Source organism: Ursus arctos, unplaced genomic scaffold (genome assembly GCF_023065955.2).
Source record: "Ursus arctos isolate Adak ecotype North America unplaced genomic scaffold, UrsArc2.0 scaffold_1, whole genome shotgun sequence".
Taxonomy (NCBI): Eukaryota; Metazoa; Chordata; class Mammalia; order Carnivora; family Ursidae; genus Ursus; species Ursus arctos.
In genome coordinates this window covers 72,442,182-72,568,396 of record NW_026622763.1, presented here as the reverse complement: position 1 = coordinate 72,568,396, position 126,215 = coordinate 72,442,182, and the positions used below count along the sequence as shown (strand labels likewise).

At 35.6% G+C, this 126,215-nt stretch overlaps 1 protein-coding gene and 1 long non-coding RNA gene across 2 annotated transcripts; both read left to right on the top strand.

Moving 5' to 3' along the window:
* Window positions 1–10,404: 10,404 nt before the first annotated feature.
* LOC130544527 (uncharacterized) lies at window positions 10,405–17,642 on the top strand. The gene is made up of 3 exons (XR_008960861.1): window positions 10,405–10,454; window positions 15,451–15,569; window positions 17,391–17,642. It is a non-coding gene; the product is annotated as an uncharacterized LOC130544527 (long non-coding RNA).
* A 16,972-nt stretch (window positions 17,643–34,614) lies between these two features.
* Window positions 34,615–103,042, top strand: PGAP1 (post-GPI attachment to proteins inositol deacylase 1). The gene is made up of 27 exons (XM_026492273.4): window positions 34,615–34,886; window positions 41,206–41,359; window positions 47,815–47,990; window positions 56,705–56,876; window positions 59,795–59,952; window positions 62,581–62,633; window positions 63,470–63,536; window positions 66,873–66,978; window positions 67,642–67,697; window positions 69,239–69,322; window positions 73,042–73,088; window positions 73,694–73,745; window positions 77,289–77,366; window positions 80,670–80,745; window positions 82,674–82,747; window positions 82,854–82,905; window positions 83,385–83,451; window positions 83,857–83,965; window positions 85,622–85,660; window positions 90,778–90,871; window positions 92,626–92,716; window positions 93,367–93,564; window positions 94,780–94,915; window positions 96,181–96,231; window positions 97,230–97,417; window positions 98,671–98,775; window positions 99,806–103,042. The coding sequence occupies exons 1-27, from the start codon at window positions 34,740–34,742 to the stop codon at window positions 99,942–99,944; spliced, it is 2,769 nt and encodes a 922-aa protein (XP_026348058.2). The 5' UTR covers window positions 34,615–34,739; the 3' UTR covers window positions 99,945–103,042.
* The last annotated feature ends 23,173 nt before the right edge of the window (window positions 103,043–126,215 follow it).

The following is a 126,215-nucleotide window of genomic DNA, read 5'->3' as shown; positions in this document are numbered from 1 at the left end:
TGCCAGTAGCAACAGTGATTGTATCACTTACCGTTGTAATTATTTGATTATATGTGTGATGAAGATGAAATATTCTTGTGTCTATGCTCCTTAATCCCCATCTCCTCCCCATCACATGCCAGAGGACAGTTTGCATTGGCCTAATTCTGGATCTTTTCTAGGTGGTTTAAAAACAGGCATGGAAAGGACTTGGGAGGATTAGCATGTGAGAGCCTCTGGGTAATCAAAATCTCTAAATATGGGGAACTGAATTGAGACTCCTTTAGTAATCTTCAAGAAACATAAATAAATATGAAATATGTTTACTTCTTGGAAATTAGACTGTGTTTCCCACACGGAGACAGGACTCATAGAGCCCTGGGATTTATTTAGGTTACACATGGATCTGTTGTCTCCTTTTCTACTTCATGTCTATTTCTCCAGTACCTCAGAGAGCACCTGCATGTACGAATGTGTATGAGTATGTCGTGTTTGACCCCTTCCAATAAAATGTCCCAGTTTTCCAAATTAGCATTAATGAACATTTCCAGATGGTGTCACTTTGCTTATGCTCAAACACTAGTGGTCCTCGAGGCCAGGCCAACAGCTGAGAAGAGGGCCTACAGGTTGGAACATAAGCAGAGGGGCCTGTGCTCTAAATGGAAGGACAAACCTAAGTGAGGGAAATGTGGCAGCGGTCAAGAGAATAGCTATTTATGTGACGCCAAGAGAGAAGCAAGACAAAGGCTTAAGAGTAACACGAGCTGTGAGATCAGTGGCCAGGAGAGTCCAAAGGATGGTATCCAATTCAAGGTGCCAAACGAATGAGATATGTTCAGAGATCTGAGAAGGGGAAATTCGTCAGAATGTGTCTTTGATGGGACAGGTGCAGCTCTTTAAAGACACTGGAGGGGCGCCTGGCTGGCTCAGTCGTTTAAGCCTCTGCCTTCGGCTCAGGTCATGATCCCAGGGTCCTGGAATAGAGCCCCAAGTTGGGCTTCCTGTTCAGTGGGGAATCTACTTCTTTCTCTCTCCCTCTGCCCCTCACTCCCCCCCCCCATGCTCTCTCTCAAATAAATAAATAAAATCTTTAAAAACAATTAAAGACACTGGAACACGTGAGGCATCGCCCTCCTCAGACTCCTCCTCCCACACTGAGCAGTGTGGTCCACAGTACATCGTTGGTAACACTGCTGGTGCCCTAGGATGCATCACGTTGACTGTATCCTGCTATTGTGCGGTGGTCACTGAGTTCTACACTGTCACACACTTGCAGAAGTGTGTAAGTTATCTCTGAAGGAAGACACACGCTCCCTGGTTTTCCACTTTTCCAGCCACTGACCCTTTGTGGGACCAGTTCCTGGAACAATCTCAGTGTGGAACCTTGAAGAAAATTAAACGTTCTCAGTCAACGAACTCCATTTCTCCATTTGGTCTTCTCTATTCTTCCATTGTTATTTTTGCTCTTGGGATAAGTCTTTTAAGCTGCTATTGACGTGATGTAAGAAACAACATAAAACTGTGAGAATTATTTTTCAGATTCCTTAATCTCAGCACTTATTATCCATTAAATTCTTTTTCAATATAGATAACTCTATTGTAGGATCAGCTTTTGTTGCCATTGCATAAAATTGAGTCCTACATTGTTTACTGCATATAATTATCTTTGTAGTTTTTAAAGATCTAATTTTTACCAATTTAAATCAGGCACTGGTAACATGTTTCAGCAATTTTTTTTTCTAGAATACTCTCCATCTCCCACTTAGAGAAAATTAACATAATTGCACATTTTCTTTGTCTTTTCTTTCTCTTTTTGTAAACAGCAACCCAGGCTGTTAACCCTTCAGGACCCAAGAACATAGGTCAGCTTCATCACAAGAGCCCCGACGCAGTGGTTAGGAATCAGAACGTGCTTTATCCCAGCCACTGAATGCAAAGGGTTGTCTTCTGCTGGAAGCTACAAGGGCTGTGGTGGTGGTGGCGGCAGTGGTAGCGGTGGTGGAAGGGAGAGGTTTTCCTCACCCTACCTGGCTTGGGAGCTTCACTACATCTTCTTACTGGGAGCAAGGTACTGGAAATTCCCCTTCCACATACAAATAGAAGAAAAGGGTGCTTGCTGTAGGAATGAGAACTAGATAGTATTTCTAGAGGTCTTGGAATTCTTTCAGGGAAAAGGTTATAAAAACACAAATTATTTCTTTTATTGTTAAATTAAGTTCGTATCACCAATAACTCTCCAAGGGGAGCTTTCTTTAAAATTTAAAGTCCCAATACTGTAAATCACTAAGTACCAAGAGAACTTTGCCGTGCAAAGAGGGAGGTGTCAAAATCATGCAAAATCAGCCTCTGAATCAATTACCACTGTCCCCCACTTCCTATCACATATTATGATCTATTGCCTGCTAGACAAAAGTGAGAGGGGTGAGGGCGGATGGAAAGGTAGGAAAAAACATCCTAAATATAAGTCCCAAAGTGCTCATTGAAAGGGAAGGGAGAAACCGTGTGTGTTGTGGAGACAGACATGCCTGATGGAAGTGAAGTCTACTAATGTGGGAAGGAAAAATAAATCCTGTTCTGAGTTATAAGACAGGGAGGAAGTCAGGAAGTGGAAACTCAGGAATGAATGTGAAAAGAATTTAGTCATATTTTGAAATGAGCTCTGGGCTGTACAAAATTAAAGTACCACTCTTTGCAGACCAATACCAAGGACATAGTGTTCTAGCTTTCTCTTGTGTCATTATCCAGTTTATGTCATCCGTGAAGAATTAGCTCTAGGAACCTTCCTATGTGGACTAATTTATACTATTCAGTTGTTCTTAAGTGAATAACTAATAGTCAGTTGTGGGGATATGATGATTGATACCCCCCCTTTAATTGCTGCAACTACCTGCTCCCAAAGATGGATTCTATTTGGACCTCTCTGTGTCCCTCCAACCTAAGTGTGTGTGATAAACAGGACACTCACCAGTTTTCTCATCAATCTCAGTTAAAGACCCAGGTTCTGGGATTTTATCTTCTCCTGCCCATCCTCCCCCACCTTATTTTTTCTCTATACCAGCTTTTCTCAACATATGGTCTACAGACCCTTGGCATCCCAGGCATCCTTTTGAGGACTTCATGAGTTAAAAACTTTTTCATAATAATTCTAAGATTACCTGCCTATTTCACTGATGGTGCAAAGGCGAGTTTTATAGCTGGTAAAACTGTCGTTGCCGTAGCACGAATGTCAGTGTGCTGGAACCATACTGGCTGGCACTGTACATACACTTGCAGTAAATAAAAAATTATGATGAAGTAAAAATTATCCATTTTATTAAACCTCAGTCCTTAGAGGTATGAAAATAGGCAGAGAGCACTTGTGCCGCGTGCTGAAATATGGTTAGAGCACTGTTGCATTGAGCTGCCAGCTGGGTCAGCTGCTTTTTTGTGGAATATCATTTTTACTTGAAAATACGGCTGATGAGATGACTGTGATTACTCAGACTTGCGTATCCGGCAGTGATTTTCTTGAAAAGAAATGAAGTAAGCCTGTCACTTCAAGGAAAACAACCGATGGTATTTTTTTAAAGATTTTATTTTTAAGTAATCTCTACATCCAGCGTGGGGCTCAAACTCACAACCCCAAGATCAAGAGTTGCCTGCTCCACTGAGTGAGCCAGCCAGGTGCCCTAATGGATGGTATTTTTCAATGAATTAGTGAATAAATGTTTTTTAAATCTCTCAAAGTTCATTTCCAATATGGTTAATATGGATGGATATAACCCATAAAACAAAAGCTCTTTGGGGTCCTCACTGATTTTTAAGAGTATTAAGAGATCCTGGGGTGCCTGGCTGGCTCAGTCAGTGGAGCATGGGACTCTTGACCTTGGGGTTGTGAGTTTGAGCCCCACATGGGGTGTAGAGATTACTTGAAAATAAAATCTTTTTTTTTAAGATTTTTATTTATGTATTTGAGAGAGAGACAGAGATAGCAAGAGAGAGCGTGAGTGGGAAGGAGAGGGAGGAGAGCTTAGCAGGGAGCCTTATGTGAGGCTCGATCCCAGGATGTTGGGATCATGACCTAAGCTGAAGGCAGACGCTTAACTGACTGAGCCACTCAGGTGCCCCCAAAATAAAATCTTTAAAAAAAAGTGTCAAGAGATCCTGAGACCAAAAGTTTGAAAATGGTTGCTCTATATACATGCTTCCTAGAGTACATTTGGAAGGCCGACCTTTGGGATGCTCTAATTCTATGCTATCCAATATATCCAATATGGTAGCCAGGAGCCACATGTGGTTACTTAAATTTATGTTAAATAAAATTAAAACTTCAGTTCCTCAGCTGCACTAGCTACATTTTAGGGACTCAACAATCAAATGTGGGTAGCAGATTATAGAACATTCTCAGCATCACAGAAAGCATGCTCTAATCAGGGAGACTTGCATACACCTTATTGCTCCTGTTCATTCACCATGGTCATTAGCATCAAAGCCTCTGCAAAGTTCTGAAACGAGATATTACTGTTTCGTTTTGTTAAAGCATTTCTCAAGCTTATTCGAATACAAAACTTTATTTTTCACATGACACCTAGTCCCTTTCTGTGAAACACACTTTAAAAAATGCTATTCTGCCTTTCTCCAATGTTTTTATTTTAACTCTTCCACTGATATGAGGTGTCATTATAAGCAATTGTTATAACTCGTTTGGAAGTAAGTGGATGTAAATAACATATTAAATTATAAAACCTGTCATCTAAATCTAAATTCCATTCCTTTGCTAGTTCACAACTGGTATTTTCCTCTATTCCGGTGTATTCCAGTTCAGATCACTTTTCTGATTATTTCTGAATTTTTAGTCTATGTCATATCTAGTCTATGTCATATTATAGTCTCAAAGCTCTGGAGATTTTTACATTGCTAATGCAGCATAAATTAGCTTACCCTGACTAACAGAAAAGATAAATAGATAACTGCATGTGTGTGTATGTAAATACAACTCTGTGTGTGTGTGTGTGTGTGTGTGCACGTGCAGAAAGAAAAACATACAAAAATACATGAAATTCATTTGCTACTATGAAGGTGGGTTTATAGTATATATCTATTTTATATATTCCTTTTTTGACTTAATGTATTATTATAAATATTTTCCCACCTTACCATATAGTTTTTGGAAATAAGATTTTAATACAAGATGATACATTATGATTTATTACAGTAATGGTTGTGTATTATTCCATTTCATGGACTTATCATCATGTATTATGTAATTTATCTCCTGTGTGAGGATGTTTAGGTTGTTTCCAAATTTGATGCTTGTGAATTATCAATAAATGTATTTGTTCATAGCTCTGACCTAGGATAAATTTCATACTTAGGATAAATACCACAAAATGGGGTTACTGTTAATTCTAGAGCTGACTCCGACTCACCCTCCTGGCTTCCTATACCCACCCCATCTCCACAGGGCTCATGGAGGTCAACAAGGTGAAACGTTTCAGCTGCCAACCCACAGGGACAGAGGCACCGAGTCTCTTGCCAATTTTGATAGATGAGATCATAATCTCCTTATCTTTCCCAGCTTCCCTCGACTCAGCAAAGACAAGGTTGAGATTTTTTTCACTCAAGAATTTTCATTAAAAAACTAAGAGTAAAGCAAAACTGTATATATATGAAATGTACCTTTCTGCAGCCAACATAACTGCTAGTCAAAGATTACCCTCCAGGGTGCCCAGTCGCCAGCCTTTTCCTGACTTCCTCCCTGACTGGGTTAGTTGTGATAGTTACCTGGGCCCTCCCAGAACCATATTCCTGGTCTTTTCTGCAGCCCTTACCTTCAGGTGTGTACCCACCCCACTCTATCCCTCCTGGGGCGCCTTGCACTAACGTGAAAGCAGCACTTTTTCACTCGATTACACCTGTTGGTTTCCTTTTCTATTTTTTCATTAGGCTAGAGTGTGGTCTTCTTGAAGGCAGAGACTGTATTTCATTCCCATAGCCACAGTGATTAGCATAGTACCCAGAACTGAGAAGACTTAGAGTAAATACTGGGTGAATGCATGCTTGCAAGTAGGAACTAATGCATGGATTCGTGCATGCATGAGCAAACAAGCAGCTCATAAGGAGACATGGGGAATGTAATTTTCCATCTCTAGGGTCTGAAAGGGAGCATCTTGCAGCTCAGGGTGGTTACCTTTTGCATCTAGATGAGCAGTTTATCTGTAATATGTAGGTACCTATAAGATAGGTGTTCGTAATTTGGAGAATGCCTGGATCTTTGAGGAACACCCTGAAAACCAAACGGGCATATTCTTTTTTTTCCTGTCTTAGGACTAAACCTCAGTTATGAAAAGTAAAAAGAAAATAAAAGAAAAGAAGAGCATGAGACAAGACCTTCATCACCATTTCTTTTTGAAGCAAGAGACACACTCTCTAGTTCGCCAGTCAATGCCTGGATACCCAGTATGGAGAGCAGGTAGGGAAATGGGCACACTTAGTCATCATTGGTGGGAGAGTAAATTGATGCAAACATTTTATTTTATTTATTTTTAAAGATTTTATTTATTTATTTGAGATAGAGCGAGAGTGAGAAAGAGAGAGAGGACACAAGGGGGAGCAGCAGGCAGAGGGAGAAGCAGGCTCTCACTGAGCAGGGAGCCCGACGCGGGGCTCAATCCCAGGACTCCCGGATCATGACCTGAGCTGAAGGCAGACACCTAACTGACTGAGCCACTCAGGCGCCCCTGATGCAAACATTTTAGAGGTAATTTGGGGATATTTATCAAAATTCTAAATACTGATACCATCTGACCAAGCAATTCTATTTCCAGGAATTTATCTCCCAAAATGCTTCCATAAGTACATAGATATGAATGTATAAGGATGCTAACTGCAGCACTATTTATAATAATAAAAAATTGGAAATAATCCAAATGCCCATCAAAAGGGGATTGGATAAATAAATAATGTTACATCAATATAGTGGGATGTGATGTACTTTTATCCTTTAAAAAAAGGATATCGCCCTCTATTTACTGACATGCAAAGATAGCCAATTTAAACTATTTAGTGATGAAAGCTGTTTATGTAGTATGAATCCATAGTCTGAAAGAAGATGTATATGCAAAGGAGAAAGACAAGAATGATATACTCCAAATTTATCAATGCCTACCTCTGGTAAGTGGGAATTGCTATAGGAGAGGAAGACACATTTTTTTTTTAATTTTGTAAACTTACTTCTGTGTTTTAAAAAATTATTTATAATAATACACATTACCTTTTAATGTAAACATTTTTAAAGTAAAAACAATAATTAATTGCTGCTTTTTCAAGTCCTAGGCTGAAAATTTACCCTTTCTTGAGTCCTAGAAAACTTTAATAATTATAAAATTCCCTTTTGAGGTAATTTAAATGGTAGAAGGAACAACACCAAGCAAAATACCAGAAATTTGAAAATCTGAGCTACCTGATCCACACTCCAGTTTAAAGAACATCTGGTGTCAGGTGTTATACATGCTACATCATAGCCCCACGTTGGATTCTTTTTTAGATTAGTTTAGAAACTTTTGAATAAGACCATTCTTAAAACATACAAAGTGACAGTAGATACTCACCCACAAAGCAGGGCAGACTTGGTATTGATTGAATTTTATTTTAATTTATTCTTAGTAGTCCCAGGGCTGACCCCTCAGTAACAGTTTTGATTGGTCTAGTGTCTGTTTTTTGTTGGTTGGTTGGTTGGTTGGTTGGTTGGTTGGTTGGTTTGTTGGTTGGTAGGTGGGTGGGTTGATTGGTTTTATTTTGTTGTGTTTTGGTGGGTGGGGGTTTTTTGGGGGTTTTTTTTGTTTTGTTTTTGTTTTTTGTCCTTAGAGGTTGTCATGCATTCTCCCTGACAACATGATTTCTCAGTATTTCAGGGCTGAATCCTTTTCCTGACCACATTACCCACTTTGCTTTGGATCTTCTGGAGGTAAGTATACCAAACTCTCGTCAATTCCTACAAGAATTGGTTGCCACTCTCAACCTAATAACACACCTAGCTCTAGATTAGTAGTTCACTGAAAAAAGGCATGTGCTTCTTTGCTGTAGCTGTGGGCAAAATCTTTAAGTGGTTACATTTTATATGTTGGATTGCTGGCCAGGCATTGGAATTATGCTACGTAATGCAACAGGCCATTTCAGCTGGGGTCCAGACACTCCCAATATAAACACAACCACCAACACCTGGAAAATATTTGCTCTCACTGATGTGCCTGGGGGCCATAGTTCAGTAACTGGGTTTGGGGCAGGCAAGAGGGATGATGAAGATGAAAACATGACACTGAGCCTCTAGGACAGGTTTTAAACCCCAAGAGCTACGGAAAATTTTTTTCATGAAGAAGCAGCCCTGATTTGGAACCTAGACATCAAAGAGGAGCACAGAATTGAGGAGGCCCGTTTTCTCCACCTCTGCATGGAATCCAGCATTGTTCCAGCACGTGAGATTGAAGACTTCAGGAACATTGAAAGATAACATTCTTGGTATATTGTTGTTCAAGTGTTTCATAGACTTCCTCAGCAGAGACAGTGATAAAAATTTCATCCAGCTGCTTGCTGGCAATAAAGGTTGACAAATGATAACTGGAACTTTCCAGGAAAAATACTATGAATCTCCCAAGAGGGCCAGGACTGAGGTATCTGTAAGACTCTGCCAAATCCCCTCACACAGTAAGCACTCAGTACATATTAACTGAATGAATTAATTAATTGTACCATATAGTGATGAAAACTGAATGATTTGTGAGTATGGGGAAGGCACTTGTTTGGGGAATTCTAGAAATAACCAGGATCATTTTGGAACAACAGAGCTCCTGTTTAAAAAGGATAGAATTTGGATCCTTTGTAATTTATGAATAGCTATAGTATGATCTCCAGGCTGGTAAAGACAGGTGAAAATTGGGTTAGGAATATTTTCTGAACCACAACTGCTGAAATAACTTTTATTAAACAGATGATTATAGGCTTCTCCCCCCCCCAGGAATAATATCATTTCTAAAATTGGGCAGTATCCATGATGGTAGTCCTGATTAGATTTTTTCATAGGCAGTAGGATCTGTGACTCCAAACTGAAATTACCCTGCTTTCAGAAATGTAAATATGCTTAAGCGACAGTTCTGTGGACACAATATAGCGTGCTGCATGTTTTTGTCCTCCCTCTGGATTCGTTGACACCGAAGCCAAATTCAGGACTACTTGTGAGTATGAGGGCTTAGATATAAAGTCTTGGATGAGTCACAGCATCTGTTAAACCCTAACAAGCTCCCTTCTAATTCTCAGACCTGATTTATCACATAACTTGCTGTTTGCATTTTGAGATTTATTTCCAGACCAGGTCTCTGATAAGGAGGAGAAGGAAGGAAAGAAAGGTAAATCTGTTTGGCTTTCAAGGTTAGGCAGTCGATTTGCCAGCTGAGCTTAAATAACCTTTAACTTCTCCTAATTAGAGATTTTCAGAGAACCTGGCTCTCCCCAGGATGCCAATTTGCTGGAGAATCTGCTTACACCTTCCTTGGGAGAAGTCAGTTTGAAGCCTTAACCACCAAAAACAACAAAATTTTCATCTCCATGAAGTAAGTTATCCTCCATTGTTTGCCAGACTCATTGTGAGGTTGAAGTTTTTAATTTGACTTAATTTTAAACTCATTCATCTTAATTAATGGACACCTTATTCAAACACATCTGTTCTCCTACAAATAGGTCAAACTTCCATAAGCCCATAAGGAAAGACAGTCACAGAGGAGATGTTTTTTTTTTCTCTCACCGGTGTCAGAAGGTGACTCTTTTAACACTAATTTCCAGATAAATGTTTTAAAAATAGTTAAACTTTGTTACTTTCTTAGTATCTGGTAATGACCGTTATATTGAATTCAAGTTAACATTCCATTGAATATTGGTTGTAGTAAACTAATTATGTATCTTCTAACAATAAAATGGAAAGCAAAGGGACATTTCAGCTAGTATTAAAAAACTTGAAAACTCAAGTTCTTTCCATATAGAATTTCAGGATTATATGCAGGAAAATGAATATACCCTTGATTCTACTTTATGAGCTTCTCTCTGTCTTCTGTAACTCTATCGCCTTCCATAGCTTCAGTTACAATTTACAGCCTGTCTGAAGCTGAACTCAGTAGCTTTCCTTCCAAAGCTATTCATCTTTCTCTACTTCTAGTATTAGTAAGTGGCACCATCATTCAGTCCCCTAAGTGAGATATTTAGGAATCATTGTATGGTAATCTTTCTTCTTAAAAAGGAAAAAAAATGCTCTATTGAGATATAGTTCACATAACCTATTTAAAGTATACAATTCAGTGATTTTTAGTATATTCACAGAATAAATGAGATTGGTCTATAATTTTCTTTTTGTGTGATCTTTGTTAGGTTTGGTATTAATATTATACTCAATTCTTGGAAGATTCATCATCCCCAAATCCTATGGTGGTTCCAAAATGCAAAATCCATGGGTGAGTATCACTGGCAATAGGTGTACGAGAAGAGGGCCCACACTCTGGGTCCCAAACTCTGTAGAACTAAGGTGGAGCTGAGGAATCTGATATTTAAAAAAAAAAAAAAGATTCACAGGGGAATTCTATCAAACCATAGAAGATGAGATCATCCCAATGCTATTTAATCCAGTTCAGAGCACAGGAGAAGAAAGAAAACCAATCCCACTTATGGAATGTAAAAAAAAATCTTAAATGTTAGCACAGAGAACCAACAGCATATTTAAAAATGATATATATTTACAAAGTGCATTTCCAAGGATACAAGAGTTTTTCCATAATAGGACATCAGTTAATCTGACTTATCATATTAATAAAGGTAGGGAGAAAAATCGGATTATTGCCTTCATAAATGCCAAAAAAGGCATTTAATAAAATTTAATATTCATTCATATTAAAACTATTTAATTAACTAGGAATTGAGGGATAATTCAGCCTATTAGCCAGCTTCTTATTGAATGGGAAAACATTACTAAAAGTAGAAAGACAAAGATGACCACCATGTCCATTACTATTTATCATTGGAAACAGAGGTATTAGCCAATGCAATTAGATAAGAGAAAGCATTTTTTTTTCTTTTTTTTAATGATTTTTTTATTATATTATGTTAGTCACCATACAGTACATCCCCGGTTTCCGATGTAAGGCTCGATGATTCATTAGTTGTGTATAACACCCAGTGCACCATGCAATACGTGCCCTCCTTACTACCCATCACCGGTCTATCCCATTCCCCCACCCCCGTCCCCTCTGAAGTCCTCAGTTTGTTTCTCATAGTCCATAGTCTCTCATGTTTCATTCCCCCTTAGATAAGAGAAAGCATTTAATTGCACAAGAATTGGAAGGAAGACAAAAACAAAAAACAAAAAAAACTTCTTTCTGCAGATAACTTGAATATATATCTGGAAAACAAAAAAATGGAAAAATTAATAGAAATTATAAGAGAATTTAGTAAAAAAGTAGCATATAAAATTAGTATAAATAAGTCAATAGCTTTGTGTAAATAAACAATAAACAGAAGAAATAATGGAAGAGCAACCCTATTTCAAAGAGCAAATATATAATACTGGGGCATAAATTTAATAAGAAATAGGTAAAATCTATATAAGAAAAATGATGAAACACTCCTGGTGACACAAAAATAGATTTGAAAAATAAAAAGATGCATTATATTCATGGACAGGAAGCTTTATGTCATAAAGATGTATATTTTCCCTAAGTTAATTTATAAATTTAATAAAATTACCATCAGATTTTTTTCTAAATCTAGACAAGTTGATTACAAAATTTATCTGAAAATACAAGTAAAAAGAATAGTCAGAAAAGCCCCACGAAAAGAAATGAGGGTGGAAAAAGTACTACTAAGTATTAGAACATATAAATCTGCATAATCGAAACAATGTTGTATTGGTACATGATTAGATAGAAAGACCATGGAAATGAGAAGCAAATCCAGAAATAGATGCAAGTGAAGATACAAAATTAATAAATGATAGAAGTTGTGTCTCAAATCAATGCAATATGTAGATATTATTTGGATCCTAATCCAAACAAATCAAGGTAAAAGACATTTTTTAGTTAGTGGTAAGAATAATGCACACAGAATAAATATTACATGATAATAAGTGTTAATTTTGCTATGTATGACAGTGGTATTGTAAATGTATTTAAAATACTTATCTGTGAAAGATATGAGTTGAAGTCCTTATTAATACTTATTATTTATCTGTAAAAGATGTAAATTGAAGATTTAAATTGAAATCAGTGTTTAAAACTCCAGCAAAAAAAAGGGAGGTGTAGATTGTAGAATTAAGAAAAGAAAATATTACTAGTCATTGTAGCTGGATGATTAGAATTTAGAAGTTCACTATATTATTATCTCCACTTTTGTATGGGTTTGAAAAATTCCACCATCCATAATTGATAAATTACTTGTATGTATTATATGTACACAGAAAAAAATTACCAGATTCCTGAAGATATAAGACATATCTGTTTCTGATTTTACAAATCTCAAATAAATTTTATTTATTTTTTTTTAAGATTTTTTTATTTATTTATTCGACAGAGATAGAGACAGCCAGCGAGAGAGGGAACACAAGCAGGGGGAGTGGGAGAGGAAGAAGCAGGCTCATAGTGGAAGAGCCTGATGTGGGGCTCGATCCCATAACGCCGGGATCACGCCCTGAGCCGAAGGCAGACGCTTAACCACTGTGCCGCCCAGGCGCCCCTCAAATAAATTTTAAAGAAATAGTTAATACCCATATATCTTGGTATTGCTAAGATCTTATAATATATTCTACCAATGAAAAAAAAACATGCCACAAGTTGAACAGGGCTCAGTTTAGGTATGAAGGTGGAGAGAGCAACTTTTGACTTTTTATCTTATAATCTTCTGTTTGATTTATTAACAATAAGTATATAAAGCTTTTTAGTAATAGGAGTTAGTAATAGGAGTAACAATAACTAAAAATGTGTGAGTGTGTGTTTTAAGATTTCAGAGGAGTGTGATGGACAAGGTAATATGCAAGGCATTTGCACATATATCTGGATGGTCTGGAGCCTCCTGGCTCACCTCATGCTAGATTCCATCACACATCCCTTATGTCGGTGAAGCTCCACCTAACTGTAGCTCCCTGGCAAAGCTCTGTCCCTTTGCTCTGTGCATGACATGCTCTTTACAGGAAATAGAAGGTTTTCCTTTCAAGTGTCACACTCACTGAAGTCTCCTGAGTGCCCTCCTCTTTCCAACCTCCACTCCCAGCTCCAGATAGAATTTGCTACTTCCTTCTTTGTATCACTTTGCGAACCTTGCTCATTTCCAGGTCGGCTTCATTCCACCAGACTATGTGACTGCTTTCTAAGCATATTCCCTGCCCTAATGTATCTGGTCAATGCACTGAGTGAGTGAGAAAAGAAAATGTTTGGCTTCATTACTTGACAGTTCTAACTCAATTTCTGGAGTAAGAGACTGTAAATATGTATACTCTGGATTTCCTAACCAAAACAGTTGTCTTACATCATGATGGTCAGTTGGTTTTGTAACATACTATAAATAATCATACTTTGAAGTAAAGTAAAAAAAAAAAAAATGACTATGAAAAATATTTCCTTTTCAAGTTGTGTACATTAAAATTAAGAGGTAGGAAAGGAACCGTTTGTGTATGATTAAAAGATTGTCAATAGTTTCCATTGTCTCTTTAAGATACTTATATGCATGACAGTGGTTGCTACTTCTGACCTGATACTCCAGAACAAAATTACAGCTTGTGGGACTCATGAGTGCTGTGTCTCCTGCCCCTGCAGTGCTATCAGTGACACTGTGGTCCAATTACCAAATCTTCATTTGGCAGGTGGTTCCCATGGTGTATATTGTTACCTGCCCAGAAGTTGCATTACTACCCTGTCCACCACCATACATACATCTTTTGCCCCCCACTTCCCAGAGGATTAGCTCGAAAGTTCTATCTGGTATAGAGATTGGGAGAGAAGAAGGATGGTCTCTGCTGGGATTTTGGAGTAAGTCTCAGTTAGAATTCGGAACACAATTTCATATAGAAACCATGTGATTAAATGCATTAGGTGTTACAGTATTTCATGTTCTACATTTGAGGTGTAATTAAAAGCTAGTGAGCGTCCTTAAAGAAACTAGAAACAGAAATTTACTATGTAGTCTGAATTCCAAAAGCCTTGAAAGCAAATTATGCTCCAAAAGTTCATTTGTAAATTGAGGACTTTGTGTTCATCAAATCAAGAGGAAAGAGCAAATGAAATAAAACACATCTCTGATGATATATAATTAGAAAAACAACTCTTAAGAATAATTGCCAGGGCAGGGGAAAGATTTCACTGTACACACTTTATACCCTTTGAATTTTGTGCCACATGCATTGTGATAATTATTCCCCTAGTAAGATTTTCTAATTTAAAAATTATTAAAAGTAACTGCCAAATTATATATTTAGAATGGTTCTCTAAAGTGCAAGGGAATATATACTGTTTCTTTAAATTCTGGTGTCTCCTTAGTCTTTTGAACTCGATGGTACTTGGTTATGGTGCTGATAAACCTCAAGTAATCAACTGTTGCTGTAGAATTACTGTACATGCTGGCTACCCATCCCTGTAAAAATAACTATACCATTGTGGGGGTAACTTGGGTTTTTTTGTTTTTGTTTTTTAAAGATTTTATTTATTTGAAGAGAGGGAGAGATCACAAGCAGGCAGAGCGGCAGGCAGGAGGAAAGGGAGAGGGGAAAGGAGAGGGAGGCTCCCCGCTGAGCAGAGAGCCCGATGGAGGGCTCGATCCCAGGACTCTGGGATCATAACCTGAGCCAAAGGCAGACGCTTAACCGACAGAGCCACCAAGGTGTCCCAGGGGAAACTTGTTTTGCCTTAACAATAACATGGCTATCTTTAGTAGTGGCATTTATTCCCTAGCCCGGAATTTTCTTCTAGTTGAAGGGGGGTCAATTAACATAATCCTCCTGACTCTTTTCTATCCCCATACTCTACCATGGGAAAGAGAAGTGACCTACCTGATCATGAACTTAGGAGCAGAAACTGGGCAATCAGAGCCTTGGCCTTCCTCCTTTTTTCCTCTTAGGGGCCAGCCAGCCACAGGAAGCACCCATATCTCCAAACCACAGTGTTACATGTAGGCCACCAGTGGTGGTCCATGCCTGAGTGGTCAGTCTAATTCTGGAGTTTGATATTGCTCACAGACATCAGCCACATGTTTATGAATATGGTAGATGTTCAGTGGTGTTTCATTGTGATTTCATCTTACATTTCCCAGATTACTAAAAAGTTGAGTATCTTTAGATATATTTGCATTCCATTTGTGTTCTCACTTCTTATATTGTTTTTTTAAAATCCATGAGCATCATGTATTATCATTCCATTTTACTTAGATGTTACTTAAGGTTTTTCAATAAAATTTCTTAATTTTCCCATGAAGGACTTGGACATCTGTTTTCAAGATTTACTCCTAGGGAAAAGGGAGCTCTCTTACACTGTTGGTGGAAATGCAAACTGGTGCAGCCACTCTGGAAGACAGTATGGAGGTTCGCCAAAAAGGTAAAAATAGAGATACTGTATGACCCAGCAATTGTACTTTTAGGTATTTATCCAAAGGATACAAACATAGTGTTTCGAAGGGGCACATGCACCCCAATGTTTCTAGCAGCAATGTCCACAATAGCCAAAATATCGAAAGAGTCCAGATGTCCATCAACAGATGAATGGATAAAGAAGATGTGGTGTACATATACAATGGAATATTACTCAGCCATCAAAAAGAATGAAATCTTGCCATTTGCAGTGATGTGGATGGAACTGGAGGGTATTATGCTAAGCAAAATAAGTCAGTCAGAGAAAGACAAATATCATATGATTTCACTCATATGTAGAATTTAAGAAACAGAACAGATGAACATAGGGGAAAGGAAGGAAACAAGACAAAAACAGAGAGGTAGAGAACAGTAAGAGACTCAACTCTAAGAAACAAACTGAGGGTTACTGGAGGGGAGATAGATGGGGGGATGGGGTAACTGGGTGATGGGCATTAAGGAGGGCACTTGATGCAGTGAAAACTGGGTGTTATATGCAACTGATGAATCACTAAATTCTATCTCTGAAACTAATAATACACTATATGTTAATTAAATTGAATTTTAAAAAATAAATAAAATCTAAAAAAAAGATTTACTCCTAGGTATTTAGGTATTTTGTCTTATTGCTATTGTAAATGGTACTTTTAAAATTATTTTTTCTAACTCGTTTCTGATATTTAGAAATGCAATTCACTTTTGTTTGTTGATTTTTTAATCCAGAAACCTTATTAATTAAATCCAATAGTTTGTCTAGAGATCTTTTAAGTTATTCCGTGTTGGAAATTGTATTATCTTCAAGTGAAAGTTTTGGTTTTTCCTTTTTAATGCTTATGCCATTTCTTTTCTTTTTTCATTTAATTCTTTTTTCGGGGGGTGGAGAGGGTATTTATTTATTTATTTATTTATTTATTTATTTATTTTCTTCCAAGTTTTTATTTAAATCCCAGTTAACATATGGTGTAATATCAGTTTCAGGTGTAGAATTTAGTGATTCAACACTTCCATATACCACTGGGTGCTCATCACAAGTGCACTCCTTAATCCCTGTCACCTATTTCATCCATCCCCATACCCACCTCCCCTCTGATAACCATCAGTTTGTTCTCTACAGTTAAGAGTCTGTTTCTTGGTTTTCCTCTCTCCCTTGGCCCCCCACCATGTTCATTTGTTTTGTTTCTTAAATTCCACATATGAGTAAAATCATATGGTATTTGTCTTTCTCTGACTGCCTTATTTCGCTTAGCAAATTACTCTCTAGCTCCATTCACATCATTACAAATGTCTCTGTTTTATTCTTACCACACTGGTTATGATCTCTGGTTCAATATTGAATAGTCATGATAGTGAATATCTTTGTCATAAAATAGAGAATATAATAAAAGTCATGGTAGTGGATATCCTTGTTCCTGATCTTACAGGGATTGTGTTTGACATTTTGGCATTAATTATAGCATATGTATGTATCTCTAAACAATATGTTATAATACATATGACGATGTTAGATCAAACTTTTATTTCTTTTTTTTATGGTGAAAAAATTTAGATTTAGATTTAGCCAGCTAGACTCAGTTTTGATGATCCCAATTTTGTTGGCAGCATCCAAAGCATCATAGTCAGGATCCAGTCAAGCATATGCCTTTTTATCTCCATCAGGCCTGATCAGGGTATTGACTTTGGCCACATCAATGTTATTAGAGCTTCTTCACAGCCTGTTTGATCTGGTGCTTGTTGGCCTTGACATCCACAATGAAAACAAGTGTGTTGTTGTCTTCTGTTTTCTTCATAGCTGACTCCATAGTCAGGGGGAACTTGATGATGGCATAGTGGTCACACTTGTTGCTCCTGGGGACACTCTTTCAAGAATATTTGGGTTGCCTTGGAGATGCAGTGTCTTGGACCCTCGGAATGTAGGTGACATCTGGATGTTTTTTGTATGACTGTGGACACCTTTCAGCACTGCTTTCTTGGCCTTCAAAGCTTTTGCTTTGGCTTCACCTTTGGGAGGGGCAGGGGCTTCCTTCTTTACCTTAGTCATCATCTTCATGAAAGGGATTTCCTAGGTTTATTTCCAGGGGTGTATAGAGCCAAGTCTCCTCAATCTTTTATTTCTGAAAAAAAAATCCTAATAACTTTTATGCATTGACAGGTTTGTACTCATTGTTGTTCAGGATTTTTGCATCTATGTCCGTGGATGAGATTGATCTGGAATTTTTTCTTTTTTGTGACAGATCTCCTATCAAGGTATTTTAGCATCATCAAATGAGGTGAGAGTTTTATTTCTATTTCCTGAAAATAGTTGTCTTAAGGATTGAAGTTATTGTTTAAGTCATCATTATCCGTATTGATTTTTTCTGCTTTATCTATCAATTATTGAGGTAATTATGATACTCTTCCACTAAGATTGGATTTTTTCCTCTTAATTGTTGAGTTAGTGTGTTTTATATATATAGCGAGTATTGAGTATATGGCTTTATTCTTAGTTTGTTATATTTGGCTTTTTATTTATTCTACTTTGACTATTTGCTAAAATATGGCTATAAAAATTTGGGAGGCACAGTACTATATTTTGAGAGAGAGATAGAGAGGGAGTGGGGAGAGACATAGGGAGAAGGAGAGGATCCCAAGCAGGCCCCACACCCAGCAGGAGCCAGATTTGGGGCTGAATCTCACAACCTGAAATCATGACCTGAGCGGAAATCAAGAGTCAGCCATTTAACCAACTGAGCCATCTAGGCACCCCAGCACTTTTCTTTTTGAAACAGTTCTTAAATTCTGCTTTAATTTCTTTAAAGGATATAATCACAGTTTTCCTCCTTTTTCTTGAGTTGATTTTGTAAGTTACATATCTCTAGGAATTCATCTACTTCATATAAGTTTTCAAATTTATTGTATAAAGTTATTTGTATGAAAAAACTAATAAATATTTATTGAGGATATATTATGAACTATTACATGTACTATACTTTTATGTTCTAGATTCCATTTTTAAAGTTTAACAGTTTTTTGAGATATAATTAACAGACAATAAACTGCACATATAAAAGTGTAAAGTTTGTGTTTTTTTCAATTTGATAAGTTTTAACATTTGCAAACATCCCTGAGACCATCACCACAATCAAGAGAGTGAACATTACCCATTATCCCCAGAAGTTTTCTCATTTTCCTTTGCAGTCCTTTCAGAGTATTCTACCCAGTTCCCGTGAATTATGAGATTTTTTTCTGAACTGGCTAGTGGTAACAGGCACTATGCCTTTGTGAGCTCCAGGCACTCTTTCCTTAAACGCCTTCAGATGTTCCTTTCTCTGGCCTCAGGTGGTTTCCTCCATGCATGTGCAGACATCCTAAGCTCTCTCTGTGAAACTCTCTTGAGTCAGACACTCTGTCCTGCAAACTATAGCTTCTTTGGTCTCCCAGGACTCTCAGCTCTGTTTTCTTTTTTTTTTTTTTTTTTAAGATTTTTATTTATTTATTTGAGAGAGAGAGAGTGAGCGAGAGAGAGAGCACACGCCTAGGGAGAGGCAGAGGGAAAAGCAGACTCCCCACTGAGCAGGGTGCCTGATGCGGGGCTCAATCTCAGGACCCTTGGATCATAACCTAAGCTGAAGGCAGACACTTAACTGACTGAGCCACCCAGGCACCCCTCAGCTCTTTATTCTTGAAGAATCAACTTAGCAACTTGAGGAATCTGCTGGACTCCACCTTGATTCCCCCTCCCTGCATCATGGACTGGAAACTCTCAATATAGTAAGTTGGGGCTATCACAGGACTTCCTCATTTCTGTATTTGTCATCTCTGTTCTGTCTCTTGTTTTCTGTCTCTTAGGAAACACTGCCCTTTGTTCTTTGATGTCCAGTGTCTTGAAAACTGTTTTTTCATATGTTTTGTCTGGTTTTTTGCTTGTTTTAGGAAGGATCATAAATCTGGTCCCTGTTACTCCATCTTGGCTGGAGTGGATCATAATATCCTTTTATGTTTTTAATATCTACAGCATCTTGTTTCCTTTTTCAATTCTTTTATTTTTTCCTCTTTTCTCCCCTTGATTAAACTTGCCAGAGGTTTGTCTAATTAGTCATTTTAAGGAACCAACTCTTGCTTCCTGATTTTTCCCTTTATATGTATATTTTCCATTTCATTAATTTCTGTTTTTTTTAAGTTAGATTTTAAAATCAAATCCTCATTTTCTTTTGTAAGCACTTAAGACAATAATCAGTAACACTTTAGCTGCATCTGATAAAGTTTATACTGTTTTCATTGTTTAATTCTAAAGAATCTTAAAATTTTATCACAGTTTTTTTCTTTGACCCATGAATTTTTAGAAATGTTTTAATGGGTTTTTCCTTTCTTTTTATTATAAATTTCTAACTTAATTGCATCGTAGCCAGAGAAATTTATCTTTAAGATATAGTTGATAGACAATCAACTGTGCATATTTAAAGTATATAATTTGACAAGTTGTAGCATATGTGAACACCCATGGCACCATTACCATAATCAAAATAATTAAGTTATCCATCACTCAGAAGATTCCTGTTGTTCCTTTGTTCTTTGATCAGGCTTCTAATAGATCAGGCTGAATAACAGAATTTTTTTCTTATTAAACTTTGTTTCAATGGATCTCAAAATTCTGTGAAAGATTTTAGGTCAAGTTGTTTCCACTAAAAATTACTGATTGTTTTAAAATTGCCACACACACAGAACGCCTGGGTGGCTCAGTCATTAAGTGTCTGCCTTCAGCCCAGGGCGTGATCCCAGGGTCCTGGGATTGAGCCCCGCATTGGGCTCCCTGCTCTGCTAGGAGCCTGCTTCTTTCTCTCCCACTCCCCTTGCTTGTGTTTGCTCTCTCCCTGGCTGTCTCTCTGTCGAATAAATAGATAAAATCTTAAAAAAAAAAAAAAAAGATTCTTTCTCCCTCTGCCCCTTCCTCCTGTGAATTCTATCTCTCCCTCAAATAAATAAATAAATCTTTTTTTTTTTAAGATTTCATTTATTTATTTGACAGAGAGACAGCCAGCGAGAGAGGGAACACAAGCAGGGGGAGTGGGAGAGGAAGAAGCAGGCTCCCAGCAGAGGAGCCTGATGTGGGGCTCGATCCCAGAACACCGGGATCATGCCCTGAGCTGAAGGCAGACACGTAACAACTGAGCCACCCAGGCACCCCTAAATAAATAAATCTTAAAAAAAAATTTCCACACACACACATACACACACACAAATGGCCTACGAAACATTCTGATGCACACAAGTTGAAGCACTATTCTAGAGAGAGTATCTGTATGTTGGTTAGACTTCCTTTCTCCTACCACGGATTACATAAACTCACAGGTCTAGGGTGGCTGTGTTTCAGTTTTTCTTTCTAATCCTGTTTTGTTCCACAGTGTCTTCTCCACTGAGCTCTTCAGCTGACAGATTATTGTTTCATAGTCCTCCTTGCTAATGCTTTGCTGGGGGTTCACTTTAGCAGAGAGCTATTGCTACATTTTCTTCTTTTTCCTCCAATGTTATGTTGCTTTCTACTTTTCACTCCTGTTATCTCCATTTCCCCCTTTTGTCATTTTTCTTTCCAGATTTTTCCTGAGTACACTGTGCTTTGCATGACACACTATCCCAACCTACCACCTTTTCCTCTCATAGCGGGACTGACTATTAATTACTCTCCAGGAAACTATAATTTCGGCACAAGAGTACTGGTTTCTTGGGGCGCCTGGGTGGCACAGCAGTTAAGTGTCTGCCTTCGGCTCGGGGTGTGATCCCGGCGTTATGGGATCGAGCCCCACATCAGGCTCTTCCACTATGAGCCTGCTTCTTCCTCTCCCACTCCCCCTGCTTGTGTTCCCTCTCTCGCTGGCTGTCTCTATCTCTGTCGAATAAATAAATAAAATCTTAAAAAAAAAAAAAGAGTACTGGCTTCTCAGTGGTGTCAGAAGGAAGACACTTCTACTTGTAAGCAGTTCATAAAAATACTTTTGTATACCTTCTTTTTCCTGAGAAGAATCATTGGATTTCTCACTAAATTAAAATGTTTTGGGAAGAGGACTTGTGCCATGAAAAGTGACAGTCCCCAGGGCAAACATCCGCTTTTTTAAAATTGTGGTAAAACACATATAACATAAAATTTACCATTTTAACCATTTTTTAGTGCACAGTTCAGTGGCACTAAGTACATTCATATTGTTGTGCAACCATCACCACCATTCATCTCCAGAACGCTTCCTTCTGCAAAACAGAAACTTAGTACTCATTAAAAAAATAATTCCCTACTCTTTCCTCCAGCCCCTGGCACCCACCATTCTATTTTCTGTCTCTACAAATTTGACTACTCTAGGTACCTCATGTAAATGGAATCATGTAGTATATATCTTTTTGTGACTGGGTTATTTCACTTAATGTCCTCAAGTTTCATCTATGCTGTAGCACATGTCAGAATTTCCTTCCTTTTTCAGGCTGAGTAATATTCAACACTAATAAGTGGAATGCTCTATTATCAGACCTAACTACAAGTGTATTTTCAGTTTCCTTGTTCTTGTCTCTCTGCCAGCACTCACTAGAAATCATCTTCATTTTGTTCCTTAGACTCTTGTTCTCTCTTTTTCTTTTGCCCAGACGTAGAGTCTCTGTTGTTGTCTTAGTTCCTGATTTTATTCTGCTCCTCATTCTGCTTTCATTGACTAAACTCTGGCAACTTGTCGCCTCCTCATTTTTTTTTTTTAAGATTTTATTTATTTATTTGACAGAGAGAGAAAGACAGCCAGCGAGAGAGGGAACACAAGCAGGAGGAGTGGGAGAGGAAGAAGCAGGCTCCCAGCGGAGCAGGGAGCCTGATGCGGGGCTGGATCCCAGGACTCTGGGATCACGCCCTGAGCCAAAGGCAGACGCTTAACGACTGAACCACCCAGGAGCCCCGCCTCTTCAGTTTCTGACTTCAATCTAGTGACTACATTTTGGATTCTTTTCACTGATTGCTCACCAGTTATGAGAAAGAAGGAAGATCCATCATCCTCCATCCCGCTAGGCATCAGGGCAAGTCGGGAGCACTACGGTAGGAGCTGTTGTGTTAGACTGAACAGACATGGGCACCAGCACATACCCATGGCATGTGACCCCCCTACAAGACATAGGAAAAGAAATAATAGGTTGAAAATCAGGCTAACTCCTCTCAGACAGACTCTACTGGTTCTGTCTCTCTCAAAGAACCAACTGTGTATTGTCACGCAGAACCTCTCAATGGAGAGGGAGTTCCTAGAGCCTTTGTAGTGTGACTCAATAGATTGAGGGTTTTGAGACAGAGCCAGGGACCTTTCTGTGTACCCATCTTGACATTGGCCTGTGCAACATCCAGCAAGTGACCCTGAAATCTTCCCATCTGTTTCATTTCTTGGGGGCTTTGAAACAGTGCTTTAGCAGCATGAACTGCCTAGAAGAGAGGCCTAAGAAGCATCACAGCAGCTGGAGGTTTGCAGTAGGCCTTGTGGTAGCAGAGGGAAGTGTCACACAGCTTTAGGAAGAGCCACTGAACAGAAGAACAGAAACATGCTGAACAGCTGCATCAGACTGCAAGTGTGACAGGGATTCAAATCAACTGTCCACAGAAACTCTTTGTCTTCACTGAAATGTGCTTCCCTTGGAGGGATTCCTCAGTTCCTAAAAACAAAAAACAAAAACAAGCAAAAACTTCCACTATCTCTCTGCTGGCTGTAAGTGTACTAATCTCTCCGCTTAAGAGCTTCCTACATTAAGTCAGTATTTCTGAATGACAATTTGGGGCCATAAATCATGTTCGCTTCTTTGACAGATACAAAGATGATGGTCCTTGTGTTCAATAAACTTTCATCTTTCCTTTTTCTTTCCCTTCTGGTACCAGGATAGGCTCTTCAACAGGGGGCAAGTGCTATGAAGCTCTTGGTAATAATGGCTACTTTTTTTTCAGGGCCTATTACGTATCAGACACTTTACACAGATATTGATAATCTTCCCAGCGATCCCCGGGGTAGAATTATTCTTCCGATTTTGGAGATAAGGAAACCAAGACTCAAAGAAATTAAATAATTTCCCAAATCATAAAAATAGTGAGAGGTAAAAACTGAAACAGGTCTTCTTATATTATGCTGTTAGTTGAGAAAAGTTCATTTTGGAGTTGGAACTCCTTGGAAACTCACTCTGCTTTTTACCAAGTCATAAGTAATTCAACATTAAAAAGGTAATTAATGAATGAAAACAAGATGCCCATAACAATTCTTTTCAGAAATGTCAATTTGCTTTTACCATTATCCCCCTTTTACTGAGATTGTGTTTTAAACAGGCATTTGTCCCTCTAATACAATAGAAACCCTCTGCTAACCTTGTTTTTAGCATTAAAAAAGTTTAAACATAATTTGTTTTTTGGGTTTTTTGTTTTGTTTTGTTTTGTTTTGTTTTTTTGGTGGCCTAGCACCAGGATTAGGGAAGACACACATTAATAATTTTGTAGGGGAGGCACCGATGTGATAATAAAGGTAACTGTAGAATATTGTGCAGGCTTGGCTTTCCGGTTCTGCTTTATAAATGAACCCTGGGATCATGACCTGAGCCGAAGGCAGACGCTTAACCGACTGAGCTACCCGGGTGCCCATGTTAATCACATTTCTTGACTAATGTCTGAGTTTGGAAAATCAGAAAATCCAGGTGGGCTAATGTTAACATTCACATATATAAAATTTTGAGTCTGGAATATTGAATAAGGGATCTACTAGTACAGGGGTAAGCAGACTATGAATAACAGGTCAAATCTGGCCTGCTATCTGTTTACATAAATAATGTTTTATTGGAATACAACCGCACTTATTTGTTTACCTATTTTCTATAGTGCCTTTCATATTACAGCAGCAGAGTTGAGTAGTTATAAGAGAGACCTTATGGTTCACAAGGCTGAAATATTTATTATCTGGTCTTTTACAAAAAGTTTGTTAACTCCTCATTTAGTCAATCTTCTCAATATGTAGATAAGCACCTCTTTCTTTCTTTCTTTCTTTCTTTCTTTCTTTCTTTCTTTCTTTCTTTCCTTTCCTTTCCTTTCCTTTCCTTTCCTTCTTTTTTTAGATTTATTTATTTGAGAGAGACAGAGACTGAGTGCGGGGAAGGGCAGAGGGAGAGAATCTTCAAGCAGACTCCCCCACACAGGGCTTGATCTTAGGACCCTGAGATCATGACCTGAGCTGAAATCAAGAGTGGGGCGCTCAACTGACTGAGCCACCCAGGTGCCCAATAAGGACCTATTTCCAGATCGTTTGATAATATTTTCATAGATCTTAATAAGTGTCATGTTTTGTTAAATATATGAATGTGTTCTTTAGCCAAAACTCACCGTCTTTTCCTCCATGCCTTACCATTCTCAAGACAAGTACATACTTGTCGCACATAGTATTGGTATTCTCTTTTAACAGAAAGTCTTTTGTGTTAGCTAATTTTCTGAATTAATATTTTATTCTCACATCTTTTTCAAAACCTTTTTCAAATATAAGAGTTGTTTTACAATAAATAATCTATCTTGGCTATTAGTGTTTACAATGGAAATATGTTTAAATATCACAAGTTTTGCATTTCATAGTAAAAGATCCAAAGGTAGCTAAAACCTTTAATTAAAGTAAAGAATATTACAGGCATATCTCAAAGACATATTGAGGGTTTAGTTCCAAACCACCACAGTAAAGCAAATATTGCAATTAAGCAAGTCAAATGAATTTTTTGGCTTCCCAGTGCATATAAAAGTTATGTTTACAACATACTGCAGTATATTAAGTGCACAATAACATTATATCTAAAAAATGTGCATACCTTAATTTTAAGATATTGTTAAAAATGCTGAGCATCATCTGAACTTTCAGCAAGTCATCATCTTTTTGCTGGTGGAAGGCCTTGCCTTGATGTTGATGGCTGCTGACTGATCAGGGTGGTAGTTGCTGAAGGTTGGGGTGGCAGTGGCAGTTTCTTAAAATAAGACAAAAATGAAGTTTATCACATCAATTGACTCTTCCTCTCATGAACGATTTCCTTATAGTATGCAATGCTATTTGATAGCATTTTACCCACTTCTCAAGTTTTCTAATGAGATTGCAAATCAGTACCATCTTCAGGCTCCACTGCTAATTCTTGTTCTCTTGCTATTTCCACCACATCTGCAGTAATTTCCCCCCTTAAGTTTTGAACCCCTTAAGGTCATCCATGAGGTTTGGAATCAACTTCTCCCAAACTCCTGTGAATGTTGATATTTTGACCTCTTCCCATGAATCACGAATGTTGTTAATGACATCTAGGATGGTGAATCCTTTCCAGAAGGTTTTCCATTTATTTTGCCCAGATCCATCAGAGGAATCACTATCTATGGCAGCTATAGCCTTACGAAATGTATTTCCTTGACCCATGGGCTCCAGAATAGATGTATTAGTAGGTATGAAAACAATGTTAATCTTATTGTACATCTCTTTCAGAGCTCTTAGGAGACCAGTACATTGCCAAGGAGCAGTAATATTTTGAAAGGAATCTTTTTTTCTGAATGGTAGGTCTCAAAAGTGGGCTTAAAATATTCAGTAAACCATGTTGTAAACAGATGTGCTGTCTTCGGGCTTTGTTGTTCCATTTATAGAGCACAGGCAGAGTAGATTTAGCATAATTTTTAAAGGCCCTGGGATTTTCAGAATGGCCAATGAGCATTGGCTTCCATTTAAAGTCACCAGCTGCATTAGTCCCTAACAGGAGAGTCAGCCTGTCCTTTGAAACTTTGAAGCTAATATCTAGTTATGGAAGTCGCAGATGGCATCTTCTTCCTGTGGAAGGCTGTTTTGTCTACATTGAAAATCTGTTGTTTAGTGTGGCCACCTTGATTAATTATTTTAGCTGGATCTTCTGGATAATTTGTGCAGTTTCTACATCAGCTCTTGCTGCTTCACTTTGTCCTTTTAGATACTAGAGATGGCTTCTTCCCTAAAACCTCGTGAAGTAATCTCTGCTAGCTTCAAATTTCTTATTCAGCTTCCTCACCTCTCTCAGCCTTCATAAAATTGAAGAGAATTAGGGTCTTGTCCTAGATTAGGCTTTGGCTTAAGGGAATGTTGTGGCTGGTTTTATCTTCTATCCAGACCACTAAAACTTTCTCCGTATCAGCAATAAGTCTATTTTGCTTATCATTCATGTGTTCACTGGAGTAGTACTTTTATTTTCCTTCAAGAACTTTTCCTTTGGGTTTGCAATTTGGCTAACCAGCACATGAAACTTAGCTTTTGGCCTCCCTCAGCTTTCAACATGCCTTATTCACTAAGCTTAATCATTTCTAGCTTTTGATTTAAAGTGAATGACGTGTGACTCTTCCTTTCACTTGAACAGTTAGAGGCCACTGTAGTGTTATTAGTGGGCCTAATTTCAATATTGTTGTGTCTCAGGGAATAAGGAGGCCTGAGAGGGAATGGGACAGAAATTGCTGGTTGATAAAGCAGTCAGAACATGCATATTTATCTATTAAGTTTGCCACCTTATATGGGTGTAGTTTGTGGTGCCCCAAAACAATTGCAATAGTAACATCGAAGATTACTCATCACAGATCACTATAAAATATAGTAATAATGAAAAATATTTGAAATGTTGCAAGAATTGCTGAAATGTGACACACAGGCATGAAGTGAGCAAATGTTTAGAAAAATAGTGCTGATAGACTCGCTCGATGCAGGGCTGCCGAAAACCTTTACTTTCCAAAAAATACAATGTCTGTGAAGCAAGATAAAGTGAAACATAATAAAACAAGATATGCCTGTACTAAAGAAATAACATTTATTTAAGAACACTGATTGAATACCTCCAATACAAGGTCCTATAGAGGACCTACATATTAAAAATAACTAAGACCCCTTTACAGCTTTTGCCTTTGAAAAGCTAGAATCCTTTGGGGGAAAACAGACATACAAGCGGGAAACTGATATAAGGAAGACCCCAAATAATGATTACATTATTTAGATTTATCTGAATTTCAGTATTCATTATCTGAACATATTAATATGCCATCTAAATCTTCAACTGTACTTCCATTAAAGCAAATTACTAGTATGCACTTCACCCTGAAGAGAATCCTCTGGCTTTAACTACATTTTTAAAATATAGAAATACTGGCTTTTTCCCCAGCTTTATTGAAATATAATTGACACATAACATTTTGTAAGTTTAGGGTGTACAGCATGTTGATTTGAAAGGAATACTGCTTTTATAAAACATAGCATCACTAGGTAATATAATAATGCTAAAGCAAGCTTTTGTTGTCTGTAGCTGTTTTTATCAGGATAATGATTTTATTCATGGTAGATATAAATCTGTGGAACAAACCAACAATGTTATAATGGTATTTGCTCTCTTGAATGGTAATCCAATTATTTTCCCCTTGACTCCTACTCTTTTTTCATCCTGTCCCCTTTCCTTACTTCTTTAAATAAAACATTTCATTCTAGAAGTCTTTATCCTTTTCTTATAAATTCCCATTACTTTCTTTTATTATTCCCAAGAAATGTTAAATCTGAGATTCAGTAATTTAAATACTTGACAGTTCTAAGGTTAAAACATACTAGGTTATTCAGCAAATGTACATAGTACTTTATAGTCAAAAGATATTCTTTATCCTTGTGGATAAGTTTAATTCTCTCTATAAGAAAACCAACATAACCCAAAAGATTTTTGCCTGGTTTTAATAGTGAGAGACAGCACAAACAGAACTGAAAATCTGGATTGCAAGGCCAAGCTTATGTTGCCTTTCATTTTGCAGATGGAGACTGAGCTGGTGAAAAAAGGGTAATCAGGTTGAAAATCCTTATTTTGTTTTTGATGATCTACTCTCTGTTTCCTTGGAAACAGAGCTGGCAGCCACAGAATTGCTGGCATTATGTTTTCTTCTTTTTAAGCTTTGAAACATCCAACGGAAGGTGAGGTTTTATGGCTATAATCTGTAGAATCTGACTTAATTTCAATAAATTAAAAACAAATATTTATTGAATGCCTTATATGTAGTAGGAGGTAAAACTAACTAGTTTGAGAAAGAGCTTTAAACCAGTTGAGTGGAATAAACAGTTTCTTAGAGCCAATTATTATATATTTGGGTTTTGGTTTGGTTTGGTTTTAAGAAAAAGGGGGAGGAAATAGACCTTATTTTTAAAAACCCTATAGTATTAGAGTAATACGCTGAGACTAGTTAGTGAAATTAATTTTAGAAAACAACTAGATTCCCACACCAGACAGCATGATTCTGTCTTCCTGTGTACAAAAGCTAGGTAACATGAGGGTGGTTACTATGTGTTGAGAAAACAGTTTTTGCTTCCAGGAAATAAACAAAAACTAAAGGGAACTTAAATAAACCTAAAATGCTCTCTGAGAAACTGATATATTAATGAATTTACTAAATATTCAGTTGAGGGGTGACTATCAAATGATTATAATATGGTCTTTTCCTTTATGAAAGTTTGTATTACGTTTTAAAAGCCTTAATTCAATTAAAATTCCATAAACTTTCAGAAATCATTTGTCAAATATCTTCATTTTACATATGAAAAAACTGAAGCCTGAGGAGATGGAGACACTTGTCCTAAATCATACCTGGGTGGCAGAACTGGAAGTTCTAGAACTGAGATTTCTTGATTACCAGTGTTCTTTAGTGCTCCATTAATAATAAAGTTCATTGAGGTTTCATTTTGCAAGTATTTTAATTTTACACAATTCTTAGCAACTCATCTATTGTTTAAAAACCCACTATAAGAAATAAAAATACTATATGAACATATAACCAAATGAAATAGCAAACAAATGTGACCTCAACAACCACATTTAAGTTCTGAGTGAACTATGAAGCTATATGCTTTTCAGAAAGTGTCAGAAGTAGACTTTATCAGAATGACCTTATTACTTTGAATTGTGGGTATCCCACCTTCTTAATTCTTCTAATCACAGCATCTAGTCATCTATTAACTCAATCACTAATATTATGTATATAAATCATTTTTGTCTGAGATCCCTTTCTCCCTAAACAGTTAAATATTTCCTCTTTGCCCTCCAATACTCCATGTTCATATCCCTGTAACACTTACCATACTATAGTACAATTATATTATGTACTTACTTTTAGACTCCTTGGTATTAGTGACTGATTTATCTCTTAAAAATCAGATTTGGTGGTCTCATTTAACTCTGTTTCCTAATCTCTGTTGTAGAGCTTGGCACATAATAGTCAATTTAATGTCTAATCACTATATAATATCTATTTGTATTTTTCCCTTGATGAGAGAGATACAGGAAAGCAAGAGATCTATGTTAGCTGAGAAGACCAGAAAAATTGGAAGAGCAAGAGTTTGAAACACTAGGTCCTCACTATTGATCACCTCTTGCTGACTGCCAAGTTCAGTTCTTTTTTTTTTTTTTTTAAGATTTTTAAAATTTATTTACGTTAGAGAGAGAGGAGGGGGAGGAGCAGAGGGACAGGGACAAGGAGATAACACACAGAGCCCGGTCCCATGACAATGACCTGAGCTGAAACCAAGAACTGACTGGGCTACCCAGGCCCCCCTGCCACGTTCATTTCTTAAAACAGTAATTCCCAAGTATTTCCACTCTCCTTAAGCATCACCTCGCTCCAATCCCCTATTTCAATCCAATGGGTTTTGTTCTTACATAACCTGTGTGATTAAGATCATCCAGTGAGAGTTTCCTCATCTTAACCCTCTCCATCTCAATATTTTCTTTCTTCTCATGTTTCTTCATATTTTCTTCTTCTCAAGGTATATTTCTCCTCCTTCTCCTCTTCATTTAAGATTATTCTTTTTTTTTCAGAGAGGGAAAAGGGCAGAGGGAGAGAGCAAGTATTAAGCAATTCCCATTGTGGAGTCCAACGTGGGGCTTGATCTCACAAACCTGAGATCATAACTTGAGCCAAAATCAAGAGCTGGATGAGCCACCCAGGCACCCTAAGATCATTCTTTACCAGCTCTTATTTATCCACTTAAAAATATATTTTGGGGGGCGCCTGGGTGGCACAGTGGTTAAGCATCTGCCTTCGGCTCAGGGCGTGATCCTGGCATTATGGGATCGAGCCCCACATCAGGCTCTTCTGCTATGAGCCTGCTTCTTCCTCTCACACTCCCCCTGCTTGTGTTCCTTCTCTCGCTGGCTGTCTCTATCTCTGTCGAATAAATAAATAAAATCTTTTAAAAATATATATATATTTTGGTGTCTTTCTAGCCTAAAAAAATTTTAGTGAACATACTACTTAAACTACTTTCATATATATAAGAAAAGGCAGGGAGAATTGCCTGTATTTACAGTCTCCATTTTCTTCTAATTTTTTTCTTAAAATACTTTAATCTGCTTTTTCTCCTCACTACTCAAGTGAAATAACGTTCTTGAAGTGGCTTTTCCTTTATGATTTAAAATTTGTACAAGGAATGCTAGGTAAAATTACCCAAAAAACTAATTTAAAAGAAACTTGTCACCCACACCCTTTATCTGCCTTCATTCTAAACACACAGAAATTCTAGATATTTTACTACATTATTGAACCCTATAGAAAGAAATGAAAATCTTTAAATCCTATAGCAAGAGATCTAGAACAGTATGTAGCTCATAGTGATCACTGAATAGGATTAAAAATAATAATTATAAAAAAACAGCATCCCAGACCACATAATTTGTGGGGGTGATTCTAATTATTCATGCTGCTTTCATTATGCAGAAACTGAAAAAAAAAAAAAAAAAGCCAAGAATTAATGTAAGCGGGCCCAGCCTCAGAAATGTCTCTACAACCTAGGAGAGGCACAGGACACTAAAGTATATAATTCAGGCGAAGGATGAGTTTACAAACCAAAATTACAAAGCAGTTGAGGAAATCTGACGTGAGAGACAGCATATACTAAATATGGGAGAAATAACAATGAGGGATTTTAGATGACACATAAATGGTCTTTAGAATGAGGATGTTTAAAATATGTTTAAAGAGATTTTTAAAATACAAATGAACTCCAGGAAAAGGACCGATTAATTTGAATTAAAAAAATAGAAACTTTAGACATAAGAAACGTAATAATTGAAATAAGACACTTCTCAGTGTATAGGATAAATAAACATTTAAGACCATGAATTGGGCGAACTAGATCACACAGAATAAAGACTGAGAGGCCAGAGGAGTTGGAGAAAACCCAGTGGAAAATAGTGTTAAGACAACAGAGAACAATGTTTTAAGTAAATAACAGAAAGATCAAGTATGGCTGAAAAACGTCATTTGGATTTAGTAATTAGGTCAGTGGTTACCTTTGCAAAAGCAGTTGCCTTGGAATAATGGTGAGGGAGACAAAAATTATGGTGTGTTGAGGCATGGATGCGAGGTGAGGAATTGGAGATAAGTAGGAACTGTGACTGAAATAAGAAGGCAAGAGCAACAGGTGATAGTTGCAGGGAGGATTTTCTTTTTTGAAATTAATGAGATGTAAGCATATTTATATGCTTTGGGGAAGGGAGGATAGATTGGGAAAGACTGACAGAGATTTTAACTTGATAGAACTAATTTCCTGAAGAGAAAGGAGCAGGGGATGGGAACTAAAACACAACTAAAGGGATTTGCTTTTGATATCTTCTAAGGACAGCAAAGTACCATAATAATTCTTGCTTAGTGCCAGGTATTATTCCAAGCATTTTATGTATATTTTATTTTATTGAAGATTTTATTTACTTATTTATTTGAAAGAGAGCGAGAGAGAGTAGGGGAAGGGACAGACGGAGAGGGAGAAGCAGATTTCCTGCTGAACAGGAAGCCTGATGCAGGGCTCGATCCCAGCACCCTGGGATCATGACCTGAGCCAAAGGCAGATGCTTAACCAATTGAGCCACCCAGGCGTCCCTGTTCCAAGCGTTTTAGATGTATTAACTGAACCGGATGAAGATAATGAACTTGAGAATGCAGAGTTGAAGGAATGTTCATCTGAAAATCAAAATGATCTTTATGAACATGAAGCTAAAATTATGTACTAATAATTTACTAAAAGAGATGGTGAAAGGAGCTTAAAAAGTAGCGGTTTGAAGAATAGGAGAGGAAGTTGGCCAGAAACATATAAAAGTATTTTTGAACAGTAATTCAAATGATTGTGTCATTTTCTCCAGCAGTGCTCAGATATACTGGTGTCAGAGCTCAGAGACAGATTATATTGATCCGTGGTTGATAGTCTGTAAACAGACTAGGATGGAAAGACAAGAGTTCAGGACATTGACAGCACTGGCAGAGGGTGGTTAAGTAATGTTCACTGGGGTTAGGTTAGATATGAAAGGAAGTGAAGCCAGGAGGGGGAAAATGATGGATAGGTAAAAAAAAAAAAAAAAAAGTAAAAAAGTAGAAATAGGAAGATTACAAACATAAAAAGTCCATTGACTCTGTCCCACTCCTTTCTGAGGTTGCCACAACTCATGAAGGCCACCAGAAGAGTAAGTTCTGTCATCTTCAAGTTCAGGGTTTTCTCCATGCAGCAGTATAGTCTACTGAACAACATCACTGGCATCACCTAGGAGCTTGTTAGAAATGTAGAATCTGAAGCCCCACTCCAGAAATACTGAATCAGAATCTGCTTCTTAAGAGAATCTTAAAGTGATTATCACATTAAATTTAAGAAGCACTGGGATAGAGAGTATAGATTCACCCTTGGTTTATGTGTACTGGTCATGATATGCTAGGAGAAGCAAGGGGCAGACACTGAGTTCGCAGACTCAATGAATTTATTACTTTTTATGTATAACTTAAATCCTTTTCCAAATGATTTGTCATCCTGTACACTAAGTCGTCCCTAATTCCACTCCACACCCCAGGTGCTCTTATATCTGGATATCATGGGATTGCACAAGAAACCATAAGCTTCCTTTCAGTTTTAAAATTCTTTCATATTATCATAGCCAAACCTCCTCTACACAGAAAAAAATACATGAAAATCAGTAAAACTGAAATGAAGTGAAATGAAATTTAGTCAGGGCGGAAATTCTAAGGAAAAATTTGCAATTAGCTACACACAAACACACACCCCATCTGTTCTTGGGTCAGCTTTAAAGTGATACACTTTCTTCTCATAACATTCGTGTTTTGAAGTCGCTATTTTCTCCTCTCCTTGTGCAATACCAAACCGAAATTCTTTTAAATGTATTAAGTCACTTGACAGTCTGAGTGGAAGCTCGAGCGAAATTGCGTCCTCACATTAATGTGGAACCAGTTTCCGAAGAGGTAGTCTGGAGAGCAAGACAGGACAGCGTCAATCTGGTCACCGAGATAACTGTTGGAAGCCTTAGTGTTAATGGAAATTTTAATATAGTTTTGTAAAGACTAGCAATGTTTTTTGTTATTCAGGCTTTCATCCTAGACGAAGAACTGACTGTTGTCGACCTCCTAGTGATTTTTTATGTGCCGGTGCTTTTAAGCGCTGATACCTACTGGGCCAACTTCTGCGGTCAAAGAGGGCGGAAAACCCCATTTGTTCCCTCCTCAAACTGGTCCAGAGGGCTGTGGATGTGCTTTATTACTGCTGGGAGAACCGAAATTGCAGAGGCCTGAGGCGTTTCAAAAATGAACGGGAAGGGTTTTTAAACTGCGCAGGGAGAGATGTTTGCGACGTGACAGCTGATGGCCCCAAGCGCTGACGGCCTCCCTCCCGCGCCGGGTCAGCTCCCCACCAGTAATCGCCTCTCCCTCTCCAGGTTAACCCATCACACGCCCACCCTCCCCCCGCCCTTCCCTCTCCTCGCTTCCAAGGCTCCCGCGCCCTCTTCTTTCCCTCCGCCTGCCTTTCATTGACTTTCCCTCCCCCTTCCTCCTTTTCCTTTTCCTCGCCCCCTCCCTTTTCTCCCCTATGTCTCTCGCGCAGCCCACCTCGCTTTCTCCCCTTCTCTTTTCCCTAAGACTCGCGCTCCCGCTGCAAACACCGCCTCCTCTCTCAACGAGACGCCGGGCGGGAGGCGCAGCAAGCCGACTGCACGCAGGCGCACTGCGCGGCGGGCGCGCGGGCAGGGTGGGCGTCTGCGCAGGCGCGCGCTGCTCTGGCTTCGCTTCTGCGCTGGGCGCTAGGCGTTCTTCGGCTCGTTCAGTCAGGACTTGGGGCCGCGCGCCGACGGCGGCACCATGTTTCTTCAGTCGGTCAGTCTCTGGAACCTGGCGTTTTATGCCCTTATGGTTTTCATGGCGACCCTGGGGCTGTGGGACGTCTTCTTCGGCTTCGAGGAGAACAAGTGCAGTATGAGCTATATGTTTGAGTACCCAGAGTATCAGGTGAGGTTCGGCTGTCTCACCTGGGCGCTCCGGGATTCGGGCCCCTCCCGCCGGGTTTCTCCTGCTTTGGCTCCCGCGCCTCTCTGGTCCCCGTATGCCAACCTTGTCTCTCTGTTTTTTTCGCCCTGGAAGACTCTGCAGACAGCCCCCCCCCCTTGCTTCCCTCACTTACCCGTTGTGTCCTCTCAGCATTGGGGTGTCAGGTAGATGATTACCTGAAGCATCCTCCCGGCCCCCCTCGTAGTTGCTCCCCTGACCCTCCGCCCCTTCCCGGTCCCAAATCCCGGGTACAGATTCTTTTGACTGCCCGGGCCCACCCTCACCCTCCATTCTTAGAGACGCAACCTCAGACCCTCTCCCTAAACCCAAACCCCATTTTCCTTGCGTTCCTGCCTTAACAGGTGCCCCTGGAACCTTCTTTGCTTTCCGCGCGCCTAAATTCTCACCACCCGCGCAGTGATTTGTACGTCAGCTTTCGCCTTTCTAGAAGGGGACTGGCTTCTGCAGAGTATGTGTTGGCTGGATCCCAAGACAGCCTTTGCGACTCTAGGATTTTACTCTTGTGTAAAAGGCTAACCTGATAAGTAATTAAATGGAAAACTATTGAGTTTCCTTCCTGTAAAGTTTGCGGAGCCTCCGGTTTTGTAGGTTGTTGGTCCATGCGTGTGCATACATGCCTGTGTTTATTCATGTCGTCTCTTACCAGTTGCATACAAAATCTGTTTCATAGTGTTTTTGTTTTCTCACTGTGTTTGCAATTTGAGAGAGACCCGGCCTTCGTGGCTCGCGCAGTCGCGCGCTGCCCCCACCTCTCAGTTCCATTTTGAGTATTTTCAATCACAATTGCTTTATCAGGTCAGCACAGTAGAATCTAGAATTTCATTCATGACCAGCTGTAGTGATAAATTACACAACTGTCCAAAGAAATTTCTCCAGAATGATTCTTTTATTTCTAAACACATCTCCTAGTTATAGAATACTTGTTATAATGGTAACTCCCTACCATAAAAAGTATATATACTGTATGATTAAACGCATTTTAAGTATACTTTAAAAACCGTAGCAGATTTTTTTTTTTTAAGGTGAAGAATGCAGGTCGTGATTGTCGCTGTATACAGGTCATTATGGAGGAGCATATTACTTTATCAATGCTATTATTTAGATTCTAAAACTACCTAAGGTACCTAAGGTTTAGATTGCTGAAGAACATCTTTTCCCCGTGGGCAAAATTCTAGTTAAGATTTCATTTGTTTTGAGATCCTTATCTTGGTTCTGCATCAGTGCTTATGAGGGAGTGGAACTTGATATCAAATGCTATTGAAGGAGAAGATTTTAACATGTTACTGTTGTCTCCCTTTCTAAGCACATATGCTGGTTTATGTTTATCAGAAGCTATGCATAGTTAAGTATATGGGCTTTTAGTTTAGTTTTTTTTTTTTAACTGAAAACAGAGCCCTTATAATCTTTAATTTTTCTGTGGTTTAATAATTGGGAAACTCTCAATAGGTTCAAGTAGGTCACTTTAGTTTTGTATTGCATGAAGAGTTTGATTAAAACGAAATTATCTGGAACAATACAGAACTAATAGCCATTTACTTTGAGATTGTCCACAGTTTTTGAAGCTATTTTAATATCTGCAGTTGTGGGAATTGCTTAGTGTTGAAAACAAAGCATAGGGACTCACAGATCTATTTCTTGCCTCATAAAGTTAACTGGAAGGACAAAATTAGCTAGTGCAAAAGAGCTATTTGGCTTTTTTTTTTTTTTGTCAAGTAGTCTGTACTTATTTTGACTTTGATTCTCTTTTTGAGGTTTTATACTTCCGTTACTGTTAATAATTTGTCAGTACAGTAATAATTACAGTGCCCAGAGTTTCTGATACACATTTTCAGTAGATTTTTATTTTATGATGTAAAAAGATGTGTTAATTCACTACAGAATTTATATTTGATGCTTAGACCTTTTATTCTGCACATCAGGTCGTGTTATTTTAGAAATACAGTTAAAACCTGTCTATAGAAATGAGTCATTTTAAAATATAGTGAGATTTCTGGGTAACTGAGGTAATTAAGAACTAGTGGTTTTTAGTGAATATATATTCTAAATGTATTTTATATTTATTGTTTATTTTTAGTTATATTTTATAGTAAGCTTTCTAATTGTTCACAGATTGATGTCCAGCATTTGAGATGACATAGTCGTTGGGTTTTCTCCTTCTTGACATATTTTTCTTTTTTACTGCTAATTTTCATATTCTTTAGCCGAATTTTAGAGGAAATGAAAGGTAGTTGAAACACATTCAACTTTATTCTCCATTTTAAAAATTAAAAGTGGAACAGGAATTTGAACGTATTTGTAAAAATGAAGTGTTGAATTTAAAATTGAGCAGGGGCACCTTGAGTGGCTCAGTCTGTTAAGCGTCTGCCTCCGCCTCAGGTTGTGATCCCCGGGTCCTGGGATCAGAGCCCCTGCATTGGGCTTCCTGCTCAGCAGGGAGTTCTCTCTCTTTCTTTCTCTCTCAAATAAATAAATCTTAAAAAAATACGAAAAAATTGAGTATTCAATTTCTACGTTTGGTTTTCCAAAATTTGCTTATTCAGAGTTAAGTGAACATCTCACAAACCTACCAGGCAAAATACACATTATCCTTTAAAGCTTCTTGCTTTATTATGATAGCAAGACAGAGCTTTTATTTGGTAGCAACTGTTTTAGGCAAATTGTATAATTGGAGAAGAACTGTGTTGTTTTCTCCCATACAGTAATTTATTTGGCTGTCCTCAGATATGTGACATAACAGTTGTCTGAAAGAAAATGTTGGTATTGGAAAATACGAATCATACTTTTGTTATTATGTGTGAGGTTTGCTTAGCAAATAATATATTGAATAACTCTGTCAGGTATATTCTAGATACTGGGTATGGGTGAGAGGGAATTAGAGATGAATCAGACCTTGTGCCTTTATGTCTTTATAATTTTTATGCCTTTATAATACAATGGGGGAGACAGGAATGTAATGGACAGTTAAAATATAATGTGCTAAATGATAATTTCACTATAAGACTGCAAATGAGGCTCTTCACAGAAGAGAGCATTCAAGTTCATCTTCACTAGTCAAAGGTTGTAGACAAGTTGTGGCTAATTAGAGGGTATATATATAGTTCATGAAGTGCAGAAACAAGAAAACTGCAGAAATAAAGAATAGCATTTGTGAAGGTGGGAAAGGCACCAGGACACATTGTATAAGCAGTATGGATAGTATATAAACTGCTAATATTGGTTGCCTTCTGGGTAGGGAATTAGATGGCTAAAGGATGAGGGGTAGGAGAGAGCCTTTTCATTGTATATCCTTCGAGTCCTGAATTTTGAAGCATATTAAAAAATTTAAAACATGGCATGTATAAGTTATAAGAACGGTAAGAATAATTAGAGACAGGTTTTAGAGGATCTCTTTCAGGCCTTTATCATCTATAAATGTAATCAGGAAACACAGGAGGTGTATGTTTTAACATGGTGTTTCTTGTTTTATATTTTAACTTATTTTATTTTAGGGGTGGTGTGGGGTAGGGTGGGGTGGAGGGACAAGAGGGAAAGGGAGAGAGAGAATCTTTTTTTTTTAAATATATTTTTTTATTATATTATGTTAGTCACCATACAGTACACCCCTGGTTTTTGATGTAAAGTTCGATGATTCATTAGTTGCGTATAACACCCAGCGCACCATGCAATACGTGCCCTCCTTACTACCCATCACCAGGCTATCCCGTTCCCCCACCCCCCTCCCCTCTGAAGCCCTCAGTTTGTTTCTCAGAGTCCATAGTCGGGAGAGAGAGAATCTTGCTTAAGCAGGGTCCACACCCAGCCTGGAGGCCGACTCAGGACTCGGGCTCTCCTGACCCTGAGATCCTGCCCAGAGTCAGATGCTTAACTGACTGAGCCACCCAGGTGCCCCACAAGGTATTTCTTGACAGCAGTATGGACTATGGATTGGAGCAGGGAAGAAAGACCAGTCTGAAAGATTCACCTTTCCCTAGGTCTTTTTATTAAGCTGAAGTCCTTAGGGGTGGGATGGCCAAAGGGCTGAAGCTCTTTGTAAGATCTTTAAAACTGTATTCATTTTGATAAAAATATTTTTTCTTCTTTTTTACTAATTATGGAGCTCACATTTTAATTTTCCAGTTTTAAATCACAAGTAGAAGATATATATCATAAAATAAAGACATTAGTTTCTTGAATCAGTATTTTTCTAGCACTTGGGAACTTGTTAGAATTTTTGTCTTTTGAAAGGGCTGTGGGTTAGAGATTAGAAGGACCTGTACTAAGGCAGAATCAAGAGAGGATGAGCAGCAGGGGCAGGACTGGAGATATTATTTAAGTATAAAGGTAATTGATTTTGATTAAAGGTCTATATTGGGGAGAGGTGCTCATTTAAAATAATCTATATAGATAATTTAAAATATATGGGAATCTTGTTGCTATAAAAGTTTTCTTTTTAAATCCCTTGACCCTGTTCTTTTTCTTCATCATCCTTCTCATACACCTATACTTTTTCTATCTTCAATCTGGTCAAAACCCTCCTGTTTCTTCCTGCCACTCCCAACTTGTATTCTGGGATGCAGTTTTGCCATTTGCTAATAGTTTCCTAGTCTTCTGAGTTAATTTTCAACTAGTTCAAAACTTTGTTTAGCTGATGTACTGAAAAGAATGATCTAATACTCATGTACTGTCATATCCAAAGGTGTACTAAATTGGGAGGAATTAAGAGTAATGGTTTACCCGTTCTCGCATGTTTTCTTTTTGCTTAATGTGTACTTAAAATATTGCATAATTTTCATTTTTGATTATATATTGTGCATAGTCAATATTGGGACAAATTTGAGTTGAAGTCCATATATGTGATACATATATATAACAAATCGCGGGATTGATATTTCTGCATTTTGAATATTTGAGGAGATAAAATTGCTAATATATATATATATATTTTTAAAGATTTTATTTATTTATTTGACAGAGACAGCCAGCGAGAGAAGGAACACAAGCAGGGGGAGTGGGAGAGGAAGAAGCAGGCTCCTAGTGGAGAAGCCTGATGTGGGGCTCGATCCCAGAACCCCGGGATCACGCCCTGAGCCGAAGGCAGACGCTTAATGACTGCACCACCCAGGCGCCCCAAAATTGCTAATGTATTAAACAATAAGCTCACAGCCTCTAAAGATGTTTTCAGTTGTTATTAACACAGATTGTTTATGGTAATATTTTTAAAAGAATATTCAGGAATATGCATGAATGATCAGAATTCTGCTTTTTAGAGCAGTGAGGTTTTTCAGTGTTATTACCATTTATAGGCTTTAAAATTCATTCAGTATTTAAAATTTTTATCAAGCCCATGTACAGCGCTGCTAGATCATTAAATCTTTTTATGTCTATGTAAATAAAATCTGTTCAATGTAACTGGCTTCATTTTTAATGATTTTTATAGTTTAAAAAGGAGCAGAAGAAGGCCTTATACCACAACTTTTATAGATGCCTACCTTTTGGGGATGACATTAAGACCTAATTTGTATTTTGTTGAAAAAAAGTGTATATGAATTACTGGCTCATTTGTTATAAAATAATATGAATTGTAGAGTAGTCTGAGGCTTGCTGACAAACCATACACCTGGTCCGTGAAACCAAAACAGATGCTAACTTATTGGAATGTTTACGGCGAGGAGAGTGTACATGTCTTGACCCAAGACATGACTGTAAGGTTGAGATTAACTTGTGAAGCTCATTGAAGGTCAAAGCATATTGAGAGGTCAGAAAGCTGCATTATTAAACAAGCTTACTTTCCTTTGAATGATGTAACAACTGGACTATATAGTTGGGCCTAAGTAAAGGAGAGGCATTACAAAACAGTTTAAAATAGCAAAAAAGAATTGATTTGATAATGGAAAGCCTTTATCATTTCTAAGTATAATTGATACTGATACTATATTAAGTACATTTCCAATTATATTAACAAGTAATTTGCTGACATACATACCCCAGTGTTTTTCTTTTGTCAGTGGCTATTTTGAGTAATTTGTATTCATTAGAATTTGAGGTAGTTCCATTTTATGCATTCCTGAAGACTGCGTGGTTCAAAACTCACACAATTCAAGATGAATTCTACATATGAATAAACTAAAAGTAAAACTTATTTTGGGCATTAAGTGCAGTTTTATCATCAGTAATATTTTTATATTGTTTCAAATGTGTGTAATTCAGAATTGGGCACAGTGGACTGAATTGTATTACTACAACTGATTAAAGTGAAATTGCCTTTTTTTTTTTCCTGCAGAAAATAGAACTTCCAAAGAAACTGGCAAAACGCTATCCTGCATATGAATTATATCTTTATGGAGAAGGCTCCTATGCTGAAGAACACAAAATTCTCCCTTTGACTGGTATCCCAGTTCTCTTTCTTCCTGGGAATGCTGGAAGTTATAAGCAAGGTAAGTCTTGGAAGTAAGTTTTGAAAGCTATAAAATTCAATCAAAGAATTTATCAGATACATACTCTGTTAAATACTGTGCTAGGCATACTAGAAGACACAAATATGTGACATTTTTGTCTGAGAGGAAAAACAATGTGAGTACAAAGAATAATTGAAGACCACTTAGAAAAGAGGAAGACGGAGAAAAAGAACAGGATAGTGTAGGTAGGATAAATGATACAGGGACTCAGGAATCAGCAGAAGAAAGATTTATGTTGGAAATGGAATGTGTAGAAAACATAATCTAGAATACTGATAGAGAAGTAAATTGGCGTATGTTTTGCTAAACAAGAGAGAAGATTGGTTTCCTTCTTTTGGAGCTATTTAAATTAGATCTAGAAATACTGATGGAAACACAAAGGTGAAGGTGGGGAAGCTTTATGTATAGATTCCAAATTGAATGTTGGGCTGGAGATAATAGTTATTTCTGGCATAACAGTCAAGTGATCTGGAAGTAATTTCATTTCAGATGTGCTTTTTGGTTATTAACTGACATATTCTTTTATGAAATAAGAATAGAATTCTTTCAGGGACACCTGCGTGGCTCAGTAGTTAAGCATCTGCCTTGGGCTCAGGTCATGATCCCAGGGTCCTGGGATCGAGTCCCACATCGGGCTCCTTGCTCAGTGGGGAGCCTGTTTCTCCCTCAGCCTGCTGCTCCCCCGCTTGTGCGCACGCACGCTCCCTCTCTCTCAACAAATAAATAAACTTTAAAAAAAAATTATTTCAACATTTAGTGTAATTATTTACATATTATGTATTTATCTAGTGAATATTTGTGTTTTAGGTATTAGGGATCCAAAACAGACCAAGATAGATAAAATCCCTCCCCCTCATTAAACTTATATTCTTGTTGGGAAGACAGTCATCAGATAAATATGTCAGTAATGTTAAAAGTTAGAAAAATAAAACAGAGGGGCGCCTGGGTGGCACAGCGGTTAAGCGTCTGCCTTCGGCTCAGGGTGTGATCCCGGCGTTATGGGATCGAGCCCCACATCAGGCTCCTCCACTATGAGCTTGCTTCTTCCTCTCCCACTCCCCCTGCTGTGTTCCCTCTCTCGCTGGCTGTCTCTATCTCTGTCAAATAAATAAATAAAATCTTTAAAAAAAAAAAAAAAGAAAAAGAAAACAGAGGGATAGAGGAGCAATAGGGTCAGGAAGTGACTAATTTAGTTGAAGTGGCCGGGAAAGGCCAGGATAAGGAGGTAACATTTGCGCAGAGGCTTGAATGTAGCAAGAGACTGGGTATGTGACTATTTGAGGAAAGATCCTGAGGCAGGAACATGCTTGGTATATTCAAGGCCATGAAACCTAGAGAAAGTGACAAGAAATAAGGATGGAAATGTAGCCACAAGCTATATCATATAAGCCGTGGAAAAGACTGCATTTTTTTTTTAAGATTTTATTTATTTATTTGACAGAGATAGACAGCCAACGAGAGAGGGAACACAAGCAGGGGGAGTGGGAGAGGAAGAAGCAGGCTCATAGCGGAAGAGCCTAATGTGGGGCTCGATCCCATAACGCCAGGATCACGCCCTGAGCCGAAGGCAGACGCTTAACCGCTGTGCCACCCAGGCGCCCCAAAAGACTGCATTTTGATCCAAGTGTGATGAGAAACTTTTAGAGGGTTTAAGGTAGGAAATGATATAGTCTAATCTTTTTGTTAATTGTTAATCATTTGAAATATAACATATACAGCGAGATGTATAGAATATAGATATTAATTAAAAATTATTATAAAGCAAATACCCATAGAACCAAAATCTAAGTCAAGAAGTAGAAGATTGCCAGTACTGTGGAAATGCCCTGTGTGCTCCTTCCTGATAAAACTTTCTCCCCTCTTTCTAGATGTAACCACAATCCTAACTTAAAGGTAGTAAATTTCATTGACTTTTATTGTTTAAGTATCTAAATATGAATCTCTAATACAATCTACTTCTGGGGGGTTATTTTTAAACTTTGTAACATAAACATAATCATTCAGTATGTATTCTTTTGTGTCTGCTTCTTCCACTCAATATTTAAAAAATTCATCAAAGTCTGGAACACCTAGGTGACTCAGTTGGTTAAGCATCTGCCTTTAGCTCGGGTCATGATACCAGGGTCCTGGGATTGAGTCCCACATAGGGCTTCCTGCTTAGCGGGGAGTCTGCTTCTCCCTCTGCCCCTCCCCCGCTCGTTCTTTTTCTCTCTCTAATAAATAAAGTCTTCTAAAAAAATTATCCAAATTGTTGTATGCGCTGTGATTCATTTATTTTCTTCACTCTGTATTATCCCATTATGTGACTATACCATAGTTTAAACATTCTGTCTTTGGACCCTCGTGTTGTTTATATTTATTGGCAACTACAAGTAAAGAACATTGTTCTTACCTTGGATCACATAAGCCCATGTTTCTGTAAGATGTATGCCATAACATAATTCCATGTCACAGGTTATATGTATCCTTCTATTTTTACTGGTTGTGCTAACTTATACTCCCAGAAATACTACGTTATACTTCCCTTTGCTCCACATCCTTGACAACATTGGAATTGTCAGGTTTTTAAATTCTATACAGTATGGTAGGTGTGATTTATGTTTAAAAAATGATTACTCTGGCTTTGCTGTGTAGAGAATATGCTGTAAAGGGGCAAGAGTGAAAGAAGGAAAGATAAAATCATTAATTATCAGGGAAATGCAAATCAAAACCATAAGGATAGATGTAATTTCATACCCACTAGGGTAGCTATAATCTAAAAGATAATAGCAAGCGTCATTGAAGATGTGAAGAAATTGAAACCCTCATCCGTTGCTGGTAGGAATATAAAATGTTAGAGCCACTCTGGAAAAACAGTTTGGCAGTTCTACAGAATGTTAAACACAGTTTTATGCTTAGCAATTCCACTATAGGTATCTACCCAAGAAAAAAGAAAATGAACATTCACACGAAAACTTGTTTACAAATGTTCATAGCAACACTATTCAGAATATCTAAAATGTAGAGGGGTGCCTAGGTGGCACAGCGGTTAAGCGTCTGCCTTTGGCTCAGGGCGTGATCCCGGCGTTATGGGATCGAGCCCCACATCAGGCTCTTCCGCTATGAGCCTGCTTCTTCCTCTCCCACTCCCCCTGCTTGTGTTCCCTCTCTCGCTGGCTGTCTCTGTCTCTGTCAAATAAATAAATAAAATCTTTAAAAAAAAAAAAAAAGAATATCTAAAATGTAGAAACAACCCAGTATCAACTAAAGAATGGATAAATAAAATATATCCATATAATGAAATAGTATTCAGCAATAAAAAGGAATGAACCATAAAAGAAGAAAATTACAGGCCAATATCTTGATGAACATAGATGCAGAAATCCTTAGCAAAGTATTATCAAACCAAATCCAACAGTACATGATCAAGTGGGATTTATTCCAGAGATGCAAAGAGGTTCAGCATCCACAAATCAATCAACACAATACAATTGCATTAATACAGTGAAAGATAAAAGTCATATGATCATCTCAATAGATGTAGCAAAAGCATTCAAAAACATTCAGTATTTATGATAAAAATTCAACAAAGTGGGTATAGAGAGGATATACCTCAACATAATAAAGGCCATGTATGACAGTCCTACAGCTAAAATCATGCTGAATGGTGAAAAGCTGGAAGCTTTTCCTCTCATTTCAGGAACAAGACAAGGATGCCCACTCTCACCACTTTTATTCAACATAGTATTGGAAGTCCTAGCCACAGCAATAATGCAAGAAAAATTTTAAAAAGCCATCCAAATTGGAAAGGAAGAAGTAAATAGTCACTATTTGCAGATGACGTATGTAGAAAACCCTTAAGACTCCACAAAAAGCCGTTAGAATTAATAAATGAGTTTAGTAAAATGCAGGATACAAAATCAATATACAGAAATCTGTGGTGTTTCTGTATACTACTAAATAACAAGAAATTAAGAAAACAATCCCATTTACAATTGCATTGAAAAAGAGTAAAATACCTTGGAATGAATTTAACAAAGGGGGGAAAGAGCTCTACACTGAAAACTATAAGACATTGATGAAAGAAATTAAAAAAAAAACATAAATGGAAAGATATTCTGTGCTTATGGATTGGAAGCATTAATATTGTTAAAATGTCCATACTGCAAAAAGCAATCTACAGATTCTGTGTAATACCTATCGAAATTCCAATGGTGTACTTCATAGAACTAGAACAAATAATTCTAAAATTTATATGGAACCACAGAAGATCCCAAATAGAGCAATCTTGAGAAAGAACAAGGCTGGAAGTATTACACTCCCTGATTTCAAACTGTGCTACAGAGCTGTAGTAATCAAAACAGTACAGTGTTTAAAAAAAAAAAAAAGAAAAAACCCACACATAGATCAGTGGAAGAGAATTGAGAGCCCAGAAGTAAATCCACACATATATGGTCAATTTATCTCTGATAAAAGAGTCAAGAACATACAGTGGTGAAAGGAGAGTCTCTTCAGTAAATGGTGTTGGGAAAACTGGACAGTCACAAGCAAGAGAATGAAACTAGGCCACTATCTTCCACCATACACAAAAATTAACACAAGATGGATTAAAGACTTGTGTATAAGACCTGAGTCCTTAAAACTGCTGAAAGAAAATATTGGCAGTAAGCTCCATGACCTCAGTCTTAGCAACATCGTTGTGAATCTCGCTCCAAAGTAAGGGAAACAAAACTAAAAATAAATAAATGGGACTACATCAAACTAAAAAGCTTCTGCACAACAAAGGAAACTATTAAAGTGAAAAGGTAGCTTACTCAATGGAAGAAGATACTTGTAAACCATAGATAAAATAGGAGGTTAATATCCAAAATATATTAAGAACCTATATAACTCAACAAAAAACAACCCGATTGAAAAATGGATGTAGGATCTGAATAGACATTGCTCCAAAGAAGACATACAGGTTGCTAACAGGCACATGAAAAGATACTCAATATCACTATTAGGGAAATGCAAATCAAAACTACATATCATCTCATACTTGTCAGAATGGCTACTATCAGACAAGAAATAACAGGAGTGAAATCTTGCCATTTGCAATAAGATGGATGGACCTTGAAGGTATTATGCTAAATGAAATAAATCAGACTGGAAAAGACAAATACCATACCATTTGATTTCACTGAAATGTGGAATTTAAAATATATAAATAAATAAAAAATCAACAAGACAAACTCAGAGATAAAGAAAACAGACTGGTGATTACCAGAAGGCAAGGGGGGTTGGAAGTGAGCAAAATGAGTAAAGGGAGCCAGTTGTATGGTGATGGATGGTAAGTAGATCTGTGGTGATGATCACTTTGTAGTGTATACAGGTGTTGAATATAAAACTGCACGCCTGAAGCTTATATAATAAAAAGGAATTAACTGATAACATGAATTACATGTTACAATGTGGATAAACCTTGAAAACATTTTAAGTGAAAGAAGCCAGTCATAAAAACCCGTATTTATGATCTCATTTATAGAAATGTCCAGAGTAGGCAAATCCGTAGGGACAGAAAGCAAATTAGTATTTATCAGGATTGGGAGGGGAAGAGGAATGAGAAATAACTGCTCATGAGTACAGGGTTTTCTTTTTGGGGTAATTTAAAAATACCTAAAGTTAGATTAGTAGAATTTTGTGAATATTCTAAAAATCATTGAATTGTACTTTTTACATCAGTTGTATGTGAATTGTGTATGTTAAAAAATGAAATGGCAAATAGGTATTTTGTTTGCTAACCCATACACTGCGACTTTTAATGCCAATTAATGCAATCAATTCACAAATTCTGTGGAAGGGTTTACAGAGCAAAACCTAAAACTGGAAGCAGGTAGACCAGTGAAGAAACTATTAGAGTAGTTAAGGCAAGAGATGATGGTGCTTAGATTAGGAAGACAGTGGTGGAAATGGTGAGAAGTGTTGATCGGGGATATATTTAGAAAGTAAAGGATGATAGGATTTACTGATGGATTGGATGTCATGTGTAAGAAAAAGACAAATCAAGCATAAGTATCTAAACCAAGTGAGGAGCATACATTTCTTGTAGGAATTTTCTCATTCTTAAAATCCTCAAGCGGACTTATTCATACAGATGGCTAACATTTCTCCCCCCTTTAGCTATTTTTCCCTAGTCAAGTGGAAGCAGGTAAAGAATGTTTACTTTTTATTTATTTATTTTACCTGTTTACTTTTTATTTAATTTAAATTTAAAAAACATTTAGGGCACAAGACATACAATACAAACAATGGTTTGTTCTTCTAAATTGATACTATTGAAGTATGTCATCCTGAAGTAGGTTGTTTATATTCAGAGTGTGGGATAAAGTTATTTATTAAGAGACTTTGAAGCAAGAATAGTTGCAACTTTTAAAAATTTTGCTTAATGTACACTTTGCACTTTTCCTCTGCAGTTCGTTCTGTTGGTTCTATTGCACTTAGAAAAGCAGAAGACATTGACTTCAAGTACCACTTTGACTTCTTTAGTGTGAATTTCAATGAAGAACTGGTCGCACTGTATGGTGGAAGTCTTCAGAAACAGACCAAGTTTGTACATGAATGCATTAAAACAATTCTCAAACTCTATAAGGTAAGGGATAGGCATGCAAATCAATAGTGATCACCTGTTAGCATTTTTTTTAAGGGATTCAACATATTTTAAATCATTTTATTTGTTTATATGGAAGTTGAAGTGAAGATGGCACAAAGGGTTTGGGGTTTTTTTTTTGTTTGTTTTTTTGTGTGTTTGAGGGGGAGTCTGTTGTTTTGAATTCAGTGGTTTTTTAAGTTTAAATTGAATTTACAAGAAACCTCTCATGAATTTAGGGGAAATTTTTTTTTAACTTTATAAAATTAGAAGTGCATTGAATTTCTTAAACACCGTTAGTATGGATTTCTGCTTCTAGTTATGAATAACTGGTATTAGGGTAGACTACTTCCATATGTAAGCAACTATAAAACTAGTCAAAATATCTGAAGCACATGTTTTCAGGTATTGGACAACCAAGTAGTAAAGGACCATGATCCCTGAAAGAATGAAAACGTGAGATGAGCTTCATGATTGTTCTGATTTTCTGCCTGAAAGCATTTCCCAGTCCATAGGATAAGTAGGTGGAGGTCAAGCAGAATACATTGATATAACTGAGCTGAAGAAGGCAGAGATCAGAATTTGGGGCTACTGAAGTGGTTAGATTTGTGGGCAGGATATGAGAAAAAGGAGAACTAGGCAGAGATGGAAGCTCTAGAAATTTGCATCTTTCAACTTTGAATGAAGTGCTGCATATACACAGGGCAAGAAGCTACAAGGCAATAGCTCACCAGGGAAGAGGTGATGGGGTGTATCCACCTCAGGTGCAAGGAATAAAGGGCAATAAATATCTTTAGAGAAATTTAAAAGAGTGGCAAAACAGTCTAAAAATCATTCTATGCCAACAATTCTAAGCAGTATCAGGGATAAAATACTACTATACTACCTACTGAGGTGAGCTACTGCCTCCCACAATATGCTGCAGTGAAACTCCTGGCAAGAGAAAGCTATGGGGGTATTATGACCTGAATTGAGATTCTAGAGGTCACATGTGTTGGGAAATAGCAGTTCTGATCAGCTAGAACAGAAAGACCTATCCAAACACATTGGACATTTATTTGAGATCCCAGAAAGGATGCAATTTAGGTATAAGATTACTCTTGCTCTCAAGAGCTCTTCTGGGATCCACCTTCATGTTTAATTATAAGCCTCAAAAATACTGAAGTTATAGATTTAAAGTAAAAGATGCGCATAACAAGAGAACAGATGGAGAATCCCAGCAGAGACATGGGAACTAGTAAAAGAACAAAAAAAAAAATCTAGAACTGAAACAATATATATCAGAAATGAAATATTCAGGGGGTACATAGGTAGCTCCGTCAGTTAAGCATCCGACTTTTGATTTCTGCTCAGGTCGTGAGCAGGGTTGTGAGAGAGAGCCCCGTGTCGGGATCGGTGCTGGGTGTGGAGCCTGCTTAAGATTCTCTCTCTGCCTTTCCCCCCCAAAATATAAAAAAATTCGGTAGATAGGCTTCAAGCAGATTGAATACTACAGAATAAGAGATCAGTGAATTTGAAGATAGGACAATAGGAACTATTTGATATAAAACATAGGACAGAAGGATGAAAAGGAAAGAGCCTCGATAACCAAGAAGTCTAACATTTATGTAATTGGAACTATGAGAAGAGAAAGAAATTGGGGAGAAAAAAATATTTAACTAATGGCCCCCAATTTTCCAATTTTGATTCAAAATTTTCAACCCACAGATCCAAGAAGGTCAGTGAATGTCAACCAGGATAAACACAAAATCACACTTATGTATATCATAGTCGAGTTGTTGAAAACCAAAGTAAACAGAAAAATCTTAAAGCAGCCAAAGGAAAAAGATCCTTTACCTATATAACAGGGTAAACAATAAAAATTACCACTGCTTTTACATCAGAAATAGTGAAAGCCAAAAACAATAGTACAGCATCTTAAAGGTCTCGGGGATGGGGTTAGGAAGGGTACTCTCAACCTAAAATTACATATCCAGCAAAAATACCCTTCCAAAATGAGGGTGAAATAAAGATATTGTCAGCGTTAGAAAAACTGGCAGTTTGTCATTAGTAGAGGGAAATAGAAGAATACTACCAGGTGAACAGCACAGTAATAATTGCTGCAGGCAAGATTGATCTGTGGATGCTGAAATTAGTTGGTGAAAGTTTGAGGAGGACAGGGATATTTATATGGTCTCAAAGTATCTTTTCTAAAATATTCATTAGCTGTGAAGGAAAGGAGTAACTTTATAGTAGAGAAACTTGGCAGATAACATCTTAAAGAAGATTAACATTACCAGTAATAAGACATATTGACATAAACCTCCTTGACATGATGCACTGAGGATGCAGCATAATTTCTTTGGCATTATTGTGGCATGCTGCAATAATGCCACAGAAATGCCACACACACACACACACACACACACACACACACACACACCACATCTCTTTATCCATTTATTCAGTCAATGGACATTTGGGCTCTTTCCGTGGTTTGGCTATTGTTGATAAGGCTGCTGTAAACATTGGGGTGCACGTGCCCCTTCAAATCAGTACTTTTGTATCCTTTGGGTAAATACCTAATAGTGCAATTGCTGGGTCGTAGGATAGTTCTATTTTTAACTTTTTCAGGAACCTCCATACTGTTTTCCAGAGTTGCTGCACCAGTTTGCATTCCTACCAACATTGTGTAAGAGGTTTCCCCTTTCTCTGTGTCCTTGCCAACATTCATTGTTTACGGTGTTAATTTTATCCATTCTCACAGGTGTGAGGTGGTAGCTCATTGTGGTTTTGATTTGTATTTCCCTTATGATGAGTGATGTTGAGCATCTTTTTATGTGTCTGTCGGCCATCTGTATGTCTTCTTTGGAAAAATGTCTGTTCATGTCTTCTGCCCACTCTTAACTGGATTATTTTTTTGGGTATTGAGTTTGTTAAGTTCTTTATAGATTTTGAATACTAACCCTTTATCACATATGTCATTTGCATATATCGTCTCTTATTCCATAGGTCGCCTTTTAGTTTTGTTGTTTCCTTTGCTGTGCAGAAGCTTTTTATCTTGATGACATTCAAGTAGTTCATTTTTGTCATTAGTAGAGGGAAATAAAAGAGCATTGGGTATTATATGTAAGTGATGAATCACTAGATTCTACTCCTGAAACCAATATCGTTCTGTATGTTAACTAGAATTTAAATAAAAACTTGAAACAAACAAACAAAAAAACGAAATAGATAACACATCATCAGAATTTGTAAGATTAAAGTAGTGGTTAGAAGAAATACTATAATCTTAAATGCTTACATTAGAAAAGAACAAGACTTAAAAACAATGATCAAACCTTTCTTTTTTTTTTTTTTAAGATTTTATTTATTTGAGAGCATGAGCAGGGGGAGGGGCAGAAGGAGAGGGAGAAGCAGGCTCCCCACTGATCAGGGAGCCCGATGAGGGACTCAGTCCCAGGACCTTGGGATCATGACCTAAGCTGAAGGCGGATGCTTAACCAACCGAACCACTCAAGCGCCCCTGATCCCAATCTTTAAAGATAAGAAGCTTAGAGAAAGAAGAACAAAGTAAACTCAGAGTAGCTGTAGGAAACAATAAAGATGAGAATGGAAATCAAGGAAACAGAAGATAGACAAACAGTAGAGGGGAAAAAAGTGATACCAATGACTGACTCCTCTTAGAGATCTAAAAATTGGTAAACCCATATCTAGATTGATTAAGAAAAAAGGGGGAAATATAAATTAGCAATAATAGGAATGAAAGAAGGGACATCTCTACAGAGCCTACAGATACTAAGAGGCTATTAAAGGATTATTATGAACAACATTATGCCAATAAATGTGACAACTCAGATGAAATTCTCAAATCCCTTGAAACATAAATTACAAAACAGACACAAGAAGAAATGATGTCTACTCCTATATCTGTTTAAAATTAAAGTTTTTTGAGTTTGTAACTAAAAATCTTACTGCCAGGAAAACTCTACACCTAAATGACTTCAGTGGTGAATTCTGTGACACATTTAAGGAAGAAATAATACCCATCTTATACAAACTCAGAAAATAGAGGAAAAGACAATACATATAGTTCATTTTAAGAAACCTGCAAACCGAGATTATCAAAATCAGATGTTGACATTGTTTGAAAAGAAAACAGAGATCTAGTACTCCTCATAAACATAGATGTAAGATTCTCAACAAAAAATTAGACTCTCAAATCCAGCAATATTTTAAAGTATAATATGACCTGATAGAATCTATCCCAAGAATGGAAAGTTGGTTTAATACTCAAGTATCAGTCAATGTAATTCATTATAGGATCATATCAATGGATGAAGGAAACTCATTCGGCTACATTCAGCACCCATTCATGATTTAAGATAAAAACAGCACAAAACTCAGTGTGTTAGCAATAGAAACAAAGGTAAAGAACTATTTCTGTATCTGATAAGATACTTACTGGATAAGATAGATGTGATCATAAAGTGAAATTTCCATGTTATTCACAATAAATGCCTTTAATGTTTTATACCAGGTAGTTTTTTTCTTTCTCCATTTTTCAATTTCTTTCTATTTCTATCATCCCTAGGACAGAGGGTCCTAGTTGGTGCAATAAGGCCAGAAAAAGAAATAAAATTAATAAAGATCAAAAAGGAAGAATTAAAACTGTCTATATTTACAAATGACATAAATATACAGAAACATTTAAAGGAATTTACAGAAAATTATTAGAATTCATGAGTGAATTTAGCCAGATCACAGGGAAAATGGTCAATATTCAAAAATCAGTGAACAAATGGAAAGTGAAATTTTAAAATGTATTTACAATATTATAAAAAATGCAATTCTTATGGATAAATTTAATGAAAGATGTGCAAGATCTGTATACTGAAAAATTCAAAACTTGCTGAGAGAAAGGAATCCAAATAATGGACCAACTTTATGGATTAGAAGACTTAAAATTAAAATGTAAATTCTCACCAAATTGACCAATAGATTTAATGTACTACAAATCAAAATACCAGCAGGTGTTTTTGTAAAAGTTGACAAGCTTATGTGGAAATGCAAGGCACCTAAAAAAGCCAAACTATCTTGAAAAAGAACAAAATTGGAGGACCTGCACTGCCTGGTTTGAAGACTTAACTGTGTAGCTATAGTAATCCAGGGAGTGTGATATTCCTATGCATCTTGAAAATGAAATTTAGACACGATTCTTTGCATTAGCCAGCATTTAAGTTATTTCAATAGCAAGTATTTTTTGAGCTTAAGTGTACTAAATATTATAGGAGGAGACAAGCCAAATTAGGTACAGGACCTTTTATGTATCTGATATTTATTGGATAAGATAAATATGATGTGATTACAAAGTGAGATTTATCTCCATCAATGTCATTCACAGTAAATAATCGTGTCTTTAATGTGTTATGCTGGGTAGTTTTTTCCCTTCTGTATTTTTTGTTTTCATATTTTCCCTAATGACTACATATTCAATTTATAATAGAACTAATAAACTTTCTCTTAAATTGAGTCTTTTAGAAAGTAAGAGTCCTGTTATAACTAGGTAGAGTAGGAGTTCAAGACAACTTGAATCTTGTTGAATGGACAGGATTTGAGTATGGGAAAGTGAGAGGACATAGATGGAGAAAAACCTCATTTATTCATCACATGAATCTGCATGAAGTTATAGCAGTGAATAAAACAGAAATCCAAGCCCTCATGGACCTTATGTTCTGGTTGGGAGAGGCAGAGAATAAACAGCATAAATAAATATACTGTTTTATATAGTGACAAATACTAGGAAGAAAAAATAAGAAAAGGGCATAAGGAGCAAAGGGTAGAAGATTACAATTATAAATAAGGATGCCCAGCAAAGACCTCTTTTGAGAAGCAGACAATTTAATATAAATTAAAGGACATGAGGGTATCTAGGAAAAGAATACTCCAAGCAGAGGAAACATATGAAGCAAGCACACGTGTGCTGTATTGGAAAAAAAAAAAACAAGGAGACTAGTATGGCTGAAGCAGACACAATAAGTTAGTAAAGGAAAAGTTGGGGAGGGCAAATTATAGAGCCTTGTAGGCAATTTTAAGAATTTTCCCTTTTATTTGAAATGATATGGAAAGCCACTGCTGAGATTTTTGAGCAAATGGGTGACATGTTCTGATTTAGGTTTTAATGATATTGTTCTTTGGCTGGTTTCGAGAATAAACTGAAGGGACGTGAAAGTGGAATTTAAAGAGACCAGTTAGGCTATTGCAGTAATTCAGGAAAGAAATAATCGTGGTTTAGATCAAGTTGGTAGCATTGGAGGTGTTAAGAAATGATAAGATTGGTATAAATCTTAAAGACAAGAAGATTTGCTGGCAGATCAGATATGGAGAGACAATGTGAAACAAAAAGTTGAGGATGACCCAGAGTTTTTGGCTGAACAACTAGAAAGATTGAAATGCCATTAACTAAGTTGGGGGAAAATGTAGGAGGAACAGATTTGGAGGAGTTTAAGAGTTTTGTTTTAGGGGTGCCTGGCTGGCTCAGTAGGTAGAGCATGCCACTCTAGATCTCAGGGTTATGAATTCAAGCCCCACGTTGGGTGTGGAGTCTACTTAAAAAAAAAAAAAAAAAGTTTTATTTTAGACAGGTTTGATTTGAGATGCACTTTGGACATCCCAGGTGTAGTTGGTATGCAGTTGGAGTTTAAGGTAAGAGTTTAAGAGAAGAGGTCCAGTCTGGAGATGATAACATGAGGGTTGACAGGATATGGATATATTTAAAGCTACGAGACTGGATGTGATCATTATGGAGTCAAGATATGAAAGAAGAGACCGAAGGACTGAGGCTTGAGTCATTCCCATATTAAGAGATGAGGAGAGATGAGAAGGAAACAGCAAGAAACTAAAAAGGAGCAGCCAGTGAGATAAGAGGAGAACCAGGAGAATTAAGGAAACCAAATAAATAATTTCAAAGAGGAGGAAGTAATCTATGTCAAATCCTGCTGATAGTTCAAATAAGATGAGGATTAAGAATTGGCAGTTAGATCCATTGGTGACTTGATAACAGTTTCGAAGGAGTGTTGAGATGAAAGCCTGATTGGAATGAGTTTAAGAGTATGGAAGTTGAGAAATTGGAGACAGCAAGTACTGTATATGCAGCTTTTTTGTTGAGTTATGCTATAGGTATATAGAGAAAGATGTGGTCACTAAGGACAAAGTGGGAGTAGAGTTTCTTTTTTAAGTTAGAATGGTATTATATTTATATACTAGCAGGAATGATCTGGTAGAGGGAGAAATAACAAAGCAAGAAAAAAGTAAGAAGAATTGCTGGAGTGATATACTTGAGAAGGCCAAAGGGGATGGGTTTTAGAGCACATGGAGAGTTTGGCTTTTTCTAAAATCAGGTCTGTGTTGGGAATCACCAAGACCATTCCCAGGCTTGATGATTGTCCAGAGAGACTCATAGGACTCAGCATATAGTTGTACTCATGGTTATGATTTATTACAGTGAAAGGCTATAAAGCAAAATCAGCAAAGAAAAGGTGCATGGGGCGGGGTGCCTGGCTGACTTGGTTGGTGGAGCATGTGACTCTTGATCTCAGGTTGTGAGTTCAAGCTCCATATTGGGTGTAGAGATAACTCAAAAATAAAATCTTTAAAAAAGAAAAAAGAAAAGCTAGATGGGTGAAGTCCAGAGGAAACCAGGTGCAAGCTTCTAAATGTCCTTCCAGGGGAGTCACACCAGATGCATTTAATTCTGATAGCAATGAATGGTGATGTGTGAAGTGTTGTCTATGAGAGAAGCTCAGGAGAAATTCAGTGCCCAAATTTTTTATTGGGGGCAGGTCACATAGACACCCTGTGCCTAGCATGTATCACAATCCCAACCAGAAGGACAGCAGGTGTTCAGCATAAACCATATTGTTTGCAAAAACAGATTCAACATAATGAGCTATTTTTACCATTTAGGAAATGATGGGAGTATCCCAGAATCTAAGGTCCCAGACTACAGCCCTGAGCCAAATTATATGCAGTCCATTATAAGGATAGCAGTCTCAGGCTTACTGTGTTAACTCTTTTCTGCATAAGGTCTAATTTATTCATAGTAACAGGAGAGAAAGCATAGATGAAGGATCAATGTGGAGGACAATAAGCAAAAGTTTGGTAGTGGAACTGAGGATACTACATGGAGACAGAAAAGATTTTTTAAAAAGCAATGCTTATTTTAAGAATATGTAATTGTCAGTGAATAAATGTTATGGAATGCTGGTTTCTTTCTAAATGCAGGTGCACAGTAGAGAAGTAACTTGGTAAGATATATCAATATGATGAGGTACTGTATTGCTATGGTAACTGTAATTGTTCCGAGTTTTTGTGATGATTTCAATTTCAAATGATCTTACTTATATCCTATAAAATCTAATATTCTGGTAAACACCAAATATAATTACACCTCTAATATCCAATATAGCAAATGGTAAGACATGATATACTAAACCAAGTGTTCTGATTTGGGTTTAGAAAACCAAAGTGTAGCTATTAAAAATATTTGGCAGAATACAAAATAGTATGTATATACTAATTACAAGTAAATGAAAATGTATTTCTGTATCTTATGCAGAGTTATATAAATAGTTAAATTTTCTTTTTCCTATAAAATTGCTTATATAGAGGGAAGTGTTTAGAATTTTTGTTATGATACCAAGACTTCATTATGCCTGTTGACTTTTTTTTTTTAATAGGGTCAAGAATTTGCTCCAAAAAGTGTGGCAATAATTGGTCATTCTATGGGTGGCCTTGTTGCAAGAGCATTGCTTACATTGAAAAATTTTAAACAAGATCTGATAAATCTTCTTATCACACAAGCCACCCCTCATGTTGCTCCTGTGATGCCATTAGATCGTTTCATAACCGGTAAGTACTATTACATAAACACTAACTGACCTCCCCATTGTTGTTTAAGATTAAACAGATCCTTGCATCTACTTCCTTTAAGAATATGCTGCAGATTTATCCATGTGTGAAGCAGCTCAGTTTCAAATTAACACCTCCATTTCTGAGCATCTTTCTTTGTGACTTCCAACTTAGGCTAATAACTGAAACTGCTGTTAGTTTTCTCTGTCCATAGCGTCTTACCATGGAGAACGTGTGTCTTATAATCCCTACATACTTGGGAATCAGTTTAATTACTCTTGGGATGACTTTCTGTCTCTTAAAGTATGTTTAAACTTCTGTGTTTTGTTAACTCTTCCAGTAATCTATTCAAAATAAGCTTATATTTAAGTAAAGCGGTAGAAATGCCTTGTTTTAAAATAAATAGATCTGCTAACACTTTCTATGGTGAGATAGAATTGCTAATATTTACTACTGTATTTTGGGTGTTGTATTAAAAACTTTACGTGATGTATTATTATTTCACTTGATGTTTAGAGCAGTCTTTTGAGATAGGTACCATTATTACTTGCATCTTTAAAGAAAGTCAAGTATTACCTGCACTGTTCATTGAAATATTGTATGATAGAAGAAGGTCTTTGAAAACAAAGAATTATTTCCCGATCAGTAAATTTACACCACTTCTTAACCTATCAAAATTAGCATTATCTTAATTTTGATGAAAATGGGAAATATACCTTATTGACTCCAAAGCACCCATTTTACATAACATTGTCAAGGAGTAGTTTATTTGCTGGGATATCTGGTACAATAGTACCACCAGTGAAGTTTAATTTTTTTCCTTACTACATTTAAAACTTTGCCTGTAGAAATTTTTCAGTAAAAATTTAATTTTAGTCAAGTTGCTTAAATTTGCTTTACTAATTCTAATAATTACAAATGACCTGTAGGTTTAGAAAAAAAATCAAAGGCATAGACAAGTCATAATACTTGTCATGATAATCAAGAACTTTTTTTTATTACATTTTATATGGATGAGTCATGTATGTTAAATTAGAATTGCTCAGAATATATCTTTAAGAACTCTTTGAGAAAAGAGCTTTCAAAAGAGTCTGATTTTATTGTTTTTGAAGGGTAGTGATGGTCTGTCTCTAAAATGCTCGGGCTGAAAGTAATTCTTAGGGTCGGGTGCCTTTCTAGTAATTAGCAAGCCTCTTTTTTTTTCTTTTTTTAAGATTTTTTACTTATTTATTTGACAGAGAAAGAGACAGTGAGAGAGGGAACACAAGCAAGGGGAGTGTGAGAGGGAGAAGCAGGCTTCCCACCAAGCAGGGAGCCCGATGTGGGGCTCGATCCCAGGACTCTGGGATCATGACCTGAGCCTTTATGCTTAACGGCTGAGCTATTCAGGCGCCCCCTTATTTATTCTGTATTTATTTCACATTTCATTAAGCCAGAATTAGAATAAAAAAACAAAAGTTCAAGGGGTGGAAGATCTTAGGTTTTTAGGAGAACTATATGACCTTCAGCAGTACATTTCCTGTTTATACTTGATGGAAATGCTGCCCTTACATAGGGGGAAGGAAGCTGTGCACTGGGCTCCACACTTTAGAGGGCTCTGCTCCGGCACTGCCATTCTCCACAAGGTGAGGAGTATATAGGCCAAGCAGCCTCCCCACTTGCAGGCTGTGCCTTTACTTCCAGGTGATGATCTAGGTAACCAGGACTTCAGACTTTTCTTCCATGGCCTGTGTGAGCTTCTTACCTGAATCTGTCCCGAGGGCAGGTTTGTAAGTAAGGTTGAGTTGTGGCTAAGGAATGTCTCTGCATGAGGTACACATAGAGCTTGGATATCCTGCATCCTTATAATGCAGGATGGAATTAGGATGGGAAGAAAAGACGATAGTTCAATGATGGGTTAGAGATCTTCTCTTCCTGTGCTGCCATAATCTAGTGTCCATCTCTGAGGTATCCTGGAATTTGTAATTTGAACTTTGCCTTCCATGTTATTTCAATGATATATTTGTCAAGGTAGGCAGAGAAAATATGTTTGATTTAACAGTTCGTTAGCTGGAATTTTTACTTTTAAATATTTAGACATAAGGCCATGTGTACCCCATTGGTACTCTTGTCTCAGGACCTGCAGGTGTTAGGATTGGGTCTCCTTAATCACATTCTAAGTAAATACTGCTGAGATCTTCAGTGGGAGGAGTTTCCTGTTCCAAAATGTTTGAAGCCCTCAATGGGATCAAATGCCAGGATGAAAGTACATTAAGTTTTGATAATCAGAAAAGGAAATGAGAACTCCTCTGCCCTCTCCTCAAATCTTTGATACTCTTTTTCTCATCTTCCATAGATGAAGTAGAAAAATTACAGATTCTTCCTATTGAGCTACCTGTTAATTACTCTAAATGAGTAGAATCTTCTTAACCTTAAGATTTTCCACAACAGCATTGAGTCCCAAGACTAAAGTGATTGTTGTCCTAATTGTATTTTAAGAACTTAAATAGTACTTTGTGTGGTGTGGCTGGCCATAGTAGAGAGCTGCTAAGCTCTCACACTGCCATGATTAGGAAGATCTACAATTATTTAGCATAGTGAACGTGTATCTTTGGAAGAATTTTAGGGGTTTCTACTTGCTACACTGTGTGGCTCGTGATCTAGCAGCATCCTGTGGGATGTAGAGAACTGTTTGTGTATGGACTTGTCAAAGCTAATCAAGTTTGGATATATTTTTTCTTTATTGATAACTTCAGTAACTCTTAGTATTTATAGTCTTATTTAATGGGACAACAGACTCGGTAAAGATGTTGATTTTACTCAGAATAGAGAAATGTGAATAACATTGTAGACAGTTCAGTATGGCTTAAACAGAAATTCCATTTAATATTGTTGCAGGGAATGACTAATTTTTAATGTGTGTCTTTATTTCCTACCAGATTTTTATATGACTGTAAACAACTATTGGATTCTAAATGCTAGACACATAAATTTAACCACGCTTTCTGTAGCTGGAGGATTCCGGGATTACCAAGTTCGTTCAGGACTGACTTTTCTACCAAAATTAAGCCATCATACCAGTACCTTATCCGTTGTGGTAATCTTTTTAAGATTCTACTGAAATATTAACAGAATGGATATAGTAGGGTATGAAAGGAGAAATATGTAGTTGTTTGAAAATGACTACTGAGTTGTTGTAGTGCTACTGTGTGTGTATGTGCACGTGTGTGAGAGAGATTTTATGGAAGAATGAATATGAATATGTTGGGAAGGCAGAGGCATGGGTCCACAGAAAGTGAAAAGGATCTTAGAAACTTTGTGAAAATGACTTATTTGTGAAAGTGACTCTTATGAATAGTTGTTCCTTGTTTAAAATAAGTACCTACCCATTCATGAGAGTTTTAACTATAAGAAAGTGTGGACTGAACTCCAAGGGCCCCTTGTTATCTCTGAGTGGTATATAGAATAGAAATGGAATATCAAACTCTTGATTTCTGAACTTGAATAAAGGTTTACCAATTTTAAAATTTAAAAATTAGCTTTGATAGTATAACTAAACCCTGATTGATTAATCTGCTAATTATTCTTCCCTGCTAGGACATCAAGTATTTGGTCTTTAACTGGGATACATAGCCTCTGTAAAGTGAGTTCGTGTTTCCTTTTAGGTCTTACATTATTTCTTATATTTTTAACCTTGAAGTCTTCAGTTAAGATCTGAACTTTTTAACTCTACACAGTATGTAGATATTGCATATAGTATGTATACATGTGTATACTGCACATCATCTCTAAATATAACTTAATTTCTAAAAAAAATCTGAAGTTCCTTTTGCTTTTTAGGAGATAGTGCTTTATTTCATGGTTATTCTTTTCCTAAATACTCCCTTGCTCAGTTCATCTATTGCCCCACCTTAGATTACTATTCATTTATTAAACAAGTATTATTAAATGCTTGCCACACATAGAACAAAAATTGTTGAGCCATTCTGCTATTACCCACTATTTTCTTGTTATTGGAGGAGTTGTGATATAACCATAATAGCTTTGAAACTAAATTGATAAATCTCTCAAACCTCATTATTGGTATGAATCATTTTATTTGATGTTGAATATTTGGGGCAGATATTTGTTGGAAGTCCTCAAAACACTAAAGATCAATTCTTTAGTAAACACAGATATTTTAGTCATATAAAATTGGATGTGATTATTTCTAGACTTGGCCTGGAGCTTGTTGCTATATTGATGCCCCTTCCTGCAGCTTATCTTTTAAAGAACTTTGGTTTCTTTAAGTGTGTGTGTGTGTGTGTGCGTGTGCGTGTGCGCACGTGCCTGCGTGCTCAACCTGTGCACACACGTCTGTGTCCCTCTTTCCTAATCCATTTGATAATTTGTTGCTTTCAAGGAAGATTGTATTTCTGTATCTCTGATGAAAATATTTTACCTCTTAATGGAATTTTCTCAAAGCTGGTTATTGTCTGAATTTTATTTAGTATTTTAGCCCCCAAATAGCTTATTGCCTTTCATATATTTACATATGTTTACTTTAAGAAAGTATTAAGAAGTAAAAATTTTTTGATGATTCTCAAGAATAATTAATTGACATTTAGTTACATTCGGACTAGAAAAATCAAGTTAGAGACCTCAGTTGTATTAGTATTAGTAAAGTAGGCAGAACTGCTGTAATATATACTCATACAGATAATGGCACTTAAACATTTTGCTCCTATACCTGCCCTAGGTATGTATTTAAATTGGTGGGTAGTTTTTGAAGGAGTCCCATTAAGGGACCCAGGCTCACAGTAAGCAACCCTTTCTTGAATGCAAAGAGAGACGCTGTGAAAAATAATATCAGGTTTACTTAACGTTTCCTGTTGTATGTAAGATGCTATTCACAGGGAAGTCATTACCTGGTATGAAAAGGAGTCTCTAGTTCTTGCAGGGTGCTGTGCCGTTGTTAGGAAGCCTTCTTCAAACACTTACATTTTTTAGGAGCCTTTGCTGTTATGTCTCTAACTAGTAGTTTATATCCTAATCTAGGGATTTTTTCAAAATCAGTAACCCTGGACCATACTTGTAAGAGTCTGATTTGAGGGCACCTGGGTGGATCAAGCATCTTACTCTTGATTTTGGCTCATGTCATGATCTCAGGGTCATGAGATTCAGCCCTGCATTGGACTCTGTACTGAGGTTGGGGCCTGTTTAAGATTCTCTCTGTCCCTCTCTTTAAAAAAAAAAAAAAAAAGAGAGAGAGTCTGATTTGATAGCTTTGGAATTGTGATCAGGCATATTTATTTTGAAAAAGATCCCTAAGGCTGGGTATTTCTCAGGGGCACCAGATTGTAGAAGTAACATCTTAAAATTTATCAAAGGGTAAACTAAAATTATTAAAATAATTGTGATTTATTTAAAGAATCATAAACTCATCCTCTGAAAAGAGTAATAAAGAGTTAGATATTAAACTTCAGTAAGGAATCTGTAGATGCTTTAATAATTTTCAAAGGGTAATTTAAGCTTGACTAAGCAGTAATGATACTGATTTTCTGCAGGAACTACCTTAATATTTTTGGATCACCTTTCTAAGAATGCATCATTTAAATATGTCTATGTATCATAAAATAGTGAAACTAAAGTTACATGTTTCTAAATATTAGCTTATGAGAATTTCAAACCTTTGGGAGAATAACAAATGTGCTTAAGTTGGATTTTGTTTTTCTTGTCCTTTTAGAGTTCTGCAGTGCCTAAGACCTGGGTCTCAACAGACCACCTTTCCATTGTATGGTAAGTTAATATATAATAGGCTTATTTTGGTGGTTTGTGGTGGTCCTCTTTTCTTATCAGTGCATTGATTGGTTTGTTAGCTTTGTTAGCACTTTATCCATAAATGAATAAAGATTTGGGAGAAAGATTGACTTAAGGGCGTAGAACTCTAACCTTGGTTTTTGTCTCAGTTTGACCAAGGTTCCCTTGATAACTTATAAAATCATCTCTTGAAGAACCACTAGCATGAGTCTCAAATGAAGCTAGAGTCAAATATCAAAATTTTAGAGTTTGTCATAGTTAGGCAGAATCAAAGGTACTTGTGATAGGACCTTCTGAGTTCTTGGCCAGTCACCGAACTCAGGGACTTGATTAATATAGCATTAAATATTGTAGAACAGCATATGAAAAACCAAGTAGGAGTTAGATTTACCCTTAATAAGATTAAATAAGGGTCAAGAAATACATAGACCTTGTATCTTATTGCTATATGTTTTGGCTTAAAGATTCTTTTTTCACTTTCCTCTAGCTATGCAGTCAGTGGTTGCAAGAAGCACAAGTTTAGGCATATAAAGATGGGGCAGACAGTTGTCTATAGCTGGGGTGGACAAGGAGACTTAGAACAGAAGGACCCTGATAGTTCCATTGTTAAACGTCCAGGAAGATTTAATTTGCTTTATTTTTATATGTTTCAACTTTAAGATATATGATTAATAATAATAATGATTCCTTAAATACTTTTAGAGTTTAGAGCAGTAAAGAAAACTCACATATTCCATTAAGTAATAGAATTGTGCATGTTTATATCAAAAGTGTTATTTTAAATAAAGTTTCATTTGTAACATTTTATTCTTTAGGTGTAAACAATTGCAGTTGACTACAATTCGAGCATTCTTTGATCTTATTGATGCTGATACTAAACAAGTATGTATTTTTAAGCTAAAAATTACTTCAGTAAAGTAAAAGCTTTTGTTATGGCAGGGATGGATTTTATACTTTTTTTACTTTCATAAAAGTAGAAGACATGTTATATCAACTGGAATTAGTTTCAAAATAGAAATATATTTTTATCTGATAATACTTTGATCACAATTAATAGAATGCAATGAAAATGAAAAAGTGAAAAGATGCTTTAATCTTCCCCCAATTCTTCCCCTTGTTTAAAATTCGATATATATCCTTTTAATTTTTTTTAACTTAAGGAAAATACTACAAGCTATTTTATTCTTTTTTTAGTAATATGTTGTAAACTTCATGATGTAACTTAATAGACATTTTTGCTTAAAGCATCTTTATCTTTCTGGTAGGATCGAAATGTCTTCATTCATTGACTAACGCAAGCTTGCCAGAAACTTAAATTATGTACTTTTAGTAGTTGAATGTTTTTTTGTAATGAGATTTCACTTACAAACTCTACAAACTAGTGATTTTCCAAGTTATTCAATTAGCAGGACACCTGGAAATTCTAGTGCCATTTATAGAACATCATATTACTCTTTCTTTCATGTCTGCCAGCAGATATATAGTAGTGAGCACCAAGGGTTTCAGCAAAATTCAGGGCATTTTATCCATGAACTTACATTTTTTTCTGTGAATTGGGAACAGATTGCTATTTTTCATCTTAAGTACCCTTTTTTTTTTTTTAACCTCAGGTCATCTTGTAGTCCTTCACTGTTTGATAGAAACATGTTTTGAGAACTGTGGCTGTAGCTTCTCCTTTTGGAGAAAAAGTTCCTTGTGTATTAGGTAATTTTCTTCATTATGACAAAGTGTTTAGCTTAGATATTTTTTGATTCTTTCTCTTGAAGGCCCCAATTCTTTGAGAGACTAGTATATGTGGCCTCTTTCTCAAGAGATCTCTAGGTAATGCTTTCCTTATTTTGTCTTAGAACTTAGAAAAGCCTCTTATAAGGCTTTTCACTCTTGGAAGTGGGATAGTGTTTATGTTTTTTCCTTAACCCTTCAGAAATCTGCAGAACTACTATTAGAATCATAGATACTTACCTCTCTACTGAAGAATAAGATAAAAGAGAGACCCCCCAAAAAAGAGAGAGAGACCCAAATTGTGTTTTACCACACTTTACGCCACAAGATGCCATTTTTAAGTTAGTATATTTATTAAAGTAAATCAGCTTTATAGAGTTAATGAATTGGTCATGGAATGCAAACGTTTTTCAGTTTTTCAACCTTGTTTTAATTGTGAGTCTTAACTATGGCAAATGTTTTTTAGTCAGTTTGAGAGAGTGCAACTAGATACAAGAGTAGAACCAATTAAAATTGTAAGACCAGTTTGTATTTGGAATGACATTTGGTAGGCTTAGGAAAAAACCCCATTTCAACCCATGAAGAACAGTAGTATCACAGACAGGTATATTCTTTAAAAATTGTACAGAAAGCTAATTTTCTTTATTGAGGTATAGTTGACACACTACATAAAGCTAATTTTAATAAATCTTGTTTTCCATTAAATCCTGAGATGAGAAAATTTGTAATACTAGTGTGTAATAAATTATAATTCTGGATAGATAAGTAATTTATAGACACATTTTAAGGGACAAATGAGAAATTTTGATAACTAATATTGCTAAGAATCAAAATATGAAACTGAGTTCTGTTTCACAAACTCACTAATATAATTGGACTAAATATTAGACAATAAAAAGTTAGTATGTGATTGCTATCCCTCAAGAAGATATTAGGAAGAGAAGCGAACATGTATACAGGGAAACTATAACTCAAAGCATAATTAGTCCCAAATATGTGGTACAGAGGAATCAGAATTAGAGAATAATTTCTGATGGTTATCAGCATAAAAGACGTAGCTGAGAAACTTATGAGTGGATGGATTCCCTAGAGAGTGAGTAAGGATGGGAGAGTCCTGAGTTAACTAAAATTTTTGGCAGAAAGGCCTATGACTTTTAATTGATTGTGAACAGATGTGACTGCTTTTAAAAAAAAAAAGTCAAAAATAGTTTTATATCAGATTGAGTTGATTGAAGTATTGAGTTTGCATCAATGAAGATAAAATTTCCGCTGCCTTCTACTATAGTTACACGATATCTAAGGAACTATATTCTGTTTCGTATGTTGTATTATAAGGAGGACATTAACAAATTTGAGTTTATCCAGGGAAGGCAATCAGGGTGATAAAGGGTTTGAAACAGTTCTATGAAAAACCGTTAATGTTTTTGAAGTTGTTTAAACTGTAAAGAAATGTTTTATTGGATGGAGGATGTAACAGTCTTCAGTTTCTTAAAGGGCTGGCCCCTAACTTAATGTATCAAAGTAACAGGGAGTCAGGTATTTGCTCTAAATATGGCAGGGCATTCTCCTCATAAGAATTGTTAAAACTGGAATGTATTATCTTCCACAATAGCAAGTTAGAAATAAATGTTCAAGCAAATTTTGGGTGACTTCCTAAGGAATTGAAAAGATTTACTAGACCTGGGTCCTCACTGTCATTTCTTTGTCATTCTCTCATTATGTTGTTGAGAAAATCACTTACCTGTCAGGGCCTCAGTGCTTAAACTAGAGAGTTGAATAGTGGTAGATTCTGAATGGATTTTAGACCCAAGTCCTTTTTTTTTCTTTAAGGGAGGAACTGATATAAAGTTGCAGACATTTATTGTGCTAGGGTATTTTAAAACAGACAACAAAAAATCCTATTGTCTGCTCTCATTTTCATTTCATGAAAGAAAGGATGTTTAGACACAATGCAAGTAAGTAAGACAGGGTAAAGCAAAGTAGTTTCCAAGGAAGGGCAGTTGGCAATTCACATTTTCTCTAACGACCAGCGAATTCTTTGTTGTGGGATTGGTACTGGTCTGAGTTTGGAAAGTAGTGTGTTGGAATCACTAGACTGGAGGATCTCTTAAGTTCTCATCTGACTCTATACACCTTTGTATGTTTTATTCTTAACTGTTACTTGAGAGGCACTAGTTGAATAATAATTAAAAGCATGGGCTCTGGAGCCAGACTGCCTGAGTTTGAATCCTGGCCCAGACTGTAAATAGGAGTATGACCTTGGGCAAGTTCCTTAATTTCTCTGTTCTTTAGTTTCTTAGTAAAAATACAGATGAAAGGATGATTATCTCCTAGAGCTCTTGTGATGGTTAAATGGGTTAATAACATGTTAAGTACTCAGAGCAGTGCCTGGCCCAGAGTAACTGTTGGCTCTTATCATTATTACTTGATGCAAAGTTTCATTGAACTATCACAATGGATATAAAAGGATATAAAATGTATCATTATTCTTTCTAGATAACTCAAAATCCCAAGAAGAAATTGTCAGTTTTGAATCACCACTTTATAAGACACCCAGCAAAACACTTTGAGGAAAATCCAGCAATAATTTCTGACTTAACAGGTTGGTGGTAATAACATGTTTTTATTTTAAATTGAGTTCTATTTTTAGGTAAATTTGTTATTAGCGAAGTCTTTGAAACTATGGTACTTAGCTACTATAATCCTATTATGTTTTATTAATTTCTCTGTGATGGTTTCTTATGATGTTCTTGATTAAGGAAGGGAAAAAGGAGAAAAACAGTTTATAAGATGTTGCTGATAAAAATTTTGTTCTGAAAATAACATGAGAAGTACAAAGTTTTAAAGATAGAGTTAAATGTCTATTTCCTGACAGTCACATAAAATACTATAATTATTTTTTACTTCAGTTTTCAGTATCAGTCATTTTTCAGTCTTCTTTTGGTTTAACAGTATATCATTTGCTGTTAATATAATACCTGTTATACTCAGTTTGGAAAATAAAATAATTCATTTCTTTTTTATTGATACTTCTTTAGAGTAAAGATACCAAATAAATTTAAAATATTTTACTTGATACGAATGCTAGTTGGTGACGAGCACAGATAGCATCTTACTAGATTTCTTATTTTAAATAGCCATTGTTCAGGAAACCACTTCTTTTTCAAATCCTGTTGTAATTGAGAAGTATTTCGTGAACATTAAGTAAAAGGAATGGTTTCATATTTAAAAAGCAAGCCAAACAAATTAATTTCCTGTACTTTAGGGACATCTATGTGGGTTCCAGTGAAAGTGTCCAAATGGACCTATGTGGCTTACAATGTAAGTATACCATCAATGGATTTTTTTTTTACTTTTTTTCAAAAGCATTTTGGTATTTATCTTTAAAAGTTAAAGACTCTTGGGGCACCTGGGTAACTCAGTTGGTTGAGCGTCTGACTTTTGATCTCAACTCGGGTTTTGATTTTGGGGTTGTGAGTTCAAGCCCTGCACTGGGCTCCACACTGGGCATAGAGCCTACTTTAAAAAAATAAAATAAAAATAAACAAAAGTTAAAGACGCTTTTAAAAAGATAACTATGTATATTTTCCCATATTAAAACAATTTAATGATAATTCCTTAATAATATCTAGTTAGTATTCAATTTTCCTGTTTTATCATAGCTTAAATTTTTTGTTTCTTTCTCAATTTAAATGAGAATACAAATAATGTCCATATATTTGTTGATATGTCTCTTATTCCTCTTTTGATCTCTCATACTTCCTCTACCCCTTTTCTTTCCTTATAGCTTATTTGTTGAAAAAACAAGTCATTTGTCCTATAGTTTCATACAGTCTTGATTTTGCTGATTGCAGTCCTTCAGTGCCATATAGTATATTCCTTTATCTACTCTTTTCCTGTAACTTAGTACTTGGATCAGATGCAGTTGTTGATCAGATTCAGTTTTTGTTTTGGCTAGACTATCTGTTTGTGATGTTAGCAGCTGTTGAAGCATGCCTAGAGTCATTAATTCATTTAGGGGGATGCAAAAATAACTCAATTATTTTTTTCTTTATTAACTGGAACACTGTATTGGGAAATTTCTTATCTACTAAATTTATCAAAAGTGGAACATATCAGAAAAGGAGAAAATTATGGTTGCTTTAGATCTTTGGATCTTATATTTACTGGTTTTCAGAAATAGCGAGTTGACTCACGGACCTCCTCCATCAGTGATCCTAAGGGGTTTTGGGGGATTTTTCTTCTAGTATTATTATGAACTCGTCTTTTAAACATATTTGTATTTCTATCTAAAATATTAAAATTCTTCTGTCTTTGACCAGTGGAAGTCATTTCAAGTTAGGCTCCTGAATCTTTTTGGTAAAGCTACTCTTCAGTTGTCTTTCTTTGATAGTTTCTTTACTACCTAGTATGAGAAGATGTTTGAGCTCATTTTGTACATTTCCTGCTGCAGACCTTGAATCAGCTTTTTCTCTAAGAAACTCTTCCTGTTATTTGGGAAATGGTGTCTAAAAAGCATAATTTGGGCACTAGAGGTGTTTATGGCTAGGGGGTTAGCATTTCTAGGCCTTTTCAGTGGACAGAGCTAAGGAATGTATTTTATGTTGATCATTAGGCCAAAACTCAAACCCAAACAAAAAACATGCATTTATAATGCTGTTTCTAAGACATATTTGGGACTGTAGGGTACCTGATATCCCTGACTTAACATCTGTATCTTCTTCCCACTCCTAGAATATTGGTTCTTAACAACACCAAGAATGATAAAATTAGGATAATTTTTGCTTTATCTGGATATTTAAATGATGAAATTATCCACTCTCTTAATTGTTTTATTATGTTTTCCCTCTTTTTTTTTTTAGGAATCTGATAAGATATATTTTACATTTCCTCTTGCAAATCATAGAAAAATCTACACTCATGTCTATTGTCAGAGCACCATGCTGGTAAGATAATTGGTACATTTTATATAAATCTAAAAGTCTACTTTATTTTTAAAATTCAACTAATATCTAATAAGTCTCTTCTTTAGCTATGAACTATTAAATCTAATAAGTTGAAAAATATTTGTCTGACACAGAGTTTTGATTGAAAAGTATTAGTCAAAATGTTTCTATAACTGATAATTTACTATTAAATTATACTTTTGGCTCTAGTTCAGGTCTTTCACCCTGTTTTTTTTTACCTTGTTTACACTGTGTTTAGGATGAAGGAATTTAGTTCGAATATCCTTTAATTCTAAAATTGTTAGTACTTTTAAGAACAGATATATTTAAACAAAGCTATTCTATAGGAATTTTATGAAGTAAATACTGTTTTTCCGTTGGTTTCTATACTAAATTTGCAGGGCTTTTTATGCCAAACATTCTCTAAAATAGTAACTTTTTGTTACAATGTTATCTAGACTCAGAGTTACCAAAGTGATGATTTTACATATTTCTTTTTAATGAATACCTACTATCAGGCATTGTCAAAAAATGTGTTACATGCTATAGTGTGCCTTTGTTATAGTTGGAGTATTTAATAATTTAATAATTTGTCACTTATTTCTTACTTTCAGGAACTTGTTTCCCAATTTGGGTTCTTTTCCCTCTTTTTGGATTTTTTTTTTCCTGCATTTCTCAAGCTTCTTCACTTTATATTTGCATTTTTCATAATTTCTTTCCTCTTCTCCGTTTTGTTAGGTTATTTGTATTTAGAACTGAAATCTAATATGTCACTTAGTTGGTAGATACTGCCATTCGATATATAGTAAAGTCTTCAGAAATGATAGGCAGGCATTGTGGGCTAGGTGCTAATGAATACTAATTTTAGTGGTCTGACCAGAGTTTTGCATCTCTCACAGAGACTAGCATCTCTCAGCTTAAAATCTGGTTGGGCAGTTTATTTCAAGAGAATCTGGCTCTACACTGCTGGCTTAAAATATTCAAACTCACTTAATACTAAATTCCAAATCAGAATGTCAGTATTATAGTGAGAAAAATCCTTGCCAAAGTTCAAATTCTCCATTTGGCTTATTGGAGGATCCCTTTTCTGTAATTAAGGTCCATGGGTATTAATTAGCATAAAGTTAGGTAAATTTTTAAAAGCTTTTCAATTTGTACTATAGAAGTTTTTGATCATATAAAAGTAGAATATAATAATGAAATCTCACATAATTATCATATAGCTTTAACAGTTATCAACACTGCCATTTTTATTTATCCCTTTTTCATTTTTTTTTGACTGAAGCATTTTTAAAGCAAATCCTAGGCATTTTATCATTTCATCCTTAAATACTTCAGTATGTTTTCTAGCAGATAAGAATTGTGCATTTTAACTATAATATCATTATTTCATCCAACAAAATTAATTATTAATTCCTTAATATCATGTGATATCCAATCAATGTTCAGTTGCCTTTATTCAAATTCTAAGTTGGTTTATTTGAATCAGAATCCAAAAAGTATACATGTTATATTTGATTCATGGATCCTAAGTTTCTTTTATAATGGCCCCCCCACTTCCCTCCCCCCATCTGTTTATTTGTTCAAGCAACTGGATTATATGTTCTACAGAATTTCCCACATTCTAGGTTTAGGTGACTATTCTCATGTTTTTGTTTTTGTTTTTTTTAAGATTTATTTATTAGAGCATGTGCGAGAGAGAGACAGAGAGAAAGAGAGAGCATGGGGGTGGGGAGGAGCAGAGGGAGAGGGAGAAGCAGGCTCCCCACTGAGCAGGGGGCCTGACGGGCACTCTATCCCAGGACCCCAGGTTCAGGACCTGAGCCAGAGGCAGATACTTAACCAACTAAGCCACCTACATGCCCCTCTTGTGGTGTCTCTTAACATGTATTTCCCTTATGTTTTCTGTAAACTGGTTGTTAGATTTAGAATCTTGATTAATTTTTAATTAAATTAATTACCATTAATTTTTTGCGGCAAGAATATTTTATAAGTAGAACTGTGTACTTAACCAGAAGATATACAGTATCTGGTTGTCCCACTTTAGTGACCTAAATAAAGACTTATCAGTAGACTCAGGTGGTATTACCATGGTCTATCCTATATAGAGTTCCTAATCAGTTCCTAACAATTTTATCAGCCATTGAGAGCATCATTTTTTACTCTACATAGGTTTCTCTTTAGATCTATTATATAAATTTCATGATCAAGTAGCGTTTTCTTTTCTGTATACTTTAGGAATTATTGTTATTATTTTTACTTTAGGAATTAGTTCGCAATTCTTCAGTGACTTTTTCTAAGATTTTCAATACAGTTTTTATAATTAGTTAGGGATGCTTGCTAGATGACCTGAAATTGTTCCTTTGACACCTTATAGATTATATCAACGTGGTGTTTTAGGGTGGGCTTGAATAATATTTTTTCAGTTTATTCATGAATAAGTCAGAATTCCCTATACACAGAAGTGTAAGTAGTATAAAATATTGGCAACTTTCATATTAAGGCCTATCTTTGAAAATAGCTTCCCTTAATAGCTGCAAAAACCCATTACAAAAGTAGGGTGAATCTTGAGAGCTCAGTAGATTTTCCTTGTCTAAGCTATGCAGATCTTTTCTTTTGCCTTGCTTTATAATGTCATGTTATTCTGGAAACACAGTTAACTGATACAGAAGTCACATAAGTATTTTGCCAGCAGTAAAGAGCAGACATATTCTACATTATTTTTGTTTGTTTCCTTTCAGCTTTCTTTTCTGTATTCTTGGAAAATGTCTTCAAATTGTATTTAAGCTCCATGAGGACAAAGACCATGTCTGCCTCATTCATCATTTTTTCCTTGAAAGCTTAGCATAATTACATGGCCCTAGAATAGACTTTATAAATATTAGTTGGATGAAAGGATTGATTTCTTTTTTATTATTTTCTCTGTTTATTAAGGAAATTTTTATGTAGCTATCTGAGCAGTGTTTCTTACCCTCTTATAAATTGGTGGAGGATTTTAGTAGTTGGATCATCAGATCTTGGAACATCGCTTTTACTACTTCCTTAAAAGTTGCAGTGAAGGTCTTTGGTTATACTGCTCCTAAATGACTGGAGATAAATACATAATATTGTTAAAATATCCCTACCATCTCTGTGGCATTCCAGTGGTACCCTGATAAAGTAAAACTAGCTTTTGTCTTGAGCCCTTGCAATTGTGCTTCAATCCAAACACATTCTCAGAAGTTTTGCCTGATAATCAAATGAGAACTCAAATGATAAACTAACAAGCTATACTTAGATTAATTGCTATTTTTAATTACTTTGCTCTAGATTTTTTTTTCTGTTTGTATAAAAGTTGACCTCTAAGTATTCATTCTTCTATATTTACTTAAAATGTAGTTACTTATTATGTAACTACCTAATTAAAGCATGGACATTGCTGAACTCTGAAAGCGTTCGTTCAGAAATTAAAATTGCTTACGCAGTATGCTGTGGAGACGTCACTCTTTCTCTTGCTGCTCTAGGTTACTTGCTATCTATATTGATATTAGACTTCTTTACCTTCCCTTGACCTATATTACTTTTGAGAACAGCTTGGAAATGTTTCTAAATAACAGGTTGCTATTTTATGTTTCTATCATGCCTACTAACCCTATCATATAATAGTAAAATGTTAAGCTGCCTATTTTATGTAATTATATTCTATAATATTTAGTGTGCTTTGTGTTATTAATCAACAGGATACAAATAGTTGGATTTTTGGCTGCATAAACAGCACTTCTATGTGGTAAGTTTTTTGAACCTAAGGGCCTCAATGGTTCATTTTTCTCAATATAAATAATATAAATCATACTTATTAAAGATTTATTTATTTTAGAGAGAGAAAGAGGGAGCCAGGGGTAGTGGGGAGGGGCAAAGAGAGAAGGAGAGGGAGAGAATCTCAAGCAGACTCCTTGCTGTGCGTGGAACCTGATGTGAGGCTCGATCCCGTGACCCGGAGATCATGACCTGAGCCAAAATCAAGACTCATATGCTTAACTGACTGAGCCACCCAGGCACTCTCACATCAAACTTTTTAGAATAGCTTCATACATTCTTAAGCGTATTGTGCTGCTACATTACATTGTAGTATTGATTTTAAAATGAAAAATAAAGGAAATTAACATATCAGCAGTATTTGCAAACATTGAAATGGTTGCTAGGAAATACAATTTTTTTGTACCCACAGGACTGTATGGATAAGAGTATATTGGATTAGACTTACTGGACTTGTTTCATTAGAACTTTCTCTGATAGATCTGTAACTGGCTTCTTTTTCCTCTGAAGCTTATTTATAATTTATTATATTTTAATATATTTGTCTTTAATTATATTTTCATATTCATTTCAAAGCCGGCAGGGGATTGATTTATCATGGAAAGCTGAACTATTGCCAACAATTAAGGTAAATTATGACTTTAAAATTTTAATATCCAGGTGAAAAAATACTAAAAATTTCTTCAGTCTATAGGCATTTTAGAATATGGTCTTTTATTAATTCATCTAAGTATTAAATGAACTTGAGATTTGCTAATATACAGTTTAGAAATATTTTCTCTGGAAATACATTTTAATGGAGAATAACATGCAATGTTTTTTTTTTAATTTGCAGAGATTAAAACTGTAAGTTAACAATCCTCTAAATAAAATTAAATCTATATATTATAGCATCATACCAAGAGCTGGATAAATTTTTAAAAGTTAATTTGAGGCTATGTTTGGGATGGTGTATCTTAAAATGGAAGCTGAGTAGTAGTTTGAGTTTTTGGGAGAGGACCTACAGTAGGAAAGTGAGCATCTCAGAGATGCAAAGTAATTTTCCAGATCTACTTCAGTATCACTTTGTGGTCAAGCACTTGGGTAACTCTACTTTATGTAGTACTCCATGGAATTTATTTAATAATTGTTTGTGATTTCCTTAAATAACTCTGATAGGTCAGCAAGTCTTTTTACAAAAGGTTAATATTGTTGAGAAGAATAAAACAGTTCTAAAATTTGATGAAAATACCTCTTCTAATTTCTAAATTGTGTTTATTATAACTCATAATCTTATACCAGGAATAACAATTTTCAGTCTTCAAGTATTTTTTCATAATGAATACTAGCCTCATAAACTTGAAAGTGAAGCCATCTCGTCGGTCCCAATCATCTCCCAGTCCAGTTCAGTTATTTGTTATTTATCTGTATAGTCAACTCTGTACTATACTAATAGAGAGGAATGATGATAGAATGAATAATTGCAAGTTACTTCACACTTGACTTTGGAACAGTTGCAGTTATTTTTTTCTGTCACCTCAGTCATCCTTATTTTGTGTATATTCATTCCTATGGTGTTGTATTCAAGAGTTAAATATTGTAGGAAAATGAATAGACTCATATGAACATTTTTAATGTCTCTTACTGGTTCTATCCTAGCCTTTTAGGCAGGAGCAAAACAAACAAAAGTAGTAGGATATACTTAATGATAATCATTCATAAACCTTTACTTGAATTTCCAATTTTGATAGTATATCCTATCTAACCTGTAATTTAAGAGTTAGGAAGAAATAAGTGATTAAAATCCTGATAGAATGTTACTTTGCTCCTATTTTTAAAAAGTTACTTTTAAAATAATAAAATCCTTATATATATTTTTAATCTCGAAGATTCAACAATGTATTCATCTAGTTCTAGACCCTGTGTTGTTTCTTCTAAATTTAAGAAACAGCGGGCAGAAGAGCAGGAGAACAAGCTATTTTTTTTCAAGATTTATTTATTTCAGAGAGAGAGTCTCAAGTAGGTTCCCCACTGAGTGGGAGCCTGATACAGGGCTCGATCTCACAACCCTGCAATCATGACCTGAGCCAAAACCAACAGTCGTATGTTCAGTTCATGACCTGAGCCAAAAGCAAAAGTTGGACGTTCAACTGACTGAGCCACCCAGGCACCCCAGGCTGCTGCTTGCTTTTTATAGTTGAATGCTGAAAGAGATTGCCAGATAGCATTAAAAGCCTACTGAAATTTAGAGAGGGAAAATGGGAGAAAGAGGTTTAGAAGATAAGGATTGCAGTATTCTGCAACTTTAGGTGTTCTCAGTTGAAGAGGATTATAATTATTAAACATAAATAAACTTCTCCATTGTAATGAAAATCAAAATTATATGTTAGCCACTTCTAAAAAGGACACAAAGTCAATTTGCCATCAAGTTGAAAAGAAATAAAAGATTAAAGTGAAAAGATTTCATGAATTTTATTCCTATTTATATCATCTTAACAATAAGTAATGTCAGATGAGAATCATATCACTTTTAGCATTGCTGCTAACTAAACTGTTAATAAATAGAAGACTCCAGCAAAGCACCTGTAAATTCAGTTTTTAAATACCAGTCATATGGAATTTTTCTGTCATGGGTACAGTGAAGAAGTTTCTAAAAACAAAAAGCACAGCAGGCCAAGAATTTGGTAAGCCAAAATGGATGTATTGTTCAAAACAAACAAAAAACTAACTTTCTAAAGATAACTAACTTGTATGAGAAAACTACCTTGTTGCCATTTTGCCTTAATCATACTTTAGCACCATAGCTTTGCTCTGCACATCAAACCCTGGTGTTTGATTTCCTGTGTGTGTTGTTTCACCATTAAGGGCATTTTACCCTTAAAACACTGAAAAATTTCCCAACTTCATATTAATCTTACCTGTCAACCTAACGATTTCATGAATATGATTATATTGTCAAGTTCCTACTGACAGTATAACTATATAGGAACTTTATAAGGAAATTTTTTTTGACACTGTTACCTTTTGAAGTATTCTGATCCCAAAAAAAAAAAAAAATTCTTGAGAAAAAAATTATTCTTGAGAATAAGTAGCAAAGGATAGCCACACAGAATAACCATGATTCTTTCTCATTAACTTTCATACTGTCTACCATCTGTTTGGTTGGTCTCAATTGTATGTCAATATGGTTTGTGAGGCCCTTTTAAAAAAGGCCTTTTAATTTACATTAGAATGGATTAAGTCCATTGCTGAGACTTTGGCAAGTAAGTTGAGGTGAAGCCTAGGAGGTTAAAAAACACACTCACAGGTGAATCTGGTCAGGTTGTTAGAGAGCCACTTATTCACAGTTCTTCAGCTTCAGAGCCTCTGTTCAACTTGCCCACATAAGTGCTTCTGAAGAAAATTGGAGAAAGTTAACTGTCTGCAGAAATTTCTTAATACATACGAATTGTTACCACATATACTTCCAGAAAAAAACCTGGATTTAAAAACTGTATTTGGTGCTGTAGATTTTCATTAAGTAGACCAGTCTCTTATCTATTTATTCCTCAAAATATAGGCTGTAGGATCTGGTCTTAATTTTGAAAATAGATGTTCATGTGATAAGGCGCATTATTCATCTTATTGTGTCTTCATGTCATTTACTGAATAAGTTCCAGAGGATGATATTCATATATATCATTAGGCAGAGACTCTTTACTTCTTGGCTACATCAGAATCATTTGAGATTAAGTTGCAACTCTTCCATTATTTTTAGCATTCATTCATTTATCAGCTATTGAATGCTCTTGTCATATGCTAGCTACCAAAATAAATGTAGAAATCATATTGTAATGTTATAAAAAACAAATGGACAAATTATAAAAGATACCAAATCTGGAAATAATTATGTAAAATAATTACATTTAGTATTAAATGTCATTTGTTTTACATGAAGGGGTAAAGTTCAAGTAATATTTTTGGCAGTTCATATTTACAAAATATTTGGAATTTGAGTTCAGGATTATTGACCTGAAAATGTAAACATGGGTGTTTTATGAGGTACTGGATGTAAAGTTTGGAATCAGTTTTTTATAACCAATTAAGTAAGAAATAAGTGTTTATAATTTCTTTTAACATGTTTTAAGTTCTGTATACCCTCAAAAAGAAAATCAGCTTTTTATGTTTGGTTTGTTTTTTTTTTTTTTTTCAGTCTCTGATGTTAAGACTTCAAGACTATCCATCTTTGTCTCATCTTGTTGTATATGTACCATCTATTCATGGAAGTAAGGTAACAAATGGATTAAGGTTGTTATGAGAATGTTTAGTGGATACTCATGCTAAATATTTAAGTTATTTTTTGATGAATTCTTCTGCATAGTGCTTATCTAAAACAATGACCAGTTTGGTGATCCACCTAAGACTATTAAATCGTTAGGATCACCTACTCTAACTTGAACTAAGCAGAATAAACCCAAGTCTCTGTGTTCAAAGTGGGAACGTACTTTATGTATTAGTCTTTCAAAATCTATTCATTATTGGTACCCTTTTATGTGGAAGACTCTGTGCCAGGAATTATAGGAGGCACACAAATGAGGAAGACATGAATCCAATTCTCAGAAAGCTACATACTGTTGGATAGGGGGAGAGAAATATTTGGAAACAGAGGGAAGAGTGAGAATAGAAGAGGTACCCAAAAATATAATACAAATCAGAATATAGCAAATAAATGAAAGGTATAAGAAGGGGAGATATCTCTGATGATGGAATGAGGAAAGGCTTTATTATGAGGTGATATATAAAATTTTCTTAAAGGATAGTTAATGTTTTTATGGGTAGCATGAACATTGTAGAACTGTGCTGTCCAGTATGGCACAGGTGGCTATTTAAATTAAAAACAATTAAAACTAATAAAAATTCAGTTCCTTGGTTATACTAGCCATATTCCAGATGCTCAATAGTAACATCATTGCAGAAAGTTAAAATGAACAGCACTGCTGGGACAAAGAAACGATGAGATCCAAACATGGAAGTGTGAAAGTGTGAGATGTGTTTGGAAACAGTGAATACGTAAGTAGTAATTTTGAAAAGATGGCCACCATGGGTAGGATAGTAGTGGAAGAAAAGTCTGGGAAAGTAGTTTGTGGCCAAACTCTAGAGGACCTTGATTGGAAAATTCAGGACTTCATAGAATTCAGGAGTTAGTAGGCAGCTGAAAGATTTTCACTGTACTAGAAATGGGATCAGAGCCATTTTGGAAGATGAATCTGTTTATGGTGTGCATGGATTAGAAACAGACGAGCTGCTGCATAAGGGGTTATGAGGGCTCGAACTAGGGAAGTGGGAGTAGAAATAAAAGGATGATGATTTTTGAAGAAGTTGGGGGAGAAGGAAGCAAGAAGATAGAGGTAAAAGACCCTCTGCTTCCCTTCCCCATTTCACCCAATAAGCTTATCCTTCAGTATCCATCCTAAGTGTTCCTAGTCTCCTTTTCATGACTCATCCAGATAACTTCTTTCTTCTGTGACGCTTTGTTTATAACTTCTTTGAGAAATTATGCTGAATTATAATTTATTTGTTTATCTATCTATTACCATCACCATATCGTGAATTCTTTGGGAGTAAGATCAGATAGATTTTATCCTACTTTGCATCCTTATCCTTTAGCAACTCACTACCATATATATGCTCAAGAAAATAGTTCTTTAATGAGAAAATTGTTGAGATTTGAGGCCAAAATCATTAGGAAAATTTGAAAGACAAAAAAGGGGATGTAGTTGGGAGTTAACTCAAAGACTGAGTCTCACAAGTACCTTATAATGAATTCATTGTTTTGTTTTGCTTAGCTCAGGTGAGAGGTAATTCAACATCTTCAATTCTAAAAGCTCTCTTTAGGGGTTTTTCTGTCAGGTAAGTTGGTTTTGAATGAATTTAAACATCTTTCCCAAACTTGAAAAGGCCCTGGCTGGTTATTCCAAGAAATTAATGAGCCTTTCACAAGTAACCAGCCTTAGCAGCCTAATGAATATTTAATATGTCTTAATGCTCTTTGGAAAGTAACACTTGCTGACTCTTCTGTTGCATACCCAGTCTCATAAGGATGTTAATTTAGGCCTTTTATAATTTCTACATATCTGTTATAACCCATCATCGGAATATATATATTTAAATAGCTTGAAAATTTTTTGCAGTCAACTGATAATATAGTTTTCAAAATGCCAATGTGGAATTACATGCATTTTTTGATGCCAGAAAACAAAATAATTCCATTAGAAAGAGGCCCTTGAATTCTTTTCTTGGGTATGGGTTTATTTCATAAAGGGAATAGCCAAATTTTTAAAGCAATAATAAAAATTGTATTATTTTAAATACCTGTACGAACTGATTTAAAATTGATTCTGTCTCAGGCAATGTCTCACCCAAAAGTGCTTTGTAAAAATATGATGAATAATCTTGTTCAGTAGATGATTGTTCTAACCTTGTAACAGTTGTTTTCTATAAGGAAAATGTCTGATGGTATAGTTGGCCTTATAAGTAAAGAAGGGGGGGAAAAGCAAAGCCTCTTAACAAGTTTTTCCTTTTATTCCTAACATGTGTACTGTAGTCAGATAGCATTTTCCCACATCTATTTTTAACTTTCAGAAACAAAAGATCCACCCAAGAGGCAAACAAAATAACATTGCTTCAAGTACAGTCCAAGGTGTACTTCTTAGAAAAGCCTAGGATAGACCTCACTGGCTTTCTGCTTCCTGTAGACAGCAAGCTACTTGCTAGCTACAATTAGGCATCAGATTAATTTGTTCTTCAGCTCCTTTAGATCAAAGTAATTTGGTTTCTTTGTGGAGATTATTTTAATGAAACCATTCTTATTGCAGACAGCTTAGGGCAAACTTCTTATGTCATTGTAGAAATGTTATTACATACGAAATGTCGTTACAAAACATTGTAATTATACAGATGTCACATTTTAGTTTTACTTTTTTTGAGATAGCATTTCTTTTTCTTCATACATAGTAAACCTTTTTTTCCATGTAATTGAATCACTGTTCAGCTTGAAATAATTGTATACAAATAAATTTAGCCATCTGTAGATGAATGGCAGTATGTCCATCTCCAAGTCTTTTGTAGTCTAATTAGAGTGTTGGAGATACATAATTAATATGGGATTTTTAAAAGTAAATGTAACAAAATTGTATTTCTTTTTGACTCAAAGTATCGAGAAATTTTTAATCTAAATCTCTAATCTTGAGTTAACTTTGATTCTTAATGCTTTGATCCATCCTTTAAGGTTCCTCTTCTACAAACACCTAAAACTAGCTGGAAGGAAACTGGACTGTTCATCAGCTGTTGTACAAATGATCCTCCAGTAATTTGTCTATTAGGTTAAGCCCTTTCACCAAATTTTCTTAGCTTAGCATCTCTCTTTGAGTAATTGCCATCTAAGTATAGCCAGAGTTAGAATATGATAGGTAATAACTTCTGCAAGGCTCAAGTTTATTTATAGACTTTTATTTTCCACTCAGACATCAAGTGAAGATATTTTACTATAAATGTTATTCTATTTTTTCCTAAAAATCAATGTTTTATATTTTAGTTTGTTGTAGATTGTGAATTCTTTAAAAAAGAGACAAGATCCATTCAGCTTCCTGTAACTCATCTTTTTTCCTTTGGTAAGTGCTTTGATTTTGGAAGTCTTAAGAATTCCTTTTCTTTTTTTTTTTTTCCTTTCTTTTCTTTTATTTTAAAGTAAGCTCCACACCAAGTGCAGAGCCCAGAACAGGGCTTGAACTCAGGACCCAGAAATTAAGACCTGAGCTGAGATGAACAGACGGACAGTCAATTGACAGAGCCACCCAGGAATCCCAAGAATTGCTTTTATTTTTAATAGAGTGCTTATTTATTTTGCCAGTCAGTTGCAATAATGAAAAGCCTATAACATTAAAAATTGTGTATTTCAAGTATAGTTCTTTGAATAACCATATAATGTAGTCCAGTGGTTTAATCGTTATTTAATACTGGGCCAGACGTCACTTTCTGAGAAGTGAACTTTAACTTTCTCCCTGGTCATATACATTTGCAAGTAATTGTGTGTGTGTGTGTGTGTGTGTGTGTGTGTGTGTGTGTGTGTTCTTCCATGAATTTATACTACATGTTGGCCCTTTCAATAAAATGTTTATTATAAGGTATAAATTGCTGTCTGCCCCATGGAAGTTTCAAGATTTCTCTAAATATTTTTCCCATTTTTTTATTGTGGTAAAATACATGTAATTAAATATGCCTTTACATTTTATTTTGAAATATTTTTGAGCACTGAGAACAGTTACAGAAAGAGCACAGGCTTCTATATCCTTCACTCACCTTAACATAAACAATGCAGTTGTCAAAACTAAGAAATTAGTATTCATACAACACTATTAAGTAAATTACAGGCTTTATTTGGTTTTCATCAGTTTTTCCACCAGTGTTCCCCGGGTTCCCACATTGCATTCAGTTGTCATGTCCTGTTCATCTCCTCTAATCATTGATAGTTCCTCGGTTTTTCCTTGTCTTTCATAACTTTGGCATCTTTGGAAAGTACTTGTCAGTTATTTTGTAGAATATCAAATACTGGATATGTCTTATGCTTTCTTATGATTTGATTAATGTTGTACATTTTTAGCAAGAATATTGCCAGAATTATGCGTACTTCTCATTGTATCCTGTGGTTGGACACATGATATCACTATGTCTAATTACTACCAGTGTGAACTTGATTACTTGGTTAAGGTAGTGTCTTCTAGGTTTCTCCACTGTAAATTTATTTGTTTCCTTTTTCTATTTAATAAATGTGTTGGGAGAGCTACTTTGAGAATGTTTAAGTATCCTTTTATCTTCAAAATAACCCACTAATGTTATCATCCATTGGTTCCTCTAGTCTGAGGCAATTATTACTGGTATTCTATATTTATTGGAATTCTTGTGAAAGGAAAGTTGTCCCTTCTCCATTTATTTACTTAATTTTTATTTATGTCAGTATGACTCATGGATATTTATTTTATTCATTGGATTATAATTCAATATCATTACACTTTTTTTCTTAAGTTGTTCCAGCTTTGGATATTGGGAGCTCATTTTAGGTTGGCTCCTTGACCTTTTGACATGGCCTATCATTAAAATATGTATTTTTTAATATTCTGTTTGTGAAAAGAATCTGTTACTTGAGAGCAGAAACTTTTAGATTTTTATCCCTCCCCCACTTTTGGGGGGGCGGGGTGGTAAGAAAGATACTCAGAACAAAACAGAAATGACATGTCTGAATCACCCATCTCATTAAAGATAGCAGACTTATAAAGTGAAAGATCTACCAAGAAAGCATACCTATTTGAAATTGAAAATATGTACTTGACTTTTTAAAATACATACATTATAAATGTTGTCCAGAGTTTATTGAAAGAGGATAGGATTTTTAGGAGTTCACTCTTCCATACCAGAAATGAAAACCTATAAATTCTTTTTTAATATTAAAATGTATTAGCATTAGTTAAACATTGTTAAGCAATTAGTAATTCTTAAAAAACCATTTGGTATTCTAAGTAATACAGTACTTTCAATTCAACAGGACTGTCTTCAAGGAAAGTGATATTAAATACAAGTGGGCTGTTTTATAATATAGAACTTCTAAACTTTGGACAGGTAATTATCATGATTATAACAAGGATTTGATTTTACTGTTTAGTTAAGCAAACAAATAAACTTTTGTTTTCTTGTTTGTTTGTTTTTGTGGTCAAACTCTTACTAGATATACCAGGCTTTTAAAATCAACGTAGTAAGCAAGTGCTCAGGAGTCAAAGGTAAGTGTATTTTCTGAGAAGAATAGTATTGTCATTTGAAGAATCAATAGGTCTTCACTTGAATTTTCTATAATACTTATTTATTTTATGTGAATCAAAATTAAATATATGATAATAGAAAAGCTGTCTGTATTTCCAAGATATTTAACATAGACCCTTTCTTAACACTAAGCATCTTCAACTGTATCAATTTATCCACATTTAAAAAATACTCTATATATTTTTTATCTCATTATAGTAGTAATTCAGATTTAGCTGTTTTACCAATTTCTTAATACTTTCCATGTGCTCTAATATCTCTTGTAAGTCTAATTAAACATTATTATTTAATAATTCTCTAATTTTTAATGTGATCTTACCCTTACTGGTTATTTTTTATGAAATGGGTAATTGTGTAGTTAGTTAGGTATTATAGTAGATTATGTAACATTTAGTGTCACATAACGTTAATAACACATATTGCCTTTATGTTTCCACAGAAGAAATAACTAGTATCTATAAACTTCATATTCCTTGGTCTTACGAAGATTCACTAACTATTGCACAGTAAGTATATGAAAAAATTTATCTTAAACTTTGGTCATTTTGAATAAATATATTCTATTTAGTTTATTTAAATCATAGTGAAATTTTAATGAAACTATTTAAGTACCTCTTAATAAAATGTAACTATCTTTTAGGTAGCACTGTGCTCATAAGATAATATTATAAGATAATGTGTATTCTTACCTAAATGATCTAGAACTTAAACATTGCTTGCTTGGAGCATCAACCCTTCCTAGACTGTCCTCCAGCAACTGTGATGCAATTGGAAAAGTGTCCACCTATAATAATGTCTCTGGCGTCTGTCTTCCTCTCCATTATTTCATTGTATTGTGCGAGGATTGACTTAGCATTCGTTATTTAACAACATTTTGTATTCGAGAATTAATATTTAAGTTATCTTTTCAGGGTACCGTCTTCCACAGAAATTTCTCTGAAACTCCATATTGCTCAACCAGAAAATGACAGCCATGTAGCATTATTAAAAATGTATACATCTTCAGACTGTCAGTATGAAGTAAGTTGCAGTTTGCTTAATTTTTAAGATTTAGTTATAGAATAAACAGGAAATATATTTTTATATTAGGCTTAGATATATGGCAATGTGGAGGCCAATAAATATATGAAATAGACATTTATGATGCTTTAAATATTCTCCATTTTGCTTGTTAGTACCACATCATTATTTCCTCAGCAGGACCATTGAAAGTATACATCTTAATAAGTAATAGAAAATAAAATTGAGACTATAGATTAACCTTCTAAGTTTGGAAGCCCAAAGTCCAAAATTCTCTATAAATTGAAGAATATCATGCAATGAGCTGACGTGGCTTTATTGCAATAATTGACATGATGTATATTGGTTTCCAGCTCCACTGGATAAGCGTAAGAATCTTCTTTCCTTTTCACTAGCTTTTTAAATCTCTGTTAGTCATTAATATGTGCAGTGTAGTATGCCTGCTGTGTTTGTTTTACAATCACAGTACAACTCTGTTCCAAGAGAAGGGAAATGGACTTGGGTAACATTTATTCTTATGGATTCATGAACTACAAGAGCCCCTCTGTATCAGAACATCCCAGGTTCTAAGGATTCCAAATTTAAGAGATTATACATTTTAATGGCAGTTTCTGATTTATGTGAAATATCTTCTTTCTATTCAATTCCTTTAAAAACCTTAAGTATTTGGATTCTTCATTAGAACTAACTTTCTTGGGGTGGACTAAAATTGGTAGGTCAGACTGTTCGTTAGCAACAAGTTTTAGTTGGACCTAAATTGTAAGTTATTTTGGATTTCATTGTATTTATTAATGCTTTGATATCTTGCTTTCTGTTTCTAACACTGAAGGACTTTGTAGGGCTGAAATGGTTTTTAACATGTGCCTTCATATTTCTAATAATGATAGCAAGAATTGCATTAACAACTTGGCTCCAAATACTGCACACTCTCGAAAATGTCCATGTTTTTATAAGTACTTTCTGTTTTTTAAAAAGTATTTTGAATAGTCATTTTATAATTTCTGTATGAAATATGTATTTCCTTTTCCTAGACTTACTAATATCAAAAAAGATGTATTTATATTAAAGATAATTAAAGATAAATTTCTTTTTAAACTGTTGTTTTGGCTTAAATTTTACCAAATATGCTCTGTTTGTTCCTGGTCTTATATCCTTTGAAACTTGTTTTTATGAAATTTACTCAGAAGTGCATTAGCTTAACTCTACTTAGTGCTATACAGTTGTAGGTTTGAGATTTTAAGATACTAGTTATATAGTAGGCTTATTTGCCTTTAATTGTTTAGCAAACATATGTATTGCTTCTGAACTCAGTCATTCAATCAATTCCTTTAGCTTGTGTGACCTGGTACTAACATATTCTGGTTAATCAAATATTCTAGTTAGTAAATGGTTACCACATGTACCATAGCATTCATCCAGTTGTCGAAGAATTAGAATCCAGGAAAATATACTGAACAATAAAACTACACTTAATACAAATTAAAATTTGTGGTTCAGAGGATTCTTATAGGACCACAAATGCGTTTAGGTTGATCATTGTTAAAAAATTAATGATTATGCTTAGAGATGTTGCAGAAGTGCTCTGTTTAGTAAAATGTAAACTAGAAGGCTTTAGGAGAAATAACCTTTTTTTTTTTAATGATTATTTTAAACTAGGTGACAGTTAAGACTTCCTTTTCACAAATACTTGGACAGGTAAGTGATTCCTGATTGATTATTGGTTGCCTTGTGAATAGATACTATAAAGCAAGAGTTGCAAACTTTTTTCTGGAAAGGGCCAGCTAATAAAATATTTTAACAAACCACATATGGTCTTTTGCTGCTGCTACTGCTGCAGCTTTTCTTTCTTTTTCAACTTTCTCCTTTTCCTTCTTTTTCCCACTTTAATAAAATCCAAAAACCATTCTTGGCAGACAAATCATAGTTGGCCATGCCTGGCTTTAAGGTGATACTTTCATTCCTAGAAATGAGAGCTGATTCCTGATTCTTAAATTAGTATTTTTGGCTAAATGAATGTCATATTAAGATTTCATGTTGCTCATACTATGCTATAATTCATAGTCCAGTAAAATTTGTAGGCTCTGTCATATAAACGAACATTTTCAAATAACTTTTTATATTGTATGTGCTTAGTTTGTAAAAATAAAAAGTAAATTATATTAAAAATAAAGAAGTTGAAATACTTTAAATGCTTTTGGGGAGTATCTTTCTGTAGTTCATAAGCAAATAGTGTTACAAAAATAATTTATCAAGTAGTAGAAATACTGAAGTATTACTCAAAATCATTATAATTTGCATAATTGTATAACCTGGGCATAAATAATAATATTGATTAGTCAGAAAAATTATATACTAGTTTTAAAATTCTATACTATACTAATTTAAAATTTTTGTTGTGGCATTGCATAGCAGAATTTTTAAAATTCCTTTAATTTTGTAATTACAAAATGCACAAATCAAAATTAAATCAGAAATGTTTTATATGCATTATCTCACTTGATTCTCACAACAACCTGGTGAGAACTAGATTGTGATTATTATTAAATTTGTGAACATAAGAAATTCTAAGTTCATGTGTAAAATGTGCTACATTAGAAAGAGAAGATTAAATGTTGGTATAAATTGGAAAGGTAGCACCATGGGTAGTTACAGTAAATTCTCTAGCTTGTTAAGGGCCTTTTTAAAGAAAAATTGCAAGGGGGTAGGTGAAAAAAAAAGAAAAATTATGTCTTGGAATATAGGGGAAGAATTGATGCTTTGTATTTTTAGTATGTCCAAAAGGCATGTTACTGTACACAGTGGTATGGGCTGAAGATATAAGATATGACTTATCCGTATCATCCCTGGGGCTCATAATTCAGATCAGTGACAAAAAAAGTCAAGTTAGCTTGATACTTGATAGCCAAGCGTAATTATATGTCCACCAAAGCAGTCCATACTAATATTCTTGTTTAGGCATGGAAATTTATCTAAAAAAACAAGATATGTAGGTGTTATAGGATTAAAGGTGGGTACTTCCTTAAATTTCAAAGAATTTGTGGTAATTAAGTCCTTCCCAATTGCTGAAAAGAAATGATGCTCTTCCTTCATGTTTGTTTAAAAATTTAGCTTGAGAACAGGAGAATGAATTGAAGTTGTATATATTACTCATCTTTTAAAAATAATACATATTTTTAATGTTGATGATTCAGTCAAAGAAGACTGAGAAGAGGAATAAAGAGAAACCACTTCGGAGAATCTTTAACCTTTGGTTAGATAATTTTCCATCAAATTAGTTTTTCTTTTTTTCTTTTTTTTTTTTTCAGAAAAAGAAAAGAAAAGAATATTTACATATTCTTTAGTCTACTCTAATGGAAGAGGGCAAAGAATAAACCAGAAGTTACTTTCTCAAGAGAATAATATAAACTAGTAAATTCTTTCTATGTAGAAATGAAGTCTAATAATTGCCAGATCTTTAGATTTTAAGAGAAACTGGAAGTCTAGATTTTTAGATAAAAATGTTTAAATTTTTTAATGTTGGCATCTAATTTGAAATATAAAGAAATACTGTGCCAAATACTAAACCAAATCAAGCATGTCTACAATTTGAGTATGTTCCGTAGTGGCCAGTTTATGATTGTTGATTTAGTTCTATGTTATACAAGCTGTATCTGTGGCCCAGTAGAATACTTAATACTCATAACAATGACAGTCATTACAAGGAACTGTCATGTTCAGAACACTGTATAGGAACTCTTAGAAGATCTCCAAAGACAGTGAAGAAGAGCATTAAAGGTTAATAATAACAGCTAATATTTTCTGATCACCTACCTGTGCCAGTTACTATTCCAAATGCTTTATATAACTGAACACATTTAAGCCTTAAACTTCCTGTGAGATAAGTGCTGTTTATCTCCATTTTATAGATAAAGGCACAGGGAGAAGGAATGGTAGAGAGTAACTTGCCCAAGGACACAGAGCTAGCTGGGGAGAGGCAGATCTGTAGTCTAAATCCAGGAGTCTGACTCTAAGCCTGCCATGCTGCTTAACTTAACTTCTGTACTTTTTTTTTTTTTAAGATTTATTTATTTGAGAGAGAGTGCGAGTGCGTGCACACACACACGCATAGGAGAGAGCTCAAGCAGACTACCGCTGAGCGCAGAGCCCCATGGGGACTTCACCTCAGGCTCAACCCCACGACCTAAGAGATCATGACATGAGCTGAAATCAGTCAGATGCTTAACCAGCTGAGCCAGCACCCAGGCGCCCCTCTTTCTGTACTCTTGATAACTAAAGTATGCTATATTTTCTACCATGTCATTAGCAGGCATTGAGTATCATGTAGTAATAGGTAGAAAAATGACTATTTCCCTTTCACTCAACTCCTCTCCCTCCACTCAAAACTGTAATTTTAAACCATGAGTATGGGCTATAAGTTTGAGTCTTTCTAATCAGTTTTAACCCAGAAATCAGTGAAGGAGCTTCAGGGAGATTTTGGACTTGAAATTTTACACACCATTTTGCGTAAGTATGTATTTCCATTGCTTTAATCAGATTGCCAGGAGAGTCTATATGTTTTCTTAAAAATTCTGTGGAATGTAGAACATGGTTTAAAGTAAATTTCCTTTTAAAATTTTAACATTAAAAGTTGATTACAGAGCAAAATAAACCTTTGTTAAAATTTTAACATTAAAGGAAGAGTTTAACACCTTTTTGTTATACATTTTTATACAAATTGGATCAGCTGAGAAGTGCCTGGGTGGCGCAGTCAGTTGAGCATCTGACTCTTGATTTTGACTCAGGTTATGATCTCAGAGTCTTGGGATCAAACCCTGCTTGGGATTCCTCTCCCTCTTCCTCTGCCCCTCCCCCCCAAATAAATAAATTTTAAAAAAAGAAATTGGATCAGCTGATAGAATGACTTAAGGCACTATAACATAAAGGTTATAAATTTAGGCTCTGGGTTAAATCCCATTCCACAAGATTCCAAAGACAGTGAAGGACTTAAAAGCTTAATAGTGGCATACCTTGGGAAAAGGGTCCATAGAGCATTGGTACTGTTTTGGTAGATGCAAGTGAAAGATTAGAAGTAAGTACAAGAAGAGGAGAAATAGTACAGCCCTTGAGTTTAGCTCTGAGAGAGAGGGGGAAAAAGTGGTAACTAGAGAGGGAAGTGGAGTGGAGGGAAGGGAAGGTGTTGTCATTGTTTTCAGGGTGAGAGACTTGAATTTGTTTGTCAGTGGCTAGGTGAGTAAATGAATGCCCTGGAATTTCATTATGTCATCTCTCCTTAAAACTGGAGTTTGAAGTTAAAGCACCTAATGATACCAAAGTATGAAATTGTTAATGAGATTACAGCAAAGTTACTACATTATAAACTCCTTAGACAGTGCTCACCCTTATATTCCCAGTGCTGAGCACATTGAGCCCAATAATAGATGATACTTTTTCTAAATTGGGAAAGATGGAGTAAATTTATATTTTCATAGTCATCTATGAATAATTTTTTAACTTTAGTTGCATTTACATAAAAACACAACTTAGCCCTGTTTAAGAAATATTGACACAGTTATACCTTGGAATTGTGAGTTTAGTTTCAGACCACCACAATAAAGCAAATATTGTAGTAAAGCAAGTCAAATGATATAAAAGTACATATAAAAGTTATGTTTACACTATACTGTAATCTCTTAAGTGTGCAATGGTATGTCTAAAAAAACAATGCATACCTTAATTTTTAGAACGTCATTGCTAAAAAATGCTAACCATTATTTGAGCTTTCTGTGAGTCATAATCAGTCATCATAGATCATCATAGCAAATACAATAATGAAAACGTTTGAAATATTGGGAGAATTCTCAAAATGTGACACAAAGTGAGCAGATGCCGTTGGAAAAGTGGCACTAATAGACTTGCCCAATGCCAGTTGCCACATACCTTCAATTTGTAAGATATTTAATTATCTGCAAAGTGCAATGAAGCAAAACAATAAAACGATGCATGTCTATAATAGCAGCTAGTATTTTTTGATAGCTTATCATGTTTGAGTTAATACTCTAAATGCTTTACACAAGTGAACATCCTTAAACTTTAAAACCATCTATAAGGTAAGTACTGTTATTGCCCCCATTTTACTGATGAGGACAGTAAAAGTTAACAAGTAACCTGCTTGTCTATTAACTTTTTTTCTTAAGATTTTATTTATTTATTTTAGAGAGTATGCACATGTGCAAGGGGCAAAGGGAAAGGGAAAGAGAGAATCTCAAGCAGACTCCGTGCCAAGTGCAGAGCCTGACATGGGGCTTGATCGTACCACCCAGAGATTATGACCTGAGTCAAAATCGAGAGTTGGATGCTTAACCAACTGAGCCACCCAGGCTCCTCTACTGTCTATTAGATTTTTAATTGTGAAAGTTAGTTGGGGCTCCCTGTGGCTGAATTTCTTCATCTGTAAAATAGGGGTAAGAATTACCTCAAAGGATATTTGGGAGGAGAGCATGAGATAATTCATATACAATGTTTAATATCATGCCTGGACCATATTAAATGCTCAGTAAATGTGCCTTGTAAAAAAAGTTTGTAGTATATGCTACTCGATTGTATATTTTTTTTGTTGCGCCTTTATGAAAAATTTTGATTACGTGTTTCTAATGTATTGTATATTCTTTATCTTTATTTTACTTAGAGTTTTGATACCCATTACTGGAAGTACCTCTATGGCCATGTCAGGAAAGATATAAAGTGAAGAAAGACATTTTTATTTCATGTGAAAGTACATTTATTTCATTAACATGAATATTCAGAAGTTGCCCTTTGATTTGCCTGTTTTCTAGGTAGTTAGATTTCATGGTGGAGCTCTTCCTGCTTATGTTACATCTAGTATCCTTCTTGCTTATGGAGGACAGTTATACTCTCTTTTCTCAACAGGTAAGAATGTTTCTATTCCTTCTCTTTCTCTTCGTCCCTTCCCTCCTCAGTGCTTCATTACTCTCTCAAGTTCATAGGCGTTTCAGATTCTCTGGTTTTAGGAGATCCCCAAGAAGTTTCCTGCTTGGCTTTTCCATTGTAAACTTTTGTGCCTGAAGTTTTTTCCCCTCTACTCTAAGGATATCCTAAGAGGTAGGGTCTCCCTGATGGTGATCTTGTTCCCCATTCCATTCCTGGTACCTAACATAGTGTCAAGCACATAGTAGGCATTCAGTGTAATGTTTGGGCTGTATCCACTGTATCAGTTAGGTCCTGGCACACTGAATGGAATAATTGAGAGTTTATTTTAATGGAGGAACTACTTCAAAGATATGCATAGAGTTAAGGGAAACCAACAAGAAATGATTAAGTGCCAGATTAGCAGTAGAGCCATCTGATGCTTCTCAGTACTAGGGCAAGGGAGTGAGCAAGCCTAGAGAGCTATAGTAGAGGGCAGCATTACTACAGCTGCAGCCACTGTCAGCCTGTGGCTCAGCCGGGTGGAAAGGCGGTGGTGGTGGAGCGAATACATACATTAACCTTATTTCCTCTTATCAGTGCCTATCATTCATTGCATCTAAGTCAGCCTCTCAGAATTCAGAACAAAGTAAGGGTGGAGAATGGATCTGGAGAGGCAAATACAGAATATACACTGCATTGGACAAAACCTTCCCTAGAGTATAGCAATGAAAATAGTTTCCCAGGATCCTGCTTCATAAAGCCCTCACACACACTTGTTGGGCTTGGGTTGTAATCAAGAGAGACAAGAAATAGGAAAAGACAGTGGATCAAAATATATAAAAGTAGTCCGAAAATATCTTCTGCCGTTCCATCTTGCCAAATGCTTCTGCAGCTACTCACTTCCTTTCCATGACTTACAATTTCAAATCTGCTTTTAGTATTCATTTTAACCTTCATATACTGCTGTTGGGAATGTAAAATGGTATGTATAGATGCTTTGGAAAGTAGTCTGGCAGATATCCAAGAAAAATGTAAACATACCCCCACACTGAACTTGTGCACACATGTTCACAGAAGCACTATTCATAATATCCAAAAAGCAGAAACAACCTAGGTATCCATCAGCTGATAAACAGATAAATAAAATATGCTGATACATGCTACAACATGGATGAATCTTGGAAACATGCCAAATGAAAGGAGCCAGTCACAAAGGACTGTATATTATATGATTTCGTTTATAGAAAATGTTTGGAATAGGCCAGTCTGTAGAAACAGAAAGTAGATTAGTTGTTGCCTGGGAATAGGGAGACATTGCACGTGACAGTTAAGGGGAACAAAGTTTGTTTTGGGAGTAATGACAATGTTCTGAGATTGATTGTGGTGATGAAGGCATAATTGTGAATATACTTAAAACCACTGAATTGTGTATACTTTGAATGAATTGTGTGGTATGAGAATTATATCTCAGTGAGGTTGTTTTTTTAAAAAATCACCTTTGGAGCTTTGTGAAAATACAAATGGTGAAACCCCAGCTTTGGCTTCCTGAAGTTGTTTCACAAGTGATTTGTGTACTCTTATGTAAGATCTATTAAATTACAGTAATTTTTAATCTGTGAAGAGAGTCTTTATGATAATAATGACCCTTGCTTTCTCTGACATGAAATATGTTGCTCTTACAATGCAGTCAGTATATGATATGACTCATAGTTACTATGAATTCTTTACTACACATAATTTTTTTTAATCACCAGGTCATTGCTTAGAATATGCTATTATGTTGGATAAAGAAGCCAAGCCATACAAAGTTGATCCTTTTGTAATTATGATTAAGTTTCTGTTGGGGTAAGTTTTATTATCTGTGATAAAGATTTTAATTATTTTACATATATGAAACATGTTTGGCCCCATAATGAAATATAAATATTTATACAAATATGGCAATTGTCTTGTTTTATTAAATGGGACTTTTCTCTTAGGCAGAGGTCTAATAGGTGTATCAACATTTACTTTAATGCTATAACCATTTCAAAAGTAATTATAGAAATTATATATATATGTATCAATTATAGAAACTTAGTCTGTAAATACACCAAACTTCTAACATTTGCAAAGGGATGCATATGGTCCATAATCTTTGAGTATCCCAGATTCATGAGCGCAAACTGTTATAGGGTATTGGTGAAACGGTTACAACTAGCTGTTGGTTTTCTAACTTAAAAAAAAAAAAGACGCCTTATTTATTGCAAGGATCAATAGAGAGCGATGGAACTGCTTTAAGACTCAGGACTCATCAGTAGCCTCACTTGGAAGATAAATGACTTGTTCTCTACAAGATATTGAAATTTGTTTTTCGGTATAATTACGGATTGAGTTATCATGGAACTTTGGGGACTCTAGTGAATGGTCAGACACCTCAGATATTAAATCCTTGAATGTCAGTTGTTGATTTTTTTTTTTTTTTGCTTTTATTGTATGTTTTCTTTTATCCACAGATATAACTGGTTTAAGGAATTATGGGATGTGTTAATGTTACCAGAATTAGATGCCATCCTTTTAACTAGTCAGAGTATGTGTTTCCCCCTTGTATCCTTGATTCTTTTTCTGTTTGGAACATGTACTGCCTACTGGGGTGGCCTACTTTCTTCTACATCTGTGAGACTCCTTTCTTCATTGTGGCTAGCTTTGAAAAGGTAAAGAATGACTGAAAGCTTTCTTACTGTTCTTAAAGAAAAAACTATATTTTGATAGGGAACTTCAAAATTAATTGACTTTCACTAAACTCTAATTTCTAAGGAAAGATGTATAACTAGAAAAATATGGGTTAGTGTTCAAAGTTTTGTCTTTGTTAAAGATAATCATTTAGGAGCACCTGGCTGGCTCAGTCAGAAGAGAGTGCAACTCTTGATCTCAGGGATCATGAGTTTGAGCCCCACATTGGTGTAGAGATTACTGAAATAAATAAAAACTTTTATTTAAAAAAAGATAATTTATTGCAAGTTAAATGCTACATTTGAATTTGAATTTAATGCCAAGAGTTAATCAAAAAAGTTTGACAGAGGGTTGCCTTACTGTCTCAGTCGGTAGAGCATGAGACTATTGAACTCAGGGTCATGAGTTCGAGCCCAGCACTGGGAGTAGACATTACTTTAAAAAGTGACAGATTACAGAAGTATTTTTAATTTTTATGATTGTAAATCTTTTGAAGGAGGAAGTGTTTCTCTGGCAATGCTTTTATATGTTGACTTTCAGTCAAACCTGAGAGCAGGAGAATTCCAATGAAGATACTTAAGATCAGATTAGATGAAATGCATAAAAATTCCAAAAACATTGCCTAGAGTTTTATTTTGGACCAAAAGACAAAGTTTAAAGTTACTGGTAGGCTTTTTCTGGTAAACCACTGACCTTGTTTCTATTGCCTCTGCTCCTCACCAGACATGTTATGTGATTTACTGTCACAGAGGGGATTATGGTGTGATGCTTTTTCCTTCACCTTTCTGAGGTGCTTCTGACACTAATAGCATCATAAGTCTGAGTGATCTCGAGACTTTAAGAAATAGAAAACTGTTTTTCCTCCTATCAAGATTGGAAATATATGGCACAGGGCCTATAATTAATGATTATTTTTAGCAACATTTTTTCTGTGTGCAAATATCAGCCATAGTGTATCTAAATGGAAGAGGAGCTATCCCAGTGTATTACAGAATATACAAATATATGTCATCCCTTGCATTTATGAAAAAATATTTTACTGCTTACCTTATGGTACTTGCATATTAATAAGCAGGACGGCCTGGCACAGTATTGTTTTCTTCCTTTTTTTTTTTAATGTATTGTTTTCTTTTTAAATGTGACTATGTAAATAACTGATAATATACTTTTAAAAGCTTTATTCTTGTTTTGTCCAGGCCCTCTGAACTTCCTAAAGATATCAAGATGATATCAGTAGATTTGCCCTTTTTGACAATTGTTTTGATCCTCGTTAGTTGGACAACTTGTGGAGCATTTGCCATACTGCTTACTTATCTTTATTATGTGTTTAAGGTATGTCACATTGCTGAAGTCAGAATGGCTGGGCTTTGTTTCAGGTAGACATAGAATTTCCTGCAGGTGTTTTTAACAAAAATTTTAATTATAGCTGCAGTAACCTGTTATTTAAGGTTTAAGTGTAGAAGGCTTTTTTTTTAACATCTTAGTTATTTAAAATACATGGTTAAACTATAGAGCTAAAATTACTAATTTGAGTTCAGTTAGTTTATTTTTTAAAAAAATTAAAAGATGGGGAGAATATATAATCTGTTTCACAATGCTTCTTGCTCTTGCAAGTAATGTTAACTTTTTAAAAAACATTTTACTAGAGCAGTTTTTATTCACACCTCCCTTTGAACATGGGTAATAGACAAAAAGTTATGTCAGTGGGATCAAACTATCAATTGTGCTGACATAATGTAAAATATTACAGATGTTGCTGGAGAATCAGAAGACAAAAATAATTAGGCTGATAATTTTACTGAGGAAGTAAAGAACACTTCCAAGAAGGCTGATAGCTTTGCAGGAAAATCTAGGTTATACAACGGGATACTCTCCACCTTAAACTTAGGTAGAGACAGTTGATACCAGAATGGATAATCATTTTTTTCTTTTTTAAACAAAGGTTTATTTACATCTGCTTTTAATACTAATATATGCACATTATAGATTATTTTCAATTTTCCAAGGGAAATTTATGTCCATCAGAAAAATCTGTTTACTACTTTGATTTATAAATATATTTTTAGCTTTTTAAATTGGATATTTCAAATAATTGACTCAATAAGTAAAACTTTCTCAAATACTTAGCTTAAGCAAACCTAACAAATTAAACCTAAAGATTTTCTGAGGTTCTTGTAAACATTTCACTACCATATATAATTGAGTTCAGATTTTCAAAAATTGAGAATAGGTAAGACATGTTAAATTCTTTATACTGTACTGAAGATAATCAAATATTTTACGGGACACTAAGTTGCTAGAGCAAAGAATTATTCAAACATAGATTCTCAGAATATAGAAGGTATAGCAATATATCCTAGACCCCATCATAGTCTGGAAGTTTGTATTATTTTGTTTCTGTTTTTTAATCCGTAATAGCAAGCATGTGTAGTTACTATTTACCTTTTCTGAAAGAATATTTATAAATGTTTAAATGTACTTTTAGTTATTTAGATTTCCTTAAATTTCAGATTACAGTGTTTCTCAGTTGTAATAAAAGTGGGTTTTTTTTGTTTCAAAATAAAAGTGAAATTAAATAGTTTTTTCTTTTTTTCTAGATTGTTCATCTGCAAGCCAGCCTAACAACTTACAAAAATAGCCAGACTGTGGTAAGTTTTATTTTTGAAACTCTACATCACTTTAATATAAAAGAATATGGAAATGAAAAAATTTTTTTAAGTTAGGATTTTACAGTGTTTAAAAAAGGTGTCATGAATTTAAGTAACTTTAAGAAAAGTGAACCTAGGGGCACCTGGGTGGTGCAGTCGTTAAGCGTCTGCCTTCGGCTCAGGGCGTGATCCCAGCGTTCTGGGATGGAGACCCACGTCAGGCTCCTCCGCTATGAGCCTGCTTCTTCCTCTCCCACTCCCCCTGCTTGTGTTCCCTCTCTCACTAGCTGTCTCTCTCTCTGTCAAATAAATAAATAAAATATTAAAAAAAAAAAAAAAGAAAAGTGAACCTAATAGACTTAAATTGTCTTATTTTATTTATGTTATGTTTATGTTTTATGTTTAAAATAACTTATGTTATTTTATTTTATTTTATTTTTTATATTTTATTTTATTTATTTTATTTTATTTTATATTTTATTTTATTATTTTATTTTATTTTATTTTATTTTAATTTTATTTTATTGTTAGAGAGTATGCACATGGAGGGGTGGGGAGTAACAGGGAGGTGCAGACCAGAGAGGGAGAGAGAATCTCAAGCCCCCAATGCAGGGCTTGATTTCACAACCAGAGATCATGACCTGAGCCAAAATAAATAGTTGAACACTTAACTGACTAAGCCACCCAGACACCCCTGTCTAATTTTAATTTGATCTTTATCAGTGCTTATGTCATTTTTATTGTTATAAATTATCTTTTAAATTTTAAGTAATTACTTAGAGGATATAGTCTCAGCAATGGAAATAGCAAGTCAAGGAATAAAAATTTTATAACTAATAACTGCTTTAAATTACATTGAGCAAGGTAGTTTCAATATTTTATATCAGTTTGGCAAAAGAAAGATGTGGTTATTTAGCTATTAAATAATGGAGTATGATTCTGAGTAAAATAATAAAGTCAAATTTTAATGTTAGTATTTTTATTTTATTGCTTTAAAGAATCCTAAACACTCTAGAAGAAGTGAAAAAAAATCAAATCACCATAAAGACTCTACAGTACACCATCTTCGTTTATCTGCCAGTGATGCTGAAGATAGTCTTCGCATGCACAGTACTGTGATTAACTTATTAACATGGATTGTATTACTCAGCATGCCGTCTTTAATTTATTGGTTAAAGAATCTCAGGTGTGTTTTATTTATATAATTATAACTTTTGTGCTTCAAACATTAAATATCTGTAGGTAGAGACTTACCAGATTCCTAATGATCCATAAAACTTCTTCAAGAGTAGGAAGCTATGTATCACCTGAAATTTGTTTTTAATACATTGACATTTTTTCCCTTACTATGAGAATATAAACTTCCTCAAAATCTGCCCAAAAGAGGGAAGTGTATTTTATTTATTTTACCTTTAACCTTCTGTGAGTCTGGATATTATGTGAAAATGTGCTTTATTTTGTTGACTTAGGTATTCATGATGCTACTGCTTTAAGTATTTTTCAATTCATGATCAACTTTATGTTTTCTTAAATTTGGAAGGAAGAAAATGCTTACATTTAAAAAGATTAGAAATAAGGGAAAAAAAAGTATAGTTTTCTAATTATCAAACATTGAACTAAAATAAATGACCAGCTGTTTTACTATTGAAAACCATTTTTTCTTTGCCACGTGATAATTGTTCTAGTTTAAACAGAGTGTGGAAATGCCCTCTAAGATAATTTCTAGAATATTTAGTTACTGTTAAATATTAAAAAAAAAAAAATAGGCCACCTCATCCAAATAATAATTGATCCCCTATCAATAATTGTTTTCAGAAATAATATAAAAATTTCAAATTATCTAAATACTGGAGGTATTTTTTTTGAAAAGCCAAGTAAGTTTGATTAAATTAGATCAACAGATTATGAGATGTTAATATACTTCCTTTGTCCCTCATTTTAGTCAAGATCCAGATTTTTGTTCACAGGTTTGGGGAGAAATTATTTGAGGATCATGAATATATGATTCTGAAAGGCTAGAGATGCCTCACCATAAATGCCAGAGATGAGAACTTGGATTTTTAAAAATAGGGACAATTGCTTTATATCAGCCTCATTTTCTTCATCTTTTTTTTTTCCTAGAGCAGACTTAATATATTTTAAATAGTTTGTTTTATGAAAACATTTCTATATGAGCTTTCAGGCATATACTTATTAAAAGGAAGCGCTTCTATATTGGATATTTTCACTTCCTTTAGTAGTTTCTGAACATAATTCTCCATATAAAACCTTAGGTGTAAAGATAATATAACAAAAATTATTTATCAAAGATTTCATGAGCTGTTTAGAGCTCTCATCATATCTATGGACTATTTTGAAATTAATTTATTTGATTCTGATTATTTAAAATGATTGGGTGTGCTTTGTTGATTTATGGGGTTTTTTTTCTCTTTGATATAGGTATTACTTTAAACTTAATCCTGATCCGTGTAAACCTTTGGCATTTATCCTTATTCCAACTGTGGCAATTCTTGGAAATACTCATAATGTTTCAATAAAATCCAGGTATAATAGTTTAATCTTTCTTTTTCTCACATCTTTTCCTAGTCTTAATCACTTTCCTTTATGTCTGAAATATGTTCTTTATGTCTCAATATTTTAGCTATATCTAAATATTTGACTAAATATTATGTCTAAATATTTTGAAATATATTCCTAAAGCTAAAGCTGTCATCGTACAGTAATTATGGTTTGTATGCAGGTATCATTTATATGTAAGTATATTTTATTTGTTTTCTTAATTACGAGTTTTACTCATTAGGATATAATAATGTTTTTTTTTTAATTTAGCTCTTAAAAGATATGATGTCTAATAAGATTTGTTTCCAAAAAGTACAGAAGGAGTGATGTGGATAGGATTATAGATGAAGTAAGATTGGCCATGACTTGATTCCTTTTGAAGTTGGGTGATGGGTACATGAAGTTCATTACACTGTTAGTTCACTTATATATATGTTTAAAGTTCTCTATAATAATATTTGACTTTTCGTTGATTGATTTGGTTGTTTGCTCTAGGAGACTGTTTTCAGTTGATTTTGGCAGATGTTTACAGATACTCTAGAATGGAAGCCGACCTGAGGTTTAAATCTTGGCTCGGCCATTTAATACCTCTATGTCCTTAGATAAATTTCTTAACCCCTCTTATCCTCAGTTTCTCTGTTTTCTGAGTAAAAAGGTAATAGTCTTTTCTGATAGTATTTTTCTTTTGAAAGATTTAGTGTGTTAATATTGTTCCTGTTAGGAATTAAGGGTTCCTTTTTTATTTGGATAAGTTTCTTTTTTGCTATTACAAGTAAAGTTAAGATATTTCTGACTAAACAAAACTGGTTATTTACTTAATAGAAATATTTTTCTCTAGCTAAAATGTGGCTTGTATTGATCTTTTTAAAAATTGGGGACAGTTAAATTCATTATATGAAAAATTACTTCATCTAACATCATTTAGAACAGTTTCTCAAAACTGTATAAAAGATCAGCATATTCTGGTTTTCCTACAGTGTAGTTTAGTAATGTATATTTCTTTGTTTCTTTACAGTAAATTGTTGAAGATTACTTCACAATTTCCACTTCCTCTGGCTGTTGGTGTAATTGCTTTTGGGTCAGCACATTTATACAGGGTTCCATGCTTCGTTTTCATTCCTCTTTTACTCCATGCATTATGCAACTTTATGTAAGACTGGATTTAAGGAATGATAAAAATAATTTATACATTTTAGGGTCAGTAATAAGAGGGAATGCACAGATTCGTCAATGTGGACAGCGAGATCCTTTGGAGAAGACCAGTCTATTTTTACAATATTGAAAATAAGAAATTAGTTTTATAATGCTTGAGAAAAGTAGTTGAAGCATGGTTTTGTTTTGTGGTATGGCATCTATGTACTAGTCATTTTTGAAAAATTAGTAAAAGGGTCTGGTGGCCACTGTTTTTGAGGACTTCTGCATATCAGCTATTCCGCTAAGATTGGCCATACTGGAGATCTTCTAAATACTCAGTAAATGTAGCATTGCTTGTAATCTCAACTCAAGCATTCTGCTCATTTCATCAAACTTTCTTCTGAAAAGTCAGTTACTTTGTATTTGCTACAGCATGCATATTGAGAAATCAGTCTTAAAAGATGAATGAAAAAGAAAAAGATCAATGAAATTCACAACTGTTTGGTTTCTCAAAAATTAAATAATCTCAAAGAGTCTTTGGTCAGTTTTTGGCAGCCACAATGAACAAGGCGGATCTTTTGTTTTACATCTATGAAAATACAACTTTTAATTTTAAGGAGACATGTTTTCTTGGTAACCAATGGAAAATTGAACATAATTTAAACTCAAAACTCAAAATTTTCTCACTACTTTTCAAATACAGATCTTATTTTTATTCTTGGTGAATATCAGGAGACTATTAAATCTCTTGTTAAATTTAAAGAAAATTGTCCCAGATATTTACTTACTGGTGTTGGAGAAGTACAGTTGTTCAATATATACCATTTTATTTAATTCATTGACCCCATGGTTGCCAAAAGTGCCTCAGATCATGATGGATTTTTAAAATAACTAAATTCCAGTGGTCAGCAAAAACTCTAGGTTTGCACAGTTTTTGTCTACTGTAGAAAAAAATGTCAGCATGATCAAGTAGTGTACTACATTTGATATGTAAAATTATGCTATTAATGGAATAACCGTTACCCATTAATACCATAAGTATAAACAGTATATTTAAATAAATTGGAGGTTTTAGCCACTAGTTTTAACAATGGCATCTTAATTTGCCAAAGTGATTACCTTGGTTTGACAGAAAAGAGTAATACTTCTATTTCATTTCAGACTTCAGCTCACTTTTAGCTACAGAAGAGTAGGTAATGGAGCTAGGTATCTTTGCCTTAAGATATAATAAACTCAGGCTGAAGTATACTTGGCTCATGGAGCCCTTCCTTTAGATGTGTATGTTCCATATACCCAAAACCGTTCAAGTAAGCCCTTAAATCCCAGTAATACTTGTGAACTTTTGTCCTTGTTAGTACCTAGGAATGTCCTAGAGTACCAAATTCATTTTGTCAGCAATTGCATCTGGATTCCATTTCAACCTCTCAGCTGTTACTGCCTGTGGAGGGTTACCTCACTTCACTTCTCAGTTATTGCTCAGGTCCTTGCTGTTTTGGCATCAGTTGAAGAGGATCTCAGTATCTTCTGTGAGGGTTATAAGTTTATATGATTCCATTTGTCTCTCCCAACCTCATGCCTATTGTTCAGTATTTATATTTCACTTATGGAGATCGTTAAAGGGAAGCATAACCTCATAGTAGACATGGCTGACATTTCAGGCTCTCATTTGAGAGAGGTAGCACAAGGATAAAATACAAAATGCTTGTTCAGTATCTGAAAGGAAAGAGAGTTTATTATACACTTGTCCCATGGCATACCACGTGTATATTTAAATAAGGACATATCTGCTTATGTTTACCTATTCATATATTCATAAATAAGTTTTATATACATTTGTATCTTTATTTTTTTCTCTGATATTATCATATTTTTACATTACAGGTTAAACGTGTCATTTATTTCTGAATTTAAACTTATGTTTATATACAGAAAGAACTTTAGAAAATTCATTAAATTTGTATCTTCAGTTGACAGCCACAGTCATTGAGTTTATATGATCTAAAGTCTCCTTGTTCAGTCAGTACTGCTCATGAATAAAATGTAAGAAGGTTAAATTTCTCATTTGTGAGTAGGAGATTAACTTTTTAAACAGCAGACGAGGCACACTAATTCTCACTAAACAATTTTCATGTGAGTGTAGTTATCAAGTGCTAAAGTCTTATTTATTCCAACAGAATATTTCATTTTAGGGCTATAAAAAGGATTCTAATTAAACATTTTTATAAACAACAGTAGGTTGGGTCTTTAGCCATTACACACACAGACACACACACGCACACACACACACACACGCACACACACACACACACTTTGACAGGGCGTTTATCAAATCCTGATGCATGTTAAGCCCAAATAACTAACAGAGATAAGTGGGCTCTGTCTGAAGATAAGGGAAATTGATGTTTCTGTCACTTGGGGAACAAATCTTTAAATTATACGTTGTTTCTACCATGCTTACAACTTATATTATTAGCTGGTAAAACAGTACAGCTTTATTAGAAATGTTACTAAAAATGAAATTGTTTATTGGCAGTTACAGATTATTCAATTCAGGAAACTTCTGAGCTTGAGTGCTATAACATTTTTATTTAGAATTTGAATTTATAAGTTTTGTGTTACAAAAGTTACTCTTGGACCCTATAACTAGATCAAACATATAGATCAAAATTACAAAAATTACTCTTGGACCCTATAACTAAACCAAACATATAGATCAAACAGAAAAAATACTGAGTACTTTTAGTGTTTCTAAAACCTCAGATGGAGTTATTAGTATAATTTGGAACTGATAATATGGTAGAAAACATTAACCTCTTTTTTCTGGAACTTTTTCATGCCAGAAATTAAACAGGTTCTACTAACTCTTTCTTGGTTGTCACCACAATGAAAATATTTAAAATAGTGGTCTCAAAAAGCCATTCTTGCCTGGTTCACATTGATTTTGAGTTTCTTCAGTATATATTGATCATGTATTGATTAATCTTTAATTTTTTTTCATATTTTGGTCAGATAAGTTCACATGTGTCTAATGGAATACCTTTTCTTGATTGAACTACACTGTGGTATCTACATGATTATACAGTAAAGAAAAATAAAGAACTATACTAGGCCTAGTAAATGTTTGTTGTTGATTATCCTATCACTCGTGCAGACGGTACACATTTCCACCACACACACATACTTAAATGAAGCAAATTATATGATTTGTTCATTATCTAGTGCTACACTTCTCCTAATGCTTCAGCCTTGTCATTCATAGCATAGTATATTTATTTTACCTCACTGCTTAGTAGCTCCTCTTACACGTAGTGGCCAGGGGAAAAAAAGGAGGGAAAATGGAAGAAACACAAAGATTATGGGATAAACTAGGACTTGATTCCTGAATCACCAGATAGTTAACTGACATGTATTTTCATTTTAGGCATTAGGTCTAAATTAGTGTAATGTCTTCTTTATTAGGAGGTTTAGTATAAATCTTTACAGTGCTGCACTTACAAATTTAGTAAACTATTATTAAAATCAGTTGGGAAATTTTTTTTAAATATGTTTTATATGACTAGGCATCTGTTATTTTTTCATCATCACTTTTTGTTTTCTCAGTGTACCTATCATAGGAAACTAGATACCTTGTGAGGTTTTTCACGGGGGAGTCAATTTGGAGAACATGACGCACTCCCAGGAAGTATTAAAAGTATCTTTGTATTATGTGGGGCACCTGGCTGGCTCAGTTGGTGGAGCATGTGACTCTTGATCTTGGAGTTGTGAGTTCAAGCCCCACATTGGGTGTGGAGATTACTCAAAAATAAAATCTTAAAAAAAAAAAAAAAAGAAAAGACAGAAAGCTTCCTTGCCACACAAGGTAAATATAGAAGATACTTTTACGAAATAGATGATTAGGAGCTAAAATTTTATCTCTTTTTGAACGAAGGACAGCATTTCAATGTCTGTGATGAGCTTTTATTTATGTATAATACACATGCATTCTTTCACAATAAGTTTCAACAGCCTGAGGAAATAGGAAGTCTGTGAGGCTACTTGTGTTCTTTACTTTTAATAAGGATGATAGGAAAGAAAAGTCAGGTCAGTAATCCCAATCTGAATATGTGTACTGTAAATGGTTAAGAATTCGCATTTTTGTGATAAATTATATTATGAATATAGAAGACTGAATTTTGTATATTAGCAGTTTTAAGAACAGAATAAAGTTTGGAAATAGAATAGACTAATTTATTTCATTAATAGTTTAAATGTAACAGTACACCTGAAACAATAATATATGTCTTTCAAAAGTTAAATGATATTCTAAGCTACATCTTGATTACATTGTCTGTGGTTGAAAATTTTAAGTCAAGTACAGGACTTTCTAAAAGTGTTTGGCATGTTATGCTGCCAAAAATGACTATGGTTTGAAATGTCAAGTAACCAGTCAATTTCTGATGACTTTGTATAGGACTTGATATATATGAATCAAAATTATTCTGTACCGATTCTGTACATTGTAACTTTGAATACTTGTAAAAAACTGTATTTGTTATTGTATTTTGGTTAGTGTAAATTTGTTTGCGTATTTGAATTTTAATCTTAATTTAGGAAAGCTAAAAAGTAGCCAGTTTTGTAAAGTTCATATACTATTTTTTAATGTTATTTTTGTTTTTAGTATTTGTATTCAAGTAATGTTATTAGTAAAAGATTTATAGACAAAGCATAGAACTGTTAACTGTTCATAAGCCGAAATTATAGGTATATTTTGTATTTCATGTTGCACTTGTTTCATATTGGACTTTTTACATCCCTTTTACAGGGAAAAAAAACACATTTAAATTTTTTTAGCATAAACCTCTGCATTGAAAACTATAACTGTATTCATATGGTTAGCAAAACACACTTTGCCACCAAAGCTAAATGAAACTGTAAAATACCTCCAGATATTTGTGCCAATGAATTTTTCTTAACATATTGAGATTAAAGTAAGAAATATTTTCAGTATTTTTCATCTGGGGCTTAGTATTAAATATATAAATCATCAAAACTTAAATTCCATACCCAAATTTTTCTTTGAATATATATAATATACCATAGTATATTCTATTTTATCTGAATTATGGAATAATGTTCTCTGATTTTATTGAGTTTAAAACTTAATTTACTCAATAATGATCTTTTGTTAATTGAAGTAATCTTTCATCACAGATTCATTCTGTTGTGTAAAACTTTAAATTTTGTTGTACAGATTATTTTTAGTACAGGTGTCTCTCGTTTACTATGGAATTTGTTTTGTTTTCTATGTATTTCCATTCAGTCCCTTTATAAATCACATGTTTCAAAGGGGAAAAATATCTACTAGATCCTAACAGTACAATGAAATAAACATTTTAAAATGCATATTTTAACAGAAAATATAAACAATGGTGTTAATGCTGAAGTGTTAACATTGATGGGTGTATACTCATGATAGAGAAGTAGAAAAATGATAGACTCACATTTATCTGATTGAAATTCTTTAATTTCACCCCTATAGAAATTCTCAAAGGGAATTTCAGTCCCTCATATAGATTTCCCCATCAGTTAATGTCACTTATTGTTTCTCCGTCTAGTAAAGTTGATGCAGTTTGCAAAAGTAGCCTTGCAAATAAAGAGGCAAGAGAAAACCAAATATTAAACTGTTTGGCCTTGATTTAGTGACAGTCCATCCAGTTAACTAGTAGTGACTGGAAATTAGTGAAAAGATAATGTACAAGACCTAAAAAGTCAGTTAACATTGTTTTTTGGAATGAGTTTTTCCTTTGTGTTAAATAATTTTATCCTACATAGGAGGTACCTGTATTTTAATATAACCATGTTGTCTACATAATCAAATATGTATTTGTTGAAATGTTGGTAGAAATAACCTCTTCCTCCACTATAGAGGGGAAAAAATATCTCCCAATTTTTAGTGTATGTGATTTAGGAAATTGTATTGTGTACTTACATTTTTTAAAATGTAAAAATGACTTTAAATATATTATTTTGAAGTGATTGTATTAGTTTCTTAAACTTATGACTAAATGTAGCAACATACCCATGAGAAACCAGACCAAAATTGAATGCATATGATCACTGTGACCTTGAATTTATAATAGTTGTTAGGATAAAACAGACTGTGCCTTAAAATGAAGGAATGCCCTGCAGTTTTATAACTGTATATTTTAATATGGGTGGTCTTCTCAAATTGGCCCCCAGTTTTTTTCTCTGAGGTTGATGAAGTAACATTTTTAAAGTTGACCAGTATTTCTTTTTTTGCTCTAGAGACTTCCCTTAATTTCCGGAGTTCTCATTTTGAGTTAAAATTGACTTCTACTTCGTAGATGTAGAAAAGTAAGTTTGGCTAAAGTTTCTGAAAATATATTTTAGGAAAAGGTGGTGGCACTTCTGTTTTACACTTATTTACACATGGAAAAATCTTCAAATATCATTTTTTGTCTTTTAATAAATCTGTCAAAGACATGAATTCTTCCCTAAGACCTATACTTATTTTTCCTCAGATTATTGAGGCTCATATTTGAATATCAAAGTTAGTTTACCCAATAATGATTTTTCAGTAATTAAACTCAGATTTTTAAACATTATTATCCCCCTTTTCTCTGTTTCCTTCCCAATAATTATTTTTAAGATAGCAGAGAACTGGTTTCAGTTGTTATTGGTTTTTTTTTTTATGTAAAGACTTGTATTTTTACTGTGCTTAGTTAAAAATAATATAATTTCTTTTAAGACAAATTATTCAATTCATAGGACATCATGGTCTCTGCTAAAGGTGCCCACATCTCTGTGTACTCAGAATTTGTTGTATATTTTTCAGTTTTGAACATAAACCCAACATATTTCTTCTTCCCATTTCACCTCCACTACCTTCCCCCAAAGACAAAAATCTTGGTTTCTCTAAAAATAAGTAGAAAGAAAACATGTCTTTCCTTAAAACATGTGAAAATTGAGATGGAAATAGTTTAGGCAAGGAAATGTAATAAAATACATGCTGTCAACCTGCACCCATTTTCATAGTTAAAAGTTTATAAAGTACAAACTATGTATTATGCTGAAATAAACTCAGTAATCCTTTATTTGCAAATTGATATTTTTGTTCAGATCCAGAAAATGCAGTGCATAGTAACAATACTTAGTGCAAGGGAGCTTGTCCTGTAGCATATACTGAAAAATGATTGTCACCTTGCAGATTTTTCCATTTAAATATGCATGATTTTTCTCCAGTACTTTGTATAATATATAGTGTATGAAATACACATGTGTGATTTTGTGTGAATTTTTTATATAAGTAACATTATTACGTTTCACTGGTTGTGATTCACAGAAAGTGCTATTATACTCTAGAGTGTTGTGTATGTTTTTATTGGTTTCAGCGTTTTGGTGTGGGGTTTCAAAGATGAATATTTGCCTTCAGTCTTTGCTCAGGTATTAATGTGTAGCGATTTTTGGTGCTTTCTTTTTGATCTGTTGTAATCTGGTGTTCTGAATGTTCAACAATAAATTTGGTGAACAAGAACATGTGGTGCAGAGATTGCTTGCTTACCATTTCACAATACCATCTCAGGAAAAAAATCCTTCAAAATTACTTCTTTACAGCACATCTGGATTTCAAAAACTTGAATGCCTACTAAGCATAGCACATAATAAAATGACACATCTCGTGTAAATATTGGAAGCAAGATAAACTCTAGTATTTCCCAACTTGGTATTTTGTAGCGTATGTATGGACATCTCATGGTTCTATTTTTAAGGAATTGTAGTTATCTTTCCCAAATACAGGTCTCTCCCAAAGATCATGTTTCCCGCTTTTCTTATGCTAACTTGGTATATATTCTTAGGTGCCCAGTTTCTCAAATTACATGAAAATGAGAAGAATTTAAACAGTTTGTAAACAGATATCCAGGTCACCCTAGAACTACTAAATTTGATCAGTAGGGAAGAAACATGGGATTCTGTTTTGACAAATGCCTCAAATAGTAATTCTCAAACTTTGCTTTAGTCAATAAAATTAATTTGCTAGCGCCCTTAGAAGCATCCAGAAAGACCTTAGGATTGCATGATGCCAAAAGAGACACTGCATAATTTGAGAATTTAGTATAGATCTAGACTTCATTTAGAATGTGTAAAAGGAGTAAAAGTGGGGCAGAACATCTTTTGAGGAGAATTTAGTATAGATCTAGACTTCATTTAGAATGTGTAAAAGGAGTAAAAGTGGGGCAGGACATCTTTTGAGGAGAATTTAGTACTAGACTTCATTTAAAATGTGTAAAAGGAGTAAAAGTGGGGCAGGACATCTTTTGAGGAGAATTTAGTACTAGACTTCATTTAGAATGTGTAAAAGGAGTAAAAGTGGGGCAGGACATCTTTTGAGGGACAAGTGTCCCTCTAAACTATTTTAATCAGCATCTCTAAGTATAGCAACATTTACAGATCATCTACATGTATTAACATTGTATATGTTATTACTGAATATACCCCAGAAGTAAATTTTTAAAAATGAGAAATATACAGCTAGAATTTTAGTAGTTTTGTTGGATACTTAAAAGATTATCCTGAAAACACCCCAATATGGAGGCCACTGCAGTATACAAAATGAAAGCTTCATAGATCATTCCCACTAGTTTTTCTTCCTTTTTTCAATTCCCACTTCATATTCACTCCCTTCCCATTTTATATATATGATTGCTGCATAGCAAATTAAAAATTTAACAGCTTTAAACAACACCTGTTTATTTGCTCACAGTTTTGTAGGTTGGAAGTCTGAGCATAGACCAACCGGGTTTTCTGCTCAGAAGCACATTTCTAAAATCAAGGTATCAGCCGGGAGTACTGTCCTATCCTAGACATTCAGGTCGTTAGGGACTAACGTTCCTCTTTTTTTGCTGACTGTTGATGGGACTGTTTTCTGAGCTCTCCAGTCTCCTGTTATGTGGCCTTCCACAAAATGGCAGTCTGCTCCTTCAACAGAATTACTTTCACATTTTGAATCTTAAATTTCTTCTCTGACAGGCCCAGAATTTTTTTTTTATTCTTTTTTTTTAAGACCCAGATTTAGAGGGCTCATGTGAGTAGCTCAGATCCACTGAGGTAATTTCCCTTTTGTGTTTTTTTGGTGTGTGTGTGTGTGTTTTTTTTGTTTTGTTTTTTTGTGGGTTGTTTGGTTTTTGTTTTGGTGCAAAAAAAGGTCATTTAATTAAAACACGGGGACAAAACCCATGGGCAGAAAGAGATGCCTCCCTTTTGATTAACTAGAGGCCAACTTTAATTACATCTGCAGAATCCCATTTGCCACATAAGATAAGATAATCATGTTCCAGTCATACAAATTTGATACAAGGTGAGTACACTAGTGGGTGAGAATCTTCCAGCCATTTTAGAAGTCTACCTTTCATGGGTATCACAGAACTAAAGCCTTTTTCATAATTGTTATACTTAAGTAATATTTTTCATAGTTCTAATTGAAGGAGCTGATAAATACAAAATGTTTCAATGAAAGTAAAGCCCCTCAGTTATTTGAATGAACTTTTTTTTTAAGATTTATTTTAGAGGGACGCCTGGGTGACTCAGTTGTTTAAGCATCTGCCTTTGGTTCAGGTCATGATTCCAGGGTCCTGGGATCAGTCCCATATCAGGCTCCTTGCTCAGTGGAGAGCCTGCTTCTCCTTCTGCCTGCAGCTCCCCCTGCTTGTCCTCACTCTCTCTCTCTCTCTCTCTCTCTCTCAGACAAATAAATAAAAAAATCGGAAAAAAAATTCATTTTAGAGCATTCATGCCTGTGCTATTTACTTTAGATGGAAAGGGAGAGAGAATTTCAAGCAGACTCCCTGTTGAGCACAGAGCCGGACTTGGGGCTTGATCTCACGACCCTGAGATCATGACCTGAGCTGAACTCAAGAGTTGGATGCTTAACTGACTGAGCCACCCAGGCACCCTGATTGAATATTTTTTTAAAAATGTATGTATTTACAAGAGCGAGAGCACCTGCAGGATGAGTGGGGGAGGGGCAGAGGGAGAGAATCTTCAAGCAGATTCCCTGCTGAGCATGGAGCCCCAACACTGAGCTTTATCTCACGGCCCATTAGATCATGACCTGACCTGAGCCAAAACCGAGTCCAATACTAACCGATTGAGCCACCCAGGTGCCCCTGATTGAATTTTAAAAGAGAAGAGAGCAGTCTCCCATCCCTGGGTTACTTCACATGCATACACACACACACACACACACACATGCACACACACACAATTTGTGTGTGAGAGAGACTTTGATTAGTTTAGAGATGGTTTTTTATTTTTACTTTTTTAAAAACAGGCTCCATGCCCAGCATGGAACCCAACGTGAAGCTTAAACTTATGACTCTGAGATTAAGGAAAAATAGATAATCAAATAAATAGGAACATTTTCTTGTACTTAATAGATAACAATTTTATATGGGGTATGGGTAAAGAGTATTGAGACTAAAGGAAAATTCTATAAAATCAAATTGAGCTTTTAGAAATGCTTCTAGTTAATTTGCTTCTCTTGACTATATTCAGAATAAGAGTTAAGTTTTATAAACTTTCTAAGTGTGCTTAAATGATAGTATACTATCTAAATGATTGCATCTGGTTTTGTAGAGCTATTTGGTCATTTGAATAGTCATATATGTATACCAGCTTATCCTTCAGTATCAGTTCTTTAAGGATGTTCATACTAATACAGGCTGCACAAAACAGGCTCCATGCGTGTGGTTATCACATCTCCTTTATCCATTCATCTATCAGACATTTAGGCTGCTTCCATATCCTGGCTATTGTGAATAATACTGTAATGAACATAGGAGTGCATATATCTTTTCGAATTTGTGTCTTTGTTTTCTTTGAATATCTGGAAGTAGAATTGCTGGATCATATGGTAGTTTTATTTTTAGTTTTTTAAAGAACCTCCATACTGTCTTTACATAATGGTTGAACCAATTTACATTCCCACCAAGAGAGCACAAGGGTTCCCTTTACTCCACATCCTTACCAACACTTGTTATTTCTTGTCTTTTTGATAATAACCGTTCCGACAGGTGTGAGGTGATATCTCACTGTGGTTTTAATTTGCATTTTCCTGATGGTTAGTAATGTTGACCATCTTCTCATGTACCTGTTGGCAATCTGTATATCTTCTTTGGGAAAATGTCTATTCAAGTCCTCTGCCTATTTTTTAGTTGGATTTTTTTTTAAAGACTTATTTATTTATTTTAGAGACCGAGAGAAATACACAAGCAGGGAGAGGGCGGGGGGGGGAGAGAAGCAGATTCCCCACTGATCATAGAGCCCGATGCAGGGCTCAATCTTAGGACCCTGAAATCATGACCTGAGCTGAAACCAAGAGTCAGACGCTCAACTGACTGAGCTACCCAGACGCCCCATGGATTGTTTGTTTTTTTTGACACTGAATTGTATGAAGTTTTTGAGTATTTTGGACGTTAACTTCTTATTGAATGACTATATCATTTGCAAGTATCTTTTTCTGTTCAGTAGTTTGCCTTTTCATTTTGTTGATAGTTTACTTCACTGTGCAAAAGCTTTTCAGTTTGATGTAGTTCCATTTGTTTATTTTTGCTTTTGTGGTCCTTGCCTGAGGAGACAGATCCAAGAAAATATTTTTAAGACTGACGTCAAAGAGCTTACTGCCTCTGTTTTCTTCTAGGAATTTTATGGTTTTCAGGTCTTAAGTTTTCAATTCATTTCAGCTTATTTTTGTATATCATGCAAGAAAATGGTCCAGTTTCATTCTTTTGCGTGTAGCTGTATAATTTTCCCCATTGCATATCCTGTCCCTCTTTGTCATAGATTAACTGACCATATAAATATGGGTTTATTTCTGGGCTCTCTATTCTGCTCTATTAATCTATGTGTTTGTTTTTGTGCCAGTGCCATACTATTTTGATTACTATAGCTTTATAGTATAGTTTGAAATCCAGGTGCATGGTAACTCCAGCTTTGTTCTTCTTTTTCAAGATTGCCTTGAGTATTTGGTGTCTTTCATAGAAAGGAGTAACTTCTTGTCAAATCTTATTTAATTATTGTGTTTAATTCCTAATGAGCCTGTTAAGAGGGTAGAAGTGTTAGCATTGATATTTTCTTTTGTTGGTTTGTGCTCACATTACTAGTATTATTTTCAACTTTTTGTTCTAAGTAGTAGTTTCTTATGAGAAGTATTTTTAGGGGTGCCTGGGTGGCACAGCGGTTACGCGTCTGCCTTCGGCTCAGGGCGTGATCCCGGCGTTATGGGATCAAGCCCTACATCAGGCTCCTCCACTATGAGCCTGCTTCTTCCTCTCCCACTCCCCCTGCTTGTTCTCCATCAGGGCAGTGTGAGGAGAGCCAGGTTCACCCTGCATGTGCAAAAGGGTTTTTTTGTTTTGTTTTGAACTATGGGAGAGGAGCCCTGAAATTATGAATCCGGGAGTTTATATAAGCTACATGCTGCCCTCTTCACTTCCTGAGAGAGGGAGAGAAGCCTTTACTCCCAAATGTTTTATAATTCTTTGGAATGTAAACAGATGGCTCCAGGTCTTATTTACCCATAAAATGTAAAGATGTGTCTCCACTAATAGGAGGCAAGAGGAAATAGAGCACTGAAGAATACATGTTTCTGGGAAAAGGAGACATTATAGCATGTTATTTTACTTTGCTCAGGAAAACAAATCATGCAGAAACATGAAAATATTCATGAAGCATTGTTGTGTCAATAGCCTTAATGGGGTACAGAAATAATGCCTCCCTCACTCCTGGCATTACTCTTAGGAACATTTAATGACCAGATGAATTGAGTAGGGCAACTTAAATGTCATGACATTGTTGTGCTCATTTGGGTAGGGTAGGCATGAAAGAAACTGGCAGAGCCAGCATTGAGGAGCTCTTCTAATACTGAAGTTTATAAAGATCTTTGTTTAGAAAAAAAAAAAAGATTAATAGTAATATGTGCAGGATAAAAGGGAAGTAGATGAGACAAGGAGAGGGAGATCATTTATGAAGCTGCTATAAAATTTGGAATGTTAGTGGGGCACCTGGCTGGCTCAGTTGGTAGGGCACGCGCTCTTGATATTAGGGTTGTGAGTTCAAGCCCTAAGTTGGGTGTAGAGATTACTTAATAAAAATATATATATTTTAAAAAGTTTAAAATTTAGAATGCTAGGAATAGTGGTCTAAACTAGGGTGGGAGCCAGAAAGGAGGGTACCTATGTGAAGATGACCCTGAAGTGGTGGACTTTTTTTAAGGCTTAGCAACTAATTAGATGTGGTAGGCAAGCTTCTTTTTGTGTTAGATTTGACATGGGACCTTGCCTGACTCCCATGATGTGAAGGATATCATTAACACGATTAAAATTTAAGATTCTGCCAGTCAGTGGCTCGATCAGTTAAGCGTCCTTCTCTTGATTTTGGCTCAGGTCATGATTTCAGGGTTGTGAGATCAAGCCACATGTGCTCAAGATTCTGTCTCTCCCCTCTCTGTCCCTACCCCCCCTTTCTCCTCTCTAAAAATAAAAATAATAATTATTATTTCTTTTTTTAAAAGATTTTATTTATTTATTTGACAGAGAGTGCACGAGCAGGGGGAGGAGCAGAGGAAGAGGGAGAAGCAGGCTCTCCACTGAGCAGGGAGCACTGACATGGGGCTCAATCCCAGGACTTTGGGATCACGACCTGAGCTGAAGGCAGACACTTAACTGACTGAGCTACCCAGGTGCCCCAATAATAATTTCTGTTCCTCAAAATACCATGTTAAGGAAATGAAAAGACAATTCACAAGTGAGAAAAAAAAACACATACCCTGATAAAGAACTTGTATCCAAAATACATAAAGAACTCTCAAAATGCAACAATAAGAAAACAAACCAATTTAAACTTAGCAAAATACTTAAGCAGACTTCATAGGAAAGATATATGGATAGCAAAGTAAGCATATGAAAAGATGCTCACACAGTCATGGGAAAAATGCAAGTTATAATCACAATAACTAAAATACAAAGTTTCAAAAACTGATAATACCAAGTGCTAGTGAAGATTTGAAACAACTGGAATTCTTATACATTGCTGGTGGGAATGCAAAATGTTATGCCACTTTGGAAAAACAATTTGGCAATTTCTTTTTTAAAATATTATATTAATTTTATTTATTATAGTAATATAAATATATATAATATAAATATATATTATATATAAATATTATAATTAATATTGTAATGTAGTTATTATATTAATATTATAATATTATTAATATATTTATTAATATTTTATTCATTTGAGAGAGAGAGCATGAGTGGGGGGGAGAGGCAGAGGGAGAGGGAGAAGCAGGCTCCCCACTGAGCATTGCGTCTGACGTGGAGCTCAATCCCAGCTCGACCTGAGCTGAAGGCAGACAGTTAACCATCTGAGCCACCCAGGCACCCCAATTTGGTGATTTCTTATAAAGTTAAACATGCATTTACCACATGAACCAGCAATACCATTCCTATCTATTTGCTCAAAAGAAATGAAAATCCGTGTCCATGTGAAGATCTGTATGCAGATATTTATAGCAGCTTTGTTATAATTTCCTCAGACTGGGAGCAACCGAGGTATCTGTCAACTGGTGCATGGTAGAAAAATTGTGGCACATCCATTAAAATGGAATATTATTTGCCAAAAAAAGTAAGTAAACAGCTGACACATGAAATAATGTTGATGAATCTCAAACACATTATGCTAAGTAAAAGATCCCATACTGTATGATTCCACTTTTATGACAGTCAGTAAAAGGAAAACTGTAGAAACAGAAAACAGATGAGTGGTTATAGTGGGACTCACTCCAAAGGGGCTTGAGGGAATTTTGGGAAGAGATGGAAATGTTCTAAATCTCAATTGTGATGGTGGTTACATAACCATAAACGTTTGTTAAAATTCATGGAACTATTCACTAAAAATGATATTTAAGTTACATATTAATAAACCTGACTAAAAAAATGAAAACTTCCCACAAAGAAAACTCTAGGACTAGATTATTTCAATGGTAAATTATATTGAACTTTCAATTCTATTGAACTTTGAATAACACCAATGTTGTTCAGCTGTTTCAGAAAATGAAAGAGAAGGGGCCACTTTTCAAGTCATTTTATGAGGCAATCATATCCTGATACCAAAGCATGACAAAGAAATTACTGATCAGCATTCCTGTTAACATAGATGTTACAGTTCTTAACATAATACTACCAAATCAGGGGTGTCTGGGTGGCTCAGTCGTTAAGCGTCTGCCTTCGGCTCAGGGCGTGATCCCAGAGTCCTGTAATCGAGCCCCACATCAGGCTTCTCCTCTGGGAGCCTACTTCTTCCTCTCCCAATTCCCCTGCCTATGTTCCCTCTCTCACTGGCTGTCTCTCTCTCTGTCAAATAAATAAAATCTTTAAAAAAAATAATACTACCAAATCAAATCCAGAAATATATAAGAAGTCCTCAGCAATGTACAAATCAACTACTAGGACTAATAATTTAATATAGCAAGGTCACAGAATACAAGGTCAATATACAAAAAAATTTCTGAAAGCATCAGGGGTGCCTGGCTGGTTCAGTCAGCAGAGCACGCAACTCTTGATCTTGGGGTTGTGAGTTCAAGCCCCACATTGGGTGTAGAGAGTACTTTAAAAAGTAAAATCTTTAAAAAAAATTTTTTAAATACCAATTATAAAATAATTTTTATAAAATGCCATTTATATATCACAAAAATAAGATAAATAGGAATAAATTAAAATATGTAAAAGACCTCTACACCAACAGCTACACAATACTGCTTTAGAGAAAATTTTAAAGCCCTAATATAAAGAGAAATATAATTTTCATTGATGGGAAGACTCGCTATTTTTAAGGTATCATTTTTTTCTCCAAAATGATCTGTAGATTAAATGCAATCTCAATCAAAATCCCAGCGGGCTATTTTTTGGGTTTGGGGTTGTTGTTGTTTTTAATCTACAAACTGATTCTAAAATTTACATGGAAAAACAAACAATTTTGAAAAAGCCTCACACTACTGGATTTCAAGACTTAGTGTAAAGTTACACTAATCAAGGCAGTTTGGCACTGGCAAAAGGATAAATATGTACATCAATGGAATAGAACAGAGTGTTCAAAAAGAAACATTTTTATTGCCAATTGATTTTGACAAAGGTGTCAAAACACTCCAATGGCGGGGGGGAGTCTTTTCAACATATAGCACTGGAATAAATGGACAGTCACATGGGGGAAAAATAAACCTGGACCCTTCCTCACATCAAACACAAAACTAATCTGAGATGAGTCATAAATCTTAACATAAAAACTAAACTGTAAATCTTCTAGAAGAAAATATAAGAGAATATTTTGTGATATGATGGTAAGCAAAGGTGCTTAGCACCATGATTTAAAATTTGGTAAATTATACTTCATTACAATTAATGCTCATCCAAAGACATCATTAAGAAAATATACAGGCAAACCAGTATGTCAGAAACATACTTTTGACAATGGGTTTGTTTTCAGAATATGTAAAATACTTTTATAACTCAATCAGGGAACCTCAATAACCCAATTTTTATAAGTGGAATTTTTTTAAAGGTCAGCAGGTAATATTTTTAGCAGAAACTTAAAATGTCCCCTCTGCCACTTGGGAGCACATTATTGTTGGAGGATTAAGGTGAAATCTCTGCTGACAGGATTTCTTGTGGATTCTCCCAGGGCCAGACTTACCAAATGTACTTTTGAAGGATGAAGGTAAAGGTCTGCTATTCAATTTTGTTTAAAATAATAGGATAACATTTTCTGCATCTAGAGTACTAAAGAGCTTCTGGAATACTAAGAACTAAGCATTGTTTTGGGGGAGCTGTTTTGATTTTGTTTGGGGGAGGGGAGTTTGTTGATTTTTTTTTTTTTGATAGAATAAAAGCTCACTGGTTCTATTTCAGAGCTCGCAATTGATGAATAACACCAAGAAAGAAAATCATTTGCCCATTATGCCCAAAAACATCCAAAGAAATGCCTGTCTGAATTATCCTCAATTTTTCCCTTCTCTGAAACTACTCCCTTTATCATATGAAATATATGCCTGGAAATTTAGGTAATATTTTAAGAATGGCGTTTCTTCCAGATACTTACATAATTTTATTAATGGACTAAAATATGTGGTCCATTACAAAATTATGTGACTCATGGATTAGGGTCTTATCTAATAGTCCAAAGTGGAAACTTTTTTCATCCCTTTTGTATCAAAAAATAAAAAACATTTTAAAGTATAGTTTTATTCACACAAAACCTCAGGTTCTTAATAGACCTTTCAACCCAAATCCATTTTGTATTGTGGATTGGATGACAAGAAGCTCCCCCTTTCTCAAAAGGGAATAGAGAATTTGGAGCCCACTTCTTGGTCTGTCTGTGGTTCATTACATTCAGTAGAAGCTAGAGCAGTTACAGAGAGTTCTGGGGCTTCCTGCTTCATGATTGGGCTGACATTTCAACACCTCTTAGGTTCGTTTCCTGTGGCTTCTGCAACAAATTGCCAAGAAGTGGGTGGCTTAAAACAGCAAAATTTTTTCTCTCACAGCTCTAGAGGCATGAAGTTTGGAAATCAGTATCACTGAACCAAAATCAATGTGTGGACAAGACTGCGCTTCCTCTGGAGACTCTAGGGAAGAGTCTGTTCCTTTCTTCTTTGAGCTTCTGGCGGCTGCCCACATTCCTTGGATTGTGGTCTGAACTCCAGAACAACTTAAATAGAATGGTGTGTGTGGTCATAAAAGTGCCACACTCTGCCCATTTCCTTTTTCTTTTTCTTTTTGCAACAGCTAGAGCGAATAGTAATTTACACTTTACTGGTCCATTGAATATTCAAGTCAAATCAACATCTTTATTGGCCACCTATAGTTATCTCTTCTCTTTTTATTAAAATATGACAGGATGTAAATCTTTTTAAAGATTTTATTTATTTGAGAGAGAGTGAGCGAGAGAGAGAGCAGAGCAGGGGCAGGGGGAGAGGGAGAAGCAGACCCCCGCTCAACAGGGAGCCCAGTGCAGGGCTTAATCCCAGGACCCCGGGATCATGACCTGAGCCAAATGGCAGACACTTAACCAACTGAGCCTCCCAGGTGCCCCAACAGGATGTAAATCTTTAGATTAACAATATAAAATAGTAATGTAACAAGGCTCAAATTTCAAAAGGGCATTATGAGAATCTAAGCTCAACTTTTACCTAAAGAATTATTAATTCCATAAATATTTGTGATATGCTTGCCTACTGTATACCAGGCATTATGCCAGTGATTAAAAAAAAAAAAAAGAAAGAAAGAAAGAAAAGAAAAGAAAAGAAAAGAAAGCCCAAAGAAGCAGTACTGAAAAGGACATGGTGCTCAAGGAGCTTACCTTGGGAACAATAAGACATGTGGAAGCAAATGGAGTCATTCTAATTCGACAAGGTAAGAGCTGTTGAAGTGACTAAATGGTTTCTTTTTCTGAAAAGTGACATTTGAGGGGAGCCCTGAAGGACAGGGCTCACAAGGGTTAGAGAAGGCATTCCAGGCAGAAGCAACAACCAAATGCAAAGGCACCTAAGTAGAAATATGGGCAATGTTCACTGGGGAGGTCAAATGGCTGGAATGGTAGGATCCGGTTATATTGAGGGCCTTTGTGTCATGCTCAAGAGCCTAGACTTTTTCTTATGGGCATCGAGAAGCCACTAGAGGTAGACGTGATCTTGTAAGGTTTTCTTCATCAGTGTGACCTTATTTTTCTGTTGCCTCTGCTCCAGGGTCAGTTGCAAAGCTAAAGGTGTTGCCAACCACCTCAGACTCTCTGCTACAAAAGCAGACTGACTACAGAGAAGCTGTTTGCAAAGCCCTAAGGAATTGCTTAGCTTGCCATATATTAGGAAAAATCCTTTACTCCTTTATTATGACTTTGGGGATACCGGGATGGCCTGGGATGACAGGGAACTGGGAACCTGGTTCTCAAATCCGTGTTGAGAGAGTGTGGCTTCTATCTCAGTCACTGTGTGGACCGAGAGATCTGTTTTCTTGCTGTTTCTCCAAGCTGGCTTCAGATCAAGCATCATTATCATGATTTTTACCTTGCCTCCCCTCCTTCATCTTAGTTGTAGGAGAAAAAGCTTGAACTTAGGGCAGTATTGAAAAGTATGTGCTGCCTGGCCCTGTGTGACTAGCATTGGTTTCTCAGGAAGGCTGGTGGTAAGGAGGAAGATGGCCAGAGGGGGGACCCTTGGAGAAAGGAAGGCTGCTGCTGAGGCCCCAGCTGGTGACCAAGAACACCTGATGAAAGGAAGCCCTGAGGCCAGGTAGTGAGAACAAATGCTCTTCAGGAAAGATGGTCAGCCCACTTGGCCTTTGTCCTCCTTCCTTTATAGATTCAGGCTTCTAGAATTGGCTCATACTCTGGCCCTTAAGCAGTATAAACAGCTGTAAAATGTTTTAAACTGAGGAAGATCTTTTTTTCTTCTTTAATATACCCCTTCAACGTTTTAAAAACATTCAAAACAAAACAGAGGACAGCAAAGAATTAAGGAGATTTCTGCATGGTGAATGACCAGAGAATTCTGAGGGTCAACTCCATAGAATCAGAGATACTTTATGCGGAATCAGTATTGCCAAAAGTGACAAAGGGTAAACCATATTGTGGAGGTATTCGAGAATGTCATGGATTTTTTTTTTTTAAACTAGTTTCGTTGCCCCCATCTGAATGGGAGAGGAAAGGAATCCAGTTTCAGTGGTTTCTGGGCCTTCCCGCACCTCTCCAAGTTTTCACAGGATCCGGAAACTTTATGTGGCCCCAGGACGCAAGGAGTGACCCTCTACTCTCCCATGCATCATGGTCACTGTAAGTCCCCTGATCCATGGCTCTTGGCTTCTGTTCTGTGCCTGGCAAGAGGCCTATGCCTCTTCTTCCCTCTTCTCTTTATTCTATCTTCAAACTGAAATCTGCCCGCAGTCATGATTGCCATGAGCAGAAAGCTACCTGGCTTACTCTGTTAATCATATGAGCCATCTTTCCACTGGTTTTGAAGTTCTCGTTGTTACTGAGGAAGCAGTCAATAGACAATAATTTTCCCTTTCCCTCATTCAGAGCAGGGAAAAGAAAAAGGAGATTAAATTCTTGTCCCTGTTCACGATACAGCTAAATAGCTATCATCAGCTCTTTTTCTGCCTAATAGAGACAGGAAGGACTTGAAAAGGGTGTATAGTCTGACAGAGATCGTCTTAAAACCTCTCTCTGCCTCTCACAATACCTCTTCATTTAGCATCCTTTCCTCACCATTATCATCACGCTGAATTTATTATCTAATTAAGTTTATAATTCAACTAGCACGTTTATTGGGTTTCTTTTATGTATGTAGCCCTGTGCTGAGTACTCTATTTTCTTCTCAATTTCTAATTGAGGAATGTCAGCAAAGACCTTCATTCAGGAGTGTGAAAGAGTCTTTTTGCCTAGAATATCCCGACTGCTACTTTAACAAATGCTTTGTTTAATGAAGAGCCCAAACAGGATCATTTAAACCTGAAACTAATGGTTTGGGAATCTAAACTATCTGGTTTTTTTTTTTTCTTCTTCTCCCAGTTGAATTCGTTAACCAAATACTTGCAAAATACTTACTAATTCGTGCTGTGCTGATACATTCTGAAGAAAATGTCATCATCGCTTTATCAACAATACATTCAGCTCTTCAAAACAGAGATTTAAAATTAATAAATAGGGGCGCCTGGGTGGCACAGCGGTTAAGCGCCTGCCTTCAGCTCAGGGCATGATCCCGGCGTTATGGGATCGAGCCCCACATCAGGCTCTTCCGCTATGAGCCTGCTTCTTCCTCTCCCGCTCCCCCTGCTTGTGTTCCCTCTCTCGCTGGCTGTCTATCTCTGTCAAATAAATAAATAAAATCTTTAAAAAATAAAATAAAATAAATAAATAATTAAAAGAATTTAAAACACTTGTTTTATTTAAATATGTAATTACTTTTAACAGGGAACTGCCGTCTTAGTGAACAAGATGGTAATATGTGTGTTACCGTTAGTCCATGGCTCTTTGGAGAAACAGGCATACTTTGTTTTACTGTACGTCACTTTATTGCACTTAGCAGATACTTCGTTTTTTAGAAATTAAAGGTGTGGGGCAACAAGTCTATTGGCACCATTTTCCCAACACATTTATTCACTTCATGTCTCTGAGTCACATTTTGGTAATTTTCACAATATTTCAAAACTTTTTCATCATTACTATATTTTTAGGGTGATCTGTGATCAGTGACCTTTGATGTTACTGTGTAATTGTTTCGGGGCACCATGAACCACACCCACATAAGACAGAAAACTCAGTCAATGTCGTAGGTGTTCTGACTGCTCCACCAACTGGCTGTTGTCCTGTCTCTCTCCTTTTCCTTAGGCCTCCCTATTCCGAGACACAACTATATTGAAATTAATTACCTACAATGGCCTCTAAGTGCTCAGTGAAAGAAAGAGTTGCATGTCTCTCACTTTAAATCAAAAGGCTGGGTGGCTCAGTCAGGTGACCTACTCTTGATTTTAGCTCAGGTCATGATCTCAGAGTTGTGAGATCAAGCCCCATATCGGGCTCTGTATCAGGCTCTGCACTGGACTTGGAGCCTGCTTAAGATTCTCTCTCTCCCCTCTTTTTACCCACTCTCACTCTTGCTCCATCTCTCAAGAAAGAAAGAAAGAAAAAGAAAGAAAAGAAATCAAAAGCTAAAAATGATTAAGCTTAGTGAAGAAGGCATGTCGAAAGCTGAGATAGGCCAAAAGCTAGGTTTCCTGTGCCAGTTAGCCACATTGTGAAGGCAAAGGAAAAGTTCCTGAAGGAAATTAAAACTATTATCCAGTGAACACACAAATGATAAGAAAGCAAAATAGCCTTATAACTGATGTGGAGAAACTTTTAGTGGTCTGGATAGAAGATCAAACCAGCCACAACACTCCCTTAAGCCAAAGCCTAACCCAGAGCAAGGCCCTAACTCTCTTCAGTTCTATGAAGGCTGAGGAAGCTGAATAAGAAATTTGAAGCTAGTAGAGGTTATTTCATGAAGTTTTAGGGAAGAAGCCATCTCTAATACTTAAAAGTGCAAGGTAAAGGTGATGTAGTCGGTAAGTGTCTGACTCTTGATTTCGGCTCTGGTCATGATCTCAGGGTCGTGGGATCGAGCCCCACATCTGGCTCCAAGGTCACTGTGGAGTCTACTTGTCCCTCTCCCTCTGATCCCCCTTCCCCAGCTCCTGCACACTCTCTCACACACTCTCTCTCTCAAGTAAATAAATAAAAAAAAAAATTTAAGTGCAAGGTAAAGCAGCAACAGCTGATGTAGAAACTGCAAATTGTCCAGAAAATCCAGCAAAGATAATTAATGAAGGTGCTATGCTAAACAAGAGATTTTCAACATAGACAAAACAGCCTTCCATAGGAAGCAGATGCCATCTGAGACTTTCATAACTAGATAACAGCTTCAAAGTTTCAAAGGACAGGCTGACTCTCCTGTTAGGGACTAATGCAGCTGGTGACTTTAAATGGAAGCCAATGCTCATTGGCCATTCTGAAAATCCCAGGGCCTTTAAAAATTATGCTAAATCTACTCTGCCTGTGCTCTATAAATGGAACAACGAAGCCTGATGACAGCACATCTGTTTACAACATGGCTTACTGAATATTTTAAGCCCACTGTTGAGACCTGCTCAGAAAAAAAGATTCCTTTCAAAATATTACAGCTCCTTGGCAATGTACGTGGTCTCCCAAGAGCTCTGATGGAGATGTACAATGAGATTAATGTTGTTTTCATACCTACTGACACAACATCCATTCTGCAGCCCATGGGTCAAGAAAATACATTTCGTAAGGCTATAGCTGCCATAGATAGTGATTCCTCTGATGGATCTGGGCAAAATAAATGGAAAATGTTCTGGAAAGGATTCACCATCCTAGATGCTGTTAAGAACATTCGTGATTCATGGGAAGAGGTCAAAATATCAACATTCACAGGAGTTTGGAAGAAGCTGATTCCAACTCTCATGGATGACCTTAAGGGGTTCAAAACTTCAGGGGGGAAATTACTGCAGATGTGGTGGAAATAGCAAGAGAACCAGAATTAGCAGTGGAGCCTGAAGATGGGACTGAGTTGCTGCGATCTCATGACAAAACTTGAGAAGGGGGCAAAATGCTATCATATAGTGTCGCATGCTTAGAGAAATCGTTCGTGAGAGGAAGAGTCAATTGATATGATAAACTTCACTTTTATCTTATTTTAAGAAACTGCCACCGCCACCCCAACCTTCAGTAACTCCACTCTCCTCAGTCAGTAGCCATCAGCATCAGGGCAAGACCTTCCACCAGCAAAAAGATGATGATTCAGGGGCGCCTGGGTGGCACAGCGGTTAAGCGTCTGCCTTTGGCTCAGGGCGTGATCCCGGCGTTACAGGATCGAGCCCCACGTCAGGCTCCTCCACTATGAGCCTGCTTCTTCCTCTCCCACTCCCCCTGCTTGTGTTCCCTCTCTCACTGGCTGTCTCTCTCTCTGTCAAATAAATAAATAAAATCTTAAAAAAAAAAAAGATGATTCGCTGAAAGCTCAGGGATAAGGTTAGCTAAATTAAGGTATGTACATTGTTTTTCTAGACATAATGATTGTCCACACTTAATATACTGTAGTATAGTGTAACCATAACTTTTATATGCACTGGAAAACCGAAAAGTTCATTTGACTCTTTTTTTGTGGTATTCACTTTATTGTGGTTGCCTGGAACCTAACCCACAATATCTCTGAGGTGTGCCTATAAATATTTCTTAAATGGGGAGCTCTTAAGTGGGGGGAAATGAGCTGTGTTTTTATATAAATGGGGATAAAGTTAGAAAATATTCACAGATAAATGGCTGTGAAAGTCTCTTCTAATTTACTCCATCTTTCCCAATGTAGAAAGTGTATCATCTATGTGTTCGACTCAGTGTGCTCAGCACTGGGAATATAAGGGTGAGCACTGTCTAAGGAGTTTATAATGTAGTAACTTTGCTGTAATCTCATTAACAATTTCTTGCTTTGGTATCATTAGGTGCTTTAACTTCAAACTCCAGGAATTTTAAGGAGAGATGACATAATGAAATTCCAGGGCATTCATTCCCTCACCTAGCCACTGACAAATTCAAGTCTCTCACCCTGGAAACAATGACAACACCTTCCCTTCCCTCCAGTCCACTTCCCTCTCCAGTTACTTTTTTCCCCTCTAGATCACAGCTAAACTTCTCAAGAGCTTGATGTACTATTTCTCCTCTTCATGTACTCACTTCTAATCTTCCACTTGCATCTACCAAAACAGCACTGACGCTCCGTTGATCCTTTTCAGTCCTCATTTTACCCAATTTGTCCCTTCTTGAGACATTTTCTTCTCTCGCTTCAATGCTGTCCTGGTTTCTGCCTTACCTCCAGGGTCTCCTCAGGGCAGATTCCTGCATTTCGCTGTTACATGTAAAAATTTCTCAAAGCTCAAGTCCTAGGCCACCTTTTCTTCTCATTTTCTAATCTTTGCTGAGGTAATCTCATCCACTTCCATGATAACAACTCCCATATTTACATCTCCCCCCGCCCCAGACCTCCCCTCTGAGCTCCAGAAACTATATCCAACAGTGTCCTCTCCACCTCTTGAAGATCTTAAAGACTCTTCAAACACAACATGTCCAGAATGGAACTCATGCTCTTTGTCCCTCTGTGTTTGAAATCTCAGCAAATGGCCCTGTCATCTACTCAGATGCATAAACCCAACACCTAGGGATTGTCCTTGAAATTCTTTTCCCCTGAGCTCTGCCTTCCATAGCATTTAGTCTGTTGCCAATACCTTGTAAATACCTCTCAGACCCACCCACATCTCTACATCTGTGTTACCGTCCTAATTCAATTTACCATCTTCCTGCCTGGATTACTGTAGTAGGCACCTAACTGGTCTCCTACATCCCTCTTTTCTAGCTCAATCTGTCCTTACTGCAACCAGAAAAATCTTTTAAAACTGCAAGTCTGATCAAGCTGTTTGGATACTTAAAACCCTTCAATCAGCATTGCTTGCAGTGGAAAGATCATAATCTGACTACCTCTCCAGCCCCATCTCACAGCAGACTCCCTTGCTCTTCTTGGCATACTAATTTATCTTCAGTTGTTCCAGTGTGCCATATTGTTTTCAGCCAAAGAGTTTAGCACAGTTGTCAACCTTGTTTGAAACTCTTGCCCTCTGTCTCCCCAGGTTGCCTAGGTAACTCCTACTCACCCACTAGAGGTAAGGTCACTTCTTCATAGACGCCTTCCCTGACTCCTGAGACTAATCAACCCCCCTCTTCTACATGCTCACAGCAACCAGCTTCTCTTCTTAGATATTCTCATCATTTGTATTTATACATTTTGTTGTATAATGATTTGATTGATCTCTGTCTTGCCCGTTAATCTATTAGTTTAATGAAGGCAGAACCTATTATTCCTACCATTTTATCCTCAAAGCAGTGCATGGCACATAGTAGGCACTCAATAAGTTTGTTGCATGGGGGAGCCTGGGTGGCTTATTCGGTTAAGCGTCCAACTCTTGATTTCAGCTCAGGCCATGTATCATCTCAGGGTCTTGAGGTTAAGCCTCCCCTCAGGCTCTGTGCTCAGCTCAGTGGGGAGTCTGCTTGAGATTCTCTCTCCCTCTCTCTCTGCCCCTCCCCCCTCCCCACCCTCACACTCTCTCCCTCTAATAAATAAATAAATCTTTTAAAAAAATGTTTGCTGCATGAATGAAGAAAAGAATGAACAAGTGAAGGTCATAGTGACTTGCCCAGGGTCAATATGGCAAGACAGACCATAGCCAGGTATGCTAATTTCTAGTCCAGATTACTAGCCTTCTCACAAAGTCCTTGTCCTGAATTGTTCTGAATTATTGCCACCAAAGCAGCTTCACAACTCAAGTCCCATTTCCCCACAGTACCATTTTCTTTGGATGGCATTTATGCAGCAAGGAGATGCGATACCTATAGCAACTTTTCTTTTTTCCAAGAAACACATGCTATCTTTTTGCTCTATTTTGAAGGGGTTTTTATGATAAACCATAATGCTATTTAAAACCTGTAAAGCTTTTTGAGATTCTCAGAAGAAATATAAGGTGTAGGTCACAAAGAACAATTTTATCTCTTGCAATAGAATTTCCTGTTCAAAAAAATGATGTTAATTTGAAAAGCTGATATCTCCAAAGGAGCGTTCTATTAGGTGGGTAATCATCATC

Excerpts from the sequence above, each read along its gene's own strand:
- PGAP1 (XM_026492273.4), top strand. The coding sequence starts at position 34,740 with ATGTTTCTTCAGTCGGTCAGTCTCTGGAACCTGGCGTTTTATGCCCTT. Across the intron at positions 59,953-62,580 it reads CCAGTACCTTATCCGTTGTG|AGTTCTGCAGTGCCTAAGAC; the intron begins GTAATCTTTTTA and ends TTGTCCTTTTAG. Across the intron at positions 67,698-69,238 it reads GGACCTATGTGGCTTACAAT|GAATCTGATAAGATATATTT; the intron begins GTAAGTATACCA and ends TTTTTTTTTTAG.